Genomic DNA, 144,179 nt, shown 5'->3' on the forward strand with positions numbered 1-144,179 from the left:
AGATCAATTACTAGAGACCCTGTCAAACACCAATCAACACCATGATGACTAAATGCACATCATCATGATTGATCGGGAAGATGATGCTACATACCACCTTGAATGATTCATAAACCACCTCCATTGACTAGGATCACCCCCTCTACTATGTCTAACTACATCTTGTATGCTTGTACACCACTACACCTTGAGTGCTTGATTAAATTCTAGAATTTTTGGACATTTTGACACATAGGAGCACTTTTTAATTGGCAAAAGAGAACTCTTAACTCAATGAAGACTATTTGTAAGTGCTATCAACATCACCACTTCTAAGTGGTGGAATGCCACTTTTAAATTGTGTCAATATTTCTAATTTCAAAATGTTACCCTAATACTAGATCCTACATCCACCTTGTGTGCACAATACGCTTCTTGATTTGTGCTTACACTACATCTAGGGCACTCCATATACCTTGATGCACACAATTTGGACTACCATGGTTGATGATGAAAGTGATGACTAACACTCCTTGACCTCCCTATGTGTGTCACACATCATTCCAAGCATACTTGCTAGCACCTACAGAGCCCACCTTAAGTAAACAAACCTAGATCCCATCACTATGTGTGTCATGCATCATTCCAAGCACATGTTAGACTTGCTAGCACCTAGAGAGCCCACCTTAGTGAATAAACCTAGATCCCATTATGAGAGACCCTATCAAACACCAATCATGTACATCATCATGACTGATCAGGAAGATGATGCTGCATACCATCTTGAATGATCCATAAACCACCTCCATTGACTAGGATCACCCCCTCTACTATGTCTAACTATATCTTGTATGCTTGTACACCACTACACCTTGAGTGCTTGATTAAATCATAGAATTTTTGGACATTTGGGACATGTAGAAGCACTTTTTAGTTGGCAAAAGAACACGTTCAAGTCATGGAAGACCACTTGTAAGTGCTATCAACACTACCACTTCTAAGTGTTGGAATGCCACTTTTAAATGGTGTTAATATTACCATTTTTAAAATGTTGTCCTGCTCCTAAACCCTACATCCACCGTTCAATAGGCTTCTTGATTTGTGCTTACACTACATCTACGACACTCCATATACCTTGATGCACACGATTTGGACTACCACGGCTAATCCTTGGACAATGATGATGACAATGACTAACAATCTTGGCCTCCGTATGTATGTCAGACATCATTCCAAGCATATGCTAGACTTATCGCCACCTAGAGAGCCAACCTTAAGTGAAAAAACCTAGATCCTATCATTATGTGTGTCACACATCCTTCCAAGCATATGGTAGACTTGCCAACACCTAGAGAGCCCACCTTAAGTGAACAAACCTAGTTCCCATAATTATGTGTGTCATACATCATTCCAAGCACATGCTAGACTTTCTAGCACCTAGAGAGCCCACCTTAACTGAATAAACCTAGATCCCATTACTAGAGACTTTGTCAAACACCAATCAACACCATGATGACTAAATGTCCATCATCATGTTTGATCGGGAAGATGATGCTACATACCACCTTGAATGATTCATAAACCACCTCCATTGACCAGGATCACCACCTCTATTATGTCTAACTATATCTTGTATGCTTGTACACCACTACACCTTGAGTGCTTGATTAAATCCTAGAATTTTTGGACATTTGGACACGTAGGATCGCTTTTTAGTTGTCAAAAGAACACTTTTAAACCATGGAAGACCACTTGTAAGTGCTATCAACACTACCACTTCTAAATGCTTGAATGCCACTTTTAAATGGTGTCAATACTATCATTTTTAAGTGGTGGTGAAAGACTAGTTTTTACTGAAGAAAAGTCTTGCATCAAACTTGCAGAGTGGCATGCCCATCAAAAGTAGTTGACTACCAACATCGATGATCCAAATTTTAAGACACCTTTTATGGGTGTCATATTATGCCATGAGTATCTAAAAGTGCTCACTTACTACCTTTTCCACCTCAAACTTGAGAACCTATGGAAGTTCAAAGCATGTTGCTTATAGGTACCAATTTTAAGAGGTAGCCTACCACAAAAGTGGTTTGCCATAACTTTCAACTTGTCTTCTACCATGCTATCACTTAAAATTTTGCCTCACTAACAACTAAAGAAAGAAGTTTCAACATCAAAAATTGGTCTACTAGTACCACAAATCAACTATGCTTAGTGCTATCAGGTCAAGCCTACTACCTTGTATGCTAGTAAGTCAACATGTGCTAGCACTTATTGTACTATAGCTCATATATACAATCATGAGTCAAGTATGCACAAACCAAGTATGTATCCATAAATGACAAGTTTTTATTTGAGTATAGATGATAGATTTTAAGTACTAGGTTATGCCAATTGTATAGATTCTACACATATGCCAAAGACAAAGATGAATAAATTATTACTTATTGGATACACCTCCAAAAAGTTTTTGCCCTATCAAAATAGCTCCTACTAGCACTATCCAAAGAAAAACTCTGTCCTAGAGTGGAAAATTTTAATCCTAGTTTTTTTCTAAGAAGCTATAGAGTAGATCATCCGAACAATGAATTCCCCATGCCTTCTTATTGTAAGGAAAGACTTGGACGTTTTTAAGAAGCACATGTTGGCAAACTTGGTGTATAACTTTGCAGTTAAATTCTCCCTATGAAGCAACCGGGAAGCAGTAGTGAATTGGTTGGTTGGCTTTTGGCCATAGGTTGTCAAGACTTGGTTCTCATGAATCATCACCCTATTGAAAGGTCCCAATCTAAGAAATCTTGACTTAGAAGGTCACTAATTTGTGCACCATGAGAAAGAGTCATAACATAAGTATCTAAATTTATGCCAAATATACATGGAATTATTTACATCTCCCTCACTATTCCTATTTCTTATCAAGTAGATCCCTTTGTGTGAAATAGAATGGTACCAATGGTGAAAGTTTTCCATTAAGATTGTTGATAGGATTTGAGCTACAGTAATTGGGATGAATTACACAATGGACATATATAGTTATCCCAATCGTTTTGCTTATTATTGTGGCAAATGTCACCCACTAGCAAGCTCTTTCTTTGTTCTTAAAATACAAAGCCTCTCCCAAACTCTAAATAGAGAGCCTCTCCCAAATTCTAAAAACAAAGTGGTCTTATCAACTAAATGCTTTTGAGCTCCTTTAATATCACCATAAGTATGCCCACTTCTTGCATTCATTGGGACTAAACATTGCCTTGAAGTAGTAAGTACTTAAAAGCCACACATTTTGCCCACATGATTCCAATAGGAATATGATATTTTTGCAAAGCACGATGGCTCCAAATAAGAATACCTACCACTTCTCTAACATTCCATAGAAATTGCTCCACGTACTCTTGAATATAGCACCATTGATTCCCTTTCAGGTGTCTATTTAGAATAATATATTCAGGGTCATCATGCATATCTCTATACACTCTATCTCCTCAAAAACTTTATTGATTCCATCAATAACTTTGTTAATGTATACATTTGCAACATTCTTTAGTGCTTCTTTAGTGACATCATCATGTGGTTCTTCATAAGAATGTTATTATAGTTTGGGTGGTCTAACAACCATAATATCAAACATTATTTACTATATTTAAAATCAATATGTACAAAAAAATATGTTAAAAGATAGTATCTACATAAACATACTATAACATAATAGCTTGTATTGTGTCAAGTTCTAAATACATAATCTCTTCAACTTCTATGCTCATCGCACACATTGGTACATCATCTTTCTCACACTCATCTTTACTCTTTAATATTGGCTTAACCTCATCCCTATAGTTGTTGATTTCTCCTCTTCTCCCATTTCCAACACCTTCACCTTGCTTTATCCCTTGAATAGCTAGAGAAAAGCATGAAAAATTTATTATCACACATTGCCAATAATTTTAAACAAAAATTCACAACATAATACACAAAGAAAGAAGCTATTTATTTCCTTAATATTGTCAAATATTGTGCAATAGATGATAAATTTGTAGCCTAAAATTTAAGCAAGGATATGAATTACACTTGACCAAAAGAAGACAACATATGATATTGTTGTAGGTGCAATAGACTAGTAAAATTCAAATGTCCAAAACATGCATGCTAAAGTTTTGCAATTGAAATAGCCTACAATTTTAGGGCTACACATGCCATATCTTCCATACACTTATTATAGTTATTGAGCTTGTATAATACATGACATAGTGAACCAAGTGCAATAATTGTATCACCATAAGAGAGATCATGAACTACATATTTGTCATCAACAAAACTCACAATTAAGCCAATCTTAGCAAGTGCAAAAATTTATAGTAATTTCTTCTTCATCTTTGGTACATGTAAAGCATTTGTAAGAGTGAAAGTACTACCATTAACAATAGTCAACATAAATTTTCTAACTCCTTGAACAAGATAAGAGGAGCTATTGTCACATGCAACAACACTACCCTTAGGGATAGGCTCAAGAGAAGTGAATAGATTGCTTAATGGCATTAGTGTCAACGTACAATACATCTGAATCCACAATAGACATGCAAAAAACGTGTAAACAAGGGTCATAATTGCATTGCCACTAAATACCCATTGACTAACCATAAAATCTTAATTCGTAACATGCATAATGGACCTGTTTCTCCACAATTGTTCTTATTGCAATGAAATAGAAAGAAACTCTTCAAATGACAAAGCATTTAGATTGTCATTTGTCATCAAATGAAGATGGAATACACAACTTTGACCAGGATTAGAAAGACCATTGAGAATAGTGTGCATAAGTGAAGTGTTTAGTGAAATCTCATTTGTAGTAATCGAATTCTCCTTAACATCTTTTATATTTATCAAAAGATTGTCCACCACAGAATCACATTTATCCATATGTTCACTTGATAATTGATTATGCAAGTAAGCAACACATGTCTCATTTCTCCTTGATGTAAACATGCAAGTGTATCCCAAGCATAATGGTCATTTAATAGACAATGCAATCAAAGCATGAGCCTCTGTATCTCTAGCATCTCAATGAATCTGCTCAAGAATAGGTAGTAGTGATGCTCTATCAGTAATATCTACATCAAAACTAAAAGCTACATCATCCTCAACATCACTTGTTTCTATTATTTCTATTACACTTGTAATAAGACATGCAAGAAACCAAATAGATGCTGACCACGAACATCTAGTATATGTTTGAAAATGATAATTTACTTTTTTAGCCCTAGGTGCTACCATTTTCGTAGCATCATTAAATGTTTGCTTGCAACAACGTGATAAAAATATTATTGTAGGTGTAAAGTCATACCAAAGTAGTTTGGATGGTAAGATTGTTGACATGTTAGCATATGCATACAATATCAACATATTGATGTGCCACATGCAACACATTCACCCGAGTTAAAATTGCCAACATCATGACTAGACTACATAGGGAGTTTGTTAAAAAGGGCTAGGATCCACGTGTGCTTCAAAAGATGCATGATGGCCTCTATAAGCTTATGATCCTTACCCTGATTTTTGAAAGAAGTAGCCTTTGGAGGTTTAGCACTATTTTGAAGTGGTCTAGCACAGTTTTTAAGTTTTGTAGCATTGTGTTTAAGTGATTTGTTGCCATTTTTTAATGCTTTCTATGACCACTAGAAACCATTTTTCATGGTGTCATGTATACCTACAAGATGTCATCTCTTAGTAATTAGAAACAATATTGAAAAGTGAAAGGATAGAATACTTAAAACACTAAAAATTGATTAAGATTGGTGTACATAAAGTGATGCCAAACCTACAATTTTGTCACCTTATTTCTCTAGCATTTTATGATTTGTAGGATCCTCATTAAATCCCACGTCTCTTAGCACCTCCTTTCTCATACATATCATACATTCCAATTTTTGAATCTTAGCCTTGTGCATTTGGTAGCTCCTCCTCCATACCCTTTGCTAGCACCTAAAAAACAATCCCAACTTTCTTTTCTCTCCTTGTTTAGACTCTTCTAATTTTATTTTCAACTCTTCAATGGATATCGATTTTCCCTTGGAATTTTTAGCTACAAAATATCATATCATTGGTAACTAACAAGTCAGGACTTGAGGCAAATAATTGCACAAGACATAGGCATTCCAAAAATTGGCATAGACCCAAATGCAAGTCTCTTTCTAGCTTGAGAAAATGTGGACCTTTCATCAATCACCCAAAATATTATCTTAGAGTTTCAACTCATGGAAAGCATACCCCTTCATCACCCCAACTTATAAAGATAGTTTCAACATGCAATATCCAATCATTGGGTTGCTCTCCTTTGGTACAAAGCATGTCCATTAATCAACTACCATTTTTCCATATGTTTACCCAACTTATGTTTCTATCTTATTATCTTGAAGAAACTCTCAACAAGGATAGCCCATGCCACTATCTTTTTTATCCTTCTCACTTTTTTGTGCTTTACACATATGAAGCCACATGTAAAGTGAACATGAAGCTTAGTGTTTTAAGGACCTCCCTAACATACTTTATGGTGAAAATGCACACACTCTTCACATGATTCTAGCCTTAGCCCTTTGAGGTGGTTCTTCTCATTTTGGTACCACTTATGCAACCATATAGAGGACCCCCTCTTAGTGGTAAAATCCTATCAATAAGGAGATTTGGGCCTTACCCTCCTAGCTTAGAGGCCATACTAAATATGAAAGTCATCATTTTTCAAGATAAGTATTTATTTCTTTGGACAAATACATAATTGTATAGTCTACTAAAGTATAGAGATAAGAACATACATTGGGAAGAATCACATTATGTAGGAACATGCATTGGAAAGCACACCGAAAGGTTTAATAGAGTTCATAGAAAATTAAATATCTACATAAAATTTTACAAGTTATCCATTAAGCCAATGGCCTAAGCTTAGAACACAACTATAATATCTATAAACACCAAAAGCCTACAAACATAGTAATAACATGAAAATAAGATGACATCCATAAGCCTACAAACAAGATATTGGTTTTCATCAACAATTTTGCACACACATAAGAGATTGCATGCAAAACCAAAACCTTACCTATGAGAACTTGACAATGCACTATCACTATGCATTAAAATAGGAGCTTGGTTGTGCAAAGTAGAGGTGGTGGAAGGAGATGATGAAGGCAACACTTGAGAGCAACTTAGAGGTACAAAAATGGGGAGTTCTTAGGTTTGGAAGAAAATCAAAGAAAGAGAGGGATATGAAAAATTAGGATAGCATAAGAAACTCGATCCTTGTTTAGAATGGGTACTCACTCACTCACTCACTCACTCATCACTCACTCACACACAAAGAGAGAGAGCATAAATTATTATTAGTAGACCACATATGCCATGATTGAATGACAAGGGTCCATAATGTAATTTTTAAAAGGAGAACAAAGAGGGCATTCACCTATATTTTAAATTCACTATACATTTTTGAAGTGTGAATGTAAGTACTCATTTCTTGCACACGTGTGTGTGTGTGTGTGTGTGTGTGTGTGTGTGTGTGTGTGTGTGTGTGTGTGTGTGTGTGTGTGTGTGTGTGTGTGTGTGTGTGTGTGTGTGTGTGTGTGTGTGTGTGTGTGTGTGTGTGTGTGTGTGTGTGTGTGTGTGTGTGTGTGTGTGTGTGTGTGTGTGTGTGTGTGTGTGTGTGTGTGTGTGTGTGTGTGTGTGTGTGTGTGTGTGTGTGTGTGTGTGTGTGTGTGTGTGTGTGTGTGTGTGTGTGTGTGTGTGTGTGTGTGTGTGCAGTATAAATTATCATTAGAAGTCCACATATGCCATCATTGAATGGTAAGGGTCCATAATGTACTTTGTTAAAAGGATAAGAGGGCATTCACCTATCTTTTAAATTCACTATACATTTTTAAAGTGCAAATAGAAGTGCCCACTACATGTGCACATACTACCATTCTATTTTTTAGAACCAAAAGTAGACTACCTATCAATTCTTTCAACTAGAATTTAATGTGACAAATCCAAGTTCTTCAATAAGGTGATTTACAAATTGTTTCACCTAGAAGCTTAGGAATGTGACAAATCCAAGCTCTTCAACAAGGTAATGCAACACTATAGACGGATATCCTCTTCAACATGAAGAACCAAAGTTAAATCAACAAAAGGAGTACCTACAACATTTGGGCTAGAAAGATGAGCCACATGCTTTGGTGTTGTATCATTTTCTTTGAACTGAGTAGACTTCTCATCATCAACCACATCAAACTCGTTTTGTTCATCCTCATCCAACTTAGTACATTTTGACAAAGACAACTTATGTGTTGAAGTGCATCGGGAATGAATCATAGTGAGTGAAACAAGTTGAGTTGTGGAAGACGATGGGGAGAAATATGAGAAAATAAAAGAACTAGTCTTGTGTTCCATTTGAAGGTAAAGTCCAATTCCTCATTGAGTTCAGCCCCTTTTGTGCCAATTGTCACATCATGATCATGAACTTGTGACCTTTCACACACGTAACCATCCTTAACTAATTCCTTTGTCCCAATTGGAATAATTACATTAATAGTGGAATGGTAAGGTTGAACAAACATTTTAAGTCTAAATCCATTGACTGCAGGTTTCAGAATATTACCATACAAATCCTTTTACAGAAATGTGCCCTATCCAAGGTCTTTACAAATTATGAATGGCCCCATATACTGAACCTGCAACTTACTGAGAAATTCTCCAAGTTGGGAATTATAAATCACAACCCAGTACCCTTCTTCAAAAATTTTCTTTTTTAATGTGTCTATTCACCCAGGCTTGCTTTTGATGCTGGGTAACTCCTAAAACATAGGCAATTAGCACCCTATCCTCCTCTAACTTCAAAAGATGTTCCAACATGTGTTGCAAGGACTTTTCAAGATCCAACTTGTATTCTACAACAACTCTCAAACTTGGAACCACAAACTCCATAGGCACCATAGCCTCTAATCCATATACTGGCCTAAAATGTGTAAGTCTAGTTGTTACTTTATATGTAGTCCTGAAAGCCCAAAGTGCAAAATCCAACTTTTCATGCCAATCGTTCATGTTGTCCTCAACTATTTTCTTCATAATACAAAGCAAAATCTTGTTGGAGTTCTCTCTGCCTACCCATTAGCCTGCAGGTGATAAGAAGTAGACTTTTTATGCAATATCATGTGCCTAGCTATCACTTCCTGAATAACCTTATTCAAACTGACCAACTCTATAGGGCATCCAAACCTGGTCATGATGTTAGAATATAAAAATTTGGCCACATTGGCTGCCTTATTATCCTTTAGGCTTGAGCCTCCACACCCACTTCGTACAGTAATCAATGCAAACCAAGATATACTGATTACTTGTCATTTTAGCAGTTGTCTTAATAGGTCCAACAAAATCAATCTCCCATTTCTGAAATGGCTCAAGTGGTAGTACAAGATGATCCTGCATCCTATCCCTGCCAAGAGGCTGACCCTCCTTCAAACATTGTAGATATCCTTTGGCATATTGATGGGAATCCCTCAAGATAGTACGCCACCACAATCCTACCTGCAATATTTTCCTGCCTCCTATAATTTCTTCAAAAAAGTGACCACCTAACACTTCGGAATGAGCTTCATAAAGGACTACTAGTTTTTCATATTCATGAACACACCTTCTCAAGACATTATCAACTCCTCTCGTGTATGAAGTATTCATAATAACCTGAAATGATCTGCTCTTCAATGCCAACTTCCTTCTTTGATCTACTATAAGGTGTATGGGTATAACCCCTTCTTGCAGAAAATGTAACAACTAGTCATAATATGAATCAAGGTCTACCACCTAAACTTCAAAGAGTTCATCATCAGAAATCTTATCCATGGACTCCTGCTTCTACATCACCATTCTCTAGTCTACTAAGATAATCAACCACTGCATGTTCTTTTCCAAGAATATGAATACCCTTGAAATCAAACTCTTGCAATAACAACATCCATCTAGCCAATCTACCCACGTGAAAGATCACTTGTTTACCTATTGTCTAAATTTCTATAGAGAGAAAACCACGCCAAGTGCTTCTCTCTCTATGATTGAATAATTCTTTTCAGCAACACTCAATCTTCTCCTTGCATAATAAATTGGTCTAAACCATCCAGGTACCTTATCTTGCATAAGCACTGCTCCCACATCAAGATTAGAGGCATCCACAAATACATGGAATGGAAAGTCCCATATAGGAGGCTATAATATTGGGGCCACCACAAAATTTTTCTTGAGGATGTTAAAATCTCTTTCTTGATCTATCCTCCAGAAAAACTGCATGCCCTTCTTGGTTAAAGTGGTAAGGGGAAAACAAATATATTACAAGTACCTTAAGTACCTACTATGCCATTTAACCTAACCCACAAATCTCATGACTTCCTATACATTAGTCGGAGATTTAGCCTTTTCAACCACTACTATTTTTCTAGGATCTATAAGCATGCCTTCTTTAGATAAAGTATGTCCCAAAGGTACTCCCCACTACTTTGCTGCAAAAATAGACTTGAAAGGGTTTAGAGACATTCCAAATCTCTTGTATCTTTCAAAGCATAGATTGAGGTGCCTCAAGTGCTCCCTCCTATTGCCAAAAACACAGAAATAATCAATAAAGACCCTCATATAGGTTGTCAAATATGACTCAAATTTCTTGTGGACAGCTCCTTGAAACTCAGGAGGTCCATTCTTCAAGCCAATTTATGACTATACTAGCATAGGCTCCCCACTCTATAATGAAAGCAGTTTTATCCATACCATCTAGATGCATCATGATCTGATTGTAGGTTGAAAAACCATCTAGAAATTTGTACATTTCATGCCTTGCTACATCATCAAGCAAGAATCCACAAAAGGAATCATGAAAGGATCAGAAATAGTAGCTGCATTCAATTTCTTGTAATCCACACACACACTTATCTTCCCATTCTTCTTAGTTAGGTATCATTACAATGGGAGATAAGTAGGGTACTTCATTTAACAAGCTTGATAAACCCAACCGTCAATAATTTCTCAATTTCTTCCTCGCTTAGCGTAATTAGGATTATTTCTATATCTCTTTTGAATAATTAGCTTAGAATCCTTAAAATTGATCCTATGTTGACACACTACTGGATCAATCCCCTTCATGTCTGTATAGTCCCAAGCAAAGATATCCTGAAACTCCTAACATAACTTGATAAGATCCTTCTTGAAAGTTTCCTCCACATAGACGATCATCTTGATGAGTTTACTCTCTCCTTGCTCATTCAAGTCGACCTCCCAAACTTCTTCTTCAACTACTCTTGCGGATATTCTCATAGTATGCTCATACCTCTCCTCAACTTGAATAATGGCTTTTTGTCCTTCCTCTTTCAACACATCAAGGTTGTCCATACCCTTAGAATCCTTACCTTGTTGATTTTTAGGTTCTTCTTTCAATTTATTTTCAAGATGACTAGTTCCTCACTCCTAAATTAATTTATACTCCTCATTTCCTAGGTTCTCCTAAAATTTAGGTTGATCCTAATCTTTAAGGAAGTCCACGTGAATGATGTCCTGAGATTGGATTTGACCTACAATTTGAATAGTTTGCTATTCCAAAACTGCATTTCCTCCACTTATGGACGAATCTTGATACTCCTGGATGATACCAACAACATCAATGTCAAACATTGGGACCATAGAAGGATTTTCTTACAATAATAATTCTTCCTCATCATCTTCCACTTCATCTACAAGATTAATAGTATGAGCTACCACAGTCTAGTAGAACTCTTCAAGATTACCTTGTTAACTATAGATAATCTAGTCTCATTGAGTCCTCTTGGGATACATACATAATCATTCCCCTAGTCTTGCTTCAACTTGGCTATTTTGAACCATGGACTTCCCAAAAGCATTTTAGAAAAATCCCCAACTTCTGACATCCTTAGGACAACAAAACTTATCCCAAACTTTAGGCCCATCCAATTTGATTAGTTGATTCTTAAGAATACCTAATAGATGTAACCTCCTTAGGTTTTCCATCCTAACTTGAAATGGGGCTAGTAACAGTTCCTTCTGCTTGCTTGCCAAATATTTATATTTAGGAAGTATATTGACTCTTGATCCCCCATCCAACATGACATCATCATGCTTCATTTCTGCATACTCAACTTGAATGGTGGTAACTTGATAATCCACAACTCCTTGTTGAGTTGTTATGACTGCGTGACAGTCAAAAGCTGCCTAAACTTGAACTGATTTATCTTCCCAAACTTCCTGTTGCTTTGCTTGATCTTTAGGAGCAACCTTTCCTTGAACCCTAGTATTAAATCCAAGATCTACTTCAAGGTTAACTGCAAAGAGCACTTTGCTAGAGTCTAAAATAGCTCTTCCAAACCTCCTTTCTGAAAATTTTTTGATGCCTTGTCTTTAGGATACTAGTCCTGCTGATCAGGATTCAAGATACCTTGACCCTCCAAATCATCAACCTCCTCAGATATTGGTGTCCCAACTGCTTTTTGCACCTTTCTAACTTGTTTTGTTGCCTCTTTCTTGGCTTTCCCTTGTTCTTCCTAATCAAGCTTCAAGCCTACTTGGCTTCTAGTGACATCTAATACCATAGCTTCATCGAGATAATCCTCTACTTTAATGAAATTAGAACGGTCACATTCAACATGCATACTTATAGCATTCAAGTTATCTAACACCTTCTCTATCCTTCCTTGAACTTTCTCTTGATGAGTCTTCCCATAACCAGTTGCACTTGTACCTTCAAGAAATTTCATTCCCTCATCAAGTTTAGGAAGCTCTATGAGGATTGCTGCAACTAGGGTAGGTGGATGTTGTGGATAAGATGCTCCTACAAGTCTTCCATCATTGCAGGACCTTGCTATTGGCATACCTCTCTCAATCCTATGCCTTGCCCAAAGTTCACAGTTTGGTCCAACAAAATGTCCATGAGCTCCACAATAGTGGCAAGCTCCCATTTGGATAGCTTGTTGTCTATTGTGCCTAAAAATTTCCCCAAGGCTGTCTTGCCTGCATTCTTCTAGGTCCTCTGAAGGGCATTTAAGGCAACCTGATCTACTGTAGTTTGCTACATAGGTCTTGGCCCAGGCTACATCGTTGGAATTTGATGTGCCATCTAACATTAGGATTGTACCTACAAGTCCTAGTTTCATGGCCATTCCTTTTGCATATCTCACAATACTTTTCCTTCCTCTTGGTATCAAAAGACCTAAATCTTTCAGCTTTTGTTGAATCTTCTTATCCACTTTACTCTCCTCTATCTATGGCTTTTCCATGTAAGGTGGCTCTACGAACTGTTGCTTCTTAACTTGATCTCCTTATATCTAGTTGAATCCACTTGCTATCCACCTTGTCTCAAATTGAGCCACATGGCAGTCCAGGTCTTCCTTCTTTTTTCCTGAAAATTTAGATGCTCTCACCTTCAAATGAACAAGTTGTTTTGGATTCATTGTTCTTTGCTTTTGAGACTTCCTCAATAGTGGTAAGGGATTAAACTTAAGGGACTTCCTTGATTGAACTCGTCTTTTGCAATAGCAGCACCCTCCCAAGCACTATATGCTGCAATCTCTCCAATGCTTGTTTAGGAGGAGTAACTTGATATTTAGGTAACAATATTGAATCATCATCATCGAATACACTTGGTGGTTGGGCTTGAAGGAGTTAGAGGGGTTTGAGGAGACTTTGTAGATGTAACAGGGGAATGGTATAATGTTGTGGTACCTGCAAAGGTACCAACATCCTGATAGTCGTGTCTATCATTTGTATATTGTTCTTCATCCAACTTGCCTTATCCTCCTACTTCTCCTCTATTATTCAGGAATGTCTCCCACTCATGTTGCCTTGCTAAGGCTTCCTTTAATTTTTGGGATTCGCTCCTTATTAAAATGGGTTTTGACAAACATGGATAATTGTCTGACATATATGCTGCCCATAAAAGGCACCTTCCACATCTTCAATGCCATTAGCATCTTGCACTCCTGCAACCTAATCTTATGGAAATTGATTCCATACCTGATGCCTAAATCATGAGAATTTTGACCATGAAACTAGCAGGATCGCCAAAGTGTTACGGCCTCTCAAGATCACAACAAGAACACAGAAAAATATCAGACTGCTTGAAATTACCCTAATGCTATATATAACTTCTTGAATCAATTCACAACCCTTTTTAGGTATTTAATATTTAGGAATGATATGTAGACACAAAATCAATATTATATTCATTAATGTAGAAGTGTTGTCTTGAAAAATATTATGCAGTTTACTATCATCACGACCATTCTTGATTGAATAACTTGAAGTAGACATCATTAATATTCAAGAAACCAACACATGTAGATAAAACCAGACATCATCGACGATGTTCTAGAAATGTCTTGAATGATTTCGCATTCTTGATCATGTAGAATCTAAACAATCAACTTCTTGAATCACAAGATAGACGCCCAGACTATAGATGAACATCATATGAACTATACGTTGCATATAAGTACTAAGGTATAAAAGTACTATATAAATGATGGAATACAAGCCCTAACACTCTCTTTGGAGCAAAATATTCATTTTAGAGAAAAGAAACTCCATCTAACTTGAAAGAAGATAAAATATCTCTAAGCAATCAATATGCTTTTTAATCCACACTGTAGTGGTGGAGATTTCACAAATCTCAAGCAAGATATGTATTTGAGTTATTCTAAAATATTTTAGAAGATCAAGGATGGAAGAGATTGAGCCTATCAAATTGTGAAAGGTTAGGATCTCCAATATACCTTACCAAGTTGACGACTAGAATAATCCATTTTGTAGTGTTGTGGTGTTCAACAGCAAACTTTCATCTTGCTTAACTTGCATGAAAGTTTGAGTTCCCACAATTGTTATATCCTAATTTTTGAGGATGTAACCACAACTCAATTACTTTTAAGGTTTTTTGTCAAGAGACAATTTTATTGTGAGAAAGTCAATGCAATACCTAAATGCATGCCTTATGTTCATTGAGAGGGCGTGTTAAGAGTGTGGAACGTGGATCTTTTCTTATTTTCTTAGATGTGCCCCAATTCTTCTAAATTGTGGTATCACATATCATGCACATCTATATAGTAGTAAAATATCCTATTTTCATAAGCTTACCCCTCAAAATGTGAAAAGATTTTGAGTTATGGTTTGGAAGTATTATTTAGCATCTTGCATCATATATATCTTTCTTTCACTCATACTTCAATGGCATGGCCTTTCACATATCAAAAGACTTACATTATGCATGCCCATACATTTTGATCTTAGAATTTTAGCCTTTAAAAATCTTCAATGGAATGGCCTCTCACATATCAAAAGACTTCCAGTGTGCATGCCTTTACATGTTGATCTTAGAATTTCAACCTTCAAAAGATCTTATATGCTAATATCTGCCATTTGAGTATTATTTCCTAAATACCAAAATTGGGGATTTGAACATTGACGACTCTCAATGCAAAATGTTTGAACAAAATATTACCATATTTTGATAAGATTTTAGAATATTTACATAGGATTTACCACATATTCCATGAATATTCCATATGTATAATAAAGTTTTGTGTATATTCCCTAGCAAAGTTTTGGCTATGTTCCATACATGATGCATGACTTCTATTTGAGTTTGTTAGGGTCTTGCCACAAAATTTATAAGTTCAAAACATGAGAGGATGCTAAAGCCATCCGTGATTAGCACTATAATGCTTGAATTTGGAATTTCATTTTGAGAGTATAAAATGGAGTATTGTAAATCATTCCCATGTGATTGTACAAACAAAAGAAGCTTGAAAGAAATGGTAGCATAGTGTTCAAATTTCAAATAAAGTCATTAACAAAGAGAATTGCAAGAGCTAGATTGTGATCCATTAAATATCTAATTTTATGTCCTTGTTTGTAACCTCCTTCAAGAAAGAGTTGAGAAAGACTGCAATGTTGGGGCATTCTATTTCTAGATATTTGATTTCAACAAAAATTCAACTTCTTTTGCTTAAGACAAGTATAATGATGATACTTGGTTTCTTTTGCAACAAAGGACAAAGCCTCTTTTCTTTTCTTAATTTAGATATTTTCTAGAGTGACAAGTCTTTGCACTTTAAGATGTTTGCAAGTTGTTACACAATATCTATAATGTAGGTTCATACATATATGACTTCATGTGTGTGTCATGTATTTATCCATTACATCTCCATGAAGTACCTTCAACATCTCCCTACTCCCTTCACTCATTATCTCCATTTATTAAGGGGTGCAATATATAATACAATAATGGGATAGAAGAATTTTAAAAAATAGGCTTGTATGCATATGCCCGCTTGCCCTGGGATAGATGGGTTGCAAATGTGCATGCATCAGCGGAGTTGGATATGTTAAGGAAATAAAATGGAAAAATTGCAGGACGTATTGAATTGACTACAGTAGTATTTAATCACGGATTTTCTCTTCTTATGAATGTCAATCTGACATCATGGCGGTGTTGGGAAGAACAAATGCAGGTCCTATGAATGTATATGTTTTGAAGCGGATTGATGCAATTAAAAAATTGTAGTCAATGTGGTTTATGGAACGCTTTATGATGTTCATAAAGACCAACAGTGTTGCTAGGGAGACATATTGGATCATTTATTATGCTGAAAATCATGGAATGCCTAACTGGTCTAGTTTGTTGCATGAGCGGTTAATGGCTGAGATTAAGGTCTCGAAATCCAAGAAGGTCTTTCATAAATCTAGGATGAGATGTTTTTTGGTAGGATTGTATGAATATGCCACATCTCAGTATCCTGAATTCACTGAAGACTATTTGTTCAAGTTGAATCCATCTTCTTTCTCACATGATGTAGTTGAGATAGATGCTAAAATTGATGGTTCGGATCATGTTAAAGATGTTGATGATCTCTTTGATGGTGATAAATATAAGCAAGTCATATATAAGGATTTGCTTCAAGTGGGTTATGATGAGGCCTATGCAAGACAATTTGCTTCGGAATTTGTGAAAGCGGATAACAAAGATGTGTGTCTTGATAATGTACTTAATGCACGAAAATAGGGTAATGTTGATACTTCTAAAACTAAAGGTCATATATATTCTCACAAAAATAAAAAATTTGATAGAGAATGGCTTCGGATAATGCATACACCGGGTGGTAATTATCATGATGTTTTTGTTGATGCTCAAGTTCATACAAACGATACATTAATTCATGAGCATATATCTGCTCATATAGCAAATGATCCATCTGCTTCAATGCCTTCAAGATGCCTTCTCGAATGGATGATTTGAATATTGGTAGTGTCCCTAATGCAAGGGTGTAATGCTAAAAGTGATGACTTATTTTTAGCAATATGATCAAGATAATGTTTGGACTACAACTAGGGTAAAACAATTGCAGGGTCAAATGTTTAGTAAAAGAAATCAGAGGATTTTTCTAAACCTTTACATATAAAACACGTTGAACATGACTCATTAGAGTTACAACATGTTCAGAAAATTGTAGAAATGAAGCAATCGATAGATAAGAATAAAATGTATATTGCCTTGTTTGAAAGATGTACAAATGAACTTCGAACAAAATGCTTGGCAAAGATGGAACCTTTCATGGAAATGTATGAAAAGTTACAAGTGGAACATAAACTACTATTAGAGAGATTTCAACCTCTTCAAGAGGTGGAGCAACAGATCTTGCAGAATGTGGAGGTTATCAATAGATGCCTCTATGGTCTTGAAGTCTGAAGTTGAAGATATCAAAAAAGCTTTGTTGAGTGATGTTAAAAATCCATGGCAATTGGTTGTTGAGAAATTTAATGGTGTGATATCCAGGTCGTATAATATACTTAAAGATATCTTTATTTCAGCAAAAAATGATGTATTGGTGCAAGAGAAAGATGCATTGGCTCATAGGGTGACTGAGTTAGAGACTAGGTGTATGGACTTGAATACTAAGTTGGAAAATGCTTTGGAAGCAAAAAGACAAAGTGAGGATTATGTGGCATTATTATTGCAACAAAAGGATTTTAGGTTTGTTAACAAAGAAGATGTATTTGTAGAGGTGATTCATGATGTTAACCAAGAGTTTAATGCTAGGAATCATGATGCTGCTACAGTGTATGGTGTTGATGATTTAGTTGTGCAAATGTCCTCATGCACAAATATTATCATTTATGTCCCTAGAGCTCTTTAGCTTTTATCTCAATTGTACTTTTTTTGTTTTTACTCATGATAGTTTTTAGTTCATTTCAATGACTTTTAGGACTAGTTATGCAACTGCACCAAAGGGCTCTGAGTATCTTAGAGGAGCTCTACTCATTGTTGCTTAATGTGGCTTGTAAAGGGGTGCAAGGCCTCTGGCAAGGTATAACTATGTTCTCCGAGTTAATTTTCATTATAGTCAGATTTTCATGCTTTCTGATAGTTAGCTACATAATTGTGGGTTTGAGTCTTGATTGTCCTAGTCATCCAAAGGATTGTGCTAGGTGTTAGGGCTTAAATTCCATAATCTATTTAATACTTTTATACATTAGTACTTATATGCATGTAGGCTTTTAGAATTAGTGTGTGTAAACCAACTCTCCGATTCTCTCTCTCTTTTCCTTGGATAGTACTTGTGGAGGCATCAGAAGCAAGACTCAGAGCAAAAATTTTAGATTGCTGTGAGATTTGGTGTACAAGTAAAATGGTGTATATTTTGCAAACAAGTCCTAAAGGGCATGCTTGATGTGTTGGTTTCAAGTTATACTATAATTTTGGTTGTGTCATTTATTCTCTAATGCACATGTTACATATTTCAAATCTGTAAGTTTTGATGTGTTTGTCGCAAGACCCAAACACAAGGTTTATCTACACATAGATTGTATATTGTATATATTATTGAGGAATCAATGAAAAAAAGTGTCTGGCTTATTGTTGTGCACATCTTGTAAAGGGTTGCAGAATTTTTGCTTGTTGTTTAGTCTTTAGTTGTATCGTAATGAGATGGAGACATGTGAAAATCCAATTATGGAGAAGCTAGACACAAGAACAACTACCCATCATGGAAGTTTCATGTGATGAACTTCCTTATTGAAAAAGGCCCCTATGAGTTCGTTTCAAGTGAGAAAATGAGCTACAACTAAATCTTGTGATTGCAAAAGAATTAAAGGCATGGAATTGATGGAATTGTGCATCATCTTCAAGATAGATTGTTGACAAACATGAGAGTTTTTTTATCATGCAGCATATGATGACTGCTATTACATGAAAGGGGACATGTGATGATACATGACATGTTGATTTTGGTATATCTAATCATATGACCAGCCATGTTGAATGATCTAGAGAGACACAATATTTATAAACTCCATGTTTGTAGAGATGGCTGATGATTTATGTCATCCAATTTGATACATTGAAAAAGTTCATTTATCCTTGTATGATGGCCAGAATAGTGTTTGTCAAATACTTTGCATGTACCATCCATCACAAAGAATTTGGTATTTGTTGGTCAAATGGTAGAGCAAGGGTTGCATATTAGATTTAATACAAAGGGTTTTTTTTTTGAAGACTTTAACTATAAGTTCAAGTTGATTTTACAAAAGAAAGCATATTTGGCCGCATGTTGTTTACTTTGGATGCTAAAATTCCTACTATAAATGTTGCTATGTATGCTAAAGGCAATGGTGTAGTTGTTGCAGACATTGAAATATGACACAGACACATCAATATGCAAATCTGCAAATGATGAAAATGTGCAACCAAAAGGGTTGGCATGTTTGCTTATATTCAAAGTTGTAGAATTACATAAAGTCTATGAGACATGTCAGTTTGGAAAGCAAGCAAGGTAACCATTTTTGCATGATAGAGATATGAGCAAGGATATACTTAATGTGGTGCATACAGATGTTTGGGGTCCTACATAGAATGTATCCCTTGGTGGCAGTAAGTATTTTGTTACTTTCAGTTATGATTACTCTAAGAAACTCTATGTATGTTCTATGAAGAAAAAGAGTAAAGTGTTAGGCTTAAAAGTTAAGTGCTTGAGGTCAAATGGAGGGAAAGAATACCTCTCTAATGAGTTCAGTGATTTTTTCAGGTCTCGTGTGGGATAAAGAAATAGTTTATGTGCAAGTATATCCCACAACAAAATGGGATTATATAAAGAAAAAATAGACATATTGTAGAAGTTTCACAAGCATTGATACTTTAAAAAATATGCATGAGCATTTTTTGTTTAAGGCTGTTCATACATTATAAACAGGTCTCCCATAGTTGCAACTTACGATATGACTCCTAAAAATTGTTTTTAAAGTAAGAAACATAATATATCACACTTGAAAGTATTTGGTCATATTGCATATGCTCATAAACTTGATGACTTAAGAAAGAAATTGTGGGTGAATAGGGATAGTACTTTTGATTAGATGATTAGTTGATATGTATCTAGTGGAGATGCATTGGATGATGTTGATGTCATGATTGTCGTGTGTAGACAGAAAAGTAAAAATCACAGACTCAGTGTGAACCAGAGATGTCATCTAGTTTAGCAAATCTACAATTAGTCCTTGGTTTGGGAGCAGCCCCACATCTTCAAGTGCATTTACTAGTGTTGCAAGTAATGACGAAGGGAAGAAGAAAGTGTCAGGTGTGGTAATAATGCATCTACTAGTCATGTGGTTCTTGATGGAGACTCTAGTGGTTCAAAGAGTTTAAATGATGAGCTTGGCATTCCTTCAATTAGAACATTGTGTATATAGAGAGCACATGGTAATGTAAAGGCTTCATTGAGTGATCAAATGGTATGTAAGTCTAGCAAGCAGCTACCATGTTAGAAGATTTGGTTTTGTTATACAACTCGCCATTATGCTTTATATGGAAAAAGTAGTTGAGGATGTTGAGTCCACTTTTTTTAGTAAGGCTGTTGGTCATACTCATTGGGTGTAGCCAATAAGACTTGGGATCTAGTACCATTTTCCAAGTGCAAGAAAGCTATTGGTTGCAAGTGGGTCTATAAAATAGTGCATAATGTAGATGGTACTATAGCATATATGAACCTAGGCTAGTTACAAAAGGCTATGCACATACATAGGGCATAGATTATGAAGGGATATTTAGTCTAGTTGCTAGGATGGCAATTGTCAAATATGTGATTGCTTTGGTAACAACCAAAGGGTAAATTTTTATAACGATTGGATATGAAGAATGCCTTCCTACATGGTGATTTGCAAGAAGAGACATATATGGAGTAGCCAATAGGTTATGAGGATTTAGAGCATTCAACATATGTGTGTAAGTAAAAGAAGAAGGTATATGGGCTAAATCAAGCACCTAGAGCATGGTCTAACAAGATTGAAGAGTATCTTATCATCATTGGCTTTTATGTCTCTGATGTAGATCATTCACTTTATGTGAGGAAGGGTGATACAAGTTTAGTTATCACAGTCATCTATATGGATGACTTCATTATTCCAAATGATAGTGATAATGGGATTGCTAATACCAAGGGCCTTTTGAAACAAAAGTTTGAGATAAATGATCTAGGTGAGTTGAGATACTTTCTTGGTATTGAGGTGATCAGATGTGCATATTTTCTTGGTATTGAGGTGATCAAATGTGCAATTGGTATATGGCTCGCCCAAAGGCAGTATGGCTTGGATATGTTATCAAAGTATGGTATAATGACATGAAAGCCTCTTTTGGTGCCATTGGAGCAAAATATAAAGTTGAGGACTGACATTGGGGATGAGATAGAAGACCATACTATGTTCATGAAGATAGTAGGGAGTTTGATCTACATGACAATCACAAGGCTAGACTTGAGCTATGTTATTAGACTTGTAAGGTTATGCAGGTGCCTAGGAAGCCTCATTTGGATGCAATGAAAAAGCATATTGAGGTTTGTGAAGTCTACCTTGTATTATGGAATTTTTAATGAGGCAGGTAAGGGTGTACATATGTTTGGGTACATAGATGCAGATTGGATTGACAACAAGTCTGATAAAAGATGTACTAGCATATTCGTGTTTTCCCTAGATTGTGCAATAGTTACTTGAAACTAACAAAAAGCAACCATTGGTTGGCTTTATCCAATATAGAGGCTGAGTATAGAGATACTACTATGGGAGCATGTGAGGCGGTATGGTTGCTAGCCAATCACTAGCATGTGCTAGGTGTTAGCCAAGGCTTGACATATCATATTTACCTATGATATTAGTCTTTTGTATTACCCTTGATTCTACCTTAGTCTTGAGTTGTCTATGTAGCATCTTTATTTTATTGGACTTATAAGATCATGTGATTCGTGGTTATGGCCAGTTCTTGATTAGGAGTGGTATGAAAGAACTCTCTCATTCTCTTTGTGGATTGATCATATTATTGTGAATGATGGGATTTTAATAATGAAATCTGTCCAAACAGGAGTTTGTGCCATGTTTTCACCTCATTTTTGTTCTTTAGTGCAGCCATATTCTTTGTCTTTTGTCTCCACAATCCTATCATAAATTATTTGTGGTATTTTCTCATGGCTCTATGTTGTTATCTTTGAGTTATGTATTTCTTTCTTGAAGTAGTAAGTCTATTCTCCACAATGCCTATAAGAGTATGCTATATTTCCTCGTACAACAATGCAATCCTATCATGCATTATGCATAGACTTAGGGTTGTAACAGTCACTCTTTCTCATGTGAAGTCACGTTCCATAGTTGATTTTGCAGCTCTCTCTCTCTCTCTCTCTCTCTCTCTCTCTCTCTCTCTCTCTCTCTCTCTCTCTCTCTCTCTCTCTCTCTCTCTCTCTCTCTCTCTCTCTCTCTCTCTCTCTCTCTCTCTCTCTCTCTCTCTCTGTATCTTCACCTTGCATTACATGTTTTGTAGCTCTTTTCTTCTCTAGATTTCCCATAGATTGATTCAACATCCATGGACAATCTCATTTCAAATAAACTAGCCCAATGAGAATATGAAAGGTGCTTCGAGCATTGATATTGTTCAAGGCATTGAATCCGCAAATCAGACTATGGAGAGAAATTCAATTATCCCTAGGATGGAACAATATCTAAGGAAGGTGGCTTCTATGTGCCAATGCTAGGCTACTAAGAAAAGAGAAGAGAAGGAAAGAAAAGTAAAGCAACATGTTAAAAAATCCATCTTCCACGAATGAAGCAATGCCAAGAAAGTAGATATGTTCAGCTATGGCAAAGTTTTGGCACAAGCAAATTCTAGGGCTTACAATAGGTTCCCAGAGAGAGTTATTCCAACAACTCTTGTTTTATTCACCATTTTAGAATTCGCAATCATCTCAACAATTGGTAATGTTGAGAACACTTTTCTATCCAATATCTCAGCCAACTCAAAGCTCCCCACTCTACACATGAGCTTTTCTTAAAGAGATTTTCTTTAATGATGGTGCTGAATAATGCCAATGGCACAATTTTGTCAACACAACATCATCACAAGTGAAGTAAGAGATCTTGTATATGCCTTTTAGGGCATGAGAGACTTGAGTTTCGCCCAAGAAAAAATATATGTTGCAAGAGGATTGGACGAAAAAGTATTATGAAGCATCTCGTGCATCTTCTCAATAACTCTCAGGTTAATTCGAACCATTGCTATTATCTTTTATTCCTCTATTTTGTGTTAGTTGTGATGTGATCTACATGTAGTACATTTTGTTGTTCCTTATGCATTCCTTATAGTAAACTTATAGCACATCATTTGCTTCCAACAGAAACCTAGATTAAAAAGGGCCCATCCAAAAATACAATTCTCTCTTAGATACTTTGAGGTACTAAACCCTTACTTTGTCCAAAAATGGAAGAGCATTATATGTGTTGCTATGTATATCAAGTCCAAATGATATATTTTTAGAAGGCATTTAATCTGACGAGATAAAAAAATTTGGACACCATGGATTGTGTGTAGCTTCTCCCAAATTTTGGTATGATCTTTCCAAATGTCTAAGGAGCCAAATTTTGCTATGATCTCCCCAAATGACTAAGGACCCTAATATATACCTTGTGAAATAGCAGTGTGCAATCCTAACAAAAACTTGGGTGTTGCATATGGTTTAGGTAAACTTTGAAATTCTTTTGACGTCGTAGCATAAGCACAAAAAGCCTTTGACCATCTGGAAGGTCAACATCAAACAAATCTCAAGCACCCTTCCCTTTAAGGCTCAAACCATACTCCTCATGTAGTTTTGTTATAAAGCAAAATCTGTGGAGTACAAGGTACTCATGATTTTCCCTACAATACACGAGCATTTAATTAGTTATAGCATAGTGCTCAAAAAATTCATCCTATAAGTTTTACATTTGATCATGCAACTATTTACCCCTCTTCTTTGTGGTTGATCTATTCTCTTGCACAAATGATGTTTTTTTTTTGTCATCTCATTGAAGAGATTGTTTGTCCTCTTTAATGATCAACCCATGCTGGCTTTGGATGTGCTTAAACCCATGCTCGATCACTCCTTGGTGTTACGTGCCTTCTTCTAGCTTATTGGTGGGTGTTTTGGTCCCCTTTGTCTTCAACCATTTTTGCATAGTGGCTCTTCGGGTCACCTTTGGTGCTTATTTGTGAGCTAGTGGCCAAAAAGGGCTCATCATGGCATAAGATTGTATAGACAAAGTTTGGGGAGAATGTGTTAAGATTGTGCAGAAGCAAGCCCGAAGGGCTGGAAAGGAAGAACATTTGGCAAAAGGTCAATAGTGTATTTTAGGGTGGTCATGGATCCCTCCAGAAGATTTGACTGCACACAAGGTGACAATATTGTATCGAAGAGGACAATGCATTGAAGTTTGGATCTTTTGCAATAGGTTGCATTTTTTATTTAGAGGCCATCACCAATAGGGTTTTCAACAAACTGTATACAAAAGTTGAGTAGGTTACATGAGCTGAAGGCAACTCTCCAAGAAAAGGAGAGTTTCCTAAAGGTGGAGGGTTCCAATGCTTTTGTGAATGGAATCAACACAACATTATTTTGTTTGAGTGATGCCTCAACAAGTTGTGACAACAAGGTCCTTTTGATTCTAAAGAGGCAAAAGAGGTAGAAGCATATATAAATGCATTGAAACGTTACATCAACTGGAAATCACAAAGGACAAATAAAACCTATTTTTGATGCAATTGTAGCTTCCAAAACCACAAGACATACTTCAATTCTGACTACAACATTCAATAGCCCTTTAGCAACCAATATATGATACATTACATAAGGCCATAGTGGATGGTTGGTTCTATCTAAGTTGTCTTCAATAGCTAACATATGGAATACATCATTGATTACACTTGATACAAAAGTTTCTTGTGTCGAGGAAAATCTACACAAAACCAAAATAGCACGAAATGGATTGTAAAGTCTATTGACCGCAAAAGTGATTGCTATAAAAAGTTTTGCACAACAAGACAAAAGAACTTGCAATGTATTGGAAGTGATGTAAAAAGATCCTAAATTCATTCCAAATAAAGAAATTGACAACTTGCAAAAGCTCGTCAAATCTCATCCTTGTTGAAGGAGGCTAAATGAAGCCCGAAAGGTGCTCAATGCTCATCAAATCCGTCCTTATTGGAGGAGATAAAGTGGAGGGTGTAGACAACTCTTCCCAAGAGGTCAAAGGCCCCCTTTGATACCGATTGTTGGATACACACATGTAGCTTGAGTAGAACATTGAGAGCACACAACATACAGTGTATTAAGAGGTTCACATGCTATAAACTCATGAATTCTGTGGTGAATCCTGACGATATCATATATATATATATATATATATAGTGAGCTAGCATGAAATTGTGGACGCTGGTTTTCTGCTAGTTTTGCAGGTGATAAAGCAGGTGGGTGGCCCATCTATCGGTTATCACGACAAGACGAGCGGGACAGAAACTACTCTCGGGAGAAATTTACAATGCAGTACACAGGAAATGGCTGGCATGGCCCGTTCCAAGTTCGTTTTGCTGCTTTCAACAGCTCTTGAAGAACAGCATTTCTCATTTTACCCGATCCTTGAACTTGAACTTCACGTCTGCCAAGTTGGCAGCATTCCTAGTGGCTGTAACATTCACTGTGCCGCCATCCATGATTATGCGTTGGAGTACCCGTGCAATGTTATGCGCGTCGTCGAGTCCCACATGATGGTTCCCAGCCATTGGCATTTTCAGACCCCGCAGCATTGCAAGCATTCCCCCAGCCTGTTGGATCCAAAAGTAGTTTTGGGTGTAGATCAAGTTCAGTAAGAGTATCACTGGCATGCTAATGGGAAAAAAATATCAGAGAGTGGGTACATAATTACACATCTTAGACATTATAGCAAGATGTATGCACCACAAAGCACATGAAGCCCCATGTGCAAAGTAGTCAGAGTCCACCAGTCAAGAAGTTGCAAAGGTTTTTGAGTGTGTTACCCTTCTCTTGTAGAAATTCAGATAAATATCTTTCAAGTTTATCCACTCCAGGAAGTAGGGTGGTAGATCAACAGCAGAAGTTACACATTGCTGTGGAATCTTTGTCTTGACATCCCAGTTCCCACTGTTAAAAGGGAACAGTTAGTCTCTCTCTCACAAATATTTGTAGGCCCTAGCTAAAACACAGAAGATGCAAAGGAAATTTTGAGTAGACTGCCTTACATTGGTGCACACTCTTTGTACATACCAGGTAACAAATGCAGCTTGTTTCAACCTGCCACCATGTCTGGAATCCCATAGTTTATGGTCCTCCAACCAACTTTCAAAAAGTTGCAACACGTCTTGAAATGGTATGGCAGTGTCATGCCACACTCTGATAAAACAAGCATAAAGACCAACCATCAAAACTTCTGAAAATGCAGCAAACTACATAACACATAAGATGACTGCAACACAAGATTAGAAGACAAACAAATTCCGAGAACAAGTTCCAAACTACCACACACGATGGAATTTTTGTATGACTCTGTTGAGTTCCGAAATTTTGACTGAGCAGAAGTACTAGTGCCTTGTTTGCACTTATAACAGGAGGAATACGGACCAATCAATATTAGGAGGAGCATACAAAAAAGCCACCTGTTCCACTCCACTACCTTCTAAGGGACTGTTGAAAAGTAGAAAAGCTGGCAGACTACACCAAAACATTAGTCACAAACGATAATTTTCAATGCTGGATCATATTCTCCACACTTTTAAAAATGCTTCATTTGTAGCCTGTAGGACATAGCTTTGTCCATTTCATTTTTTCTGACCCATGTGCAGTTAAATTCCACATGCTTTTCTGCCCAATCTGAAGTTTAAAAGCTGCCAGCTTGTCAATACAAGCCTATAACAATTGACCACATCTCTCAAGTCAAGCTGAAAATGTCTACCATCTATGTCTTTCAAGTGGGAGAGAGTTTTCTTTTCCCCTTTTTTTTGGCTTGGAGAAAGAGAAGGAAATTCTAGTGATGACACCATAGTTGCTTCGCCCCATATAGCCTCTTTCCTTTGTCATTGACCCCTAGTAGTGGTTGGGATAGGTTTGCTTGTTTTGTGAAGGTCTTGGGGCCATGACCATCCCTGTCTCCCTTTTGGGGCACCCTTACTTAATTGACCGAAAACTTTTTTGAAAACTAGATCGACCGAAAACACAGACTCAGTGGTAATAGCAGATGACGAAGTAGAGGTAGATGAAGACTCCAATGTAGATCCACCCTTTGCTCCCGAATGAAGGTAAGGGTATTTCCTCCAACACTTATTCTCGGGGTGCAAGGTCTTCCCACAATGAGAACACATGGGATATCCTCTACACTTGCCCACAAAAGTTGTATCAGAGTCGAAAGATGACTCCAACCGCTTCATCTTCCCTTTCTTTTGCTTGGCATGTCCTATACTTGTAGATAGAGCCGCATAAGTGTTATGAGGACATGTATTTTTGAAACCTCACTTAACATGTAGATTAATTTTTAATCACATGGTTGAGTAAATATTGCACATGTGAGATGTAACCAGGGTTAGAGTAAATTTACGAGCCTAGGACCCGAGGAAATCACGGTATGTCAAAGGCAAAAGTTGCGATAAGTTATGTCGCACAGGTACTTGTTGGTGATATCTAGTGTCAATTGTCGGCCTAGATCATTCATTTGGCCATAATTGTTAGTTGGTGACACTAGAGAGGTGGCGTTTAATGGTACCTAATGCCAATCTAATGGTCAAAGATGGCACAAAGACACTCGAGAATGGAAGTTGCCTAGCCAATTGAATGATTGGCCAGTTAGATTATTTTTTAGGACACTGAAATAATCATTAGATTTATTTTCAGTATTTAAAGACTGAAAATTAATATTTAATTATGGATAATGTTGGAAAAACCATTTGAGAAAGTTGCCACTTGTCAAAAGCGCCCATGCAAGTCTGAAAAACGTCTTTAGAGGCTGGAGAGAGGCATTTTAGTGTATTCAGCCTGCAAGAGGGAGGGAGGAAATGTTGCTAGTCTGATTTGCAACTGCTGGAGGACCTTCTGAGACAACCAAGGGCAGGAGGAGACTAATCAACAAGTGACAGCATCTACATATTGTGGAGACAGGCCAGCAGCAGTAAATGACTGTTTTTGTTCACTTCTTTGCATCTACAAGTTCTTGAGCATAGTTGCACTAGTACCACGTACGAAAGATTTCATACTATAACATACTTTAGGTGCCGTACCTTACATATTAGTACCATAAGCCCCAAATTTTTAGCACAAGACCAAGCAATTTCTAAGCACAGAGTGCAAAATCCCTAAATTCTTTGTGAGATTCAAGGTTTCCAAACAAAAACCCCAATAATCTGAAAGAAATTCGAGGAAAATTTGGATTTACTTCAAAAACCTAAAATTTTGTGCTTCACAAGGGTATTGTGCGCAAACAGGAGCAATTAAAAGGGCTTAAGGCTGATTAAGACTTGGAAACATTAATACTTCAACGGTTTTTCTTCAAGATAACTAACAAAGAGGCTAGATGCTACAAGGTGACTAAATAGGCGACGACTCCACGCAGTTTGATGAAATGTGTAACAGCAGGCACACAACATAGGTGACAACAAGTACACAAAAAAATTTCACATGGTAAAGGAAGGACATAGGTTGTCAGGTCCTTAATGGGCAACGCAATGGAAAAGCAGGCCACACAAATCCTTGGGGAAATGGGCCTAACTTTGAGGCTTCCGGTGCAAGTTAGAGAATGCAATAGGCAATCAAGTGGTGATGACAAGCAAGGAGAAAAGCAGCCAAGCACAGGTCTCAACGGCGGTGATGGCGGTGTGCGAGCAAAGTGGTGATGGCTCAAAGATATGGCTTTGATATCACTATTAGGTTAGGGTTCAACAACACGCGCACACTTACAGTGACAAGTGAACAAGAGAGGAAAGTGCTGGAAGGTCGCATCCACTATGTGAGAATGAATGAAAGTACAATCCCTAAGGTATTAAGTACCACACCCACTAACAGGTGTTCACACAAGGAAAAAACCCTTTCCCAATCGGAAGGTAAAAAGTGCATGTGAGATAAGGAAGCATTCACACTAAAACTTAGGAGGAACATGATTAGTGTAACAAGAGGGAAAAATCTACAAAACACAGACATGGATGCAATAAATGCAATCAAACAGGTCAGAAAACCTGTCACCCAGCTAAGAAAGGGGCCACTTGACAAAGAAAGTGACTATTCCAATTAAAAACACAACAGAAAAATAGTCTCTCCGCCTAAAAAAGCAAACTGCTCAGCAGAGAATAGGTGCTGCCCAGGCTGCAAGTGTGCCACCCCGCTGAAGGAGGGTGCTCTGCTGTTGTAAAACACAGATGCAGAGGGAGGGGGCTGCCTGCAGAAAACGCAGGTAATACAAGGCCTGGTTCTACAATATGTGTGTCAGGGGCTTCCTGCAGAAAACCCAAGTCTGTTTGGTGCCGCCCAGCCTATCACAAGCCGCTCAAGTACAGGAATAACACCACCCAGCTTGTCAAAAGTTGCCTGAGGTAAAAAAACGAAAATATGCCCTCGTAAACGCAGTAATAAAGGGCTGGAAACAGGCCACCCTGCCCTGTTTGACTCCAAACGCAATCTCTACACCACATAAGGATAACCCTAGCAAGTTTCGTCGTAGGCAGCACACTCCTCTCCAATATCTCCAACTCCCACCTATGGCTCTAAGACCATGTAAGAGTGGGCAATGGAAAGAGAAAAGTGAACACAAAGAAAAAAGAGACAAAGAGAGAATGCAGGAGAGAGAAGGAACAATGTGATTGCAATAATTGAAGGTATAAGGCTACAACAGCCAGCCCCAACACGTAGCTCTATGCATGTGTGGGTGCCAGATGGTAGCAAGGGGATGAGAGAATGAGGAGGGTTGGCTGATCACAAAGGATCAATGATGGATAATGAGAGTGGGAGGGCTATAGGCAAGAAGGGGCAAAACCCTAAATTTGGTTAAACCCCCACACATGGCCAAAAGTGCCTAAAAAGATATGACTAATGTGTCCCTCCATCTAAAGTGCCTAAAACACATAAAATGATAGACAAATACAATGTCAGAGCTCTTAATATCCTCATTTGACTCAAACTAAGGCTCACACGCAAGAGATGACCACACAAGACACACATGACTGCTAACAGACATAGTAAAATATACATAATGTACAAAGTAAAATCTGTGATCAACACCATATCACCATCAAGAGAAGAAAGCCGACCCCTCTCAAACTAGAAGGGAAAGTTGGAGGAAAGCACCCTCTCCCCATCAATTTGAAGAAATAGGGGAGGAAGCACCCAAGTTGATCCTAGATAATAAGTATTGTAGCACCGGTTGATTGACCACCTTGGTTAATATATCTACAAAATTGTTTGATCAAAGCACAAACTCTAGGCGGATGGCACCTACCTCAACCTGCTCTCTATAAAGTGAAAGTGTACTCTAATATGCCATGTCTAAGGTATAATGATCAAGTTACCAACTAGTGCAATAGCACTCCAATTGTCGCAATAGAGAACAATCATTGCAACAAATGGAACTAAAGTGCCACCAAAAAGCTCATCAAGTAGATGGCCTCGATGGTTCCATCAAAGAGAGCCTATACTCAATCTCGACTATGGAAGCCACCACCATCTCTTGCTTACGGCTGGCCCAAGAGATGGGAGCCCTACCCAAGGTAAAGATATAGTTGGCATGGGAACATTGGGTGTCGAGATCTCTTGCGTAATCAAAATCTGTGTACTCCTGTAAAAAAAACCAAAACCGTAAGTCAAGCTATAAAAATAGGTACACTGCAAATATCTCAAACACACATGCAATCGAATGTGACATCCTAGGTGCAATGAAATACTAAGTACATTAAATCTAACCTAGTAGAAATTAAGCAAAGCAATTTCTCTGTGACAGATCTATAGGTGTGCTTAGACTTAGGGCTTCCTTAGATAAGTTGACAGTTGGATTAAGAGGTGTGGCTACAGGCCATATCTGATCTTCGCAATACTGATCTAACAACTAAAGAGAGTACTTCTACTATGACACAAAAATACATGTCCCAAATCAAACTACCCCCATCCCCAAAAAGTAAGTTAACAATCCAAGGTCTATCGTCTCAAAGGTAGCATAGAGCTTGGCCTTAATTTCTACTAGGGTAGTAGAATCTAAGCCAATGATGAAGTCATCTACATATAGCAAAATATAGCTAACCCCCTCTAAAGTAATACGGGCATATAAGCTTGGGTCATAAGGGGTCTTATTTCGGTCAATACTCTCTAGCTCTTTTTCCATGGTCCTTGACTGTTAAAAGCGACACAAATGAAGCATAAGGTGCAAGCCGAGTAGATCTTCTAGGGCTCTCCGAAGTGAAATCCAGTGGGAGAATCTCCAAATCGCATATGGTCTGTTAGTACCAACAAGGTAATGGGTCTCACAAAGGGGGGCTTGGGAGTTCAAAAATCTGTGGGAAGGTCAAGAGCGGGCAGCAGACCCGGCTCAAAAGATATGATCTCAGATAGAATAAACTAAGAAAACTGTGCGGAGTCCAATGAGAAGGCTACACAATATCCCTCTCATTAAAAAAACTACACCTCTCCTAACAATCACCTTGTTTGTCTAAGGATCGAACAAACAATAGGCCTTCCCTTTGGAGGAGTAACCTACAAAAATCAAGAGATCAACTTAGGGAGTGAGCTTTCCTAGCTTATCATTAGAGGTGCATGTACGCACGACTCCCAAAGACTCTAAAGAATGAAATAACAAGCCGAGAGCCAAAAAATGCCCCATATGGAGACCTCAGAGGATAGTCGCAGTCAAGTGCTGATTGAGAATGTACACCGAAGTGTTAATAGCCTTGACCCAAAGACACTCTCGGAGCTCTGTTATAAACAGCATAGAGCGTGCTATGCTCATGAAGGTCCAATTCATACGACCTATGACTCCATTTTGAGAGGGGGAGTTGATAGAGGTAAGCTGGCAAAAGATGCCATACTCTTGTAGAAACTCCGAAAATTCATGGGAGGTAAACTCACCACCACTATCACTCCTCATGCATTCTACACAACGAACAATTTGGTTATGAACCAACAACACCCAAGCAGAGAAATAGGTAAATGCATCAAGGACTTATGCTTGAGAAAGTACACCCACATGTATCTAGAATGATCATTCACTATCAAAGAGAAGTACAGTGCGCCATTTAAGGCAGCAGTGGATGTTGGCCCATAAAGATCAACATGAATCAATCTAAGAGACACCTTAGCTCTATGTGTGGACTGCTAAGGGAATGGGATACAATGTTGTTTCCTGAGTTGATAGGCTTTACAAATATCTCAAGATAGCTTCAGACGTGGAAGACCCTCAACCATCTGACAATGCAATAACTCATAAAGAGATTCATATCCGAGATATTCAAAGCAAAAATGCTAGAGACACTAGATGTCCATAGGCTCCTATGTAGTGGCTAAAGCCTGAAAGCCATGAAACTCAGAGCCTTGACTGTTGGCTTGGAAAGAAACTAGGTCATGTGGTACAAGCCACTAGGTTGTATCTAACCACGAGCGATCACTAAACCAATCTAAGAGTCAAGGACCTCAATTGTAGTCACAGTAATCAAGATTGCTCGTCCCAACTGGCAAAGCTGTTGAACTGATAACAAGTTCACCCCAAGGTGGGGGACATGGTAGATATCATCCAGCCTAGCAAGACTCGGGCCCTAGTTAGTGGCAAAACTTATACGACCGTGAGCTTGGATCTTGACCAAGGAGTTATTCCTAACATAGACTATATTGGCTGCAGAGGCTCCAGAGATGAAAATGTCCAAGACAGCCATTGTACAATGAGTAGCTCCACTGTCCACAATCCAAGGAGTAGCTGAAGTACTCGGTTGTGACAAGTGGGCCTCTGCAATCACCTCATCAAGAGGCAAGTTACATATGTGGATGAGACTCGCATCCTCTAATGTCTCTAAAAAGACAATATGGGCCTCTACAAACCAATCTAGCAGCAGGCGGTGCCACATCTGCAGATCAAGAGCCATATCAGCTGCTGCAGATGCCACGTGGCAGCAGACTAGTCAGTCAGACAGAGGCTGATCAGTCGGACAGTTTTTTTGCATTATTTTATGCAGTCGACTGCATTTACTGCAGCCGACCTGGTGCTGGGCACTATTTTTCGTTGGCTATTTATAGCCAGTTTGTGGCACACTCTCATAGATTCACAGGTACTCTCTGCAATTCGTGGAGATCAGATTGTGATCAGGCCTTGCTGTCCTCGGGTGTGCACGTGGGGTGACATCGTAGAGGAGGGCATATGCAGATATCTTCTCTACACCCGTGTATATTTTCTGCACTCCTATACAACATACTACATTGCAGATTTTCTGCTTTCACAAAATCTGCATTCACTATCTCCTTCTCTCTCTCTCTCAATCTTGGTCCTACGCTTCCGCATCACTGCACTCTGACATGGTATGAGAGTGGTGAAATTGGACTGACTGATTGAAGAACCTACCTGAAGAGGAGATTTCAGCGTGACACAAGGCTGCGTTTTCAGCATTCGAGGGCGAGCGGGAGGGCTGCGCATTGGAACGAGACTGAAGCGAGTGTGGGCATGCGGGAAAGGAGTCCAGCTAGTGAATTTGCTGCAGGTTGTTGCTGTTTGAGGGGAGGAAGGCTATGTTTTAGGCCTTCCACTGCAGATTTTACCTTTTCATCGCCTCCAGCGACTGAAGAAGGTTCGGGAAGCAGAGGAAATAGCCCTAACAAGCTGCGCTTATATAGTCAGAGGGGGCTGATTTCGCGTTTGTGCAAGCATTGCAGGTGAACATGTCTACAGAGATTGATTTGGAGTTCTAGGCGATCATGGACAGGAAGGTGCCTGTCCTACCAGCTCTTCCATCAAATCAGAAGCTTGATGGTGACAATTACCGCATTTGGCAGGTGATGATGTTGGCCATTCTGGAGTCTTATGATTTGGCGGAGCTTGTGATGGAGGAGATTAACAGGCCCTCGATAAGAGATGAGTCTAAACTCTCTTCCAATGCTCGTGCGGAGTTTGACCAAGGCCCAATCTCATTGGGACAAACTGAATGCCAGGATTCATTCTTTTCTTTTTCTATCTTGCACTACAACCGTGATAGCTCACATCGAGCACTAGACGGTGGCTCGAGAGATATGGCTGGAGCTCGACCAAATGTATAACTGGATGACCCTGATGAACAGGGTTTCTTTGGAGGTGCAGATGCGGACCTTGTCCATGAATAAGTCTTCTTTGCTTCGGGAACACATCAATAAGCTTCAGCAGCTTCAGATGCAGGTTCAAAATGCGGGGAAGCCTATTTCCTCCAAAGACATGGCGATCACTTTGTTGTCCCAGTTACCACCACGATTCAGTACCTTTTATTCTGCTCTTATTGCATCAAGGCAGTAGTCGAGACTCTTCGGTGGGAAGAGTTGATTCCTATGGTCTTGGACCAAGAGGAACAGTTGAAGGAACAGAATGCTTCCAAATCAGAGGCTTTGGTTGGTCAAGCCTCTCAGAAGAAAGGGAATGACCAAAAGAAGGAGGACAACAAATCCAAGAAGGACAAGGAGAAGGAATCGACTTGCCATATTTGTGTTAAAACCGGTCATTGGAAGAAGGATTGCCCCGACAAAGACAAGAAGGACACCAAGAAGAAGGACACGAAGGATTCTGGAGTAGTGGTTGCACCCTCATCAGCTGCTTTTCTACACTTAGCAGTCATTGAGAACTCCACACCAAAGACTTCTGATGCTGCGATGACAGCTCCCTAAGCTCGAGAGTGGATCATGGATAGTGGTGTCTCCCGGCACATGACTCCTCTCATTGGTGTTGCTCATTTGCAACCTTCGCGTGGGCAAATTCTCATTAGAGACAGCTCTTCTGTGTCTATTGTTGCGCAGGGTGAGATGCAACTGATTCCAGATGGACATGGTGGTATCCATACTTCCGAGGTGTTGCATGTGCCAGGCTTGGATATCATTTGCTTTTGGTCCATAAGATTTATTCTCTTGGTCTCTTGGTAAAGTTTGACAGTGATGTTGTTCGAGTTCTTAATTGTGGATTGAGACATGTGCTCTCTGCAGGGTATGAGGAGAATGGCATCTACAAATTGAAGTTTTCTACAACTCTTACCTCTCAAACACAGTCTGAGCTACGGTATGCTCGGTTTGGCCATCTAAACTATGAGCACCTTCAAAAGGCGTCGCAAGGATCGTTTGTCGGAGGTTTGCGAAAAACAGTGGTGAGTCATCAGTCATGTGTCTCCTGCATTCGTAGGAAATTGCATCGGGATGCAATCCCCAACAAAGCTTCGAGGCACACTCTACTGCAGCTATGGAGCTTGTATCTACAGATATTTGTGGCCCGATGAGGACCGAGTCCCTAAAGGGGAGTTTGTATTTCATGTTGATCATAGATGACTACAACAAGATGACTTGGGCCTATTTCTTGATATTGAAGTCGGAGGCTTTCTCCCACTTCAAGGATTGGCTTCTCTTCGAGGAGAACCGATCTGGCCGGCGACTGAAGACCTTGCGTTTAGACAAGGGCAGTGAATTTATGTCTAATGAGTTTGCTCGTTTTTGTATAGATAGGGGCATTCACCGGGAGTTTGCTAACACCAACACTCCTCAAGAGAATGGCATTTTGGAGCAGAAAAATAAAAGTGTGATCGAGATGGCGCGCGCCATGATGGAGCACTGATAGACACCTCAGTTTCTGTGGGCCAAGGCCGTGGCTACTGCAATTCACATCTTCAATCGATCTCCCACGTCGGCCGTTGATAGGATGACACCTTTTAAGGCTTACTTTGGGACTGCGCCAGATGTCTCTTACTTTAGGATCTTTGGGTGTGGCGTATATATGCACATCCCGAAGACGTAGTTGTTAGCCTGCTCTATTATCATTCTCAGTCTGTCATCTCCTGGTTGTGAGCTCCTGTCAGAGTCTGGCAGGAGAAAGAGGAGCTCTGTCAGCTTGGTAGTTGCTGTTTTTGTCTGCATTCCTTTTCCGGGAGTCACACAGCCCAAACTGGGCCTTTTAGTGTGCAATCGGCCCAGATTTTTGGGCAGGTCGGCCAGATCTGGCCAAGTCGGCCAGTTTTCTGGCCTGGGGCTATATATAGCAGCCCCCCAGTCATTCTCAGCATTCTCTTCTGCAGGTTCAGCACACTCTCCATCCTCTCCCACTCCGGCATTGGTGCTGCCATTGCTTTCAGTCTGTTCTGGTGCCCTCACTGACGCTCCGGGCTGCGTGCAGGGACTGATCAGTCCATTTCAGTGTATTCAGCATTCATTTCAGTCAGTGCAGATTTTCTTCCTTCATTCTCTGCTTTCTCTCTTCCCTCCTCTGTGTTCGTGTTCTTCTTCCGTTGCGCACTCTCACATGGTATCATCGCCTGACTGAAGCACAGAGGACATAACCAAGTGGAGAGATACTTCACTTCTGCTGCTGGCATCCCATCTTCAACTGCCCAGGCGGCCCCTCTAGGTGGCCCTTCTTCCTGCGTTTGCTGCAGACGACTTCTTCCGAGGCTGCCACGTCAACCAGCGACCCTTCTTCCTTGCGTTTTCCATCAGGCTGTCCCTCCTGCTGGGCGACACATCATCAGGCTGCGTTTTGCAGATCTGATGGTCGCTACCACCCCTGGCGGCACATCTCCTGCTGGCGACCCATTTTCTGGTTGCGTCTTGGTGCTGGTGGCTTCTTTTCTGGTGATCGTCATCAGTTAGCTTTGCGTTTTGCAGATCCAGGTGTTTGTAGGCTATCACAGCCTGCGTCTTGGTGGTTGGTGACCATACTGCTGGTCATACTTCGGCTTCGGCACAGTTTTCTTTGGTTTTTTGGTATTTTGCAGATTGGAAGATGTCTTACCAGTTTTCAGGCTTTGACGACTCAGAGGATGAGCTCCTTTCTCATCGTTCCTCTGAGCGGAGGCGGGATTATCAGGAGTTTCGACGTCGGGAGGAGCCTCCTCGCACTCGTCCCTCTTCAGTCCATGCATCTCAAAGGGTTCCATCTACCGTGAAGGTATCTTCCGTGAAGACTACTTCAGATGTGCGGATGCCTTCCTTGATTCCCTCTATTCAGGTGCCGATTCTCCCTTCCTTTCCGAAGGAAGATAAGTTGAATGGTTCCAACTACTCCCTCTGGTCGTGCAAGGTGGCATGCATCCTCGATACATTCGACCTTTGGGAGCTTGTTTCTTCGCCCATCGACCGTCCCCCGATGGATTCGTCCGATGGCACCTCTCTGGACCGTGCAGCCCTGTGGGATAGGCTCAACTCTCGAGCCCGTTCCTTTATTTTCATGAGTCTACATGATTCCGTTCTTGTACATGTTCACAGGTTACAGACCGCGACCGAAGTGTGGAAGAAGCTTGCGTCTTTGTATCAGCACAAGACGTTTGCCCACAAGATTTCCTTGGGGAAGAAGTTGCAGATCCTCAGTCTTGATGATTCTTCTTCCATGAAGGAGCACATCACGAAGATGGAGGACATGCGAGGCGAGTTAGCCTCTCTTGGTCGTATGATATTGTCTGAGGATATGGTGATGATTCTGTTGACTCAGCTGCCATCACCCCGTTATGATGTCTTCTACACCAGCCTCATCACCTCGAGGACCCGTGAGACACTCCTATGGGAGGAACTTTCCCCGCTTGTCTTGGAGCATGACGAGCGACTCAAAGAGGTGGGTGCCAGTGGCTCCACCAAGGCTTTTACTGCAGGTACAGGTGGCGGCAAGAAGAAGAAACAAAAGAAGGAGAAGGCCAAGGACAAGAAGGAGGAGGACAAGAAGGATGCGAAGGAGAAGAAGCCCAAATGTCCCCACTGTGGGAAGGGCACTCATCCCGAGGAGAAGTGTTGGCAGAAATATCCCCATTTGAAGCCCAAGGAGAAGGACTCGAAGGCGGCCCCAGCCACGACAGAGTCTGCGTTTGTGCATGTCTTTGTTGAGGAGGATATAGCCCTAGCTTCTACCACTCTGGAGAAGCCTTGGCTCATGGACAGTGGAGCATCTTCACATATGACCTTCCGACAGGATTGGCTTCAGGATCTTCGTTCCCGAGGGGGTACTGTCACCATTGGTGACAATTCTACAGTTCCTGTTCGAGGCGTGGGGACTCTACCTATGTTTTCTGACGAGCGGTCTTCCTCTGCCAAAGTTCTCTATGTCCCTGATTTGGGTTTTAACCTATTGTCTGTGCATGGCCTTACTCAGCTAGGTACCCGCGTCACTTTTACCCAGGATGCAGTCACAGTGGAGGATGCTTCTACAGGTGATACTCTTTGGACGGGTACACAGGAGGGTGGGCTTTATACGCTCACAGCCTTGGCTGCGAGGACTTCCCATGAGCTTGGGCTGCTTTGGCATGCTCGGTATGGTCATTTGAATCTCGATTCACTTCGGCGGGCTTCTCGGCGGAAGATGGTGGAGGGACTTCCAAATTTCCCTCCTCTTCACACTTTGTGCCCTAGCTGCTTGAGGGGCAAGCAGCATAGGCAGCCTCACCCTCAGGTTGCTTCTAGGAGGGCTACTTCTCCGCTTGAGTTGGTTCACACCGACCTTTGCGGACCTATGGGCACGGCCTCCCTTGGGAAGGCCACGTATTTGATGCTGATTGTGGACGACTTTAGTCATTATGTGTGGCCTTATTTCTTGGAGTACAAGAGCAAGGCGTACTCCCGTTTCTGCGAGTGGCAGGTGTTTGTGGAGACCCAAACAACTTCCAAAGTTCGTGGCGTTCGAGCTGATCACGGTGGGGAGTTCACTTCTCACCTTTTCTCTCAGTTTTGCAGGGATCATGGTATTCGCGTGGAGTATTCCCATCCGAACACACCATCCGAGAATGGTATGGTGGAGCATGCGAATCGGACCATGGTGGAGATGGCCCGAGCATAGGAGTCTTCCTCATTTCCTTTGGGGTGAGGTGGTGGCTACAGCGGTGCATATTCGCAACCGCTCTCCGACTTCGGCTTTACAGGACATGACTCCTTATGAGGCTTTCTTTGGGAAGAAGCCTTCCGTGTCCCATTTTCGCATCTTTGGGTGCGATGCTTTTGTCCATGTGGACAAGAAGAAGAGGAAGACGAAGTTCGACTCTAAGTCGAGAAAGCTTATCTTCGTGGGTTATAGCAAGACCACGAAGGGATATCGGCTCTACGACCCAACGACACGGAAGGTTGAGGTGAGCAGGGATGTGATCTTTGATGAGGCTTCGGCCTCTGAGGATCCGATTGATGGTTCTATTACAGGTGCTTCTTCGACATCGACGGACCCCCCCCCCCCCCCCCCACCTTCTCTTCCTTCCAGGATACCCCTTAGCACCCCACCCATTCCTCCTCCTCCGGCTTCCCTTTTCCCTTTGGTGGATGTGACTCCTTCTTCTACGAGTTCTTCCACCCCTTCAACCTCCCCTCCGGAGTCTTCTCGGGATACACAGCCTTCTTCAGGTGCGGAGGATCTATCTTCATTTGGTGAGGGGGAGTCCCTCTCCGATATGGGTGCTTTGCAGGTTCCGGAGACTACACAGTCTCCCTCGCCGCAGGAGGAGTCTCTTAGGATTCCCTTATGGTATCGCCGGCTCATGCAGGATTCAGGTGTTACTCACTTTCCTGCTTCTTCTACGGGTCCACGTCGATCAGCCCGATTACAGGTCCAGCGGGATAGTTCACTGTGTGTGAACTCTGCTCTTATGTCTCAGATTCTTCAGGATTCCGAGCCTTCCACTGTGGAGGAGGCTCTTGCACAGGATATTTGGCGACAGGCTATGTAGGCCGAGCTCGATTCCATCGAGCGAAACCATACTTGGGAGCTTGTACCGCGTCCCGAGAAACGGAAGGTGATAGGTGTGAAATGGGTCTTTAAGACCAAGTATCTTGCAGATGGCTCCTTGGACAAGCATAAGGCTAGGCTTGTTACCAAGGGTTTTGCACAGTGCGCAGGATTGGACTACTTCGAGACTTTTGCTCCTACAGCTAGGATGTCCACCATTTGAGTTCTTTTGGCTCTTGCCGCTCACCACCGTCGGCCTGTTTATCAGATGGGCGTCAAGTCCGCTTTTCTGCATGGCGTCCTTGAGGAGGAGATTTATGTTACGCAGCCTCCTGGTTTTCTTGTGCAGGGGAAGGAGGATCATGTCTACATGCTGCGGAAGGCTCTTTATGGCCTGAAGCAGGCTCCTCGTGCTTGGTACCAGAGGATTGACCGCTTCTTTGTACAGAGTGGCTTTGCGCGCTCCGCTCATGATCCCAACCTCTACTTACAGGTTGTGGATTCTCTTTCTGTTTTCCTTATTTTGTATGTTGATGATCTTATCCTTACAGGGAGCGACACTCAGCAAGTGGAGCATACTCGGTCCATTCTTCAGCAGGAGTTTGACATGACGGATCTAGGGATCCTTCACTTCTTTCTAGGACTGGAGATCTATCAGATGGCACAAGGCATCATTATCTCGCAGCACAGGTACATCTCCGAGCTTCTTTCGGAGTTTGGTATGGTCGCGTGTCGGCCTATTTCTTGCCCCATGGACCCTGAGTCCAAGCTTTTGGCAGATGGAGTCCCCCTTACAGATGCCACTCGTTACAAGTGCCTTGTAGGCTCTCTCATCTGGCTGCTTCACACTCGGCCGGATATCTCTTTTGTGGTGGCTTTGTTGTCTTCTTTTATGAAGACTCCTACACAGGATCACTGGCAAGCAGCCTTGCATGTTCTTCGATATTTACAGGGGACTCGATCCTTCGGGATCATGTATGGAGATGGGATTACCCTTTCTGGATGGAGTGATTCTGATTGGGCAGGTGATGTGGATTCGAGACGATCCACTACAAGTTATGCTTTCACCCTTGGATCCGGTGTTGTCTCTTGGAGCAGCAAGAAGCAGCCTACTGTGGCACTTTCTTCTACAGAGGCTGAGTATCGGGCCCTATGTTCGACCGCTATGGAGGCAGTTTGGCTCCGTCGCTTACTGGCGGAGATTGGCTTTTCCCAGACCGGACCTACGGAGCTACGCGTGGACAACCAGAGTGCTCTTGCTCTGGCGAAGAACCCGGTGTTTCATGCTCACACGAAGCACATTGAGGTTCAGTATCACTATGCTCGAGAGCGGATCGTGGCTTCGGAGCTGGTGGTGGTCTATTATCCTACGGCGGCCAACGCGGCTGATCTCTTCACGAAGCCTTTGCCTCAGGCTTCTTTGCTTCATCACATGCGGTTCTTAGGTCTTCAGACCCTCCCAAGATCTGAGAGGGGGTGTTAGCCTATCATTCTCAGTCTGTCATCTCCTGGTTGTGAGCTCCTGTCAAAGTCTGGCAAGAGACAGAGGAGCTCTGTCAGCTTGGTAGTTGCTGTTTTTGTCTGCATTCCTTTTCCGGGAGTCACACAGCCCAAACTGGGCCTTTTAGTGTGCAGTCGGCCCAGATTTTTGGGCAGGTCGGCCAGATCTGGCCAAGTCGGCCAGATTTGGCAGGTCGGCCAGTTTTCTGGCCTGGGGCTATATATAGCAGCCCCCCAGTCATTCTCAGCATTCTCTTCTGCAGGTTCAGCACACTCTCCGTCCTCTCCCACTCCGGCATTGGTGCTGCCATTGCTTTCAGTCTGTTCTGGTGCCCTCACTGACGCTCCGGGCTGCGTGCAGGGACTGATCAGTCCATTTCAGTGTATTCAGCATTCATTTCAGTCAGTGCAGATTTTCTTCCTTCATTCTCTGCTTTCTCTCTTCCCTCCTCTGTGTTCGTGCTCTTCTTCCGTTGTGCACTCTCACAGTAGTGTGACAAGTTCGAGGCGGTTTCCCGACGACACGTTTTTGTTGGCTATAGCTCCGAGTCCCGTAGTTATTGTCTATTTGATCCCGTCAAGTAGGATGTCTATACGAGCCGAGATATGCGGTTCGTGGAAGTTCCGGCCAGAAAGGAAGGTCAGAAGCACCCCGCCCTTGGAGATCCAGAGGAGGGAGAGTTAGGCTCCCGAGACAATTCCTTTGGAGCCAAAGCCTTTTGATGTATATTCTTCTTCTGATTAACAGTCTTCCCTTCCACCACCCACCCCAGTGAAGCTTCCGCCGGTGGATGTACCCAAGTCTTCAGTAGACAGAAAGCGACGGGGAGAGGTCCGATCTGGCCTCCTCCTCGTTGGGCCCATGACACACTCAAAGATTCAGGGATCGAAGGGGTCCCTAAGGAGTGGAAACCGCAAGATAGACTGCGGAGGTCACGGAGGAATCAAGCACATTCTATGGAGCTTGTTTGCTCTAACTATTGTTTGATGATCCGTGTTATGCAGCATCGAGAGGCCACTTTAGTGAAGGCGGCTTTGCAATCTGACGAAAGGCTATGGAAGCCGAGTTGGAGGCTATTGAGAAGAATGGCACTTGGTACCTTGTGCCTCGTCCCTCTCACAAGAAGGTGATTGGTGTCAAGTGGATCTTCAAGACGAAGTACCTTAGCGATGGTTCTTTGGGCAAGCACAAGGCTCGCCTTGTTGCTAAAGGTTTTGCTCAGTGCCCAGACATTGACTTCCATGATACTTTTATCCCCCACTGCTCGTATGGCGACTATTCGAGCTGTTCTTGCCTTGGCTGGCCATAGGAGATGGCTTGTCTATCATTTGGATGTGAAGTCGGCCTTTCTCAATTGTGACTTATAGGAGGAGATCTATGAAGAGCAGCCTCCTGGCTTTGGATCCTCAGATGGGCACGTTTACAGGTTGAAGAATGCCTTGTATGGCCTCAAGCAAGCTCAGTGTACATGGAACAAGAAGATTAACTCGTTTCTTCGGTCAAAGTTGGGATATTGGCACTCCACCGCCAATCCATAGCTTTATGTGCAGACTTCCAAGGTTGGTCGTGTGTGGTTTGTGTTGTATGTTGATGATTTGATTCTGACAGGGGATCATGCATAGAAGGTCCAAGAGACCAAGACAACTTTGCATCAGATGTTCGAGATGACGGATTTGGGGCTTCTTCATTTATTCTTGGGTCACGAGATTTATCAATCTCAAAGGGGAATTTTCATCTCTCAGCAAAGATACATTCAAGAGCTCTTGATAACTTTTGAGATGGAGACTTGTCGGACTATTTCTACTCCTATGGATCCGAACTAGAAAGCCACTTCACACTCAAATTCTCCCTTGATGACTGCTTTCCGCTACCGTCAATTGATTGAATCCTTGATTTGGCTACTCAACACTCGTATTAATCTTTGTTTTGTTGTCGATCTTTGGCAGGGTTCATGAGTGAACCCAAACAAGTGCATTGGCAGGCTGCCCTAAGGATTCTTCGGTATTTGAGGGGGACCTCTTCGTATCCCGCAGATACACATACTTCAAATCTTTTTCTTGCAAGTTGAAGCGACTCAGATTGGGCTGGCGATGTGAACCATCAAAGGTCTACTACAAGTTACTATTTTACCTTGGGTACAGGTGTTATCTCTTGGAGTAGTAAGAAGCAGCCAATGATAGCCCTTTCTTCTACTGAGCCTGAGTATCGGGTCGCGTCTTCCACCACATGTGAGATTGTGTGGCTTCGGAGATTGTTGGAGGAGCTTGGCTGTCCCCCAGACTCATCCTACTCTTCTGTGGTGCGACAATGAGAGTTGCACTGCCTTGGTATGGAATCCTGTATTCCATGCCCGGACGAAGAACATTGAGATCCAGCATCACTTCATTCAGGAGAAGCTTCTGGATGGGACCATTGATGTGGAGTACTGCAAGACACAGGATAATCTTGCAGATTTGTTCACAAAGGCACTTCCCCAGGCTCTTCTTCGACGACATGCCAGATCCCTTAGTCTTTTAACCTCTCTAGGATCTGAGAGGGGGTGTTAGAGAGTCATTTCCTGGACAGCAAATTACCACATCAGCAGTATGGACAACAGGCGGAGCCACGTCAGCGTAGCAGGTGCCATGTCACCAGATCAGGAGCCATGTCAACTACCGCAAATGCCACATGGAAGCAGACTGGTCAGTTGGACAGAAGCTGATCAGTCGGACAGTTTTTTTGCATTATTTTATGCAGTCGCCTGCATTTACTGCAGCCGGCCTGGTGCTGGGCACTATTTTTCGTTGGCTATTTATAGCCAATTTGTGGCACACTCTCATAGATTCACAGATACTCTCTGCAGTTCGTGGAGATCAGATTGTGATCAGGCCTTCTTGTCCTCGAGGTGTGCACATGGGGTGACATCGTAGAGGACATACGCAAATATTTTCTCTGCACCCGTGTATATTTTCTGCACTCCTATACAGCATATTACATTGCAGATTTTCTGTGTTTCACTGTCTCCTCTCTCTCTCTCCTCTCTGTGTTCATTCTCTCTCAGTCTTTGTCCTACACTTCCGCATCGTTGCACTCTAACATAAACGTCACTTCTCTAGTGTCACCAACTGACACTTATGCCTAAATGAATGACCTAAGCCAACAACTGGCACCAGATACCACCAAGTACTTGTGCAACATGACTTATAGCAACTTTTACCTTTGACATCCCGTGATTTCCTCGGGTCTTGGGCTCGTAAATCTACTCTAACCCAAGTTACACCTCACATGTGCAACGTTTATTTAACCATGTGATTAAAAAATCCACATGTTAAGTGAGATTTCAAAAATACATGTCCTCATGACAATGCCTCTTGTCAAATAAGTCAGTTGTGCATATTCTCTAGTCATAACATGCTGCATTTTTTTTAAATGAAAAAAATAATCTCCTTGCATGTTTTTAAAAAAGTTTCTTTGTCAAATAAAATGCAAAAAATTGCTGAGCATTTACAACAAGTATATCTTTTTATAGTAAGATGGGTCAATTAGAGATGATGCATCTCATTTTGAAAATGCACATAATGAAGGGGAAAATGCGATGCCTAATCTTGGAATCAACTTACACTATGGACAAGAAGGAGAAAATGTGGTTGTTGACCAAGTGGACCCTTCTAGACCCAAGATGCTAATGTGTGGAAATAGCATAGGGGTTGTTTTACAACAGGATGGCCGAGTCATTGTATACAAGAGTCTTGTTCTCCATGGTGCAAAAAGGAATTTGCAGATTTATGAGAAAACGTTGCTTGCTGTAATTCATGCACTTTCAACATAGAAACACTATCTTTTAGGGGCTGATTTCACACTCCAAATAAAGCATCAACATTGTGTTATTTCATAGCTCAAACCAAGTTGTCTAAGAAGCACATGAGATAGGCCAACTTCTTATCTATTTTTCACTTTCAAATTGTGTACATGAATGGCAAAAGAATGCAGTGGCTGGTGCATTGTCATGTAATGCTAGATTTGGACTGTCACTATGGTATATCTCACTGAATTGGATGACATGAAGGATCAATATGTTCCCTATTCAGACTTCGCAAATGTATATGATCAACTTTGCAATGGTGAGAGGCATGAACACTTTGTCCTTAGGAATGGTTTCTTGATGATGTGTAGACGACTCTGTGTCACAAAGTAGTTGAGACCTAAGGTGATCACTTAGAGTCGTGTTCCTCCTATGTAGAGCATACAGGGATTGATGCTACAGTTAAAGCAATGGAGCACTTCTTTTACTTGCATTCTTTGAGACATGATGTTGAGCAATTTGTTAGAACATGCATCATACATCAAAAAGTGAACTATGGCAAAAGATATAGGGTTTAGTATAGCCCTTGCCTATTCTAGATAGGCCTTGGCAAAACATTTCTATGAGCTTCATCTTTGAGCTTCCTAGGACACCTACGAGGGATATTGACAATTATTTGTAGGTTCAATAAGCAAGTCCATCTCATTCTGATGAGGGAGAAGTAAAGGCTGATCATACAGTGTGCCTATTTTTGCAGCCTGTGTTGAAGTATCATGGTATCCCAAAGTTAAAAATATGGGTACCACACTGAAATTTTCTTCAACCTTCCATCCACAAACAAGTGGTCAATCAGAAGAGGCAAATTCTATAGTGCTTGATCTCTTGAGATGTTATGTATTTAAAGAAAAGTCACGATGGGAGTAGTATTTGCCTTTGGTAGAGTTTTGCATACAATAATATAGTGCATAGTTCCAATGGCGAAGCTCCATTTCAAAGATCAAGTATGCTCAAAGGTCTCAAGAGAAGCAAAAGAAGACAGCCGATCGCCATGGACCCACAATGCAATGTGCAGAGGATGATCATGTATTGCTATGTTTTAAAAAAACAGTTGAAAAAGTTAAAAGGTAGAGAAAGGTTGTATCCAAAGCTGAGTATGAGATATTATAGGCCTTATCAAGTGTTGGAGAGGATCAACAATATTGCTTATGGGCTGAAATTGCATCCATATTGGTAGATACACAATGCCTTTCATTTTAGCTTGTTGAGGCCTTTTCATGATAATGTGCCTAAGGATATATTTGCTAAAATTCAGCCAAAGGTTGAGAGATGGATGAGATTTTGATACCTGAGCTGATTTTGGCACGTAAAGAGTACACGATCGAGGTAGAGTTTCGAAAAGGTATTTGGTGAAGTTTCAGAATTATTCACCGATGGATGCTCAGTGGATGGAAGAGAATGTCTTGGCAAACCACCCTCAATTGTTGTAACTTTACCTCAAGGCTTTTCAGTTAGAGCGGACTTTGGATCAAGCTCAATTAGGTTCAACAGAGTAGGGGTCCAAAGCATTGCATGATGCTCAAGGGGGAGGTAGTACTTCCACTTTCCAGTGATGGACAACTCTCGTGTATAGTGAATCTCAAATGCATTCTGCCATGAGCTCACTATTCAATGTACTAGTCACTGCAATTGGTATGTATATGGTATAGATTTTCACCTACAACTCTAAAACTATACATTTCCATCAGCATGCATTAGTTTGCATCAGTGTATGATCATCAGAGATTGATTATCAATTGTTGGTTTTTAGTGGATGATAATCAATTCTCAATGGTATTCAACTCACTTTGTGGACAGTAGTATATTTAATGAATGCCATTGAAAGATCAGCCATGGTTTATGCTTAGTTTCAGCTTTGCTATGGTTGTTTGGCCAAAATAGTTGGCATATGCTACTGAGAAATGCATTCTATGGGTTTTTTGTAGCAATTTCAGATTCTATATGTCTTATGTTTTATTTATGCTGGTTGGAAATTTTAAGGAAGTGTTTGGCATTAGCAAAGTTAAGCAACAATGGCCAATGTTATTTTAAATATGATGCCTTTAGAAAATTCCAATGCTATACATTTTGCTTTGACACATTGCAATGAAATCAAGGATGATTGCAAGGATTTCAAAGGGAAGGTCTATCATGACGATGTCAAATTTCAATGCCTTGCTTAGCATTTGATTAAAAGTTAATCAAATGTGCAAATGTGACTTGCACATGTAAGGTGCAAATTAATTATTTCACAATGTGAGACCCAAGACCCCGAGATATTAGCAATGCCAAAGGCGAAAGTTTTAATAGTTATGCCTAACAAGTATTAGGTGGTATCCAGTGTCAAATTTTAGCCTAGACCAATTTATTGGCCATGAATGTCAGTGGTGACATGAGATTGGGTATTAATTAATTAATGCTGGTCTAAGGGCTAATGATTACTCAATGATACTTGGGAGACAAATTGGCCCAGCCAATTTAAGATTGGTGGAATTTTTTCTTGAGAAAAAAAATAATTATTATATTAATTTTCATAACAAATATTCTAAAAATAAATTTAATAAGTTGCATGATGTTGAAAAATGGGATTAGAAGGCCGCCACTTGTGGCAAAACAAGCCCATGCAAGTAGGGAGAAGGTTGTTGGAGTTTGGTGGAAGACTATTCTATCCATTTTGAGAGAAAAGATTATTAGAGAGAGAGGAGAGGCTACTGAAGTGATCTACAACCATTAGAGACCTGCCCACAAATTAGCAACAGCATTTTGGAGGCCTACAAGTGTAGGCGACAATTGGGAAGGAGCCCAGACAACAACAACTACTCTAAAAGGGCTGGTGATAGCAGATTTTGACTCACATGCTATAGATGACAGCATTCAGGGCTTTTTTGGACAAGGCAGCAGCTATTTTGCTCGAGTTTTTACTCAAGTTTTCACAATGGAACTTTCAAATTTCTCTCTCTACAGCATTCTCTCTCATAATTCAACCATCTCTAAAGTTATCTCAGCAAAATCCAACCATTTGAGCCATCAAAGGTGGAGACTTTGGTTAATCTCTGTTGTAACCCTAATTTACAACAAAACTTAGGGTTTCACAGCTACCTTAGGAAGTGTGCTCAGAATTAAAGGCCTAGGACTTGAATTCTAGCAACTAAATTTGAAGAATTTTAGGGAGATTCAAGAGGCCAACCAGCCAATATCAAATTTGGGACTAAATTTGTCTCCCAAGGAATAGCATAAAGGCCAATCCCCCAAGCAAACCAACAGGCAAATTTTGAAGGCTTACCAGTTGTTTGTGACAGCAAGAGGCACTTGGATTAGCAAACAAGATTTGAGAATCTCAGTTGTACTCTATCCATTTGCAATCAAAGATAAAGAAAGACTGTGAGGGGGGGAAGATTTGGGGCCGACAAGCTATCCATTGTCCAAGATTAAAGTTATAAAGTGTGCATTTCAGCTTATGTGATTTATTTACTTCTTGTAATTATTGGTTGATTAAGTTATTACCACATCTCCCAAGAGGAAGGCCGGTTTCAGTGAGTCTATCCTAGATTGGGAACAAGGTATCTTCTAAGAATTTGGAGCATGTGAGATTGGCATTCAAGTTTGGACTCAACATGGAGTTTGTAACATGCCCACCTATCGGCCGTCCAAGTACGTTTTAGCAATCCATCGAGAAACGATTCTAGGTGTCGCCGCCCGGTACTCCCATGGAATGTTTCAGGGTTTGTCGCCTAGGGTTTCCCAAGTCCGCCTCGCAATGGAACGTCCACCGCCGAACCCACTAGGATCAACCTGAAATTTGGGTTCCTAGTACACAAAGTCTCCTAACAGCATCCTAGCATCGGGTTTTGGACATCCTACTTTACGCAGAGATACCCAATCTGAAGTAGATCCATACCACACTTGGTTCAAAGAGAATGGAAAACGAGAGGGATGCACCGCTCAACCTCTTTGCCCATAGGGCATAATCCCATTCTAGTCCCCTAAAACGGTATGAACCGAGTTCTAACTTAACAATACCTAAAGTCATCGTCGGTAAAACCTTGTGAGAAGCCTCCTAGTTCTCTCGGACCACCCAGCCGTAGGACCGGATCCGTCCGGAATTTCACCCATCCGCTTCCCTTGATAGCTTTAGTTTTCTAATTAGATCCTACCACATTTATGTGTGACATTTAAAATCAACTTCATTATATAAGCCTTTTAGAGAACAAGGTTCGTTTGCATAATTTACAGCACAGTCATGAAAACAAAACAAGCAGTCCTCTTGGCAAACAAGGTTCGTTTGCGTAATTTATAGCACAATCATGAAAACAAAAGAAGCAGTCCTTTTGGCAAATAAGTTCCTTAACTTATCTTTAAGTTAATCTTTGTCTCCTGCCTATATAGGAGAATTATCTATCCCTTCTGTCTAACATAAGTCCCAGTCCAAATCACATGGCACCAAAATTTCCATCCTTTATCTAGAATAGGATCTTCCAACGCCTCCAGACGTTGGGCTCACGGCAATCTACAGCTCCATTCCGAACTCAGCAAGGGGTATCCAGATCTCCACTAAGCCCGAGTAACCTAGGAGTGAGACACACTTTCTGTGGTTGGCCTTTTCACCACTCGGCCTTCGGCCCATGAATCGAGCATTACCCTCTTGGGATAATCCACGGTGCGATCTTGTAGATGATCCACCCGTGTAAATATCCTTCCTTAATTAACCAATTAAGAATCAAGCATAATCAAGGCAATCAGCCCTAATATCATCTTCTAGAAAAACATTCATTTATTCCCATGGCAACTTGTCATTACAGACCCCTGCCATGCATTTGCCATCAACATAAGCCTTGGAATATTTATCCAAATCACAATGCAACAATCAATTGATTGAAAGAATAACATTTAAGGTATTGTTCAATCAATCAACAAAACTAATTGTATTTTTCCCAAACAATACAAGAATAGACGCGATAATAATTCCATCGCATATTCGCTCTCCCCCTTGGAATCAAAGAGCGATTCTATGCAAATTTTTCTTAATACTTGTATACACAATTCTTAATGTCATTCTTTTTACAATTATGCTATTCATAACCCCTGACTGATTGCTCTATCAACAAATAAGCCATGCACAACTAAGTGCAATTAACTTCCCTTGATACATACATTTTGCAAATTCCATCTTTCAAATATGTGAGAAGAGGCCTATCCCTTCCCATGACCTATTCTCGTCCATCATAGTATGGAGCCTAATGTATCTCATGCAAGAATCAAAACAAGCATCTATCAATTTGAAAAATATATTACTTACGACCGGTAACACAATTGGATTGATAGTGATGCCTTCACCCGAAACTTCGTTGTTGGTTATAGGATTGCCAACCACACGTGACATTCTTCGCTTGGAGACCATCGTCCGCAAATAGACTCAAGAGATTAAGAAGGCGGAATAAATTCGAGATGGGAGAGTGTAAGAGAATATGGCTAAGTCGTGGATCGAGAGAAAGGGAATTGTGCAGCCTCTCGGGGTAACTCTTCTCTCTCTCTCTCTCTCAAGCTCTCTCTCAATCTCTTGGAGGGCTATCCTTCTCTCTAGCTCTCTCTCGCAGCCTCTCGTAGTCTCCTTATGCTCTCTTGTGCCTCTCTATGCCTCATATTTATAATGAATTAAAGAGGAGGGAATAAGGCTGAGAATAAGAGTGGAGGGGCTCTTGGAAAACTCAGTGATCTAATGCTCAGATCATAAATCTGATGGTTGCATTAGCTTCAAAAGGAGGGTAAAACCCCAAGACAAAGACAATTGGTTAGAAAGCTCTCAGTTCACTCCTTCTTCTTTTCTCTGTTCGAAGTGTTGTTTACTGCTTGTAGATTGTGATCGCGGCGCACGCGATTTCGCCTGTTACTTTTCTTTATTTTTTTCTTTTTATAAAATCTCCAAGACTAACTAAAATATCCCTTGTCTTTTCTTTTAAATGACTTTTAGTTCTATCTTTTTAGAATAATATCTAAAATATAATTAAAATTTTTTCAAAAATATGATATTTTTGGACCATCCAAACTATACATATTAATACTAGTGATTAATATGGCTCATAAGTCTCGTTCACGTTGTAACTTCCGTGAAGGGTTGCTATGGTCCTTGTCAATCTGAGAAAAATATTGAATTATGACTCTCGGTTTATTTTACAATATATTTTCAATTAAATAAAAATTATTAGTTATTAATGTTAGTTAGTTTTTACCTTAGTTAGTCTTTAGTTAGTAATATTACTAACTTATTAATTGACTAACTAACTTTCGAACTAACCAACTAACTTTTATTGCGTGGAAATATTACATCCTCCTCCCCTTAGAGAAATCGAGATGTCCTCATCTCGAGAGAAACTGGGGAAGACAAGTATTAATGGGGCTTAGAACCTGTGGGTTAGGACCCACCATGTATCCGTTGTGCTACTCTTAATGTTTCAGGTAATGCAACTCATATTATTAAAAGAGTAAGATTTATTCTCAATATAAGTTGTGTTACATGTCGATTAAGCTTCTAGGATTTTTAGTCCTCCTAATAAGGTGTAGTGGGTTCTAGGTCTTCGTCTTCATCTGATTCCTCTATATATCCATAGACTGCACCTGTGTAGCTTTGTTTTCTTGGCGGCTCAATGTCTTCTGGACTTAGATCAGGGCAATCTGCTTGGATGTGTCCTAGCTCATTACAATGGAAGCATTGACGGTAGAGACATCTCCTACGGATGTACCCTATCTCTCCGCACGTATGGCATCTCTTACACTGATCTCAGGATTCATCTTTGCTACAATTGCCCAATTTAAGTTCTTGGACGATTGGATTCGCTCGGAGTAATGCATCTTGCAAGTCCGTTTGACGCATTGCTTCAAGACGGTGGTTCAGCGGAGTGTTCAAGCCATGGCAAACCTTGGATACTTGCTGTGTAATATCCATAGGTGGCGCATCTTTTAGTAGGGTTACAAACTTTGAGTAGTAAGCTTCCAGGGTTAATTCCAGCTGCTTGAGCTTGAAGAATTCATTCATCTTCAAAGTCTGGTAGATTGGCAGAAAGTATCATCCACGTACAGCATCTTTCAATTGAGTCCACGTAACAGCGGCTTCAAAAACACCTTGATCCTTGCACCATTGCTTCCACCATAATCGAGCCTGGCCAACCAGCTTAAGTTTAGCTATCATTGCTTGATTCATAGAGACAGTTCCCAAAGCAGAGAAATAGTCATCCATCGACTCAATCCATATCTCCGCTTCTGCTGCGACATCTATCCCTTTTCCATCAAATTCGGGTGCCTTACTCTGCTTGAGAAGGGATTTCTTCTCTTTCATGTCAGCATTCGTGGGTGCAGAAGGTGCCTAACAATCAAGCATTACTACTCAGGTTATTTTTGTTTAGGATATATCTATGAACCACAATCACGTATCATCATGAGGATTTGCTCTAATACCAATTGTAACATACCCGCCTATCGGTTGTCCAAGCACGTTTTAGCGGTCCATCGAGAAACGATTCTAGGCGTTGCCGCCCGGTACTCCCATGGAATGTTTCGGGATTTGTCGCCTAGGATTTCTCGAGTCCGCCTCGCAATGGAACGTCCATGACCGCGAGCCCACTAGGATCGACTTGAAATTAGGGTTCCTAGTAGACAAAGTCTCCTGACAGCATCCTAGCATCAGATTTTGGACATCCTACTTTACGCAGAGATACCCAATCCGAAGCAGATCCATACCGCACCTAGTTCAAAGAGAATGGGAAACGAGAGGGATGCACCGCTCAACCTCTCTGCCCGTAGAGCATAGTCCCATTCCGGTCCCCTAAAACGGCATGAACCGGGTTCTAACTTAACAATACCTAAAGTCATCGTCGGTAATACCTTGTGAGAAGCCTCCCAGTTCTCTGAAACCACCCAGCCATAGGACGGACCTGTCGGGGATTCTGCCCACCCGCTTCCCTTGATAGCTTTAGTTTTCTAATTAGGTTCTACCACATTTATGTGTAACATTTAAAATCAACTTCATTAATTAAGCCTTTTAGGAAACAAGGTTCGTTCGCATAATTTACAGCACAATCATGAAAATAAAACAAGCAATCCTTTTGACAATCAAAATCCTTAACTTATCTTCAAGTTACTCTTTGTCTCTTGCCCATACAGGAGAATTATGTATCCCTTCCGTCCAACATAAGTCCCGGTTCAAATCACATGGCACCAAAATTTCCATCCTTTATCTAGAATAGGATCTTCCAACGCCTCCAGACGTTGGGCTCACAGCAATCTACAGCTCCGTTCCGAACTCGGCAAGGGGTATCAAGAGCTCCACTGACCCCGAGAAACCTAGAAGTGAGATACACTTTCCATGGTTGGCCTTTTTACCACTCAACCTTCGGCCCATGAATCGAGCAGTGCCCTCTTGGGGTAATCCACAATGCGATCTTGGAGATGATCCACCCGTGTAAATATCATTTCTTAATTAACCAATTAAGAATCAAGCATAATCAAGGCAATCAGCCCTAATATCATCTTCTAGAAAAACATTTCTTTATTCCCATGGCAACTTGTCATTACAGACCCCTGCCATGCATTTGCCATCAACACAAGCCTTGGAATATTTATCCAAATCACAATGCAACAATTAATTGATTGAAAGAAAAACATTTAGGGTGTTGTTCAATCAACCAACAAAACTAATTGTATTTTTCCCAAGCAATACAAGAATAGACGCGATAATAATTCCATCGCATATTCGCTCTCCCCCTTGGAATCAAAGAGCGATTCTATGCAAATTTTTCTTAATACTTGTATGCACAATTCTTAATGTCATTCTTTTTACGATTATGCTATTCATAACCCCTGACTGATTGCTCTATCAACAAATAAGCCATGTGCAACTAAGTGCAATTAACTTCCCTTGATACATGCATTTTACAAATTCCATCTTTCAAATATGTGAGAAAAAGCCTATCCCTTCCCATGACCTATTCTCGTCCATCATAGTATGGAGCCTAATATATCTCATGCGAGAATCAAAACAAGCATCTATCAATTTGGAAAATACATTACTTACGATCGGTACCGCAATTTGATTGACAGTGATGCCTTCGCCCGAAACTTCATTGCTGGTTGTAGGATTGCCATCCGCATGTGACATTCTTCGCTTGAAGGCCATCGTCCGCAAATAGACTCAAGAGATTAAAAAGGCGGAATAGATTCGAGATGGGAGAGTGTAAGAGAAGATGGCTAAGTCGAGGATCGAGATAGAGGGAATTGTACAACCTCTCAGGGTAACTCTTCTCTCTCTCTCTCTCTCACTCTCTCTCTCTCTCTCTCTTTCGTAAAAGGTAATTGTATTAATTACGAAAAAAATGTACAAGTTTACATGATTACAAGATACACGATGACTCTCTCTCTCTCTCTCTCTCTCTCTCTCTCTCTCTCTCTCTCTCTCTCTCTCTCTCTAGCTCTCTCTCACAGTCTCTTGGAGGGATATCCTTCTCTCTACCTCTCTCTCGCAGTCTCTCAGAGTCTCCTTATGCTCTCTTGTGCCTCCCCATGCCTCATATTTATAATGAATTAGAGAGGAGAGGATAAGGCTGAGAACAAGATTGGATGGGGCTCTTGGAAGACTCAGTGATCTGATGGTCAGATCATAAATTTGATGGTTGCATTGGCTCCAAAAGGGGAGTAAAACCCTAAGACAAAGACAATTGGTTAGAAAGCTCTCAGTTCACTCCTTCTTTTCTTTGTTTAAAGTGTTGTCTACTGCTTGTGCATTGCGATCACGGCATGCGCGATTTCACCAGTCACTTTTCTTTATTTTTTTCTTTTTATAAAATCTCCAAAACTAACTAAAACATCACTTGTCTTTTCTTTTTAAATGACTTTCAGTTCTATCTTTTTAGGATAATATCTAAAATATACTAGTTATTTTTTCCAAAAATCTAATTTTTTTTACCATCCAAACTATACATATTAATACTAGTGATTAATATGGCTCATAAGTCTCATTCACGTTGTAACTTCCGTGAAGGGTTGCTACGGTTCTTGTTAATCCGAGAAAAATATCGGATTACGGCTCTCGGTTTATTTTAAAATATATTTTTAATTAAATAAAAATTATTAGTTATTAATGTTAGTTAGTTTTTATCTTAGTTAGTCTTTAGTTAGTAATATTACTAACTTATTAATTGACTAACTAACTTTCGAACTAACCAACTAACTTTTATTACGTGAAAATATTACAGAGTTGCTCTTATCACACAATTATATTACAATTGTGTTATATATCATTAGAGGATTGTTTTCACTTTTGGATTCTCTTTTCCTCTTTGCAATATACATTTAGAAAGCCAACTTAGAGTAAAACTTATTCTTTCTTCTCTACACCATAGTACAAGGTTTCCTTACTATGGCGACTCAATATGAAGAGCCCATATTGCAAGTGGAGATGAAACCCATGGAGGTGGCGACTCTTCGCTAAGAATTCACTCTTCTACAAAGTCAAATAAATTCTTCCCATTGGATGGTCTCTAATCTTTAGGGGGACTTGGGAGGTTATTGACATGGGAAGACACAAGGAGCAAAGGCCCATTCATCTCCAGCAACTCATGGTTTCAAATGGAGCAGACGACGACTTCCATGCCACTACACTCATCTCAACATTGGTTTGAGAGTCCCTAGTATAGTGAGAGGGCTAGCACAACTCAACAACCCCAATTAAGGATTCTTTCTCCATCCCTTCTTGTCACAAGGACGTAAAATTTTGAGATACTTTAATCTTGTTGATAACATTTAATTGAGTTATTAATCAAATGTATAAGGTTATTTAGCATATGTGATACACATGGCAGTTATTTCATGGTAATAGGCCAAGGACCTTGAGGATACAGTGGGTGTCAAAGGCAAACATTGTGATAAGTTAGGCGAACTGGGCTTTGGGGATCAGTTGATGTCAGTTTTGACCACCCTGGGATAGTTATTTGGCCAATAAGTGTTGATGGTGCCACTAAGGACTAGTATTAATTAATTAATTAATTAATGCCAACAGAGGTTGGAAACCACTCCAAGTTGCAAATGGCTTAACCAATTTAATTATGAATGGGCATATTTAATTTTGGGCAAGGTCAAAAGAGCTGAAATTAATTTTTAGAATTATTGAATTCTAAAAATTAATTAAATGGTGGATAATACTGAAAAATGAAATTAGAAAACTACCACTTGACAAAACTTGTCCATACAAGTGCAAAAAACGTTTTTAGGGTTTGGTGAAAAACTATTCCAAGCATCATGAGAGAGAAGGAGAATGTTAGAGAGCAAGAAGATGTTGCTAATGTAATTTGCAGCTACTATGGACCAGTCCTACAGGTGATAGCAATTTGAAGCCCTCCAAGAGGAGGTGACAGCATCCCAAGATTCTTCTAGTGCAAATGACAGCATATCGAAGGGGGCAACAGTCTTTCTAATGGTCCTAAGCTGTAGCTGATAGCTTCCATGCTGTTTGAGCCGGGCAAAGCAATTTTTTAGCATTTCTCACAATGAAACTCTAAAATTTCTCTCCACAACATCCTCTCTCATCTCCTAGACATCTCTTAAGTTATCTCAGTATTTTCCAGCAGTCTGAGCCATCAAAGAAAGATATTTCAATCAATCTCTATTGTAAACCCTAATACAGCAAAAATTAGGGTTTTGACAACCGTCTCGAGATGCGTGCTCAGAATTGAGAGCAAAGGACTCCAATAGCTTAAATTGAGGAATTTCAAGAAGATTCAAGATGCCAACCTGCCAAAATCAGATTTGGGGTTGAATTTGTCTTTCAAGGAGCACGGTGAAGGCCAATCTCCAAGTAAATCAAGGGGCAAATTGGTTTGGAGGCTTGCTAGTCAGTTTTGACAGCAAGAGGCACTTGGATTAGCAAAGAAGATCAAAGGATCTCAATTGTACTCCTTTCATTTGCAATATAAGATGAAGAAATATTGCAAGAGATATCAATTTTGGGAACAAGGTGTCCAATATCCAAGATTAAAGTGGTAAAGTGTACATTTTCAATTTACATGAAATTTATGCTTGTTGTAAATAGTGCTTAACCACCCTATCTGAGAAGGAAGGCTGATTACAAGTCAATCACAGGCTGGCCATCTCCAACGTCCCCATTACAATCATCCTGACCTTGTATGAAGGGGTGTTGGTAGCTCTCACCCCATGCCAATCACAGTAGGCAGCCTATAGGTGCAATTGGTATCCCAAAAAGGAACAAGCAGCAATGGCAAAGAAACTTTCCATCCGGAATAGTGCCCATGCCCTTGTGTAGCAAATAGAGAGATTCAAGATTCTTCATGTGCAAAAGAGTATTGCAAATAAAGTGTCTCCTTGCTGGCAATTGTAACTCAAGACCATGCAATAAGCACTAGGGCTGAGATGTGCTCGATTGTTCTTCAGATTGTTCTTCAACATTTTACTTTGACAAACTACAAGTTGCAACAAAGAAAAGTGTGAAAATCCTTTTGCTAGGATGTGGGTATGTACTTCACTTGCTCCAAAAAAGTTACATTCACATATCTCTTTTCTCTCTCTAAAAATAGCATCTATTTTGGTTGATGTGGAGATGTGGCATCCAAATTCCTTGGAACAAGTCATGGAGTTGGCCGCTACCCTTCAGTGTTAAGAGAGGTGAAAGAAGGCTAGCCAGCATAACTACTCAATTGTTGCAAAAACCAAGGGCCAAGATAAGGCTTAGGAAAAGAGCAAGTCCACGAGTTCTTATGTGGGACACAATGGCTGCAAGATGAGAATCGGTATTTCATATGCAAGGAAAAGGGTTACAAGCATCACACGGTATTCTTGCACGAGACGATACAAGAGTTCAGCGAATTGATCAATTCCAACAAAAACAATAATAATTGAGAGCTTTGGTCCCCAGGATGTGTCTTCTTTGCACATGTATCTATAAATAGTGGGGAACCGAAGAAGTGTAATCAACATGGGCTTAGCAATTTTGCAACATTGCTGATGTTTGATAAAGATTGCCAACTTGGGTGGTACTCAAATTGGTGTGCTAGACACAATGTCAAGTTTGGATCTCTTGCAAATATATATGTAGTTTATTGCTCTTCAGAGAGTGTGATTTACCCTAGTGGGAGAGATGACCAAGTCTCAATAGGATGCAAAGGTAGATTGCAAATTGGATGGTTTCCTGTTGGTGGTGTTGAGGCTTCTTCACAGCGTCGAATTGATTATGAATGTGACCACAAGAGTTGCTTAACCAAAGTAACTCAATAGTTTGGACAATGAACTTGTCATGGTTAATAGTTACAATGGAAGCAAGGACAAGTCCTTAAGAACGAGGATACTTTGAGAGAGAAGCAAAGGTAGTCTCTACGATGGGCAAGAGTCTTGTGGCAATCTCAAGAGGCTCATTGAATGTTTGGGGATTTAAACAGGTGCAACATAACTAAGGACACATGGAGTTCTTCAGGGGGTGACATGTGATACCCCTATGTTGGCCTAGGCATGCAGCAATTGTGCAATTAATTTAATAGAAAATAAATGAGAATAAAAGAATTAATCAACTCATCCATGCGCAATGATACTCGATCACAAATGAGAAGCAGTGTATTAATGAGTGTGAGAGAGTACAATGCTCAAGGCGATCACAATGAATAAAGCCACACTTGTGTGCTAATGAGGCACAAAGTTTCTTTTTATCATAAAAAATGAAACCCTAATGGCTTAACCGTCATAGAAAATCATAGGAAACCCTTTTAAAAACCCTGCATAGAAAACCCTAAAATAAACCCTAACCCTAGTGTCACTTAGTGCCTAGGACACTACGGGCAACAACTGCATTTAATGACACTTTAAATGCCTAGAAAGCCCCAATCATGAATCAAAGGGCATCAACATATAGCGTGCAAGATAGCCTACAAATTCCTCTCTGAAACGGACGGATTGATCTAGTAACAAAAACAAAATCCTAGAGAAAATGATATATGTGGTCATGGTTGCACATGTTCATCCTAATGGATATAGCAACCTATGACAATAAATGATGACAGATCATGTTTTAAAAGGTATCGTGTGTAGACATAGCTAAATAGCTTAAAGCTCTAATGAAGGAATAGCATTCGTAAAAAAATTTGTCAAAAAGTCTTCTGAAACAGCAACTCCTTCCTTCAAAACAACTCCTCTTCCTTTGTTGGCTAAGTAGACTTCACACGGGTGGCACCAGCTAAGCGGTGGAGAGACAGAACCCACATGTCTAGCTCTAATACCAAATGTTGGAAATAGAGAGAGAGGGTGAACACAAGACAGTAAGCAAGAGTGGACGACAATTCCACACTCAAAATATGCAAGTGCTAGAATGATAGAATGAAAGTACAATAGGTCTTAAGTAAGTTAGACCTATCCCTAACTCAACTAGAGTTAATTAAACTCTAAAACTAACTCTAGAAGTGGTGACACAACTTGTTAATGTAGTTGTGTTCACATTACAAACCAACTAACTAAAAGATCAAACGCACTACCCATAGAATTGGCAAATTCTAACAAAAAGCCCTTCCAAAGAAAAAAAGTTCATTGTGGTTCCATCTGTCTTTTCGTGTCCTCGTACACCATTGGGCAACCAATAAGCACCCTTTGTTCGATGCCTTGGCCTCTCTGGGGTTATTACTTGGGCTGTCTCAGTAGGATTACCATCACCTCCATAGTCTTGGTAGGCCACTAGCCAGCTGACATGCACCCTTTGTCTAATGTCCTAGCTACTTTGGGATGAGATGCCTTGGAAAAAACTTAAAAGACAAACATATGGGGTTGGACTAGTACAATCCCTTCAAATATATGGGCCTAGGCTGGTACAGTCCCTTCACATATATGGGCCTAGGCTAGTACAGTCCCTTTCTAATTCCAATTTTGGGCTTGAGAGAGAGTGGGGGGCTAAAAATGCATTACATGCTGATTAGCCACTTAAAACGGCCCCAAAGCAACCTTAATCAATAAAATTACTCAGACTCACATTGAAAAATGTGTTTCTATAGTGTCTATGTCCCATAAGCCAAACCCTAATTTGGAAGAACCTAGCCATCTATAAATAGACAAATTGCATGCCACTCAGCCTCAATCCCATTTTTTCAGTTTGCAAGCACCGTATCTCTATTGTCCACACCCCGTACATGGAGGATATCTCAACTAGTTGCTGCGCACTGCTATCTACCATTTGGTACATGCTGTCCGGCCTTCCACTGCTGTTCAAGACTGATTTCAGCCTACCATCGAAAGTCTACTAGCAGATGACTGCTGCAGATTGCCGCCCAGCCTGCGTTTACTGATTTCTCACCTTCTACTGCTGTCCAACAGTCTAATATGCTACCATCCTACTGTCCATGATACCCTAGAGGCTGTGTTTCACCACAAACTACTCCACCTTGACTGCCACAACAGCCCTAAACCTTTGTTTTGCAGCATACTGGTTCTGTACAGCTGCAATATCATCTACATACCTGCATTTGCTGTTCTACATTCTCTGTTGCCCATCTATCCACTGATCTGTCCATCACAACTGCATTTGCTGCTGGCCAACACATTTGGAGGCTACGTGCTTTGCCTCGGGATCCTTCAAAGTACAACACACTCTTCCACTCCTACTCTCTGCCCCAATCCTCGAGACATGGGAGTTCAAGGGCTAGTTTTCACCTTGCATATTGTGTTTGCTGCATTGAGCATTGTATCTATCCATTCATTATTCAGATTCCATTATCTTCTGTGTTCATTGTCTCTATGTTAACCCTAACCCTAATTGTGTTTCTTTATCAGTCTGTATGTTTGTCATACGATTGTGTTTGTATTCTATACATGAGCATTTCTTTACAACACATATAGTTAGAGCATCATTTTTGCCTTTGGATTCTCTTTTCTTCTTTGAGTCATGTGTTTAGGAGACTAATGTCTTACACAATCCTAGTTTGCACCTCTAAATTTCATCTCAAAAATACTAGTGCAGGCTACAATTTTTACCTCTAATGTTTCATGCAAATGTAACTATGAAAGGAATTCCCAAGAGCACTTTTTACCATTTTGGATTGAATAGTGCTAAACATCAGGTTGTACTTTCACACTTTCAATCTTAATCCAGTCATGCAAGCTCATTATTTCCTTCATGTCCATTTTGGAGAGCTTGAGACTAGAACCCATCCATTGTTGGAGTTGTCTTGATGAAGCATTAAATCAAATTGTGTTAATCAGTACTAACATGACACCCTGCACACAAGTAATAGCCCCACATGTAAGAATCTGCCTATGTTGAAAGGATCTGAGTTGACTTCCCAATATTTCTTGATTGAACTACATCCAGATTGGCAATTCGATTGTGTGAAAGTTTCTTGCTGAAACGATTGGGTAAGTGTTACTGCAGATGGAAATTCCATGCTGACAAATAGATGTGAGGAAAGTCAGCAGGCACACATTGCAATTAAAGTAAAACCAGTGATTTGACCTGGAGTAAGCCATAATCTTGCAGAACCATGTCAGTAAGGTAAATAGAACAGAGAACTGCACCGGTCTAGTCCCCATCTTCCATATTTTCCTTTGATGTACTCAGTAATCCTGGCTTCTGACATCCTGGATGGCCTCACAAACCTGTCAAAGAAAAGACAGACACACGTACCTAATTGATTGTTAACAGCAGATACACATAAAATCAGATTGACTTCAACTACAGTAGGTCGAGTTTTAACATACCTATGAAAGCGGTCAACCACTTGTAATGTCCTGGCATTCACCATCACTACAGGGAATTCCAAAATTTCCACCATGCCTTCCAAATCTAAAACTAAATAGTACTGGAAAGGTTGTGATTGAACTGCCTCCAGATCAGATGGATCCACCCTCATATCAGGAAAATCATGAGTAAACTTGGCCAAATGTGAAGGTTCTTTTTCCTACCAAAGGCAAATGATAGGCACGTCAAACATTCCCCAGCTATTTTTCATAACTATATATCACAATGGTGAATGAATACTAGGCTGACACATAGACAGATTCTAGGATACAACCAACAAAAATACCACGTAAAGCAAATGCCAAAACTGAGAACTTCACATTCACAGCTAAAGGCTCAGATTTGAAAGCAAGTACAATAATTTAGTTGCAGAATTATCCAGTTTCACAAGTTAGAGTTGAAAGGAGTAGAATCTTGGCACGTGAGTTGGGTTAGAAAATGGCAGAAAGTGGTTCAAAAGAGAACTCAGATGAAGTCAAACACCCACATACAAAAAATCAAAGCCACCATCATAAATAATGCCAATAAAATGTGTGTGTGTGTGTGAGAGAGAGAGAGAGAGAGATTGTGTGTGTGTGTGTGTGTATGTGTGTCTCTCACAGGGATGTGAAATTTTGAGATGCTCTAATCTTGCTAATAACATTTGATTAAGGTATTAATCAAATCTGCAAGGTTGTTTAGTACATGTGATGCACATGGCAATTATTTCATGGTAATAGGCCAAGGACCCCAAGGATGCAATGGGTGCCAAATGTTAAAGTTCAGCTGAGAGTAACAAAAGTTCGAGAGAAGTGAGCATGAGAGTGTGACGGTTGGAAAGAGAGTGAGAGCAGAGTCAAGTACGATTCGATTAGAGTGTACCGACAATGTGTTAGTACACAAAGAATAAAATGTATTTATACTTAGGACATGTAAGGGTGCATTCACATGTACAATGTGCATGTACTATACATGGGGGGTTAAATCGGACCTTTATTCCAACAACCTCCCACTTAAAGGTCCGATGTGAACCTTTAACTAACCAACTCCCACTAGTTGGATGCAATGCTCGTGCTGAGCTTTGCTTAGACTTTTAGTGAGAACATCTACAGGGTTGTCTTGTGTTTTGATCTTGGTCAATGTGAGTTGACCATCTTCCAAAATCTGTCTAATGAAGTGATATTGCACATCTTTATGCTTTGTGTGTAAATGATACATAGCATTCTTAGCCAGATACACAGCACTCTAGCTATCACATCCCAAAATTGCAGTACCCATAGACATGTCGAGATCTTCTGCAAGTCTGCTCAACCATATAGCTTCCTTAGAAGCTTCAGTAGCTGATATGTATTCAGCTTCAATGCAACGATATTCTGCAACCTGGAACACCAAGAGACAGCTCCACCAACAACTATAAAGACATACCCGCTGGTGGACCTACGAGTGTCCAAGTCACCTACCATGTCTGCATCACAATAACCCTGCAAACTAAGTGCACCCTGCCCATAGCAAATACACTTTCTTTGTGTACCCTTAAGGTATCAAAGAATACACTTGACAGCCTCCCAATGTACTTTGCCACGATTTGACATAAACCTGCTAACAACTCCCACTACATGAGCAATGTCCGGACGAGTAGCAACCATAGCATACATAAGAGAGCCACAAGATGATGTATAAGGGACTCCCTTCATGGCATTTGCTTCCACGTCACCTTTTGGGCTATTGGCTTTGCTAAGCTTGAGATAAGGAGGTAAGGGTACCCCAAAAGGCTTAGCTTTAGCCATGTTAAATCTGTCCAGTACCTTTTCAATGTACTTTTCTTAAGATAAAAATAGCAATTTCTGCATTCTATCTCTACGAATCCTCATGCCCAAAATATGCTTTGCATTCCCCAAATCTTTCATGGAGAAGGTTGATTTCAGCTGATTTTTGAGAGCATCCAAGCTAATCTTTCTTTTCCCAGCTAGCAACATATCATTCACATGGGCTGCCATCTGTATCCTTTTTCATGTACAAGCAATGATCTACATGGCTGCGTGTAAACTCATGAGATAGCATAAAGGTATCAAACTTTTTATACCACTGCCGTGGTACTTGCTTCAGCCCATACAGACTGCGTTTTAGTTTACACACCATTTGCTCTTTTCCAAGAACTGCAAAGCCCTCGAGTTGTTTCATGTAAATTTCCTCATCAATGTCACCATACAAGAAAGTTGTTTTTACATCCATTTAATACAGCTCTAAATCTAAAACAGCAGAGAGAGCAAAAAGCACACGTAGAATGGTCATCTTCACAACAGGTGAAAGTCAATCCCTTCCTTTTGTGCATATACTTTGACAACTAATCTTGCCTTATACTTGGGTTTCCCATCAATTGTCTTTACTTTGTACACCCATTTATTTGAAAGTGGCTTCCTTCCCTTGGGCAATGACACAAGATCCCAAGTATCATTTGCATCTAGAGATTTAATCTCTTCCTACATAGCACGCTCCCACTTACTGCTGAATTCACATGACTTGGACTCTTTGTATGTAAGAGGCTCACCCTCATCTGTAAGCATCGCATAATGCAAGGAGGGTTCAAACCTATGTGGTTGCCTTCTTACGTGTGTAGACCTACATACCTAATGATCAACATTTTCAGGAATTGGGTCTATATCTGGAGGTATATTATTTTCAGCATTTATTGGCTGTTGTAAGCCATTTTCAGCATGTTGTTCACGTTGTACAGCACCTTCATTTTCATTTCCAGCACCTGCATTTTCATAATCAACGAGCCTATATTGCTGTCCGTGATCTCCTTGTGCTCCTATTTGCTGTCCATCATCATCTGGCTCAAAAATAACCGGCTAATCATCAGTTTCAGCCTGTGGTACAGCACCATGAGGCTCATTTTCTGAAGTAATAGGTGGCTGCAAAATCTGAAATTTCACATTTTTCATATCTTCATTAGAGGCTAAAGTACCTTTCAGGAATTTTGCCTCATTAAACATAACATTACGGCTGCGAATAATTTTCTTGGACTGTGGTAACCACACTCTATAGCCAAATTCACCCTCATCACCATAGCCCATGAAAATACCTTTGGTAGATTTTGGGTCAAGTTTATTTCTCAGCTCATCCCTAACATGCACAAAAGCATCACAGCCAAATATGCTTAAATGGTCATATGAGGCCAATTTACCAAACCAAACCTCCTCAAGGATGCCATTATTTAAGGACCTGTTTGGAGAGTGGTTGCATATTTGAACCGCAGTTTTACGTGCCTCTCTCCAAAATTCATGAGGGAGATTAGCAGTGGACAGCATGCACCGCACTCTTTCACATAAAGTCCAGTTATATCTTTCAACCACCCCATTTGAAGAAGGGCTATAAGGAGCTGTAAGCTCCCTCTTAATACCATGCAAGTCACAAAAGGACTTGAATTCAGTAGATGTGAACTCACCCCCATTATCAATTCTCAAGCATTTCAGCTTTCTACCTATCTGAGTGGTCACAAATGCATGAAAAGGTTTAAAAACAGCAAACACTTCACTTTTCTTTTTAAGCAAGTATACCCAAATCTTCTTGGAACAGTCATTAATAAAGGAGACAAAATATGCAGCACCACCCAACGATTTCACAGGCATACTACATACATCAGAATGCACTAAGTCCAAGACATTGGACTTACGAGAGACACCAGAGTAAAAGGAATTTTTTATTTGCTTTCCAAACTAACACTCATTACAAAAGTCGAGTTTAGAGCCTTTTCCATCAACCCTCTTTAAAGAGGTAAGGACATCAAGTCCTTTTTGGCTCATATGGTCTAATCTCTAATGCCGTAACTCCAAGTGGCTGCAAATTTCAGCAAATGCAAGAAACTTGCCATTCAAGGTTTTACAGTGTAAACAATACAAAGTGCCCTTCTTGGTTCCTTTTGCAATCAACATAGAACCCTTTTTCACTTTCCACAAACCACCACCAAACAGTGTGGTGTAGCCATGCAAGTCAAGCTGACCAAAAGATAGTGAACTCTTTTTAATGCCAGGCACATATCTGACTTCTTTCAACACAAGCTCTTGACCATTGTCTAAAGACAAGTGTACAGTGCCAATCCCATCAATGCTGCAAGCACGGTTATTTCCAAGATACACCTTTCCATAACTGCCTGCATTGAACGTAGCAAAACACTCCAGGCAAGGAGTCACATGGAAAGAGGCACCAGAGTCTACAATCCGAGTCTGAGTGATACCATCATCAACTGACAAGAGTACATCAATCACATCAGCCTTGGTAATCTACATATCCTGCATGTGACATACAAGAGCATCATAATCAACTACACATAATACATCAGCCTTTGTATCTAAAAGCTCCTCTATGACCACACTAGAGGCCACATTGGCCTTTTCTTTGCCTTTGGTTGCCTCAGATGCATCTGTCTTATCTTCATTCTTCTTTTTATCTACTGCATTCTTCTTTCTCTCTTGTTCCTTCTTGTAATACCTGCAATCAAGTTTCTTGCCCTTCCAACCACAGTGATAGCAAGTAATGTCACTCTTTTCCTTTCCTTTGCTCTTGCTCCTGTTTCTATGTCCTGCATTTGCATTTTTCTTTTCAGTCCTGCCTCTTACAATATAAGCTAAGTTGCTACCTTCCCCACTAAACATACGTCTAATTTCTTCATTCAAGATAGAACCCCTCACCCCATCATATGAGAGATTGGGGTTATTGCTGAGTGAAACCACCAAGGTCTCCCAAGAGTCAGGCAGTGTCATGATCAAAAAGATCGCCCTCAACTTATCATCAAAGTCGAAATTTGCATCTTTGAGCTGATTTAGAATCCCTGTAAATGCACTCAAGTGCTCATCCAGTCGCATATTCACCAACTTGCGCATTAAATGCACCTGATTAACAGGTGTGGTGATCTCAAAGGTAGTTTTCAGCTTCTCCCATATTGCATAACCTGTATCTAAACCCTTGATGTCTGTCAAGATATCATCAATGACACCCATCTTAATGTAAGCCACAGCCTTTTTGCTTACTCTGGCCCAATCTGCATCAGACATTAGTGCGGGTTTATCTTCCTGCAAAGCATCCTCCCAATCCTTTAGGAACAAAATGCCCTGCACACAATCTTTCCAAAGGTCAAAGCCATAACCATCAAACCGTTTGATCTCCATCAAGCTCTTGATGTCTGAACTAGAAGAAGTTGCAGCCATTTTATCACGAACACAAGAGTAAATGCACTAAACTATAGAAGCACAAGCTGAACCAGCAAAATACACTGCTGTTCTTTCTCAACTAGAAATAAATCTCTGTTGTTTGTACATGAAACAGCCACCACATGGGCAAAAATGCAGAAATTTATCAAATTCTGCACAAATCCCCAAAATTTCAAGTCGAAGATTGCATAAATGTTAGCCAAATTGACCCAACTGAGCAAAACTTTGCCAATACATGAAAAGCCCCAAATTTTTAGGATCCAATGTCAAGAAATCTTTCTCAAAAGAACAAAATTCTGACTAATTTGGCAAAATTCCCAAATTAATTGAGGTCAACACTCGCAATGTCTGCAATTTCTAACTTGAAAATCACTGACAAGCATAAACGATGTCAAATCTGAAAAAAGCCCTAAATTTTTGGGCTAGATCTGCACAAACCTATGACCTATACCTCCAATGTACGAACTCCCGCTAAGAGAAGGATTTTCCAAAAACGATTTGAAAAGAAAGTAAAGATTCTTGATTTTACAAAAAATTGGCGGGTCCGTTGACCCGTCAGGCAAACTGTGTGACGGGACCGGCGTTCTATCACGTGATGCCCGTTAGCTACCACGCCGTGACATGTCATCTGGTCTACCTTATCAACTGCCCTATCGTGCCCCCATCACGCAACTACAAATCACTTGCCACCTGGTTGTTGCCTAGTCAGCACGCTGATATGGTCGCTGCCTAGTCACCATGCTGGTCACCCTGAACGCACGTGATCTTCTGCCTCAACCCGACACACACACAAGTCACCAAGAACTCCAACTGTCTACTGGTCGTCAGCACTGTCAACTGGTCTCGTCAGATCTTGGTAAGCGCACGGAACCTAATGGCTCTGATACCAGTTGTTGGAGTTCAGCTGAGAGTGACAAAAGTTCAAGAGGAGTGAATATGAGTGTGACAGCTGGAGAGAGAGTGAGAGCAGAGTCACGTACAATTCGATTAGAGTGTACCAAAAATGTATTGGTACACAAAGAATAAAATGTATTTATACTTGGGACATGTAAGGGTGCATTCACATGTACAATGTGCGTGTACTATATATGGGGGATTAAACTGGGCCTTTATCCTAACACCAAAGGCAAAAGTTATAACAAGTTATACCTGACAAGTATTGGATGGTACCCAATGTCAAATTTGAGCCTAAACCAATTTATTGGTCACTAATATCAGTGGTAACAAGCTCATTTCGTTTTTGTTCTCCAGTGCTTTTGGTGTTGAAAAAGAATGGTTCATGGTATATATACATTGATTATCATGCTCTGAACAAGATCACAATAAATAATCGCTTTTCGATTTCTCGGATTGATGATATTATGGATAGATTACAAGGCACATCCATATTTAGCCGTATAGATTTGAAAAGTGGGTATCATCAAATACACATTAGACCAGAGGATATGCCTAAGACATCTTTCAAATCATCTTTTGGGCTATATGGGTTTCTTGTCATGCCTTTTGGACTTACAAATGCTCCTGCCACTTTCAATGGGATGATGGATTGCATTTTCAAGCCACAGAGAGAATTTGTGGCCACTTTCTTTGATGACATGATTGTGTATTCAAAGAATAAAATAGAGCACAGAAGACACTTGGACATTGTGTTCAATGAATTGCGTGAGCATAGTTTGGTCCATTGCATGCTTTGCAAAAGAACGATGTGCAATTTAGATGGACAGCAATGGAAATTTCTGCATTTGAAAAGTTGAAGGAAAGATGACTTCAAATCCTATACTTGTATTTTCCAATCTAAGGAAGTCATTCATGATTCAATGTGATGCATGTGGTAACAGCATTGGAGTTGTTCTTATGCAGGATGGCCAAGTTGTGGCTTATGAGAGACAAATTCTCCACAATGCAAAAAAGAATTTGTAGATCTATGAGAAAAAGCTCTTGGCTGTAATTCACACACTATCTACATGGAAACACTATTTGTTGGGGGCTAATTTTATAGTGCAGCCAAACCATCAAACTTTGAGGTACTTTCTGACACAAATAAAGTTGTCATAGAAGCATATAAGATGGGCAAATTTTCTCTCTATGTTTCATTTTCAGATTGTGCATATTGATGGTAAAAAGAAGGTTGTGGCTAATGCATTGTCACGTAAGCCACAAGTTTCGGCCATCAGCATGGTTTATCGCACTGAGTTGGATGCCATGAAAGAGCGATATATTGCAAATTCAAACTTTGCTAATGGTCATGATCAACTTTGCAATGGCTAGAGGCATGAGCATTTTGTGCTAAGAGATGGATTTCTGATTATGTACGGACAATTGTGTGTCACAAAGCAATTAAGGCCCACAGTTATCACCGAAAGTCATGCTCCACCGTCTGCAGGACCAAAGGTATTGATGCTACGGTCAAGGCAATGGAGCATTTATTTTATTGGCCAACTCTGAGGCATGATGTAGAACCGTTTATCAGGACATGTATCGTATGTCAAAAGGTAAAGTATAATAGGCAAAAGATGCTGGGTTTATTGCAGCCCTTGGCTATTTCAGATAGGCCCTAGCAAAGCATTGCAATAGACTTTATTTTTTAGCTTCCCAAGATACCTACAAGGAATGATGGCATCATTCACAAGTTTAGCAAACAAGCCCATTTCATTCCGGTAAGGAAGAAAATAAAGGCTAATCATACAGCACAATTGTTTCTGCAACACATCTTTAAGTATCATGGTATGCCAAAATCGATCGTTAGTGATCGAGACCCTCAAATAACTAGTTTATTTTGAAAGGGATTGTTTGAGAATATAGATACCATGCTTAAATTCTCATCATCCTTCCATCTGCAAATAGACAGTCAATCTGAGAAACCAAATTCTACAGTGTTAGATTTTTTTAGGTGCTGTTTCATACCACAAAATACATGCTTAAATTCTCATCCATCCACAAATAGACGGCCAGTCTGAGGAAGCAAATTCCACAGTGTTAGATCTTTTGAGGTGCTATGTTTCATACCACAAAACACGGTGGAAGCAATATTTGCCCTTGGTTGAGTTTACATACAACAACACAGTGCATAGTTCCACTAGCAAAGCTCCATTTGAGATGATTGAGGGTGGCAAGAAGGTACTGTCTATCTTGCAAACTAAGGATAAGATCTTTGAGGCTAACCGTTATATGAAAAACTTGGATACTGCCTATGCAAAGATCAAGTACGCACTTCAGAGATCACAGGAAAAGCAAAAGAGGACAACTGATCATTATAGATGTGTTTTGCAATTTGCAAAGTGCGATTATGTATTGCTGCATTTTGAAAAGGCAAGGCTGAAAAAGATGAAAGGAAGAGACAGGTTGTATCTGAAGTTGAGTATGAGATACTATGAGCCCTTCCAAGTGTTAGATAAGATCAACGATGTGACATATAGGCTAAAATTACCTCCACATTGGTGGACACACAATGCCTTTCATGTCAATTTACTAAGGCCTTTTCATGGTGATGTGCCAAATGATATGTCTGCTGAAACTCAACCTGAGGTTGGGAGCTAGATAAGATTTTGGTACCCAAGCAAATTTTGGCACATAAGGAAAGAAAGGTCAAAGGTAAAGTTTCTAAGAGATACTTGGTGAAATTTTAGAATTATTCACCAATGGAAGCCAAATGGATGGAAGAGGATGGCTTGGCAAACCATCCCCGATTGTTACAGCTTTATCTAGATGCCTTTCAATTAGAGCCGACTTTAGTTCACGCTCAGTCAAGTTCAACAAAGCAGGGGTCCGGAGCATTGCTTGATGCTCGAGGGGGAGGTAGCACTTCCACTCCACCAGTTGAGGACAACTCTCGTATGTAGTGGATCTCGGATGTATTCAGCATGCATCCAAGGTATTGTGCTCACAATATGTTTGCCATCAGGTCACTACTTAGTGTACTAGTCACTATGACATGTATGCAAATGCATATGGGTTTCACCCAGGCACTAAAACTATACTTTTGCATCAGCTTATGATCAGTTTGGCATGAGTTTTGCCTCGGTTTTGAGATAAAAATTCAGATTAGTTTTAGCTTAGTTTTTTATTAGTTTAAGAACCATTTATGGTCACTTTTGGGATCAGCTTTTGCATTGATTATTGGTCAATTTTTGCAATGAGTTTGTGACCAGTTTGGGGTCACATTTGCAACAATTTGTGATCAATTCTCAAATCAGTAAGTGATCAGTTTATTATCAGATTATGCTCAATTTTCAATGGTTTACACCTAATTCCATGGACAGCAACATATTAGTGAATGCCACTGATAGTTTCAACCATGGTTTATGTTGAAAATATGTTTTACTGTTGTTCTGAAGTCAAAACAGTTGAGAAATATGAGTTATGGATATATCCAATGGGTTTTTAGCAACAATTCTACATTGTTTATACTAGCTGGAAATTTTCATCAAGTTTGGGGCATGTAGCATGGTTAGACAACAGGGACCAATGTTATGACTCTCATGCCTTATGGAAATTCCAGCGCAGTATGCTTGTCCTTTGGCACAATGAAGTGCAATCGAGAACAATTGCAGAGATTTCAAGGGAGGAGGTCTATCACAGGGACATGAAATTTTGAGATGCTTTAGTCTTGCTGATAACAATTGATTAAGCTATTAATCAAAGGTGCAAGCTTGTTTAAGCACATGTGATGCACATGGCAGATATTCCATAGTAACAAGCCAAAGACCCTGTCACGAGAACGTGAAAATTTGATGCTTTGCTTAGGTTTAATTGACATTTGATTTTTAAAGGATTAATCAAATGTGCAATTAAAAGATGCATATGTGTCACACATGTGAGGTGCAAGCTACTTTTTCACAGTTGAAGGCCGAAGGACTCTGTGAAAAAGATGGGTGTCAAAGGCAAAAGTTGTAACTAGTTACACTTGTTAGATTCTAGGTGAATTTTGGTGTCAGTTTGCCCCTAGGACCATTAATTGGCCATTAAGTATCAGTGGTGACACTAGGGACTAGGCATTAATTAATGGATTAACGCTTGTCCAAGGGTCAATTAATGCATGGGACCACTTTGGGTTGCAAATGGCCTAGCCAATTAATTTTAGAATGAGCAAGGTCGATTTTCTAGGCATGGATTAAGGGCTGAATAAATTTTCAGAATTAATTAATTCTAAAAATTAATTAAATGGCTAGAAATTGTTGAAAATGGATTAAGAAAGCTGCCACTTGGCAAAACTTTCCCATGCAAGTGGGGGAAAGACTAAATAGGGCTGAAGGGAGAGGGAAATTTCGTTTTTTCATTTTGGAGCTGTTGAAAAGAGGTGTTGGATTGTTGCTGCCAACTTTTGGGACCAATTCCCAGCCATTGGAGACCATTTTGGTGATGGAGATTGCATATTTTTGACCTTGGGAAGCTGGCAATTGCTGCTGATGCACTTTCTCCCGAAGATCACAGTCTCTGATGCTCCTATTGTTGTTGGTGCATCTGTTTGGGGCTGATACAACAGGGCAGCAGCTGATTTTGATCAGTTCTTCACGACAAATCTCAAAATTTTCTCTCTCTACAGCATTCTCTCATCTCCTTCAGCCTATGCTCAGCCATTCTCAACAATTCTCAACCATTTGGAGGAGATTTCAGCCATTTTTGGTGGGCTGATCTGTAATTTCTACAGTAAACCCTAATCTACAGTAGAAATTAGGGGTTTAGCAGTCACCTTGGGATCCGTGCCAGAGATTGAAGGCTCAAGGGACTGAAATCAGCAGCTGATAATTGAAGATTATCAAGGAATTTCAGGAGCCAGCCCATCCCAAATTGATTTGGGGGAGCATTTGGCCAGCCAAGGGCCAAATTGGAGAAGAAGTCGTAGGTGAATCAAGGGGCAAATTACCTAAAAGGCTCGCTGGTCATTTATGACAGCAAGAGCAATTGGTTAGCAAGAGGAGATTGAAGAATCTCAAGTTGTACTCCTTCCAATTGAATGAAAGCTAAAAAAAATACCGCAAGGGGCGCCAATTTTGGGGCCAACAAGGTGTCTATTGTCCAAGAATGTTATGGTAAAGTGTGTATTTCATTTTATGTACATTTATTTATTGCTGTAATTAACTCTTAAATCAGGTTATCACCACCCATTCCAAGAAGGAAGGCTGGTTTCAAACCCCAAGGATGCAATGGGTGTCAAAGGCGAAAGTTGTGATAAGTTATGCCAATTGGGTTTTGGTGATAAGTTGGTATCAAATGTGACCCTAGGACAGTGGTTTGGCCAATAAGTGTCAATGGTAACACTAGGGACTAGCATTAATTAATTAATTAATGCCAGTCTAGGTGTTAACAAAGGTTAGGGATCACATCAAGTTGCAAATGGACTAGTCAATTTAATTATGGTTGGGCACATTTAAATTTTGGTAGGGTCAAAAGGGCTGAATTTAATTTTCAAAATTATTTAATTCTGAAAATTAATTAAATGGCTAGATAATGTTGAAAAATGAGTTTAGAAGACTGCCACTTGGCCAAAATGCCCATGCAAGACTGAAAAACGTTTTTGAAGGCTTGAGAGAGAAATTTTGTTCATTCATACTCAGGAAAAGAGAGAGACCTGGCTGTTGGTCTGATTTTCCTATGGTGGAGGACCTTCTTGAGGCTGGAGCAGCAAGAATCAAGCCATCTCATGTAGTTGACAACAATTCTAGGATCTTCAGGAGCTAACGACAGCAATTAATTGGGGCAAGTGACAGCAATTTGAGGCTTCCTAGCAGCTGGCAACAACATTAAATGCTCTTTGGTACAAGCAACAATCAAATTTCAAGCCTTTCTTGAGTGAAAATCAAAATATCTCTCTCTTCTAGTATTATCTCACCTTCTCCAACTTGTGTTCAATCATTCTTATTATTTCTCAGCCTTTTGGATCAGGTTTCAATCAAATTTAGAAAGATCTCTACTATAAACCCTAAATTTCTACAAAAATTAGGATTTTATAGCCACCTCAAGACACGTGCCAATCGGTGAAGGCATCGTACATTGAATTCAGCACTTGAAATTTGTGTAATTGTCGGGGAATTTAGATGCCAATCCATTCATTGTAAATAGGGGTAGCATTTAACCAATTGATAGTTCCATTTGTGCCTAGGTGAAAAATCAAAGGCAATTGGCCCAAGTTGATTGCTGATTATTATTTCAGCAAGAGGCTTTTGGAACAGCAAAGGAGATAGTGGAATCTCACCTTGTACTCATTCCATTAGCAATCAAGTTTTAACAATACTAAAAAGGGGTGCCACTTTTGGGGCCAACAAGGTGTCCAATATCCAAGATTATTAAGGTAATTTGTGCATTTCAAGTTATGTTCATTTGTTGATTGCTGTAATTAAGTGTCCACTCTTTCCAAGAAGAAAGGTTGGTTTCAAGTGAGCCTCATCTATACAAGTATACACATGCACAAGTTCCAAACAGGGACTTCCCCGACGCATTGACTACAGTCTAGCAAGTTTTGAAATCCTAGAGCTGAAATTGACTTTCACATTCATGATGGGCTAGCATTGACTTCCGGCTTTTGAAATCCTAGAGCTGGAATTGACTTTCAAGTTCATGATGGGCTATTGCTTGACAAAGCACGTGGTTAGTGCCTAGTCCGAGCCCACATGAGGGGACACTTTGGTAGTCTTAGCCAAAGGCGGAGAATCCATGTTCACGTACACTCAAAGGCATTTTTAACAAGATGGTCATATATGCTATTACGAGGCATTGATGACAGACACAAGGAGGTGTTATTATTAGTCTCAATTTTCAGGAGCTGGTATGATCAACATTGACATCAAGTTCTCTCTAAGACACCTTGGTGGTGGCTTAATCACCCAATGCTTGGGTATCCATGGTCTTATTTTGACAGTCTTTATTGTATGGGCTATGATGACTCATCATCATTGTATCATTGTATTGTATCAAATCACCCATGATCTAAGAGAGGGTGTTAGCAGTTTAGTCAATTCATGCGTGATTCAAGGTCTCCTACAGTGAGGTAGGTATTTTAGCATTTTTATGATCGTTATTTTGATCATTTTCCTATTTTTCAGCTGACCAACCAGCATTTATTGCTGGCCGGCTTGATGCCATTTTTAACATTATTTTCTACTATATATGTTGGCTCCCTTCTCCATAGTCAGTCAATTATCACTTGCACATTCCGGTGCCTGCTCTATTGGAGAGAGGGAGCCGGTACCAATGCCCACGCAACCAGTGACTCACTGTTGTACGCAACTGTCTTTTGTTTGGTATATGGATTCTTGAGTTCTCCTTTGCAGTGTTCTTGTGTTTTCTCTTTTCTCTCTCTTCTATCTTGTGTTCAACAATCTATTTCAGCATTCTTTCATGCTTCCATTGCTATATCCACTTTTGACATAAATTTCCCCTTGGAAATGACTTTTGGTGTCACAGGGGTTAGAGATTAAAATTATTTTATGTCCTAAACTAAGGTTTCTAGAAAGTTTCAATACTTTTAAGTTCAAAGAGGTTAGGAATTTAAAATTGACAATGGGTAACATTAGAATGTTATTAAAAATGAGGGCTAGGCAGATAGTTTTTACATGTTGAGACCCCAATGAAAATAGAAATTTTGCCAAATGTCAAGCTTGGATCAATTTTGGGCTGCATGCAAATGTATCTTCCATGTTGGGCTCATTTTCTCCCATTCTAGACTGTTTGGGACAAATATGAGGGTAAAATTTTAAGTATTGGGCTAACAAAGAGCAGTTGAGCCATCAGGGACAGAAAGACATGTGATTTACAAGACTTTTTAGGGCTAGAGCGGCAGGGCAACTACTGTGTAAGCATTTTTATAGCAAGAAAGTCAAACAGTTTTCTCTAATTTGCTGCCCATCTCTTCTCCCTCAACAAACTAATATTTCTCAGCCCTTATTTGCTGGCACAGCTCTAAATTTTTGCAGAAATGCTCAGCTATCTCAAGAAGAATGCCATCAAATCTTAGCCATGCAACAAGGGGATTTGTTGGAAATCTTGGAAACTACAATGGATCTAAGAGGATTGCTCATCTACAGCAAAGGTGGCTCGCATTGCAAGTATAGAAAAACAAATTTATGCTTGCATTTGCTTCAAATCAAGGAGCAAATTTGGGGATTTTGCTACTAGTCGCTGTTTGAGGGCCGAATCACAGAACTTTCTCTCCTCGAGAGAGATTCTCTCCCCTCTAATAATCTCTCTAGCATTCTCAGTCATTCTCAGTTTTGCTCAGCTGTTTGAAGGTGAACACTAGTGTTTATGCTGTCAAACCATAATTTACAGCATAAATTAGCATTTCTCGGCCAACTCAAAGTGCATGCCCATTAAATACAAGAACAAAAATTAGAGCAGCTACTGGAAATGAAGTATTTACAACAGATCTAGTGGAGATTGGACATCCATATTGAAGTTGACTTTCATGCAAGGGTCCTAGATTCAGATCATGCCAAATTGTGTCAAAATCAAGGGCTAAATTGGCTCTTGATGCAGTTGAGCATTGGCGAAGGCCAAATGTATGGAAATTTTTAAAGAGATCAATCTATATCTCTATGTACTACAAATTCAAAGCAATACAAGTTAAAGAAATACCAATTTTGGGGCCAATCAGCTATCCAAGATGTATTTATTTCAAATTTGTGGATTTATGTGCTTGATGTAATTAGTGTTAAATATGGTCATCTACCACCCTATCCGAAAAGGAAGGCCGGTTTCATGGTTCCATTGCCGGGAAGCATCAACTCCTTTGGGTAGGTGGACCCGAGGCACCTAATTGCAAGCCCATGTATTTGCCATTTGTTGAATTTGTGATCAGCTCAATGCAAGTTAGCAAGCATGTCATCATCATACTCTAGTGATATGGATTCAAGCAATGATGATGCATCACAATGTGAATGATCACAAAGCATTGAAAGGAATGCAATGCCTGATCTTGATATGGGTACACATCATAGGCAACATGCCGAGAATATTGGTCTTGACCAAGAAGCAAGTCCCTCAAGGCCTCAAAATGCCAATGACCAGCAAGAAGAGTCCAAATCAAGAGGATGATGATCAATTTAAGGTACAATTGAGAACAGCAATTGATATCTTGCTCAACTCGCAAACAATCCTAGATTTGTTGGAATCTTTGCATGCTCCAAAGAAGGAGAGCAAGGGCAAGAAGAAGGAATCATTATTTAAAGCTTTGGAACAACATGATTTTCCAAAAGGTGAGGCATTTCAGCCTCAAGGAGCAACAAATGCTAACAAAGGAGCAAAAGTGAATATTGGCTATGTGGCAAGCACAACAACTGCATGGAAATCCTAGAAATGCCAATCCGATGAGTTTCGAATATCAAAGTATGCATCCCAATATTCAGCATTTGCGTCCCGGGATACTTTGGAGGTCGTTCCATATTCCATGCAATGGCTGGTCATGGTTCAGCTATAGTTATGTATGCATGGAAATCCTAGAAATGCCAATCCGATGAGTTTCGAATATCAAAGTATGCATCCCAATATTCAGCATTTGCATCCCGGGATACTTTGGAGGTGGTTCCATATTCCATGCAATGGCTGGTCATGGTTCAGCTATAGTTATGTATGGCACAAATACTTATGGTATGCAATCATATGAATGCTCCATTTAATGTTGGTCATGATGTAAATGCAGCCAATATACCTTTTCTTGTAGCCACCTATTTACGGCAATGTGGCATCTAAAGGAAAGGAAAAAGACTTTAACAAGGGTGGCAAAGAAGTGAAGTTCACGGTATTTAGTGGTGCACAAGACAAATTGAAAGCTTTGACCTTTATTCAACAGTTCGATGCAGCATATTCAAGAGGAAACTTCATTGAGCCATCAAAGATGAAAGATAGCCACGTTTTTTAAAGGGTAATGCATTGCAACAAAGGGCATCACTTGTAATGCAAGGGTACAACTTAAGCAAGTGTTTGCTTCTACATGGTTGACGTGTACCTTTGAAATCGATGTAACGATTGATTGGCATAAGTTGGATGCTTCTTAGTGTAAAACTTAAAGCAATACAATAAGAAGTTTCAAGAGGCATTGCTATTTATTACTTCCTACTGTGTTGTCCCCCTTTCGGGGCAGATAGAGAAGTATTATATAAGAAGTTTGACATTTGGAAATTTTTAGCTCAAGTTATAGACAAACTACCGATTGCATGTCATTGTGGCCAATACTCTTATACATATGGCTGAGAACAAAGAAGGACCAAATCATGGACACAATTCATGAAGATCTTAAAGCCTATCAAGCTGAGAAAAATCATTCGAATGACACTTTCAATCATCACCAAGAAGATGAGGGAACAAGTGTACTCAAAGCTCATAGTATTTATCATGTGAATGAGGATAGTCATGCTTCTCAAGAGTCTAGCGATTACCTACAGCTATCAAAGGAGTTGAATTACATGAATGTGGGTATTCTTAGTGGTTTTCATCAGCTCAACAAGTCTATGGATAGAATGAACAATAAGTTTGATGCAGCCATTAAAGGTTTGAGTGATAATATGCAAAATTCACATTCTACTCAAGACCCTATTCCAGCCTCACATCATACTAATCCAACCCCACAAGATATTCTTAATGGAAGATATTTCAATCAGCCACATGGACCTAATTTTGAAGGGAAAGAGCCATCAAGCCTGCAAGGCCTCAATTCAGCACAAAGTATGATGATAGACAAGAGGAGAACCTTAGAAATAAAGACAATTACCACTTTACCTTGATCTATTTTAATTAGAGCCAACTTTGGATTGGGCTCATTCAAGTTCAACAAAGCATAGAGGATCCAAAGTCTTGCTAGATGCTCAAGGGGGAGCTTGCACCTCCACTCCCCTAGTGATACATAGCTCGGTTATATAGTGGATCCCGAATGTACTTGGTTTGCATCCAAGGTACTATATTCTGAAAATATTTCTACCTAGTACCATTGCAATCACTATTCAATGTAGTAGTCAGTGTGAGTTGCTATGTAGATGTATATATGTCGTACTCTAACAGATCCCAAAACACAGTAGACAGTCTCCCGAGATGTCAGGTAACAGTAAACAGAGATCAAGAGAGGCTAGATCAATGTTTGATGGAGCAATCGTGAGCAAAATCAGTAAAACGCAAATCTAGGTGACACATGGCAAGACAGGTGATAGCTAAAACAGCAAAATGCTAACAGTCTAAAGACGTCAATAGTTGGCGACTGCAAATCTGAGGTTGGCACTAAGCAAGATGATGACTTCAACAGCATACGCAGCAATTTCTAGTCATATAGCAGGATGGAAATAGTAGCCAACAACAGCATGGGGCTGAACAACAACAAACTTAGATATCCTCCGTGTGGGGTGTATAAGTAGAGTTTTGGCACCAATATTCTACAAAAACGAGATTAAGGCTGAGTGGTGGGCAACTTGTCTATTTACAGATGGATGGGCCTATGAGAGTGCACAACGGAAAGAGGAAAGTGAACACAGAGAGAAGAAGACAAAGAGAGAATACAAGAGAGAGAAGGAACAATATGACTACAATGGCTGGAGCCACAAGGCTGCAACAATCAGCCCCAAAATGTAGCTCTACGTGTCAATGTGAACGCTAGACAATAGCAGGGGGATGAGAGAATGAGAAGGGTTGGCTGATCACGAAGGATCAATGATGGATAAGGATAATGAAGGTGGGAGGGCAGACTACCTACATATAGGTGAATAAGAGGGAAAACTCTAAATGTGGTCAAACCCCTAAAACATAGCCAAAAGTGCACAAAAAGAAATGCACTAATGTGCCCCTCCATCTTAAGTATCTAAAACACATAAAATGATAGACAAATACAATGTCAAAGCTCCTAATGTCCTCATCTAACTCAAACTGAGACTCACAGGCAAGAAAACTAAAAAGTAGACTTTACCATATAATCTTGGACATTGGACACCCTGTTGGCCCTAAAACTTGCGCCCCTTTCGATATTTATTTAACTTAATTGAAGAAGAAGTTGATGTACAATGGGATTCTCCCAATCCCTTTCGGTATTCCAACTCCCCTTGCTATTCAAAATAACCAACAAGTCTTTAATCTATTTTGCCCCTTGATTCAAACAATCAATTGGCTTTCACCCACTTTGATGGAGATGAAAAATGCCCCAAATTCATTGATTTGCTAGTCCCTCCACTTGAAATTGACTGAAAACAGCTTTAGCCCTATTGAATCCAAATCTTGAAACTTCCAATTTCTAGCACGCTTCCCGAGGCTGCTGCTAAACCTTAATTTCTACTGCTGATTAGCATTTACAATAGAGAAATCTGAAATTTCTTAGCCTCTGGTGATCTCAATGCTGCAATCTTTGGAGCAAGGCTGTAGAAAGACTGGGAGATGAGAGAGAATGCTGAGGAAAGAGAAAATTCAGACTTTCTTCACGAAGAACTGAAGAAAATCTGTCATTTCCTGCTGTTGCCCTATCTCAACAGCTTGTAGATGCAAAGAACTGAAGAAAATCAGTCATTTACTAGTACTGCCCTATCTCAACAGCCTGTAGATGCTGTCACCTACTATTGATTGGTCTTCTCTTGCCCCTAGCTGCCTTAGAAGATCCACCAATGGCTGCAAATCAGACCAGCAACATCTCCTCCCTCTCTCTTGCAAGCTGAATACACTAAAAACGCCTCTCCAGCCTCTAAAGACGTTTTTCAGTCTTGCATGGGCATTTTTGACAAGTGGCAACCTTCCCAAATGGTTTTTTTTCAGCATTATCCACAATTAAATATTAATTTTCAATCTTTAAATACTGAAAATTAATCTAATAAATATTTTAGTGCCCTGAAAAATAATCTGATTGGCCAATAATTAAATTGGCTAGGCAACTTCCATTCCTAAGTATCTCTGCGTCATCGTTGACCATCAGATTGGCGTTAGGTACCATTAAACACCACTTCTCTAGTGTCACCAACTGACACTTACGGCCAAATGAATAACCTAGGCCAACAACTGGCACCAGATACCACCAAGTACCTAAGCGGCATAACTTATAGCAACTTTTGCCTTTGACCATCCCGTGCTTTCCTCAAGTCCCAGGCTCGTAAATTTACTCTAACCCCAGTTACACCTCACATGCATAACATTTACTTAACCATGTGATTAAAAATTAATCCACATATTAAGTGAGGTTTCAAAAATACATGTCCTCACGACAGTGGCTCAATGACAAAAAAAAAAGGTGTAGTTGCATAAAAGAAAGGCCCAAAGTAGACTAGAAACCCTAAAGCAACTCCTCACAATCCTGGAAAGCCCCCTCTGAAACACAAAGGGCCAAGAAATCCATAGCCACATCCCAATATCGTCCCCCTTTGAAAGGGATGGGAGGTACAAGGAAACTACTATGGGGGATGGAATGGAACTTATGGAATAGATGGTGCACAATCAAGAATGCATGCCGCTATAGAAAGATGCCTCAAAGGGCCATGCACAAAGGAAGGGGAATGGAGCATAGATAGCTCTCTCCTCTGTCAACCTGTCACAAAGAAAGCTCCAGTAGAAGAATCCTCAATAAAGATGGCCGGCTCAAAGTAGACAACATAGGTCCCAAGGCTAAGAAGGTCATGAAATAAGAGGGGAGAGAAGCCCAAATCCAGAACATGTAGGGCCTCAGAAACAAAGCTAAATGGACAGTTAGACAATTGGGGCAAGATGCAGTGACGATACCCTCGGACAAACAAAGAACCTACGACAAATCACCTCAGGGAATCATAGAACTTGATACACCACTGTCAAAGAGCCAAGGCTACTCAGAAGACAAGACAGTTGAAGAAGGCTCCTCCACCTGATAAATGTGTAGAAACATTAACTCAATGGAAATAGCATATGACAAAGCAAAGCTAGGTGAAGGCTCTAATGTAGATCCACCCTTCACTCACAGACGAAGGTGATATATCCTCCAGCACTTCTACTCGGGGTGCGAGGTCTTCCCACAATGAGGACACATGGTATATCCTCTCTGCTTTCCCACAAAATCTGTATTAGAGTTGAAAGATGACTTCAACTTCTTCCTCTTCCCTTTCTTCTGCTTGGCTTGTCCTATACCTGTAGATAAAGTAACATAAGCACGGCCATGTACACGGGCTCTATAAGAATATGTCTCACTATGATGCGCATCCTGCTCAAGCACCAATGAAACTAGCTCCTCCCAAGTGAGTCTCCCAACTACGAGAAGTGAGAAGATTGGTGTAGAACACATTATATGTCGGTGATGGAAGATGTAAGAGAAGTGTCACAGCCAGGTCCTCCAAAGAAATGTCCCTACGAAGGAATGAAAGCTCATCCCGAATCTCCTTCATCCTGTTGATGTGATCCCTCATTGTAGGGGAATCCGTGACAGAGAGTTGTTGTAGCTTCAACTCAAGATATAAGCAATGCCCAAATGTCTAGATCTAAAATAGAGATACCAATCTCCTCCAAATCTCTACAGCGGTGCGGAGATATCGAACATGTACGAGCATAGAATCTGTATAACTCAAAAGAAGAGAAGAGCGGGCTCTGACATTCAACTAATCCCATAAAGCTGTTGAATCCACTGTCACACCATCATGAGGATCCACGATAGGTCGGGGTATAGGAACTGTAACAAAATCTCAAAGGTCACAGTCGTGGAGGAGATACTCCACGCAACACAACCATAGAGGGTAGTTCATTCCATCCAGCATGTCAGATGCAAAGCCATCAATGCCAATCGGGGACCACAAGCCTCGGAAGTACATAACGAGAAAGAGACATAAGACAGTGGTCAATTTGAATGATCCTGAACCACACGATCCCCCATAGCATACATGTCGGCCATAGATGTTCTTCAAGAAATACATCCAAGAAAACAAAGAAGATACGACTAGAATGTCCTCCACTTGTACAGGGTCTATCAATTTGCTGATCAAAGAGCAGGGTAGACAGGTAGTATCCGAGGTGTGAGAGAGGACTTGATGCTAAGCTGAAGGGGCAGATCTGCAAAACGCAGATATGGCTACAATAAATGTAGTCATAAGATGTCAAAAACCTATCCCCAACCAAGAAAGAGGCCACCTAGCAAAGAGAGAGGTTTTCCAGAGAGGTTTTCCAGAAGAAAACACAACAACAAGAGTAAATCTCTCCACCTAATAGAGACTACCCAGGTCAGGAAGAATGCCGCCCAAGTCAGGAAGAATGCTGCCCAAGTCAGGAAGCATGCTGGCGTGCTGACCAGGTTTGAATAGATCCCTACCTTGATCTGGGAGGTGCCACTAGGTCCAAATAATGGACTCTCAGGGCAGAATACAAGCCGCCTCGGCTGGAGAAAAACCACCCTGGATAACTAACGGGCCCTGCTATTGAATGCAAGGAGAAAAAGGCACCAATTCCTACGCAGGAGAGACTAGTGAGGAGGTAGATGATTGAGGGAGTTGATGATAATGATGATGGAGAGCAAGCACAAAAGAAAGTGGGATGGAAGGGAATGGCCATAACATGTCCTTAAACAATAGGTTTTTGGGTATTTATCCTTCCACCAAATAAAAAACTTTTTCTATTTAATTATTCTCTTATAGCTTTTTTGTGGAGTAAAAGTATGCCAAAATACACAATGTTAAGTCCTTTAAGTTTATTTGCTCACCAGCCCTAACATGGTGTGGCCAGCAAAATGATTCTAAATCGCATGCTCACAATTTAAAGTTGTCGATCGTAAAAATGTATGATAATGACTAGTTGCTTTCTTAGGGATTCTAATTTTATGTAGAATTGTTGGAACTCTTTTCACCTTGCCTCATCCTCTAAACTACAAAGTTATAGGACATAAGTTTTTAATGAATTTCCCTACCTCAAGTCTTTTATGAGCTCGAACATCCTTGAATGACATCCTCGATGCATGGGTGGTGCACACCAATAGGCAACATCATGAGGTGATCAAATGGAGGATGTGCAACGACAAAGATGGACATGAACTCCATTCTACAAGAGCATGAGATGCAAGCTAGCTCAAAGGTAAGCAGTGACATAGGTTTCTCAAAAGTAGTACTACAAAATGTTGAAGAGGCAATGGTGACCACAATGATAATAACATTATCACTATAGGTAAGCACAACAATGACACCAACTACAAACAAGATAGTGACATTAGGAGTGTGTAAACACAGCATGGAAATAGACAGGCAAATGGACAATGAGCAATAGCTATTGTAGTAACCCAAGGATCCCTATAGAAGGTGGGGGTGGATTGTGAATCTTGCCAAGACCTAATGGCTTTGGATTACTTTTGGTAGTGATCCAATTTCCAAAAAGTACACCTTTTGTAATAGTGCAAAGTCACTCCATTGTCATCATCTCTATTCATATAATGCATGAGACTTGGAATCATGAGAACTCGTTACTCTTAGTCATATGTATGCTAAATGCCACTTGGTGGATGATACTCAAATATAGTCATGATTCAAATACATACAACTAGATTGAAGATAAAAATGGACTAAATGACTCAATTGAAATAATAAAAGAGACTAAACAAAAATCATATTGAAAATGAAGCAAATACAAAAGATATTTAGCTCTTTCTCAAGGTAGACAAGCCTAGACTTCTGAATCAGAATAATACAAGTGAGCTTCACTAGTCCCTCTTATATAGGCAAATATAAGTTGGGCTGCAAGTGGGATGGCGACATCATGGATGATTGTATTCCTGTGTTACATAAGTAGTGATGTCACAGTTGTAATTTCTAGCTAAAGGCTAATTCATATGAGTCTATTGTGAAGATAAGCTAGGGTTTGCACTAAGAAAATACAAATTGCACGAACACGACTAAAACACAAATTCTTATGAGTCTATTGTGAAGATAAGCTAGGGTTACTAAGAAAACACAAATTGTACGAACACAACTAAAACACAATAACTTAGATGATAACACAAAAAGCCTAAACACAATGCAAAAATCAAAAATGCAAAAACACAAACACAAACAAAGAAAGAAGAGAACTTTGAAGCGAATGAATCAATTATGTAAATGAAGGAAACAATGTACAAAATCCTCAAAGGCAGAGCAATGAATATAGTCACAATATGATCTCCACTGAAGATGGATTCCAAGTGTTGTAACCACTAGTCGAAGCTGAAAGATTATTGAATGTGGAAGGGCAACAAGATTTGGCTAAGAAGAGGAAAGTGAAGGAGGAGCATCGTCTTCCTCATCGAGTCCAATAATGCCTCCTTTGGGCCTCCAATGATGGAGAAGCCTGATAAGACATAGTCGAATCCCAAGAAGAAGGAATTTGAGACATTGTGAATTGGTTACGTGTCATTCGTCTATCTCGCATAACACCAAGCTCCCCATGATAGCTACAAGGTACTCTTTCCAAGAGCACTAGCTCTAATACCATGTAAAGATAAGCTAGGGTTTGTATGAGAAAACACAGAGTGTACGAACACAACTAAAACACCATAGCTCAAACAAAAACGCGGAAACCCCCCAGTGACCCATGGAGTGAGTTATAGCGCACCATAGGCAAAGGATGGAAATCCATGCATATGAGAGGCCAATGAATTAGGGAGGGGTAAATATCACGGGTAGTGAGAGGGTTTGTCGTGCTTTAGGAAGGCACATCCTAGAATAGCCCTCCTAATTAAGGCACCCCTTGAAGTGATGATTATGGTCTGCCGCTCTAGGCTCTCTCTTACTCGTCTTGCTCATTGTGCTTCAGGGAAGGCACCTCCTAGAATGGCCCTGCTGCACCCCTTGAAGTGATGGAAGGAATGAAGGAGCTTGGAAGTGATACAAAATTTGATGAAGCTCACCAGCCACCAGGATGCACAAGTCAAAAAGCATTCTCTTGGTGAGTACAATAGATGCTTCAAGTTTGTTGGCACACATGTTTACAACGCGATTCTTGCTGCAAAAGTGACTCAGCTGCTGGATAACAAACACTGTAACTCTTGAAATGCACCACGAATGTTTTGACATCTTTTACCTCAATATATCCATCATGATGATATGGTAAAGGAGTGGCCAAGACTGTCAGATTCCTGCCTGATCTCAAATAAGGCCAGGTCCCCATCTCACCTATGGGACACTCATAATCTTTTCTTATTTTGGCTTTTAGCATTGTGTATCTTTTTTCTTTGGCTTAAAGGAGACTATAACTGGTGCCATGAGAGCTCAAGAATTGATGTCTTTGGCTTGGGTAAAGACTGTAATAGGAGAAGGCTGGCCATCATACATGGCACACATGCCCAAGCAAGGTAATTGTGCCCTGTTATATTTACTATAGACTGGACACCATAATCACACACTTAGTAATAAAATGCCGCCTGCTAATTAGTCCTGACAATCTGTAAAATCGGATAAGAAATGTACCATCCTTGAAGGCGAAAAGCAAAGACACAAGTAGTTAAAGCATCAAGAACTGAGCACTCTACATTTGATTGCCTTTGGCGAGACTTTGGTTAACTATCAATTGAGATGTTAAGTTAAATCAAGCAATAACCATAACGAGAGCATTGCAAATATGATAAACTTCAACAGGAGAGGCCAAGCACTTACAAGTGTGCAGAGGCCCTGAGAATAGTAGTAGCAAAGGTGCCTTCTTCTGGGTGGAAGCAGCTGCTCATCACCTGCATAGCTAGTTGAACACAAAGCCCTCGAGAAGACTGGTTTCTGAGGAAGAAGGGGCTGACGACGAGGTTCGATATGGTGGAAAATAATTGGAGGTGGCGGCCATGCCACCATCGTTCTCTGGGCTAAAGCATTGCTCCAACAAATCCTAGAGAACGGAGCCGCCATCATGATCTCCCCTCTTCTTTTCAGCTTAATCCTTCGCACCGAGAGAGTGCCCCGCGAGGATACGCTTATCGAAGGCACGCAGACAATGATGGGATGGATGCTGTGGTACGCGAAGGGGGTGTACTATGTATCATCATCATCCATGTCACATCTGGGATGGAATTTTGGGGAAACAATTTATTGCTGCATGGGTGTCTTCACGCCTGGGTTCCACGGTTCTTAACGACCCTTGAGAGTTGGGATCGATAGCCTAAACTGCACCTTTCTCACACACAAAAGAACATGACCCTTATAGTTGTTCTAAGAGTAAACTCAGCCTAAAAGTTAATCACAGCCCATTATGTAAATCCAGCCTACCAAAAAAATGGGTTGATCAATTTTTGGATCATTGTTGTCGTGGGCCTACCAATCAGCCCAAAAGGTAATCACAACCCACTATGTATACCCAACCTACCAAAAAATGGGTTGATCGATTTTTGGATCATCGTTGTGCTGCATGGGACCTGCCAATCAGGTATGTTGGTAGTGAAAGATCCATGTGGGGTCCACCTATGCATTTAATAGAGCCAGATTGGCTCTTGAAACTCAAGTGACAATATGCTATGCTTGCCTTGACCAAAAGTAGACACAAACAAACTTACAAACTCTGCGCCCATAATCCAAAGCATGCAATCTATTTCGGGGAAGTTGAATCTCAGAATTGGGAAGTTGAATCTTGAAACTCCTATTCAAGGGAAGTTGAATCTTAGAATTGAGGATTACCGCAACCAAGAATCTTTTCTACTTGCACCCATAGGCAACTGTGATGTTATCTTAGGCATGCCTTGGCATTCCAAGATTAGACCTCTTCCCAATTTTGTTATGGAGACCCTTGCATTTCAATTCAAGGGTCGGAACATAGTATGCATTACTGATGATGGAGATTGGCATGTGCCAATGGTTAGTCATGTTAGCATTTCTAAAGAAATGAAGAAACCTATTTCTACGTACATGATTTTTGTGAGAGAGTCAATAGAAACTAATGATTCAAGGGCACTTGGTGCCTCTAACGAACACACAATACCAACTAGTGCTTCTAAGTCTCATACTTTAAAAGAACCCCTCGCTTTAATTGATCAAGCTAGACATGATTTTGTTGACAATATGAATATTATTTTAGTGATTCACTCCTAGGAGAGTTACCTCGTAAGCACCCGAAAAATCACACAATTGATCTTATCCCATGCAGTTCACCACCTAACCAACCACCTTACCGAGTAAGTGCAAGTCAGCAAGAGGAGATCCTAGTATAAGTAAACGAATTGTTGGAAAAAGGGTTAGTTCAACCTAGCTCTTCTCCATACTGCTCTCCAATCTTACTTGTTCAAAAGAAAGATGGTTTTTTCCGTACGTGCATAGACTACAGATCTTTGAACAAGATCACAATCAAGAATCGTTTTCCTATCCCAAGGATAGATGATATCTTGGATAATTTGAAAGGGGCTAGTATCTTTAGTCGCATTGATCTCAACAACGACTATCACCAGATACGAATAGCATGTGAAGATGTTCATAAGATAGCTTTTCATACGACATTTGGACTATACGAGTTCTTAGTCATGCCATTTGGTTTGACTAATGCACTCGCCACATTCAATCGAATGATGGAGAGAACTTTCAAATCTCACTCAAAGTTCACAGGTGTCTTGTTTGATGACATTCTAATATTTTCACGATCTAAAGAAGAGCATAGAAAACATATATCTATTGTTTTTCAAGAGCTTCACAAGCATAGACTGCAAGTCAATGCTAAGAAGAATGGATTTTTCCTTTCGCAAATTCATTACTTAGGCCATATTGTTTCTCACAATTTGGTCAAAATGGATCCCGAGAAGATTCGAGCCATTGTTGAATTGCCTACATCTACTTCTGTACATAAAGTTAGAAGTTTCTTGGGCCTATGTTCATACTATAGGAGGTTCATACGAGGTTTTGTGTATGTTGCATCTCCTCTACATGACCTTACTAAGAAGTGAATGCCTTTATGCTGGGGATCAAGGCAACTACAAGCCTTTGAAAAAATTAAGTTTCTTGTGACTCAAGAACCAATTCTTCTCATAGTTTCGGATCTTCAAAAACCTTTTGAAGTTCACTGCGATGCTTCTGGGAATTGCATTGGAGCTATTCTTAACCAATAGCATCATGCAGTAGCATTTGAGAGCCGATGCCTCAAGGACCATGAGCTACATGCTCCAGTATATGAGAAAGAGCTTATGGCCGTGGTATATGCTCTTCAAGTATGGAAACACTATTTACTTGGTGCAAATTTTGTTATTAAAACATGTCACCAAAGCCTAAGATACTTCCTCACTCAGAAGAAGCTCTTAGAGAAATAGATGCGTTGGGCAAATTTCTTATCTATGTTTCATTTTCAAATCCTTCACACATTTGGAACTAAGAATGTGGTAGCAGATGCTCTATCACGGCGACCTTGAGTGAATGCAATCACAACTGTTTACAAAAACGAGCTCGTGGATTTACCCAAAATGTATGCAACTGATTCTGACTTCTCAACCATGTGGGATCAGCTTAACTCAGGTCAGTCGATTATACCTTACTCAATTCGAGATGGTTATTTGTATCATCATCAAGCAATTTGTGTAGCATTACCATTGCAACACAAGGTAATGGATGAAGGACATGCATCTCCATATGCTCGACGTAGGGGTATTCTACCCACTACTCGAGCATTGGGAAAATATTTCTTTTGGCCCACTCTTAGAGCTGACATTGAAAGATATGTCCGTGAGTGCAAGATATACCAAAGAGTAAAGTATGGCAGGCATAAACCACCTGGTCTACTGAAGCCATTACCTATTCCCAATGAGCGTTGGGAAAGTATAGCCATGGACTTTATCATGGAGCTTCCTCGCACACAAGTAGGCAATGATGCAATCTGGACTATCATTGATAGATTCAGTAAGCAAGGTCACTTTATACCTGTGCAAAAGACAATCAAAGCCGATCATATGGCTAAGCTATTCATTGCTCATATTTTTCAAGCATCATGGCATGCCTAAGTCCATTATAAGTGATCGAGATCCCTGCATGACCAGCCTCTTTTATGGCAAGCTCTCTTCGAGAACCTCGGGACAAAGTTAAAGTTTTAATCCTCTTATCATCCTCAAATGGATGGGCAAAGTGAAAGTGCTAATTCTACTGTTTTGGACCTTTTGAAATCCTATGTCTCTGATAATCAAAGAGAATGGGAAAAGTATTTGCCTTTAGTAGAGTTTGCATACAATAATATGGTGCACTCTAGTACTAGTAAGGATCCCTTTGAGATCATCTATGGTAAGCCTCATTTACCACCCATTCTTCTTACGAAGGATAAGATCTTTGCAGCAGATGAGTTTGTTAAAGACATTGATACACCTTTCACTCAGGTAAAAGCTGCTATCCAAAGGACACAAGAGAAGCATAAACATGAAGCAGATAAGCATCATCGTAAGTTAGATCTCAAGTTAGGATAGTATGTTCTTCTTAAGTTTAAGAAGGCTCGCTTGAAGAAGCAGAAAGGTCAAAAGGGTAAAGTGGTTAAGCTTTCTAATCGCTATTATGGCCCTTTCAAGATCACTGATAAGATAAACGATGTGACTTTTTGTTTGGATCTACCAAGTCATTGAAACATTCATAATGCTTTCCATATAAGTTTGCTACATCCCTATATTGGAGAACCTCCAATGGAACCAATCAAGGAAGATTTACCTGACATAGAAGAAACAAAAGAGTTCCTTGTGCTTGAAAGAATTTTACACCATCAGGACAATACTCTAAGGTCAGGTAAGGTATTATGGAAGTATCTGGCTAAGTTTAAGAATTATCCCCCATTGGGCGCTCAGTTTATGACTGAGAGAGAACTACAAGACTTTCCAGATCTTCTTAAGGACTATGTATCCCCTCTACAGTTGAGGTCAACTGTTTAGAAGCCAGAGGGATGTCACTAAATTGATTGCTTATTACGCATTCTCTATTTAATAAATTCATGTCAATAAATTAATGACTCACTTTTCTTTAAGTGTTGATGATGATCTAGCATGGCCATGAGACCATTTAGAGACTAGTATTCCTAGTGCATCACTTAACGGGGTGATTAGAGCACTGTGACGAGGATATCTGGTACAGGCAATACAAGCTATGAAGAGGGAAAGAAGTGTCTGGGAAGTGTAAGAGTGTATACAAGAACCAAGGAGTTACACATAAATGAAGATGGATTGAGTTCTAAGAAGAGGAAGTGCATTAGCATTGTGTATATGTATTTATGTGTGCATCCAGGGACGCCTGGGAATGTTTACTTGTGTGTAATGAGCATTGCATTCATTTGGGGTCATCCTCTCCCCTACAAATCAAGGTTTAAGGTATTTTCTTTCATTAAGAAAGACAATAAAGGGAATTCTCTCACTAAGAAAGACGAGAGACGTGATCCTCTAGAAGTGAGGAGAGAAGTGATTTTCTCTTTCTAAGGTCTCAACAATCTCTCTTTGAGACAATCTCCAAGAGGTCATCTCCTCGACATCAAGCGACGAAATTTCTAGGTCGTAGTAACAAGATCACACAATCTAAATCAAGAATATAAGGAGATTATAGAAATTTCAAAGTTACACAAGCAATAGTCAACCTTAGTGGCTAGTTCCATCAAACCACCAAAGTCTCCTAAGTCTAAACATTCATCACCTAAGTAAAAAAGGGTAGACACAATAGCAACAACCTCCTGCCATTACTCAAATGAAGAAAGTGGATCCTAAGGTAAAATAGACCAGGACATGGAACAAAAAGGGTCCAAAACTACCACTAAGGGCACATCTAAAAGGAACTTGAATCATAGCATGGGCACATCTAAAACTAGTGATCCCAAGAATACTTTCAATCTATCCAAGGATCCATATGTTAACTTTCCCTCAACAACTATCACAATTAAATCCACTGAGCATACATCTACTTTCAAATCTAAAGTGGAACCTCAAGAGTCACACCCCTCAATCATGACTAAAGTGATAAACTCTACCATGGGTCAAATCTATAGTGATTCAATGGAGTACAATAACAATATTGAATTCGGAGGTGCCATTAATTCAACATCAAGTAAGAAATATTCCACTCAAGTAGAACCTCCAATAAACTTGAAGCCTGAGCAAATAGAAAGATCTCTGATGATGAACATAGCAAAAGAAAAGCATGTGAGGAGAATCGATGAATAATGTAGTGCTAGAAGGAAATTGATAACAAGATAAAATTGTTGACCTATGATTAAACATTGAATATAGGAAATTTTATTAGCACAGACTCGTTCGCCTTGAAAATTTTGTCACCTACAATTTTACAACATGTAAATCTAACACTGAGTGCACACTAGGGGTCACTTGCAAAATACAATGTATAAGCACTTTGGGAATAAGAAATAAGGAAGAATGGAAATATAATTTTGGATGGTAAATGGAAATTTGAATTTGCTTTTCCACAAACATGGAGAAGGCTAAGGAATGCACAACTAAGTTCTTTCAAAAAAAGAAATTCCAAAAGAAGCAAGGGGAAGGCTAAGAGCATACTGAGCTCCTCCTTTTCCCTTTTTGTATAGACCTAGGTGCCAAATCCATGGTTTCTCTTCTCTTTGAAACACAATGAACCCCCTTGGAGGATCCTAACATTCTTGACGTGAGGATTCCAAATCCACTAACCATTCAAAGGGTTGTTACTCAAGTTGATCGCAATCATCAACAACTTTGCAAATTTGAATCTTTTGTTAATCTTTCTATCTTTCATGCTTGTAAACATCAAGTGTTACATTAGTTAAAGCCTATTTACATTGTTTTACACTCAAACTCACTTACTATAAGTCCTATTTTTGTGTAGTCCCCAAAAAATCTAAACTAGAAGGAATTGTTGAAGTAGAGATTCAAACCAAGGGTTAAGTGCAACCTAAAGAAGTCCCAAAAACATCTCAACCCAAAGATACAATAGCCACACACCAACTCGAGGTAACGGTGACACCTCATAACAATGGATGGCAGGGTGATGATAATCATGTTAAATACAATAATTAAATATTATTTCTAAACTTTTTTTAGACTATTTTTAAAATGTATAATTTTCTTAATTATTTTTATAGCTCATTGCATAATTCATGATAAGTAAAGAATAACCTTGGGATGGTAGAAAAAATAACGTGAAAGGAGTCTTTTGCTTCTTAAAATTGAATATGGCTATAATTTACTTTAAAATAATGTTAGAAAATGTCAAAACACCTTAGAATTTCTTATTTTTTTTTTAAGAAAGGGACATTGGATTGAAAAGAGGAGTTTCCATCCATCGAATATGTTAAAAGTGCTCTTAAAATAATGTTTCTCTAGCTATAGTTGCTTTGGTTTTTTAGAAAGTGTTGAAAATATTGTGCTTGTAAGAGCAAGATGGATTGAGGATTATGGTGGTTCAAGAGGTTGGGATCCCCAACCCAATGCTCCTTATCATTTTTCAAAATGTTGGAAAACTCACCTATAGGTGGGGGTCCTCCACTTCCAAGGAATGTAAGTGTTTGTACTTTTTAAATCAATTAAGCGCTTGAGAAGGAAAAGGCCCAAGTGATATGTAGGATGGCTCTGGAGATGTAGGAAAGCTTAGAGGGGCTCTAAGCTAGTAAATTCCTTGTTGTCTGCAAAAGGAGTGCACTCACATACGTCACACTCCTGGAGGATTGAAAGATCGTATCACGATGTCTTCCCTGTTGCAAAGAGATGATTCCAATGCCACTCAACAAAGTGATTATTATGAAATAAAGCATTACTTTTTGAATTATTTGACATGTGCTAAAGTTTGAGTTTAACAAACCCTATTTAATGGGATAATCAAAGGAAGTTGTTTTTATGTGTCAAAATAGTGTGGTAGCATGCTCCACCTAATTATAAAACTAAAGCAAACCTAATCAAGAAAAGTGGGAGGCTTTGCTTCTAATAATGATCTAACCTACAACTAAGGGGACCCAATAATTTGGATAACTTTCCAACACTAGATAAAGCTATTGAGGTCGTGCCCTCCCTCAAATTTGGTAGGACTAGTTATCAAGTTTAACATCGTTTTAGGGGGCCAAATTTTAGATTTTACCTTATGGACAAGGTAATCGAGTTACACTCTCCCCATCTCTCACTCTCTTTTAACCAAATATAGTATTCATGCTCTCAACTGTGATTGATTACAAAGTGATCTTTCATAGGTGCATGCTAGACTCTTGTTAGGGGTGACCCTTCCATGCTTCCCCTATGAAAGAACTAGGATTTCCATATCCAACTAAGCCCGACATTTCCTTTGGGAAATTGAGTGATGTTGTGTTTGGACACAAATTTTGATCAACTACTAGAGGACTCTCCTAGGTCTGACATAGGAGGCACCTCATTTGGAGTCCTAAGTTTACCCAATGTAGTTGAATGATGTCTATCTAAGTTATTTCATTGAAACTATGCAGGGACTCTGATGCTTCCTTAAGGAAGATCAAAGGTTGATGCTCTTTTTTAATGTAGCTAGTTACAACATAAGGAATCCCTCCTCAAGTAGCCTAACTCTTCTTCAATGGGGAGAGGTGTTAGAATTTTATTGATCTCTCCTCCACTAGTTGTATGCCATAGTGTTGGTGGTTGGGTATCAGTAGGAGATATCGCAAAAATTATTAGCAATCATTGCACTTTAGATATTGCTATGTCTAAGTAGAAGAATGTCCATGTTGTGAAGGAAGAGTTATATAATGTGTTTGCCATGTTAAATATTAAATCACTGGCTAAGAGTTAAAGGTTTGAGATTATTTTGGTGCTCTTACCACATAGCATTAACAGAAGGGATAGATGTGCTGTGTGTGTGTGTGTGTGTGTGTGTGTGTGTGTGTGTGTGTGTGTGTGTGTGTGTGTGTGTGTACTTAAAGCTTATAAATAAACACATGCAGATACATAAACACACATGCCCTAATACCTAAAGTAAATTTAAGACTAATATAGCTTATTTCATTTGCAAGTGATGCCTGAAGATGTTACACCTACTATGAGAGAGTGACAAGAAGACATGCAAACTATGTGGATATTATAATAAAGCATGATATGTGTATGGTGAATATGTTAAAGTTTGAGATACTAAGACTTTTCAATATGTTAAAGCTATTTTTTTGGATTTCTAATTTTGGGCTGGAGAGAGAGAGAGAGATTTAAATTGAGCATATATTTAGAAGCCTTGTGAGAGCTACCCTACACACATCTATTGAGAGTTTATAAATGGAATAAATGAGTACATAGCCATTTTTGGTTATCTAGGTGGTCAATCTATCGGTCAATCATGTACATGCACCATCTATTGTGTGTAGGGCATTTTGCAAATGGTGCTATGCATGGTAGAAATTTGATATAATTTAACTAGAGAGAGAGAGTATAATGATCATAACAAAGGCATAAAATGTGATTAGTACTTGATCTTGTATGTAACTCAAGCAAACCTTTTAATCAAATTATATTGGAAGCTAAGAGATACATATGATTAGTAATTGATATTGCATGTAACTTAAACAAACCTCTTAAATATTTAGGAGAAAACATGCCACGTGCTTTTAATAGCCAATATTCCCTTCCCTTGGAGTTGTAGGTAGATACCAGTTTCACCCACTCTATGAATGTGTTCAAAGTAAGTGTGGGATAGGCAATGTGGGTACGATGCAAGGGGAGGATACCTACATGTTCAAGTTATTCATAACCAAACTTTGTTATCACGATCCCTTCATTATGACAGAATTGAAACATTGTGCATGCACGTGGAAGCTTTACTTTGTACAAACAAAAAGTAGATCCCTAATAAGGGTGGAGTGATCAAGGTTCTCTTTTACCAGGGGGAGAAGTATATCCTCCACAAGGTAAGGACCACACACACACACACACACACAATCTTATATAACATTTATGCATTTGATGATCAAGGAATCCAACTATTTTGTATATCATTCTCTTGAACATTAGACTTAAATCAATCTCAGTGGTGATTAATGAGGTTTGCAATTGCTTTCAAACTTGCACTCTTTGAAATACTCAAAAAGCTATTCAATGTGCCTCAAAGTAAGTGATACAAGTGTCACTGCTTTGAACAGTGGAAATTCAGGTTAATGAGGGTTGATTACCATTCACATAAATGCATGGTGTTAGACGACCAATGCATAATATCAAAGATACTCCAATGGTGTCAAACAATGCCCATTTGTGGGAAAAGAAAATGATTTTGGAAGTTTTTTGTTGTTCCACGTCTTTATTTTTAGACTTTCTCGATGCTTCATAGGAGCCTACTCAACGAATCTTTCTTTTCCTTAGTGGATTTGATTTGTACAACCCTTGCCAAGATGTAAAGTCTCAAGCTTTAACTTGACTAGGCTACCTATGAGCTAGTCTTGGGGGCCATGTTATCATGAAGGGGGGGCAAAAGCCAGCAAGTGTAGGGACTCATCATTTGAGAGGGGGTGTTGAGAAATAGACAAATGATGTATGCTCCAAAAGGAGCTGTCCTGATGATGGAACCTAGAACGGGCCGGCACTGGCTCGTGCACTAGCCGGACCTCTATCTCACGCGCTCAACAACCCCATGGCCTCGCGGCCAGGAGCGTTGATGACACATACATTGCCTTCCTAAATATCTTGCGTTTGTATTACGTCGCTTGTAGTCCACTCTTCTCTCACCCACTACTCCTCAGAGGGAGTCCCTTACACATTGCCTAATGGCACGCAGCACAAACATAGGGGGTCCTCCAACAGCTGAATGCCGCTACCCCTCTGCGACTCTCCTACACCTTGGGGATTGGCCCCTCGGTGCGTCGCTCAACATATAAACATTTCGCACAAAATCCACTCAAGGTACCATTTAATCGTATACAAGAATGTACCATTGTCCTTACTTCTCTTTCCCCTAGACCCCATGACTAGCCTATGGCTTAGGGTGTCCTGTCTCTCACTCAACGTGGGTCAAGGTCCTAATGAAAGCAATTGCTGTGCATCCATGATTCCTGAACCTTTAAATATTTCCATGATTTATGCATATTGTGGATGCTAAGTGCTCAAACAATTATGAAATCAATATTGTGCACATATGGAAAACATCCTTTCAATGGTTTTCAACTACCGTTCTTATGCGGCGTTGCACGAACCTAGCACCGAGGGAACCCCCGTGCTACTAGGCTCTCATTCTATAATTATTCACCAACCTATATGGCATGCAAACAAAAGCCAGCAATCTTTTCATCATTTTACTCCACATTTAGACACATTTTAACCACTCTACCCTCCCATCGATCAAATGTTGCTTTGTTGTATAGGTTTATAAGGTATTTTGCCATCATTTTATGTGTAAAGAGCGGGAAAAGCACACTAGAACAAGAAGGTGGGGTTGAACTGAGGCAAATCCTCATGCTTCAGTCCCCACAAACATTCAAAAACATTGTTCTTAATTTTCATTAATTTTTCGCACCCAAAATGCATTTTTCCCCTATTTTTAGTGGTTTTTCTCTATTTTCCTTGTATTTTCCCTTATTTTCTACATTATTTTATTACTAAAAATTCAAAATAGGTTATGGGCTGTGGCCCTTAGTTCCTTCTTGCAGCAAAAATGAAAATTTAGTTGGTGTTCCTATCCATTCTTCCATTTCTATGCCCAAAAACATCATTTTTCCTTGATTTTCCATATTTTACGTGTTTTAGTGTATTATTTTGAGTCACAAAATGCATGATTTTCTGATTTTCTAATTATGATCAACAAGTATTCATGGAAAATAGCAACATGAACAATTTTTAGCCCACATGAACAACATTTTATCAATCAAAAGCCATGAAATCTCAAATTTCCTTTGAAAAAATTGAATTACCTCTTATTTGCGTGTCTCGGGTTTCATGTCCATGGCTGCAAATCTGAAAATCAGCAGCACTTCATGCTCATGACGATCACAAGTCACCATTTCCAGCCCGTGGAGCAATCCGATCGATGCCGGACAATCCTCCACCATTCTTTCTGCTTCTTTTTTCTTCCCACATGAACCTGCCTTTAGAGGAGAGAGAGGGAGGAGAGAGAAAGACTGATTTTCTCTCTCCCTCTACAAGCTGCCATTCCTCGCGTGGACCGGAGCAATACGGAGTGCAACACCCTGCTGTGCTTGGTTTAATAGCTTGCTTTGTAGCCAACATGTCTATTTGTGGGTGGGGGGGGGGGGGGGGGGGGGGGGGGGGGGGGGCGGTGTGCCCCTTCACAAAGGCACCCCTTCACTTCTCATTTTTGGGCACCTCCCAATTTTTTATCGGCCTTTTGGCCTTTTTCCCGTCTCTCGTGCATACGGTGTCCGAATCGCGATCTGAAAATTTCTGTGAGCTCGTCTCGGCATCCCGCACTGACTAATAGCTCCACTGACCACCACAGGCGCATGGAAAAATTACTAAAAATCCGCAAGTATTGCCCAGGAGTCCTTAGAGCACTTTGGCGCTTAAAATCGTCGAGCCGCCGCCTTTGACATTGGATATTTTCCCTTGATATTCATAATTTTTAGCTATTTTTAAGCACTTTCCGGCACCAAAATTCCGCTCTCACCTGAATCCCATATGCACAGTGAGGAGAGTGGAACAACTCAAAGCCTATAAAGCATTGTACTTGACTATGAAATGAACACAATATCATGATGCTTTGTACTTTCAGTTAAGTGTCTGTCATTGTCGATTCTACACAAGATTGTGTTTATGAATCCAAGCTAATCTATCTTGGAACCTAATTCACTTGTGTAATAGTTTGTCTCTACTTGTCCGTGTCATTATGAACTTGGTTTACATCTTTGATCCACCATAGCCTGTGTCATGTCCTAAATCCACATCATTTAACACTATCACTGCTTGACATTTAGGCTTCTTGCATTTATGCTTTGGTCACTGTGGGAGCTTTCGCTCAACCGCCAAGACCCTCGGACCGCTTATTCTTTCAAGCATTTCAAGCGAGCTCTAATGGCTATCTCTCACCTAGCCAATGCGCCGTCGATCCTACGAGTGTAGTGAGCTTACCTTGATGCTCGATCGAGTACCCTCCTCTCTCTTGCACTCCGGTAGCTCCACGATCCTAGATGCTAGTGCAAGCATCCTCAAGCCTCCTCCATCTCCAAGCTCCATCCTCCATAGCCGCGCGCGCAAGAGAAGAGAAGGGAAGAGAAGAGAAGAAGAGGATAGGAGATGGTGAAGAGCTTCACCCTCTTGATCCCTCACCCTCACACACACTCGCTCCCTCACACTCTCACACTCCCTCTCTCAAGAGCACACACAAGCAAGAAGGAGAGAAGAAGAGAAGAAGAAGAGGACTCCTTTTGCCACACACCAAAGAATGAACTTCTCATTCATTTTTTTAACTTTATATACAAAACCCTAAATCCCTTTTGGGCGGTCACCCCCTTTTCCTTTTTTACATGGCCGGCCGTAGCCTAGGCCCTCTTTCCCATTTCCCACCATTCTAATTTACCCTATTTTCACTAATGCATACACTTTGCACAGGAGCGAGCCTGGCACTCTTTTACACAGATTTGGGGGGCTCCCATATTTTAATGGTGCACCTTTTCCTCTTTTATTGCCGTGGCCCAACACCGAAGCCTCTTGAGGGTCGTGCCCGAATATTTGAATTTTTCAGGGATTGGTTGCCAGTCAAGGCGCCTTTTTTTGCTCTTGCGCCTTTTTTGCTCTTTTTCCTTCTTCCCAGTTTCCGCTTTTCTGTGGTGCGGTAATGTGGTCGGAAACATGGTAACATTACCCCCCTCCTAGCCAAGTGCCAGTCCCATGGCACCGCGGTGGGACAAGGGGGCACGTTAGGTCGGCTGGTAGGCGGAACAGGTAGGTGGGTGGTTAGGGATGATGACCCGGGGCGAGTCTGGCGTATGGTAAGCTCCATGGAGACACTCGGCATCTGTCACATGGTTGTAGCCAATCGTCTTGTGAGTAGGAGAAGCACTCGAAGCAATTGCAATGATGGTGTGGGGGAATTTATTCTGGTAAAAACCCCTTGAACTCGGTTTGGCTTGAATCCCATGGCTTTGATTGAAGATTTGTGCCTTGGATCTGAAGGTCCTCGGGCCGGTGGAATCAATAAGCTATCCGTGGATCTTGAGGCATAGGGCATGGATCGTTGGATGATACATGTCCAAGATCTATGCCAATGGTGGACTCACCTTAAGCCGGTTCGATCATAGTGGCCATCAGCACCAGGCGGTTGGCTGGAGGCCAGCACGCTTTGGGTCCTTAAGGAGTGCCAGGGGTGACGGTCTTCCATGTGTAGCCAGCCCCCTGAGAGTCGATATAACCTGCAAAAAAATTGTGCCCTCCCTAAGGGGTGTGCTGCTTGTCGTGTAGTGTGTTGCGCTCGTGGCAGTGAAACTGGGAGATGGGTCTAACCTTGGGCAAGCACTTGGTAACGTCCCACACTTGAGGACCCAGCTTGTGCTTCGTTGGTGGTGCAGTGCGAGCCTTAGGGTGACAGGTCTAGAAGTCCTGCCCTTGATGTGCCCTAGGCGTGAAGTGGGGGAGGGGGCTAGGGAGATCCCTAGGTGCTTTTTTTTTTTTTTGAAGATGAGACATAGGCCCAAGTATCTTAGTCGGAATGAGGAGGAGAAGGTGGGCGGAGAGACTTGCTCAAAAATTGGCGACTCTGCATGTAATTCTTTAGATTCATGCGGACATGTAGAGAGGTAGTGGAGAGGAAGGGGTGGTTGCATCTAGTGAACTAGCTGTCGTTTATGTCCTCTAGGAGGGCTAGGCAAAAAGAAGGGAGGAGGGTAGCCCTCATCATGAGACGAGCCATGGCACAATTATCTATAACATTAGGGTCGAAGAATAGGGGAGGCAAGCCACGCTCTTGCGGAGTCGAGTCCTGCTTAAGGAGTAGCCTAAGTAGCCTAAGATAGTTACAGGTGGTTATGAAGGCGGGGTCAGGACATGAGAAAAAGTCTACCAGGAAGCGAATCATAGATTCGTCTAGGCTTTCTGCGGTAAAAAGAAGGGCGTTGTCGAAGGATGCTACAGTGGAGTTATAAATGACGGGGAAGTCATAGCGCCCGTGGAGGGTGGCATCAAAATCTACGCCTACCCTTTGAGGGTACGCCATATAAGTAGGGTCGTTCCGCTCGAACAGCAGGGTATTACAAAAAGCCATCCAGGCGAGCATGCTTATGTCGCACACTCGTCTCCTCCATAGGGGTTGGTCCCTATAGTTTTGTACAATGTAGGGGATTTCAAAAACTTTATCATGCCAGTAATCGTCCGCTTCAGTACCCCAAGAGGTTGGGGTCTTTTCCCGCTCTTCCAGCCATCTTTTCCCCAACTGGCCACCAGCTGCGATCACCTCGTCCATCACTTTGAGGGGCAGGACCCTCTTCAGACTATTGGGTAGGAGGAAACTGAAGGAGAATGGCTCCTTTGCTAGTTCCTGCACCTCCCACACCACTACTTCTGCATGGAATCCTGCCGGGAGATCATCTGGGCACGGAGGGAGAGGTGTGGACGGTAGCACGACTGGTTTGGCTCTCAGCTTCTGTCTGGCCTCCTCCACCAGCTTTTTTCGCCTTTCTTTAGAGATGGCTTTTCTTTCTGCAGCTGGGTCTGCTTGTGGTGGATATTGGGCTTGTGGCGAGGGGGGTTGCAAGACCACATCTTCCCTGAACCGAGTCACATCGATTTCCAACTCGGCTTCTTCCCCCTACCATTCTGCGTGTACTGCTTCTTCCTTGAACCGAGGGCATCTATTTCCTGAGGGGTTAGGCCGGCTCTCGTCAGGTATTTCCGCTGTTCCTCCAGACTCAGCCTTACCTCTGCCGGCAGTGGTGGCATCTGTAGTCCAGCGTGTAGAGCTCTTCTTGCCATGCCAAGCTTTCTCTGTACTGCTTCCAGCGACTCTCCTTGTGCTGTGTGGGTGGCGTCCAAGATGGTGTCGAGGAAGATCTTTTGTTGAGTGCTGAAGGCCACTTGGGCTGCCTCTGCCTTGCTCTCTGCAATGATTTTCTCTTTTTCTGTTAAAGCAAGGCAGCGCGCCAGTGTCTTTACCCTCCTCTCGTTATGCATGGCCCACTCCTCTGCCCTCTTGTTCATCACTTCCAGGCCTTCCCCTGGTCTCAAGGTCAACAACATGATTTTCTGTCCATAATCCTCTAGTTCCCTGACCAGCCTCTCTTGTTCTTGTCGTTCCGAGGTCAGCTGATCTGTTAGGCGCCTGAGCTCCTCCTCCTGCTCCTCCATGCCTCGTTGCATTTCTTCGTCCCTAGCACTCAACTCCTCCCTGAGTGCATCCACCTTAGCAGCTTTTGCAGCAAGCTCCTCGTACTGCCCTATGAGAAGCTTGTGCCCTCTTTGCATGTTTACTAACTCTTGCATCTCATTCTCGAGTAACTGCCTCCAATGTTCCTCCCTCTCATCCCTAGCCTTCAGTTCCTGTTTCAGCTCTGCAATTTCGCGTTGCTGCAAGGCTACCATTCTTGTCTTGTCCAACTGGAAGGCGGCCATGGTTTCCTTCTCGGTTGCCAACTCAGCCATGGATGTTTTGTATTCTTCCTTCGCTCTCTCCAACTGGGAGAGCAGCTCGGCGACGTATTCGTCGTAATTAGCCGGTGGCATCATCGTTGCATGAATAGGCGAGGTGGAGGCTTCGACTTTTTGCTTTTTGGGTTCCTCCCTGGACTCTGCATCTGCGGCTGGCCTTTTCTGTCCTATGGCCGTAGTTTCCGTGCTCCGCCCTTGGCCCATTTCTTTGTTGATAAAATATTGCATCCACGCCATGAAATTCGACACATCAGCGCTAGTGGGGATGCTGGGGGTGACGGTGGTGAGTTCCACGGGAGGTACCAGGAGGGTAGGGATCGGATGAAGCAGGGCCTTGCCTTTGCCTTCAGAGACTGGGGGTGGCACGAATTCTGGCACCTGTGTGCTGGATCCAGGCCCCTCCTCTCTGCATGGGCTTAGGTTCCTTAGCTCGGCCGCTCGGCACTGCTGTTCGATGGACCGTCGTGTGGCCTCCGCCAGGTCCTCCTCCTCTTTCCTTCGCAGCTCCTCCTCTTCTTCCTCCGCTTTCCTCTTCCTTTCCTCCTGCCTTTTCTTCTGCTCCTCCTGCTTTTTCCCTTTTTGTTCTTTTTCCCTCCTTTTCTCTGCTTCAGCTTCTTGTTTGGATCCCTCCTTGGCTTTCTGCAACTCCTCTCTTTCCCTCTGCTCCTCCTGCTTTTTCATCCTTTCTCTCTCTTTTGCTTCTTTCAGGGACTCCTTCTTTGCCCTTTCCAAGTCCTCCCTTTCTTTCTTCCTGCCTTCATCACCCTTTTTCTTCCCCTGCGCCGCCTTTTTCTTCGTTGTTCTGATTGCTCTCTTACTAGTTGGTCCTTCCCCTTCTTCTTCTGTTTCTGTTCTGTCGGTGGACCTGTCCTTGTCCTGTTGAGGGAGCGACTTCTCTGGCATTTCTCCTTCTCCCTCCTCCGGCTCTTATGCTACCTTTACTGCCTCCTGAATTAGTGCAGTTAAGACTCCTCCGTAGCCAATGAAAGAGGCCTTGGAGGAGGCTTTCTTCCTTTCCGTTACCTTAGAAGCAGGAGAATCCGCTCCTGTTGGTGCACTTCCCAGGGCTAGTGCTTTGGCCGCTTGATCGATAGTCTTCTGTACGTAGCCATTCTAATCCACCTCATCTAGAGTGTGGGCTACTACATTCTCCAGCATGGGCACACTAATCCGATGCATTAAGGAGTTGTATCGTTGGCTGGAGAAGAGCACGTGCACCAACTTGGCTTGCAGCTTGGCATTAGTGTCGGGGATGTCTTGGATGCTTATGCCATTGTTTGTAAGTACCTCTTCCTTCTTCATTTTTAGCAAGGCATAAACATCCCTTTTTTGCCGCCTTTCTGTCTTAGGTGCCAATCCCAGAGCTTTTTCCACCAGGACTTGGTCCAATCGGACCGGTACCTTCTTTGCGCCCTCTCCTCGGCCTACTATTACAGTGCCCGCTTCCTCGTCTGAATTGTATGTCCTAAGGAATTCCACGCATTTGAAGTGATCAGGCTCCTGCGAGAATTTTTCAATATATTTTGTCAGGTTGCATTGTTCCACCACCCTTCTGGCTGCCTCCTCCTTCGACACCACAACTCCGATGTTGTGGATGGTTCGAAACTTCAGCTGGCCGAAGGCGCGGTTTTCCAATTGGATGCAATATAGCTCCCTTTCCTCATTAGTGAATGGGAGCCGATGGGCACGGTCTTGCTGTGACATTTTCTGCTCCTGCCACAATTCATAACTTCCGTTAGTGTTTTCCATATAGCACTTTGTTGTTTTTAAACTCTTAACTGAATTTTTGGAAGCCATTTTTTCCATACTAATGCTTATGTCTTTCACTACTTTTACTTTACCATACCCCCCATTTTATTCATTTCTTATCTGATTCGCTCCACCATATTTTCCACTTTTCTTTTCACCGGGTTTTTGCACGTACATACCACCTTTCTTCCAGCTGAGAGAAGAATCCTTCCTAGGATTGGGAGTTAAAGGGTGGCGTTGGTGCTGTTGGGGTAGGAATTTACGTGTGAAGAAGCCACGTGTAGAATCGTGGGTTGTATTTCAGTTGCGCATGACAATCGAGAGCAGCCGGTTGGATAGAGACCTGGGAGATGTAGGTCAAGACATCATGAAAGAGATCCCCAGTATTAAGGTGGCTGGCGACATGTAATTCCTCTTTGGTGAGGAGTTGATCAATATAGGGATGGGCGAGCACATGGTCGTCCAATTGCTGATTGCGGGTGATGGTCAAAACCCTAAACGAGATGGGTGCCACATAAGTGGGGTCGTATTCAATGGTTTTAATTGCCCTGCGTTGCTCAACATTGGTCATTATTCGGCAACCTTTTTTCTCCCATTGGATTCGCAGAGCAAACCACTGCTGTAAGAACGTGGAGGGCGAACTTGCCATCTGCACGAGCTTGTGCAACTCGTGTTCAGGAACAAAACGAGGAGGCTTTCGATATGAAGTGACTAGGCATCTGAGCTCCGCTTGCTCCTTTGAGATTTCATCGTTAGCTATGAGTTCTGCAGCGATCTTGGGGGATTTAGTAGTTATAAGTTCGTATTCCTCCCATGTGCATGGTAGTGCACGAACCTGCGAAGCAAGGGTTCTGTCAAGGAGGCCTAGGTCTAGCCTCTCATAGCTTCTAGCGAATGTGGTGAAAGTGTCGTCCAACATCTTGATGTAGGTTATTAAGTCATCCCCAGAGGTCGCGGTAAGGTCGTTAGCCAAGGAGAGGAAAGGTCGGACCGCGTACGAGGGTCTAAGACCTGCTGGTGGGGATGGTGCAACTGGACTAGATAGTGGTGACTCCTTCCGCGGTGTCATAGGTTGGGCTTTGTACGCAGAAGCACATTGAGGTGCTGCAGGAAGCTCTGGGGGCCTGGGGGTTGGGCTGGGTTCTAAGTGAGCAGTCATAGGGCTTTTTAAGCCCTCTGGATTAAGCAGGTTTAAGGCTTGTGTCGTTTGCTTTGGTTGATAGATGAGTTGAGGCTTACTAGCCGTTGCTGGCAATGGCGTGTTGATTATGTGCTGGTTACCCCGTGTGCAAGCCTTCCTTTCTAGGGCGATATCACTTGTAGGTGAGCTTTTTGGCCGGCCATTTTTAGGCACCCAAATCCAGGGGTTGCCCTCGTAGTATCCTTGTGTTTGCAAGAGATCCTTACGAATCCATCGCAGCATGGTTGTTTGTCCATGGCAATAGCGTTTATATTGTCTCCTAGGCCGGAACAGCTGATGTTTCTGGCGGTTAGTGTCCCGTTTGGGTGGTGTACTCGAATGCGGTTCCTGCCATTTTGGCACCCACATAAGTTTGGGCTCCTTGGCCTTGTGAGCATTCTTGGTGGATTTGGGCATGGGGTCGAGTGCGTGGCACGAAGCCACAGGTTTCTCCTGTTTAGGCTGGGTCTGGGGCGTGGTCCTAGGGGTTTCTACCGATGGCATCGTGATGGTGGAGGAATCATGAAAGCCCTTGCTAAAGGTCATTACTATATAGGTGCTGCCGATGGCAAGATGAATGCGATTTAGGTTGTAATCCACATTACAGTGCGTTAGCTTCTTGAAGGTGCGACCCAATAGTGACACATTACCGGCTTCTTTAGTGTTAGGCAACACATGGAAGAAGGCTAGTAAACTTTCAGTCTCGATGGAAACAAGTGTCTTGCACTTCCCCAGGAGTGAATAGGCAGCACCCCCAAACGGGGTGAGGTTGGCATTAGTGGGCTGTAGCGTCGGTTGACCAATGCGTGTCCAATGGTCATGCGTCAAGATGTTGTAGTCGGCCCCTTCATCGATCAAGGCATCGAAAGAATACACCGCGCCTACTATGACTGTGATTCGTAGATACGCCGGTGCTACTACTTCCTCCTCGTGATCCGTAAGATCGGTTACAATTGCCATTCGGACGTTCAACGGGGCTTCTAGCATGGGTGACTCATGTAATGGATGGGAAGGAGGATAGTACTTCTTTATGCAGCTGCCGTTAAAAAAGCCTACTCCTTCACCGTCAAGTGTCTCCAACTCAACATTCCCGGTTCTACCAATCATGCGTACTCTAAAAGGGCCTAGTCCTCGGAACTTCATCTTCTGTTTGTGTCCTTTCACTGAGTATAGCAGAACAAGATCTCCTTATTCGAAGTCTCGCTGCTTGACATGCTTGTCAAACCACATCTTTCGTCGAGCCTTCTCGCAGATGAGCGCATGGGTGGCTAGAAAGACGAGTCTCTGACAGGCATTCCAGCTTGGTCAGGCATTGGGTCCATGCTTCCTTCCCTTCCCATTGTTCTTCGAGTGCTATTCTCAGGCTAGGGACAAAGAATTCTACCGGTAGAATTGCTTCAGTCCCATAGGTTAGCCTAAAGGGGGTTTGACCGACGGTTGTTTTATAAGCTGTGCGGTAGGCCCACAAGGCTGCCATCAACTTGTTGTCCCAGTCGCTTCTCGAGGCTGAGACCACCTTAGTCATGATATTAATAAGAATCTTGTTAGTCGATTCTGCCTGGCCATTAGCCTGAGGGTAGTATGGCGAGGATTTGCGATGGATGATAAGAAAGGTGGATAGGAGATGTGCTATCACTTTGTTGATGAAGTGTGTGCCTTGGTCGCTAACGAGTTCGATGGGGCAACCGAAGCGAGAGATCACTTGTTCCCATAGTTGTTTTTTCGTGTTGCTCTTGCCTCTGCCCATTTCCTGAGGTAATCCGTGTTGGCCACTATGATGTACTTGGCTTGCGAGTACTGTGCTGCGGGGCTTATTGGTCCTATGAAGTTAGTTCCCCATTTTCAAAGGGTTGGCGAGCAATAATTGGGGTTAACTCCATTTGATCCTTACGAATCGGAACTTTTTTCCGTTGGCACTCGTCACAATGCTTGACAAATTGCTTTGCGTCGCGGAAAAGTGTGGGCCACCATAGTTGGGACTGCAACACCTTCCGTGCTGTTGTGTCTCCGCTAAAGTGTCCACCTGCAATGCCACTGTGCGCTTCTGAGAGCACATCATGCATCTCATGTTCACACACACACCTTCGCAGCAATCCGTCTTGCCCCAACCTATAGAGTTGGCCTGCAATCAGCTGGTAGGGCTGGAGCTTCAATATCAAGCGCCTAAGTCGTGCCTTTTCTATTGGTCGCTTAGGTAGTCCGTGCTCGAGCACTTGGACTATGTCATCTGCCTAGTATGGCGTCAGATTAGCCTTAAATAGGTCTCTCTATCTGGACAGGTGGAATAAGTGGGCGTCAGGTAACTCGTCAATGATGTCTTGTCCAGCTGCTTCTCCTATGGGTATACGGGACATGTCATCAGCCATGTAATGTTGTTTTCCCTTTCGTACCACCACGGAGAAATCGAACTCTAGGAGCAGGAGGAGCCATCGAGCTATGCGTCCTATAGTATAAGGTTTGTTCACCAAGTAGAGCAAGGCTTGATGGTCCATGAAGAAAATGAAAGGTGTGGCCAGTAGATAGTGCCAGAATTTCTTCATGGCAAACACCATCGCTAGTCCCTCCCTTTCTGTTGTTGAATAATTCATCTCCATCTCAGTGAGTTGCCTGCTAGCGAAGCTCACTGGGCAGTCCAAGTTATGCTCACCCGATTGGCACAACACTGCTCCTATGGCAAACTTAGAGGCATCAATGTGCGTGGAAGGTAGTGGTCCAGTCCGGGACTCCTAGAATCGGTGCCACCGTTAGAGCCTTTTTCAATTGTTCGTATGCCCGTTGGCATGCTTTGGTCCACTCGAAGACGATGAGTAGCTTGTACAATGGCCTAGCGATCAGCGCATAGTTCAGTAGAAACTGCCGATAGTATCCTATGTGACCTAAGAAGCATTGAACTCCCTTGTAATTACTTGGGGGTGGAAGGTCAACAATAACCCTGACCTTCGAGAAGTCCGTGGCAATGTTGTTCTTCGACACCACGTGTCCTAAGATACATCCGTGCTTCACCCAAAACTGACATTTCAAGGGGTACAGGAAGAGGCGATATAAGCGACACCGTTCAAGGACTGTGCGGAGTTTGTCTAGATGGTCAATCCAAGTCGAATGGACACATAGGTCATCAACAAAGACCTCCAACTCCTTGCGAAGCATGTCCTTGAATATGGTGCACATAAGGCGTTGGAAGGTGGCGGGGGCATTGGTTAACCCAAAGGGCATGACTAGGTACGCAAAGACGCCCCACTCAGTGGCAAAGGCGGTCTTGTGCCTGTCTGCAGGATGCACTTCCACTTGGTTGTACCCCGAGAAGCCATCCAGAAAACTGTAGGCTTCCTTACCTGCCACTCTCTCAAGCATGTGCTCGGTGTACGGCAAGGGGTAGTTGTCTCTCTTTGTAGCAGCGTTCACCTTCTTGTAATTGACGCACACTTGAATCTTGCCGTTCTTCTTCATCACAATGACTATGGGTGACACCCAGTCTCTGTGCGCTCAATCTCGTAAATGAATCTAGCTCTCATCAGCTTGTCGATTTCCTCCTTGACAGCATGAGCGTGCTTTGGATTCATGGGGTACGGTCACTAATTGACCGGCGTTGCATCCGACGTCATGGGTATGTTGTGAGTCACAACACTCGGATCTACCCCTCATAGCTCATCTAAGGACCAAGCAAATACGTCTATGTACTCCCGCAAAAGAGCGACAAGACTGAACTCTTCTTCAGTAGTCAAGTCCTCGGCAATGAACACCGGTCGGGGTACTTCCCCTTCCCGGGCTAGGTTTACCTCCTTGACCTTGGCTGGCCCTTCGATTGGTTCGCTTGTTTGTCATTGGCGCTTGGCACCTAGCAGAACCACTACCCTATCCCCTTTTTTGAATTTAGTGAAGTGTTTAGGGAGGTCTTGCGACTTCCTTTGTTCCTCTGATTGTGCACCCTTGGGATGCTTTGCCTCATCCTGCCGCAGCCGTATGCGCCTCAGGTGGATAGGTAAGTCCCCCTTGGTGGGTTTGGTTATGGGTGGTCTAGGGATTTCTGGGTCGCTATCAGAAGTAACTTCCGATTCAGAGTTAATCCATGTTCACTAGAAGAGGTGGTCTCCCCTGGTGGCTGCAGTTCAGATGGCGATTCGGTTCTAAGCATTGATGCCGTTCTTGGTTGGGCTAGGCCGGCTTGCTCAAGGTCTACGGCTCACCCGATTGGCACAACACTGCTCCTATGGCAAACTTAGAGACGTCAATGTGCGTGGAAGGTAGTGGTCCAGTTCGGAGCTCCTAGAAACGGTGCCATCGTTAGAGCCTTTTTCAATTGTTCGTATGCCCGTTGGCATGCTTTGGTCCACTCGAAGACGATGAGTAGCTTGTACAATGGCCTAGCGATCAGCGCATAGTTCAGTACAAACTGCCGATAGTATCCTATGTGACCTAAGAAGCATTGAACTCCCTTGTAATTACTTGGGGGTGGAAGGTCAACAATAACCCTGACCTTCGAGAAGTCCGTGGCAATGTTGTTCTTCGACACCACGTGTCCTAAGATGCATCCGTGCTTCACCCAAAACTGACATTTCAAGGGGTTCAGGAAGAGGCGATATAAGCGACACCGTTCAAGGACTGTGCGGAGTTTGTCTAGATGGCCAATCCAGGTCGAATGGACTCACAGGTCATCAACAGAGACCTCCAACTCCTTGCGAAGCATGTCCTTGAATATGGTGCACATAAGGCGTTGGAAGGTGGCGGGGGCATTGGTTAACCCAAAGGGCATGACTAGGTACGCAAAGACGCCCCACTCAGTGGCAAAGGCGGTCTTGTGCCTGTCTGCAGGATGCACTTCCACTTGGTTGTACCCCGAGAAGCCATCCAGAAAACTGTAGGCTTCCTTACCTGCCACTCTCTCAAGCATGTGCTCGGTGTACGGCAAGGGGTAGTTGTCTCTCTTTGTAGCAGCGTTCACCTTCTTGTAATTGACGCACACTTGAATCTTGCCGTTCTTCTTCATCACAATGACTATGGGTGACACCCAGTCTGTGTGGGCTCAATCTAGTAAATGAATCTAGCTCTCATCAGCTTGTCGATTTCCTCCTTGACAGCATGAGCGTGCTTTGGATTCATGGGGTACGGTCACTACTTGACGGGCGTTGCATCCGACGTCATGGGTATGTTGTGAGTCACAACACTCGGATCTACCCCTCATAGCTCATCTAAGGACCAAGCAAATACGTCTATGTACTCCCGCAAAAGAGCGACAAGACTGAACTCTTCTTCAGTAGCCAAGTCCTCGGCAATGAACACCGGTCGGGGTACTTCCCCTTCCCGGGCTAGGTTTACCTCCTTGACCTTGGCTGGCCCTTCGATTGGTTCGCTTGTTTGTCCTTGGCGCTTGGCACCTAGCAGAACCACTACCCTATCCCCTTTTTTGAATTTAGTGAAGTGTTTAGGGAGGTCCTGCGACTTCCTTTGTTCCTCTGATTGTGCACCCTTGGGATGCTTTGCCTCATCCTGCCGCAGCCGTATGCGCCTCAGGTGGACAGGTAAGTCCCCCTTGGTGGGTCTGGTTATGGGTGGTCTAGGGATTTCTGGGTCGCTATCAGAAGTAACTTCCGATTCAGAGTTAATCCATGTTCACTAGAAGAGGTGGTCTCCCCTGGTGGCTGCAGTTCAGATGGCGATTCGGTTCTAAGCATTGATGCCGTTCTTGGTTGGGCTAGGCCGGCTTGCTCAAGGTCTACGGCTCACCCGATTGGCACAACACTGCTCCTATGGCAAACTTAGAGGCGTCAATGTGCGTGGAAGGTAGTGGTCCAGTTCGGAGCTCCTAGAAACGGTGCCATCGTTAGAGCCTTTTTCAATTGTTCGTATGCCCGTTGGCATGCTTTGGTCCACTCGAAGACGATGAGTAGCTTGTACAATGGCCTAGCGATCAGCGCATAGTTCAGTACAAACTGCCGATAGTATCCTATGTGACCTAAGAAGCATTGAACTCCCTTGTAATTACTTGGGGGTGGAAGGTCAACAATAACCCTGACCTTCGAGAAGTCCGTGGCAATGTTGTTCTTCGACACCACGTGTCCTAAGATGCATCCGTGCTTCACCCAAAACTGACATTTCAAGGGGTTCAGGAAGAGGCGATATAAGCGACACCGTTCAAGGACTGTGCGGAGTTTGTCTAGATGGCCAATCCAGGTCGAATGGACTCACAGGTCATCAACGGAGACCTCCAACTCCTTGCGAAGCATGTCCTTGAATATGGTGCACATAAGGCGTTGGAAGGTGGCGGGGGCATTGGTTAACCCAAAGGGCATGACTAGGTACGCAAAGACGCCCCACTCAGTGGCAAAGGCGGTCTTGTGCCTGTCTGCAGGATGCACTTCCACTTGGTTGTACCCCGAGAAGCCATCCAGAAAACTGTAGGCTTCCTTACCTGCCACTCTCTCAAGCATGTGCTCGGTGTACGGCAAGGGGTAGTTGTCTCTCTTTGTAGCAGCGTTCACCTTCTTGTAATTGACGCACACTTGAATCTTGCCGTTCTTCTTCATCACAATGACTATGGGTGACACCCAGTCTGTGTGGGCTCAATCTAGTAAATGAATCTAGCTCTCATCAGCTTGTCGATTTCCTCCTTGACAGCATGAGCGTGCTTTGGATTCATGGGGTACGGTCACTACTTGACGGGCGTTGCATCCGACGTCATGGGTATGTTGTGAGTCACAACACTCGGATCTACCCCTCATAGCTCATCTAAGGACCAAGCAAATACGTCTATGTACTCCCGCGAAAGAGCGACAAGACTGAACTCTTCTTCAGTAGCCAAGTCCTCGGCAATGAACACCGGTCGGGGTACTTCCCCTTCCCGGGCTAGGTTTACCTCCTTGACCTTGGCTGGCCCTTCGATTGGTTCGCTTGTTTGTCCTTGGCGCTTGGCACCTAGCAGAACCACTACCCTATCCCCTTTTTTGAATTTAGTGAAGTGTTTAGGGAGGTCGTGCGACTTCCTTTGTTCCTCTGATTGTGCACCCTTGGGATGCTTTGCCTCATCCTGCCGCAGCCGTATGCGCCTCAGGTGGACAGGTAAGTCCCCCTTGGTGGGTTTGGTTATGGGTGGTCTAGGGATTTCTGGGTCGCTATCAGAAGTAACTTCCGATTCAGAGTTAATCCATGTTCACTAGAAGAGGTGGTCTCCCCTGGTGGCTGCAGTTCAGATGGCGATTCGGTTCTAAGCATTGATGCCGTTCTTGGTTGGGCTAGGCCGGCTTGCTCAAGGTCTACGGCTCACCCGATTGGCACAACACTGCTCCTATGGCAAACTTAGAGGCGTCAATGTGCGTGGAAGGTAGTGGTCCAGTTCGGAGCTCCTAGAAACGGTGCCATCGTTAGAGCCTTTTTCAATTGTTCGTATGCCCGTTGGCATGCTTTGGTCCACTCGAAGACGATGAGTAGCTTGTACAATGGCCTAGCGATCAGCGCATAGTTCAGTACAAACTGCCGATAGTATCCTATGTGACCTAAGAAGCATTGAACTCCCTTGTAATTACTTGGGGGTGGAAGGTCAACAATAACCCTGACCTTCGAGAAGTCCGTGGCAATGTTGTTCTTCGACACCACGTGTCCTAAGATGCATACGTGCTTCACCCAAAACTGACATTTCAAGGGGTTCAGGAAGAGGCGATATAAGCGACACCGTTCAAGGACTGTGCGGAGTTTGTCTAGATGGCCAATCCAGGTCGAATGGACTCACAGGTCATCAACGGAGACCTCCAACTCCTTGCGAAGCATGTCCTTGAATATGGTGCACATAAGGCGTTGGAAGGTGGCGGGGGCATTGGTTAACCCAAAGGGCATGACTAGGTACGCAAAGACGCCCCACTCAGTGGCAAAGGCGGTCTTGTGCCTGTCTGCAGGATGCACTTCCACTTGGTTGTACCCCGAGAAGCCATCCAGAAAACTGTAGGCTTCCTTACCTGCCACTCTCTCAAGCATGTGCTCGGTGTACGGCAAGGGGTAGTTGTCTCTCTTTGTAGCAGCGTTCACCTTCTTGTAATTGACGCACACTTGAATCTTGCCGTTCTTCTTCATCACAATGACTATGGGTGACACCCAGTCTGTGTGGGCTCAATCTAGTAAATGAATCTAGCTCTCATCAGCTTGTCGATTTCCTCCTTGACAGCATGAGCGTGCTTTGGATTCATGGGGTACGGTCACTACTTGACGGGCGTTGCATCCGACGTCATGGGTATGTTGTGAGTCACAACACTCGGATCTACCCCTCATAGCTCATCTAAGGACCAAGCAAATACGTCTATGTACTCCCGCGAAAGAGCGACAAGACTGAACTCTTCTTCAGTAGCCAAGTCCTCGGCAATGAACACCGGTCGGGGTACTTCCCCTTCCCGGGCTAGGTTTACCTCCTTGACCTTGGCTGGCCCTTCGATTGGTTCGCTTGTTTGTCCTTGGCGCTTGGCACCTAGCAGAACCACTACCCTATCCCCTTTTTTGAATTTAGTGAAGTGTTTAGGGAGGTCGTGCGACTTCCTTTGTTCCTCTGATTGTGCACCCTTGGGATGCTTTGCCTCATCCTGCCGCAGCCGTATGCGCCTCAGGTGGACAGGTAAGTCCCCCTTGGTGGGTCTGGTTATGGGTGGTCTAGGGATTTCTGGGTCGCTATCAGAAGTAACTTCCGATTCAGAGTTAATCCATGTTCACTAGAAGAGGTGGTCTCCCCTGGTGGATGCAGTTCAGATGGCGATTCGGTTCTAAGCATTGATGCCGTTCTTGGTTGGGCTAGGCCGGCTTGCTCCAGGTCTACGGCTCACCCGATTGGCACAACACTGCTCCTATGGCAAACTTAGAGGCGTCAATGTGCGTGGAAGGTAGTGGTCCAGTTCGGAGCTCCTAGAAACGGTGCCATCGTTAGAGCCTTTTTCAATTGTTCGTATGCCCGTTGGCATGCTTTGGTCCACTCGAAGACGATGAGTAGCTTGTACAATGGCCTAGCGATCAGCGCATAGTTCAGTACAAACTGCCGATAGTATCCTATGTGACCTAAGAAGCATTGAACTCCCTTGTAATTACTTGGGGGTGGAAGGTCAACAATAACCCTGACCTTCGAGAAGTCCGTGGCAATGTTGTTCTTCGACACCACGTGTCCTAAGATGCATCCGTGCTTCACCCAAAACTGACATTTCAAGGGGTTCAGGAAGAGGCGATATAAGCGACACCGTTCAAGGACTGTGCGGAGTTTGTCTAGATGGCCAATCCAGGTCGAATGGACTCACAGGTCATCAACGGAGACCTCCAACTCCTTGCGAAGCATGTCCTTGAATATGGTGCACATAAGGCGTTGGAAGGTGGCGGGGGCATTGGTTAACCCAAAGGGCATGACTAGGTACGCAAAGACGCCCCACTCAGTGGCAAAGGCGGTCTTGTGCCTGTCTGCAGGATGCACTTCCACTTGGTTGTACCCCGAGAAGCCATCCAGAAAACTGTAGGCTTCCTTACCTGCCACTCTCTCAAGCATGTGCTCGGTGTACGGCAAGGGGTAGTTGTCTCTCTTTGTAGCAGCGTTCACCTTCTTGTAATTGACGCACACTTGAATCTTGCCGTTCTTCTTCATCACAATGACTATGGGTGACACCCAGTCTGTGTGGGCTCAATCTAGTAAATGAATCTAGCTCTCATCAGCTTGTCGATTTCCTCCTTGACAGCATGAGCGTGCTTTGGATTCATGGGGTACGGTCACTACTTGACGGGCGTTGCATCCGACGTCATGGGTATGTTGTGAGTCACAACACTCGGATCTACCCCTCATAGCTCATCTAAGGACCAAGCAAATACGTCTATGTACTCCCGCGAAAGAGCGACAAGACTGAACTCTTCTTCAGTAGCCAAGTCCTCGGCAATGAACACCGGTCGGGGTACTTCCCCTTCCCGGGCTAGGTTTACCTCCTTGACCTTGGCTGGCCCTTCGATTGGTTCGCTTGTTTGTCCTTGGCGCTTGGCACCTAGCAGAACCACTACCCTATCCCCTTTTTTGAATTTAGTGAAGTGTTTAGGGAGGTCCTGCGACTTCCTTTGTTCCTCTGATTGTGCACCCTTGGGATGCTTTGCCTCATCCTGCCGCAGCCGTATGCGCCTCAGGTGGACAGGTAAGTCCCCCTTGGTGGGTCTGGTTATGGGTGGTCTAGGGATTTCTGGGTCGCTATCAGAAGTAACTTCCGATTCAGAGTTAATCCATGTTCACTAGAAGAGGTGGTCTCCCCTGGTGGCTGCAGTTCAGATGGCGATTCGGTTCTAAGCATTGATGCCGTTCTTGGTTGGGCTAGGCCGGCTTGCTCCAGGTCTACGGCTCACCCGATTGGCACAACACTGCTCCTATGGCAAACTTAGAGGCGTCAATGTGCGTGGAAGGTAGTGGTCCAGTTCGGAGCTCCTAGAAACGGTGCCATCGTTAGAGCCTTTTTCAATTGTTCGTATGCCCGTTGGCATGCTTTGGTCCACTCGAAGACGATGAGTAGCTTGTACAATGGCCTAGCGATCAGCGCATAGTTCAGTACAAACTGCCGATAGTATCCTATGTGACCTAAGAAGCATTGAACTCCCTTGTAATTACTTGGGGGTGGAAGGTCAACAATAACCCTGACCTTCGAGAAGTCCGTGGCAATGTTGTTCTTCGACACCACGTGTCCTAAGATGCATCCGTGCTTCACCCAAAACTGACATTTCAAGGGGTTCAGGAAGAGGCGATATAAGCGACACCGTTCAAGGACTGTGCGGAGTTTGTCTAGATGGCCAATCCAGGTCGAATGGACTCACAGGTCATCAACGGAGACCTCCAACTCCTTGCGAAGCATGTCCTTGAATATGGTGCACATAAGGCGTTGGAAGGTGGCGGGGGCATTGGTTAACCCAAAGGGCATGACTAGGTACGCAAAGACGCCCCACTCAGTGGCAAAGGCGGTCTTGTGCCTGTCTGCAGGATGCACTTCCACTTGGTTGTACCCCGAGAAGCCATCCAGAAAACTGTAGGCTTCCTTACCTGCCACTCTCTCAAGCATGTGCTCGGTGTACGGCAAGGGGTAGTTGTCTCTCTTTGTAGCAGCGTTCACCTTCTTGTAATTGACGCACACTTGAATCTTGCCGTTCTTCTTCATCACAATGACTATGGGTGACACCCAGTCTGTGTGGGCTCAATCTAGTAAATGAATCTAGTTCTCATCAGCTTGTCGATTTCCTCCTTGACAGCATGAGCGTGCTTTGGATTCATGGGGTACGGTCACTACTTGACGGGCGTTGCATCCGACGTCATGGGTATGTTGTGAGTCACAACACTCGGATCTACCCCTCATAGCTCATCTAAGGACCAAGCAAATACGTCTATGTACTCCCGCGAAAGAGCGACAAGACTGAACTCTTCTTCAGTAGCCAAGTCCTCGGCAATGAACACCGGTCGGGGTACTTCCCCTTCCCGGGCTAGGTTTACCTCCTTGACCTTGGCTGGCCCTTCGATTGGTTCGCTTGTTTGTCCTTGGCGCTTGGCACCTAGCAGAACCACTACCCTATCCCCTTTTTTGAATTTAGTGAAGTGTTTAGGGAGGTCGTGCGACTTCCTTTGTTCCTCTGATTGTGCACCCTTGGGATGCTTTGCCTCATCCTGCCGCAGCCGTATGCGCCTCAGGTGGACAGGTAAGTCCCCCTTGGTGGGTCTGGTTATGGGTGGTCTAGGGATTTCTGGGTCGCTATCAGAAGTAACTTCCGATTCAGAGTTAATCCATGTTCACTAGAAGAGGTGGTCTCCCCTGGTGGCTGCAGTTCAGATGGCGATTCGGTTCTAAGCATTGATGCCGTTCTTGGTTGGGCTAGGCCGGCTTGCTCAAGGTCTACGGCTCACCCGATTGGCACAACACTGCTCCTATGGCAAACTTAGAGGCGTCAATGTGCGTGGAAGGTAGTGGTCCAGTTCGGAGCTCCTAGAAACGGTGCCATCGTTAGAGCCTTTTTCAATTGTTCGTATGCCCGTTGGCATGCTTTGGTCCACTCGAAGACGATGAGTAGCTTGTACAATGGCCTAGCGATTAGCGCATAGTTCAGTACAAACTGCCGATAGTATCCTATGTGACCTAAGAAGCATTGAACTCCCTTGTAATTACTTGGGGGTGGAAGGTCAACAATAACCCTGACCTTCGAGAAGTCCGTGGCAATGTTGTTCTTCGACACCACGTGTCCTAAGATGCATCCGTGCTTCACCCAAAACTGACATTTCAAGGGGTTCAGGAAGAGGCGATATAAGCGACACCGTTCAAGGACTGTGCGGAGTTTGTCTAGATGGCCAATCCAGGTCGAATGGACTCACAGGTCATCAACGGAGACCTCCAACTCCTTGCGAAGCATGTCCTTGAATATGGTGCACATAAGGCGTTGGAAGGTGGCGGGGGCATTGGTTAACCCAAAGGGCATGACTAGGTACGCAAAGACGCCCCACTCAGTGGCAAAGGCGGTCTTGTGCCTGTCTGCAGGATGCACTTCCACTTGGTTGTACCCCGAGAAGCCATCCAGAAAACTGTAGGCTTCCTTACCTGCCACTCTCTCAAGCATGTGCTCGGTGTACGGCAAGGGGTAGTTGTCTCTCTTTGTAGCAGCGTTCACCTTCTTGTAATTGACGCACACTTGAATCTTGCCGTTCTTCTTCATCACAATGACTATGGGTGACACCCAGTCTGTGTGGGCTCAATCTAGTAAATGAATCTAGCTCTCATCAGCTTGTCGATTTCCTCCTTGACAGCATGAGCGTGCTTTGGATTCATGGGGTACGGTCACTACTTGACGGGCGTTGCATCCGACGTCATGGGTATGTTGTGAGTCACAACACTCGGATCTACCCCTCATAGCTCATCTAAGGACCAAGCAAATACGTCTATGTACTCCCGCGAAAGAGCGACAAGACTGAACTCTTCTTCAGTAGCCAAGTCCTCGGCAATGAACACCGGTCGGGGTACTTCCCCTTCCCGGGCTAGGTTTACCTCCTTGACCTTGGCTGGCCCTTCGATTGGTTCGCTTGTTTGTCCTTGGCGCTTGGCACCTAGCAGAACCACTACCCTATCCCCTTTTTTGAATTTAGTGAAGTGTTTAGGGAGGTCCTGCGACTTCCTTTGTTCCTCTGATTGTGCACCCTTGGGATGCTTTGCCTCATCCTGCCGCAGCCGTATGCGCCTCAGGTGGACAGGTAAGTCCCCCTTGGTGGGTCTGGTTATGGGTGGTCTAGGGATTTCTGGGTCGCTATCAGAAGTAACTTCCGATTCAGAGTTAATCCATGTTCACTAGAAGAGGTGGTCTCCCCTGGTGGCTGCAGTTCAGATGGCGATTCGGTTCTAAGCATTGATGCCGTTCTTGGTTGGGCTAGGCCGGCTTGCTCAAGGTCTACGGCTCACCCGATTGGCACAACACTGCTCCTATGGCAAACTTAGAGGCGTCAATGTGCGTGGAAGGTAGTGGTCCAGTTCGGAGCTCCTAGAAACGGTGCCATCGTTAGAGCCTTTTTCAATTGTTCGTATGCCCGTTGGCATGCTTTGGTCCACTCGAAGACGATGAGTAGCTTGTACAATGGCCTAGCGATCAGCGCATAGTTCAGTACAAACTGCCGATAGTATCCTATGTGACCTAAGAAGCATTGAACTCCCTTGTAATTACTTGGGGGTGGAAGGTCAACAATAACCCTGACCTTCGAGAAGTCCGTGGCAATGTTGTTCTTCGACACCACGTGTCCTAAGATGCATCCGTGCTTCACCCAAAACTGACATTTCAAGGGGTTCAGGAAGAGGCGATATAAGCGACACCGTTCAAGGACTGTGCGGAGTTTGTCTAGATGGCCAATCCAGGTCGAATGGACTCACAGGTCATCAACGGAGACCTCCAACTCCTTGCGAAGCATGTCCTTGAATATGGTGCACATAAGGCGTTGGAAGGTGGCGGGGGCATTGGTTAACCCAAAGGGCATGACTAGGTACGCAAAGACGCCCCACTCAGTGGCAAAGGCGGTCTTGTGCCTGTCTGCAGGATGCACTTCCACTTGGTTGTACCCCGAGAAGCCATCCAGAAAACTGTAGGCTTCCTTACCTGCCACTCTCTCAAGCATGTGCTCGGTGTACGGCAAGGGGTAGTTGTCTCTCTTTGTAGCAGCGTTCACCTTCTTGTAATTGACGCACACTTGAATCTTGCCGTTCTTCTTCATCACAATGACTATGGGTGACACCCAGTCTGTGTGGGCTCAATCTAGTAAATGAATCTAGCTCTCATCAGCTTGTCGATTTCCTCCTTGACAGCATGAGCGTGCTTTGGATTCATGGGGTACGGTCACTACTTCACGGGCGTTGCATCCGACGTCATGGGTATGTTGTGAGTCACAACACTCGGATCTACCCCTCATAGCTCATCTAAGGACCAAGCAAATACGTCTATGTACTCCCGCGAAAGAGCGACAAGACTGAACTCTTCTTCAGTAGCCAAGTCCTCGGCAATGAACACCGGTCGGGGTACTTCCCCTTCCCGGGCTAGGTTTACCTCCTTGACCTTGGCTGGCCCTTCGATTGGTTCGCTTGTTTGTCCTTGGCGCTTGGCACCTAGCAGAACCACTACCCTATCCCCTTTTTTGAATTTAGTGAAGTGTTTAGGGAGGTCCTGCGACTTCCTTTGTTCCTCTGATTGTGCACCCTTGGGATGCTTTGCCTCATCCTGCCGCAGCCGTATGCGCCTCAGGTGGACAGGTAAGTCCCCCTTGGTGGGTCTGGTTATGGGTGGTCTAGGGATTTCTGGGTCGCTATCAGAAGTAACTTCCGATTCAGAGTTAATCCATGTTCACTAGAAGAGGTGGTCTCCCCTGGTGGATGCAGTTCAGATGGCGATTCGGTTCCAAGCATTGATGCCGTTCTTGGTTGGGCTAGGCCGGCTTGCTCCAGGTCTACGGCTCACCCGATTGGCACAACACTGCTCCTATGGCAAACTTAGAGGCGTCAATGTGCGTGGAAGGTAGTGGTCCAGTTCGGAGCTCCTAGAAACGGTGCCATCGTTAGAGCCTTTTTCAATTGTTCGTATGCCCGTTGGCATGCTTTGGTCCACTCGAAGACGATGAGTAGCTTGTACAATGGCCTAGCGATCAGCGCATAGTTCAGTACAAACTGCCGATAGTATCCTATGTGACCTAAGAAGCATTGAACTCCCTTGTAATTACTTGGGGGTGGAAGGTCAACAATAACCCTGACCTTCGAGAAGTCCGTGGCAATGTTGTTCTTCGACACCACGTGTCCTAAGATGCATCCGTGCTTCACCCAAAACTGACATTTCAAGGGGTTCAGGAAGAGGCGATATAAGCGACACCGTTCAAGGACTGTGCGGAGTTTGTCTAGATGGCCAATCCAGGTCGAATGGACTCACAGGTCATCAACGGAGACCTCCAACTCCTTGCGAAGCATGTCCTTGAATATGGTGCACATAAGGCGTTGGAAGGTGGCGGGGGCATTGGTTAACCCAAAGGGCATGACTAGGTACGCAAAGACGCCCCACTCAGTGGCAAAGGCGGTCTTGTGCCTGTCTGCAGGATGCACTTCCACTTGGTTGTACCCCGAGAAGCCATCCAGAAAACTGTAGGCTTCCTTACCTGCCACTCTCTCAAGCATGTGCTCGGTGTACGGCAAGGGGTAGTTGTCTCTCTTTGTAGCAGCGTTCACCTTCTTGTAATTGACGCACACTTGAATCTTGCCGTTCTTCTTCATCACAATGACTATGGGTGACACCCAGTCTGTGTGGGCTCAATCTAGTAAATGAATCTAGCTCTCATCAGCTTGTCGATTTCCTCCTTGACAGCATGAGCGTGCTTTGGATTCATGGGGTACGGTCACTACTTGACGGGCGTTGCATCCGACGTCATGGGTATGTTGTGAGTCACAACACTCGGATCTACCCCTCATAGCTCATCTAAGGACCAAGCAAATACGTCTATGTACTCCCGCGAAAGAGCGACAAGACTGAACTCTTCTTCAGTAGCCAAGTCCTCGGCAATGAACACCGGTCGGGGTACTTCCCCTTCCCGGGCTAGGTTTACCTCCTTGACCTTGGCTGGCCCTTCGATTGGTTCGCTTGTTTGTCCTTGGCGCTTGGCACCTAGCAGAACCACTACCCTATCCCCTTTTTTAAATTTAGTGAAGTGTTTAGGGAGGTCCTGCGACTTCCTTTGTTCCTCTGATTGTGCACCCTTGGGATGCTTTGCCTCATCCTGCCGCAGCCGTATGCGCCTCAGGTGGACAGGTAAGTCCCCCTTGGTGGGTCTGGTTATGGGTGGTCTAGGGATTTCTGGGTCGCTATCAGAAGTAACTTCCGATTCAGAGTTAATCCATGTTCACTAGAAGAGGTGGTCTCCCCTGGTGGCTGCAGTTCAGATGGCGATTCGGTTCTAAGCATTGATGCCGTTCTTGGTTGGGCTAGGCCGGCTTGCTCAAGGTCTACGGCTCACCCGATTGGCACAACACTGCTCCTATGGCAAACTTAGAGGCGTCAATGTGCGTGGAAGGTAGTGGTCCAGTTCGGAGCTCCTAGAAACGGTGCCATCGTTAGAGCCTTTTTCAATTGTTCGTATGCCCGTTGGCATGCTTTGGTCCACTCGAAGACGATGAGTAGCTTGTACAATGGCCTAGCGATCAGCGCATAGTTCAGTACAAACTGCCGATAGTATCCTATGTGACCTAAGAAGCATTGAACTCCCTTGTAATTACTTGGGGGTGGAAGGTCAACAATAACCCTGACCTTCGAGAAGTCCGTGGCAATGTTGTTCTTCGACACCACGTGTCCTAAGATGCATCCGTGCTTCACCCAAAACTGACATTTCAAGGGGTTCAGGAAGAGGCGATATAAGCGACACCGTTCAAGGACTGTGCGGAGTTTGTCTAGATGGCCAATCCAGGTCGAATGGACTCACAGGTCATCAACGGAGACCTCCAACTCCTTGCGAAGCATGTCCTTGAATATGGTGCACATAAGGCGTTGGAAGGTGGCGGGGGCATTGGTTAACCCAAAGGGCATGACTAGGTACGCAAAGACGCCCCACTCAGTGGCAAAGGCGGTCTTGTGCCTGTCTGCAGGATGCACTTCCACTTGGTTGTACCCCGAGAAGCCATCCAGAAAACTGTAGGCTTCCTTACCTGCCACTCTCTCAAGCATGTGCTCGGTGTACGGCAAGGGGTAGTTGTCTCTCTTTGTAGCAGCGTTCACCTTCTTGTAATTGACGCACACTTGAATCTTGCCGTTCTTCTTCATCACAATGACTATGGGTGACACCCAGTCTGTGTGGGCTCAATCTAGTAAATGAATCTAGCTCTCATCAGCTTGTCGATTTCCTCCTTGACAGCATGAGCGTGCTTTGGATTCATGGGGTACGGTCACTACTTGACGGGCGTTGCATCCGACGTCATGGGTATGTTGTGAGTCACAACACTCGGATCTACCCCTCATAGCTCATCTAAGGACCAAGCAAATACGTCTATGTACTCCCGCGAAAGAGCGACAAGACTGAACTCTTCTTCAGTAGCCAAGTCCTCGGCAATGAACACCGGTCGGGGTACTTCCCCTTCCCGGGCTAGGTTTACCTCCTTGACCTTGGCTGGCCCTTCGATTGGTTCGCTTGTTTGTCCTTGGCGCTTGGCACCTAGCAGAACCACTACCCTATCCCCTTTTTTGAATTTAGTGAAGTGTTTAGGGAGGTCCTGCGACTTCCTTTGTTCCTCTGATTGTGCACCCTTGGGATGCTTTGCCTCATCCTGCCGCAGCCGTATGCGCCTCAGGTGGACAGGTAAGTCCCCCTTGGTGGGTCTGGTTATGGGTGGTCTAGGGATTTCTGGGTCGCTATCAGAAGTAACTTCCGATTCAGAGTTAATCCATGTTCACTAGAAGAGGTGGTCTCCCCTGGTGGCTGCAGTTCAGATGGCGATTCGGTTCTAAGCATTGATGCCGTTCTTGGTTGGGCTAGGCCGGCTTGCTCAAGGTCTACGGCTCACCCGATTGGCACAACACTGCTCCTATGGCAAACTTAGAGGCGTCAATGTGCGTGGAAGGTAGTGGTCCAGTTCGGAGCTCCTAGAAACGGTGCCATCGTTAGAGCCTTTTTCAATTGTTCGTATGCCCGTTGGCATGCTTTGGTCCACTCGAAGACGATGAGTAGCTTGTACAATGGCCTAGCGATCAGCGCATAGTTCAGTACAAACTGCCGATAGTATCCTATGTGACCTAAGAAGCATTGAACTCCCTTGTAATTACTTGGGGGTGGAAGGTCAACAATAACCCTGACCTTCGAGAAGTCCGTGGCAATGTTGTTCTTCGACACCACGTGTCCTAAGATGCATCCGTGCTTCACCCAAAACTGACATTTCAAGGGGTTCAGGAAGAGGCGATATAAGCGACACCGTTCAAGGACTGTGCGGAGTTTGTCTAGATGGCCAATCCAGGTCGAATGGACTCACAGGTCATCAACGGAGACCTCCAACTCCTTGCGAAGCATGTCCTTGAATATGGTGCACATAAGGCGTTGGAAGGTGGCGGGGGCATTGGTTAACCCAAAGGGCATGACTAGGTACGCAAAGACGCCCCACTCAGTGGCAAAGGCGGTCTTGTGCCTGTCTGCAGGATGCACTTCCACTTGGTTGTACCCCGAGAAGCCATCCAGAAAACTGTAGGCTTCCTTACCTGCCACTCTCTCAAGCATGTGCTCGGTGTACGGCAAGGGGTAGTTGTCTCTCTTTGTAGCAGCGTTCACCTTCTTGTAATTGACGCACACTTGAATCTTGCCGTTCTTCTTCATCACAATGACTATGGGTGACACCCAGTCTGTGTGGGCTCAATCTAGTAAATGAATCTAGCTCTCATCAGCTTGTCGATTTCCTCCTTGACAGCATGAGCGTGCTTTGGATTCATGGGGTACGGTCACTACTTGACGGGCGTTGCATCCGACGTCATGGGTATGTTGTGAGTCACAACACTCGGATCTACCCCTCATAGCTCATCTAAGGACCAAGCAAATACGTCTATGTACTCCCGCGAAAGAGCGACAAGACTGAACTCTTCTTCAGTAGCCAAGTCCTCGGCAATGAACACCGGTCGGGGTACTTCCCCTTCCCGGGCTAGGTTTACCTCCTTGACCTTGGCTGGCCCTTCGATTGGTTCGCTTGTTTGTCCTTGGCGCTTGGCACCTAGCAGAACCACTACCCTATCCCCTTTTTTGAATTTAGTGAAGTGTTTAGGGAGGTCCTGCGACTTCCTTTGTTCCTCTGATTGTGCACCCTTGGGATGCTTTGCCTCATCCTGCCGCAGCCGTATGCGCCTCAGGTGGACAGGTAAGTCCCCCTTGGTGGGTCTGGTTATGGGTGGTCTAGGGATTTCTGGGTCGCTATCAGAAGTAACTTCCGATTCAGAGTTAATCCATGTTCACTAGAAGAGGTGGTCTCCCCTGGTGGCTGCAGTTCAGATGGCGATTCGGTTCTAAGCATTGATGCCGTTCTTGGTTGGGCTAGGCCGGCTTGCTCCAGGTCTACGGCTCACCCGATTGGCACAACACTGCTCCTATGGCAAACTTAGAGGCGTCAATGTGCGTGGAAGGTAGTGGTCCAGTTCGGAGCTCCTAGAAACGGTGCCATCGTTAGAGCCTTTTTCAATTGTTCGTATGCCCGTTGGCATGCTTTGGTCCACTCGAAGACGATGAGTAGCTTGTACAATGGCCTAGCGATCAGCGCATAGTTCAGTACAAACTGCCGATAGTATCCTATGTGACCTAAGAAGCATTGAACTCCCTTGTAATTACTTGGGGGTGGAAGGTCAACAATAACCCTGACCTTCGAGAAGTCCGTGGCAATGTTGTTCTTCGACACCACGTGTCCTAAGATGCATCCGTGCTTCACCCAAAACTGACATTTCAAGGGGTTCAGGAAGAGGCGATATAAGCGACACCGTTCAAGGACTGTGCGGAGTTTGTCTAGATGGCCAATCCAGGTCGAATGGACTCACAGGTCATCAACGGAGACCTCCAACTCCTTGCGAAGCATGTCCTTGAATATGGTGCACATAAGGCGTTGGAAGGTGGCGGGGGCATTGGTTAACCCAAAGGGCATGACTAGGTACGCAAAGACGCCCCACTCAGTGGCAAAGGCGGTCTTGTGCCTGTCTGCAGGATGCACTTCCACTTGGTTGTACCCCGAGAAGCCATCCAGAAAACTGTAGGCTTCCTTACCTGCCACTCTCTCAAGCATGTGCTCGGTGTACGGCAAGGGGTAGTTGTCTCTCTTTGTAGCAGCGTTCACCTTCTTGTAATTGACGCACACTTGAATCTTGCCGTTCTTCTTCATCACAATGACTATGGGTGACACCCAGTCTGTGTGGGCTCAATCTAGTAAATGAATCTAGCTCTCATCAGCTTGTCGATTTCCTCCTTGACAGCATGAGCGTGCTTTGGATTCATGGGGTACGGTCACTACTTGACCGGCGCTGCATCCGACGTCATGGGTATGTTGTGAGTCACAACACTCGGATCTACCCCTCATAGCTCATCTAAGGACCAAGCAAATACGTCTATGTACTCCCGCGAAAGAGCGACAAGACTGAACTCTTCTTCAGTAGCCAAGTCCTCGGCAATGAACACCGGTCGGGGTACTTCCCCTTCCCGGGCTAGGTTTACCTCCTTGACCTTGGCTGGCCCTTCGATTGGTTCGCTTGTTTGTCCTTGGCGCTTGGCACCTAGCAGAACCACTACCCTATCCCCTTTTTTGAATTTAGTGAAGTGTTTAGGGAGGTCCTGCGACTTCCTTTGTTCCTCTGATTGTGCACCCTTGGGATGCTTTGCCTCATCCTGCCGCAGCCGTATGCGCCTCAGGTGGACAGGTAAGTCCCCCTTGGTGGGTCTGGTTATGGGTGGTCTAGGGATTTCTGGGTCGCTATCAGAAGTAACTTCCGATTCAGAGTTAATCCATGTTCACTAGAAGAGGTGGTCTCCCCTGGTGGCTGCAGTTCAGATGGCGATTCGGTTCTAAGCATTGATGCCGTTCTTGGTTGGGCTAGGCCGGCTTGCTCCAGGTCTACGGCTCACCCGATTGGCACAACACTGCTCCTATGGCAAACTTAGAGGCGTCAATGTGCGTGGAAGGTAGTGGTCCAGTTCGGAGCTCCTAGAAACGGTGCCATCGTTAGAGCCTTTTTCAATTGTTCGTATGCCCGTTGGCATGCTTTGGTCCACTCGAAGACGATGAGTAGCTTGTACAATGGCCTAGCGATCAGCGCATAGTTCAGTACAAACTGCCGATAGTATCCTATGTGACCTAAGAAGCATTGAACTCCCTTGTAATTACTTGGGGGTGGAAGGTCAACAATAACCCTGACCTTCGAGAAGTCCGTGGCAATGTTGTTCTTCGACACCACGTGTCCTAAGATGCATCCGTGCTTCACCCAAAACTGACATTTCAAGGGGTTCAGGAAGAGGCGATATAAGCGACACCGTTCAAGGACTGTGCGGAGTTTGTCTAGATGGCCAATCCAGGTCGAATGGACTCACAGGTCATCAACGGAGACCTCCAACTCCTTGCGAAGCATGTCCTTGAATATGGTGCACATAAGGCGTTGGAAGGTGGCGGGGGCATTGGTTAACCCAAAGGGCATGACTAGGTACGCAAAGACGCCCCACTCAGTGGCAAAGGCGGTCTTGTGCCTGTCTGCAGGATGCACTTCCACTTGGTTGTACCCCGAGAAGCCATCCAGAAAACTGTAGGCTTCCTTACCTGCCACTCTCTCAAGCATGTGCTCGGTGTACGGCAAGGGGTAGTTGTCTCTCTTTGTAGCAGCGTTCACCTTCTTGTAATTGACGCACACTTGAATCTTGCCGTTCTTCTTCATCACAATGACTATGGGTGACACCCAGTCTGTGTGGGCTCAATCTAGTAAATGAATCTAGCTCTCATCAGCTTGTCGATTTCCTCCTTGACAGCATGAGCGTGCTTTGGATTCATGGGGTACGGTCACTACTTGACCGGCGCTGCATCCGACGTCATGGGTATGTTGTGAGTCACAACACTCGGATCTACCCCTCATAGCTCATCTAAGGACCAAGCAAATACGTCTATGTACTCCCGCGAAAGAGCGACAAGACTGAACTCTTCTTCAGTAGCCAAGTCCTCGGCAATGAACACCGGTCGGGGTACTTCCCCTTCCCGGGCTAGGTTTACCTCCTTGACCTTGGCTGGCCCTTCGATTGGTTCGCTTGTTTGTCCTTGGCGCTTGGCACCTAGCAGAACCACTACCCTATCCCCTTTTTTGAATTTAGTGAAGTGTTTAGGGAGGTCCTGCGACTTCCTTTGTTCCTCTGATTGTGCACCCTTGGGATGCTTTGCCTCATCCTGCCGCAGCCGTATGCGCCTCAGGTGGACAGGTAAGTCCCCCTTGGTGGGTCTGGTTATGGGTGGTCTAGGGATTTCTGGGTCGCTATCAGAAGTAACTTCCGATTCAGAGTTAATCCATGTTCACTAGAAGAGGTGGTCTCCCCTGGTGGCTGCAGTTCAGATGGCGATTCGGTTCTAAGCATTGATGCCGTTCTTGGTTGGGCTAGGCCGGCTTGCTCCAGGTCTACGGCTCACCCGATTGGCACAACACTGCTCCTATGGCAAACTTAGAGGCGTCAATGTGCGTGGAAGGTAGTGGTCCAGTTCGGAGCTCCTAGAAACGGTGCCATCGTTAGAGCCTTTTTCAATTGTTCGTATGCCCGTTGGCATGCTTTGGTCCACTCGAAGACGATGAGTAGCTTGTACAATGGCCTAGCGATCAGCGCATAGTTCAGTACAAACTGCCGATAGTATCCTATGTGACCTAAGAAGCATTGAACTCCCTTGTAATTACTTGGGGGTGGAAGGTCAACAATAACCCTGACCTTCGAGAAGTCCGTGGCAATGTTGTTCTTCGACACCACGTGTCCTAAGATGCATCCGTGCTTCACCCAAAACTGACATTTCAAGGGGTTCAGGAAGAGGCGATATAAGCGACACCGTTCAAGGACTGTGCGGAGTTTGTCTAGATGGCCAATCCAGGTCGAATGGACTCACAGGTCATCAACGGAGACCTCCAACTCCTTGCGAAGCATGTCCTTGAATATGGTGCACATAAGGCGTTGGAAGGTGGCGGGGGCATTGGTTAACCCAAAGGGCATGACTAGGTACGCAAAGACGCCCCACTCAGTGGCAAAGGCGGTCTTGTGCCTGTCTGCAGGATGCACTTCCACTTGGTTGTACCCCGAGAAGCCATCCAGAAAACTGTAGGCTTCCTTACCTGCCACTCTCTCAAGCATGTGCTCGGTGTACGGCAAGGGGTAGTTGTCTCTCTTTGTAGCAGCGTTCACCTTCTTGTAATTGACGCACACTTGAATCTTGCCGTTCTTCTTCATCACAATGACTATGGGTGACACCCAGTCTGTGTGGGCTCAATCTAGTAAATGAATCTAGCTCTCATCAGCTTGTCGATTTCCTCCTTGACAGCATGAGCGTGCTTTGGATTCATGGGGTACGGTCACTACTTGACCGGCGCTGCATCCGACGTCATGGGTATGTTGTGAGTCACAACACTCGGATCTACCCCTCATAGCTCATCTAAGGACCAAGCAAATACGTCTATGTACTCCCGCGAAAGAGCGACAAGACTGAACTCTTCTTCAGTAGCCAAGTCCTCGGCAATGAACACCGGTCGGGGTACTTCCCCTTCCCGGGCTAGGTTTACCTCCTTGACCTTGGCTGGCCCTTCGATTGGTTCGCTTGTTTGTCCTTGGCGCTTGGCACCTAGCAGAACCACTACCCTATCCCCTTTTTTGAATTTAGTGAAGTGTTTAGGGAGGTCCTGCGACTTCCTTTGTTCCTCTGATTGTGCACCCTTGGGATGCTTTGCCTCATCCTGCCGCAGCCGTATGCGCCTCAGGTGGACAGGTAAGTCCCCCTTGGTGGGTCTGGTTATGGGTGGTCTAGGGATTTCTGGGTCGCTATCAGAAGTAACTTCCGATTCAGAGTTAATCCATGTTCACTAGAAGAGGTGGTCTCCCCTGGTGGCTGCAGTTCAGATGGCGATTCGGTTCTAAGCATTGATGCCGTTCTTGGTTGGGCTAGGCCGGCTTGCTCCAGGTCTACGGCTCACCCGATTGGCACAACACTGCTCCTATGGCAAACTTAGAGGCGTCAATGTGCGTGGAAGGTAGTGGTCCAGTTCGGAGCTCCTAGAAACGGTGCCATCGTTAGAGCCTTTTTCAATTGTTCGTATGCCCGTTGGCATGCTTTGGTCCACTCGAAGACGATGAGTAGCTTGTACAATGGCCTAGCGATCAGCGCATAGTTCAGTACAAACTGCCGATAGTATCCTATGTGACCTAAGAAGCATTGAACTCCCTTGTAATTACTTGGGGGTGGAAGGTCAACAATAACCCTGACCTTCGAGAAGTCCGTGGCAATGTTGTTCTTCGACACCACGTGTCCTAAGTTGCATCCGTGCTTCACCCAAAACTGACATTTCAAGGGGTTCAGGAAGAGGCGATATAAGCGACACCGTTCAAGGACTGTGCGGAGTTTGTCTAGATGGCCAATCCAGGTCGAATGGACTCACAGGTCATCAACGGAGACCTCCAACTCCTTGCGAAGCATGTCCTTGAATATGGTGCACATAAGGCGTTGGAAGGTGGCGGGGGCATTGGTTAACCCAAAGGGCATGACTAGGTACGGAAAGACGCCCCACTCAGTGGCAAAGGCGGTCTTGTGCCTGTCTGCAGGATGCACTTCCACTTGGTTGTACCCCGAGAAGCCATCCAGAAAACTGTAGGCTTCCTTACCTGCCACTCTCTCAAGCATGTGCTCGGTGTACGGCAAGGGGTAGTTGTCTCTCTTTGTAGCAGCGTTCACCTTCTTGTAATTGACGCACACTTGAATCTTGCCGTTCTTCTTCATCACAATGACTATGGGTGACACCCAGTCTGTGTGGGCTCAATCTAGTAAATGAATCTAGCTCTCATCAGCTTGTCGATTTCCTCCTTGACAGCATGAGCGTGCTTTGGATTCATGGGGTACGGTCACTACTTGACCGGCGCTGCATCCGACGTCATGGGTATGTTGTGAGTCACAACACTCGGATCTACCCCTCATAGCTCATCTAAGGACCAAGCAAATACGTCTATGTACTCCCGCGAAAGAGCGACAAGACTGAACTCTTCTTCAGTAGCCAAGTCCTCGGCAATGAACACCGGTCGGGGTACTTCCCCTTCCCGGGCTAGGTTTACCTCCTTGACCTTGGCTGGCCCTTCGATTGGTTCGCTTGTTTGTCCTTGGCGCTTGGCACCTAGCAGAACCACTACCCTATCCCCTTTTTTGAATTTAGTGAAGTGTTTAGGGAGGTCCTGCGACTTCCTTTGTTCCTCTGATTGTGCACCCTTGGGATGCTTTGCCTCATCCTGCCGCAGCCGTATGCGCCTCAGGTGGACAGGTAAGTCCCCCTTGGTGGGTCTGGTTATGGGTGGTCTAGGGATTTCTGGGTCGCTATCAGAAGTAACTTCCGATTCAGAGTTAATCCATGTTCACTAGAAGAGGTGGTCTCCCCTGGTGGCTGCAGTTCAGATGGCGATTCGGTTCTAAGCATTGATGCCGTTCTTGGTTGGGCTAGGCCGGCTTGCTCAAGGTCTACGGCTCACCCGATTGGCACAACACTGCTCCTATGGCAAACTTAGAGGCGTCAATGTGCGTGGAAGGTAGTGGTCCAGTTCGGAGCTCCTAGAAACGGTGCCATCGTTAGAGCCTTTTTCAATTGTTCGTATGCCCGTTGGCATGCTTTGGTCCACTCGAAGACGATGAGTAGCTTGTACAATGGCCTAGCGATCAGCGCATAGTTCAGTACAAACTGCCGATAGTATCCTATGTGACCTAAGAAGCATTGAACTCCCTTGTAATTACTTGGGGGTGGAAGGTCAACAATAACCCTGACCTTCGAGAAGTCCGTGGCAATGTTGTTCTTCGACACCACGTGTCCTAAGATGCATCCGTGCTTCACCCAAAACTGACATTTCAAGGGGTTCAGGAAGAGGCGATATAAGCGACACCGTTCAAGGACTGTGCGGAGTTTGTCTAGATGGCCAATCCAGGTCGAATGGACTCACAGGTCATCAACGGAGACCTCCAACTCCTTGCGAAGCATGTCCTTGAATATGGTGCACATAAGGCGTTGGAAGGTGGCGGGGGCATTGGTTAACCCAAAGGGCATGACTAGGTACGCAAAGACGCCCCACTCAGTGGCAAAGGCGGTCTTGTGCCTGTCTGCAGGATGCACTTCCACTTGGTTGTACCCCGAGAAGCCATCCAGAAAACTGTAGGCTTCCTTACCTGCCACTCTCTCAAGCATGTGCTCGGTGTACGGCAAGGGGTAGTTGTCTCTCTTTGTAGCAGCGTTCACCTTCTTGTAATTGACGCACACTTGAATCTTGCCGTTCTTCTTCATCACAATGACTATGGGTGACACCCAGTCTGTGTGGGCTCAATCTAGTAAATGAATCTAGCTCTCATCAGCTTGTCGATTTCCTCCTTGACAGCATGAGCGTGCTTTGGATTCATGGGGTACGGTCACTACTTGACGGGCGTTGCGTCCGACGTCATGGGTATGTTGTGAGTCACAACACTCGGATCTACCCCTCATAGCTCATCTAAGGACCAAGCAAATACGTCTATGTACTCCCGCGAAAGAGCGACAAGACTGAACTCTTCTTCAGTAGCCAAGTCCTCGGCAATGAACACCGGTCGGGGTACTTCCCCTTCCCGGGCTAGGTTTACCTCCTTGACCTTGGCTGGCCCTTCGATTGGTTCGCTTGTTTGTCCTTGGCGCTTGGCACCTAGCAGAACCACTACCCTATCCCCTTTTTTGAATTTAGTGAAGTGTTTAGGGAGGTCCTGCGACTTCCTTTGTTCCTCTGATTGTGCACCCTTGGGATGCTTTGCCTCATCCTGCCGCAGCCGTATGCGCCTCAGGTGGACAGGTAAGTCCCCCTTGGTGGGTCTGGTTATGGGTGGTCTAGGGATTTCTGGGTCGCTATCAGAAGTAACTTCCGATTCAGAGTTAATCCATGTTCACTAGAAGAGGTGGTCTCCCCTGGTGGCTGCAGTTCAGATGGCGATTCGGTTCTAAGCATTGATGCCGTTCTTGGTTGGGCTAGGCCGGCTTGCTCCAGGTCTACGGCTCACCCGATTGGCACAACACTGCTCCTATGGCAAACTTAGAGGCGTCAATGTGCGTGGAAGGTAGTGGTCCAGTTCGGAGCTCCTAGAAACGGTGCCATCGTTAGAGCCTTTTTCAATTGTTCGTATGCCCGTTGGCATGCTTTGGTCCACTCGAAGACGATGAGTAGCTTGTACAATGGCCTAGCGATCAGCGCATAGTTCAGTACAAACTGCCGATAGTATCCTATGTGACCTAAGAAGCATTGAACTCCCTTGTAATTACTTGGGGGTGGAAGGTCAACAATAACCCTGACCTTCGAGAAGTCCGTGGCAATGTTGTTCTTCGACACCACGTGTCCTAAGATGCATCCGTGCTTCACCCAAAACTGACATTTCAAGGGGTTCAGGAAGAGGCGATATAAGCGACACCGTTCAAGGACTGTGCGGAGTTTGTCTAGATGGCCAATCCAGGTCGAATGGACTCACAGGTCATCAACGGAGACCTCCAACTCCTTGCGAAGCATGTCCTTGAATATGGTGCACATAAGGCGTTGGAAGGTGGCGGGGGCATTGGTTAACCCAAAGGGCATGACTAGGTACGCAAAGACGCCCCACTCAGTGGCAAAGGCGGTCTTGTGCCTGTCTGCAGGATGCACTTCCACTTGGTTGTACCCCGAGAAGCCATCCAGAAAACTGTAGGCTTCCTTACCTGCCACTCTCTCAAGCATGTGCTCGGTGTACGGCAAGGGGTAGTTGTCTCTCTTTGTAGCAGCGTTCACCTTCTTGTAATTGACGCACACTTGAATCTTGCCGTTCTTCTTCATCACAATGACTATGGGTGACACCCAGTCTGTGTGGGCTCAATCTAGTAAATGAATCTAGCTCTCATCAGCTTGTCGATTTCCTCCTTGACAGCATGAGCGTGCTTTGGATTCATGGGGTACGGTCACTACTTGACGGGCGTTGCGTCCGACGTCATGGGTATGTTGTGAGTCACAACACTCGGATCTACCCCTCATAGCTCATCTAAGGACCAAGCAAATACGTCTATGTACTCCCGCGAAAGAGCGACAAGACTGAACTCTTCTTCAGTAGCCAAGTCCTCGGCAATGAACACCGGTCGGGGTACTTCCCCTTCCCGGGCTAGGTTTACCTCCTTGACCTTGGCTGGCCCTTCGATTGGTTCGCTTGTTTGTCCTTGGCGCTTGGCACCTAGCAGAACCACTACCCTATCCCCTTTTTTGAATTTAGTGAAGTGTTTAGGGAGGTCCTGCGACTTCCTTTGTTCCTCTGATTGTGCACCCTTGGGATGCTTTGCCTCATCCTGCCGCAGCCGTATGCGCCTCAGGTGGACAGGTAAGTCCCCCTTGGTGGGTCTGGTTATGGGTGGTCTAGGGATTTCTGGGTCGCTATCAGAAGTAACTTCCGATTCAGAGTTAATCCATGTTCACTAGAAGAGGTGGTCTCCCCTGGTGGCTGCAGTTCAGATGGCGATTCGGTTCTAAGCATTGATGCCGTTCTTGGTTGGGCTAGGCCGGCTTGCTCCAGGTCTACGGCTCACCCGATTGGCACAACACTGCTCCTATGGCAAACTTAGAGGCGTCAATGTGCGTGGAAGGTAGTGGTCCAGTTCGGAGCTCCTAGAAACGGTGCCATCGTTAGAGCCTTTTTCAATTGTTCGTATGCCCGTTGGCATGCTTTGGTCCACTCGAAGACGATGAGTAGCTTGTACAATGGCCTAGCGATCAGCGCATAGTTCAGTACAAACTGCCGATAGTATCCTATGTGACCTAAGAAGCATTGAACTCCCTTGTAATTACTTGGGGGTGGAAGGTCAACAATAACCCTGACCTTCGAGAAGTCCGTGGCAATGTTGTTCTTCGACACCACGTGTCCTAAGATGCATCCGTGCTTCACCCAAAACTGACATTTCAAGGGGTTCAGGAAGAGGCGATATAAGCGACACCGTTCAAGGACTGTGCGGAGTTTGTCTAGATGGCCAATCCAGGTCGAATGGACTCACAGGTCATCAACGGAGACCTCCAACTCCTTGCGAAGCATGTCCTTGAATATGGTGCACATAAGGCGTTGGAAGGTGGCGGGGGCATTGGTTAACCCAAAGGGCATGACTAGGTACGCAAAGACGCCCCACTCAGTGGCAAAGGCGGTCTTGTGCCTGTCTGCAGGATGCACTTCCACTTGGTTGTACCCCGAGAAGCCATCCAGAAAACTGTAGGCTTCCTTACCTGCCACTCTCTCAAGCATGTGCTCGGTGTACGGCAAGGGGTAGTTGTCTCTCTTTGTAGCAGCGTTCACCTTCTTGTAATTGACGCACACTTGAATCTTGCCGTTCTTCTTCATCACAATGACTATGGGTGACACCCAGTCTGTGTGGGCTCAATCTAGTAAATGAATCTAGCTCTCATCAGCTTGTCGATTTCCTCCTTGACAGCATGAGCGTGCTTTGGATTCATGGGGTACGGTCACTACTTGACGGGCGTTGCGTCCGACGTCATGGGTATGTTGTGAGTCACAACACTCGGATCTACCCCTCATAGCTCATCTAAGGACCAAGCAAATACGTCTATGTACTCCCGCGAAAGAGCGACAAGACTGAACTCTTCTTCAGTAGCCAAGTCCTCGGCAATGAACACCGGTCGGGGTACTTCCCCTTCCCGGGCTAGGTTTACCTCCTTGACCTTGGCTGGCCCTTCGATTGGTTCGCTTGTTTGTCCTTGGCGCTTGGCACCTAGCAGAACCACTACCCTATCCCCTTTTTTGAATTTAGTGAAGTGTTTAGGGAGGTCCTGCGACTTCCTTTGTTCCTCTGATTGTGCACCCTTGGGATGCTTTGCCTCATCCTGCCGCAGCCGTATGCGCCTCAGGTGGACAGGTAAGTCCCCCTTGGTGGGTCTGGTTATGGGTGGTCTAGGGATTTCTGGGTCGCTATCAGAAGTAACTTCCGATTCAGAGTTAATCCATGTTCACTAGAAGAGGTGGTCTCCCCTGGTGGCTGCAGTTCAGATGGCGATTCGGTTCTAAGCATTGATGCCGTTCTTGGTTGGGCTAGGCCGGCTTGCTCCAGGTCTACGGCTCACCCGATTGGCACAACACTGCTCCTATGGCAAACTTAGAGGCGTCAATGTGCGTGGAAGGTAGTGGTCCAGTTCGGAGCTCCTAGAAACGGTGCCATCGTTAGAGCCTTTTTCAATTGTTCGTATGCCCGTTGGCATGCTTTGGTCCACTCGAAGACGATGAGTAGCTTGTACAATGGCCTAGCGATCAGCGCATAGTTCAGTACAAACTGCCGATAGTATCCTATGTGACCTAAGAAGCATTGAACTCCCTTGTAATTACTTGGGGGTGGAAGGTCAACAATAACCCTGACCTTCGAGAAGTCCGTGGCAATGTTGTTCTTCGACACCACGTGTCCTAAGATGCATCCGTGCTTCACCCAAAACTGACATTTCAAGGGGTTCAGGAAGAGGCGATATAAGCGACACCGTTCAAGGACTGTGCGGAGTTTGTCTAGATGGCCAATCCAGGTCGAATGGACTCACAGGTCATCAACGGAGACCTCCAACTCCTTGCGAAGCATGTCCTTGAATATGGTGCACATAAGGCGTTGGAAGGTGGCGGGGGCATTGGTTAACCCAAAGGGCATGTCTAGGTACGCAAAGACGCCCCACTCAGTGGCAAAGGCGGTCTTGTGCCTGTCTGCAGGATGCACTTCCACTTGGTTGTACCCCGAGAAGCCATCCAGAAAACTGTAGGCTTCCTTACCTGCCACTCTCTCAAGCATGTGCTCGGTGTACGGCAAGGGGTAGTTGTCTCTCTTTGTAGCAGCGTTCACCTTCTTGTAATTGACGCACACTTGAATCTTGCCGTTCTTCTTCATCACAATGACTATGGGTGACACCCAGTCTGTGTGGGCTCAATCTAGTAAATGAATCTAGCTCTCATCAGCTTGTCGATTTCCTCCTTGACAGCATGAGCGTGCTTTGGATTCATGGGGTACGGTCACTACTTGACGGGCGTTGCGTCCGACGTCATGGGTATGTTGTGAGTCACAACACTCGGATCTACCCCTCATAGCTCATCTAAGGACCAAGCAAATACGTCTATGTACTCCCGCAAAAGAGCGACAAGACTGAACTCTTCTTCAGTAGCCAAGTCCTCGGCAATGAACACCGGTCGGGGTACTTCCCCTTCCCGGGCTAGGTTTACCTCCTTGACCTTGGCTGGCCCTTCGATTGGCTCGCTTGTTTGTCCTTGGCGCTTGGCACCTAGCAGAACCACTACCCTGTCCCCTTTTTTGAATTTAGTGAAGTGTTTAGGGAGGTCCTGCGACTTCCTTTGTTCCTCTGATTGTGCACCCTTGGGATGCTTTGCCTCATCCTGCCGCAGCCGTATGCGCCTCAGGTGGACAGGTAAGTCCCCCTTGGTGGGTCTGGTTATGGGTGGTCTAGGGATTTCTGGGTCGCTATCAGAAGTAACTTCCGATTCAGAGTTAATCCATGTTCACTAGAAGAGGTGGTCTCCCCTGGTGGCTGCAGTTCAGATGGCGATTCGGTTCTAAGCATTGATGCCGTTCTTGGTTGGGCTAGGCCGGCTTGCTCCAGGTCTACGGCTCACCCGATTGGCACAACACTGCTCCTATGGCAAACTTAGAGGCGTCAATGTGCGTGGAAGGTAGTGGTCCAGTTCGGAGCTCCTAGAAACGGTGCCATCGTTAGAGCCTTTTTCAATTGTTCGTATGCCCGTTGGCATGCTTTGGTCCACTCGAAGACGATGAGTAGCTTGTACAATGGCCTAGCGATCAGCGCATAGTTCAGTACAAACTGCCGATAGTATCCTATGTGACCTAAGAAGCATTGAACTCCCTTGTAATTACTTGGGGGTGGAAGGTCAACAATAACCCTGACCTTCGAGAAGTCCGTGGCAATGTTGTTCTTCGACACCACGTGTCCTAAGATGCATCCGTGCTTCACCCAAAACTGACATTTCAAGGGGTTCAGGAAGAGGCGATATAAGCGACACCGTTCAAGGACTGTGCGGAGTTTGTCTAGATGGCCAATCCAGGTCGAATGGACTCACAGGTCATCAACGGAGACCTCCAACTCCTTGCGAAGCATGTCCTTGAATATGGTGCACATAAGGCGTTGGAAGGTGGCGGGGGCATTGGTTAACCCAAAGGGCATGTCTAGGTACGCAAAGACGCCCCACTCAGTGGCAAAGGCGGTCTTGTGCCTGTCTGCAGGATGCACTTCCACTTGGTTGTACCCCGAGAAGCCATCCAGAAAACTGTAGGCTTCCTTACCTGCCACTCTCTCAAGCATGTGCTCGGTGTACGGCAAGGGGTAGTTGTCTCTCTTTGTAGCAGCGTTCACCTTCTTGTAATTGACGCACACTTGAATCTTGCCGTTCTTCTTCATCACAATGACTATGGGTGACACCCAGTCTGTGTGGGCTCAATCTAGTAAATGAATCTAGCTCTCATCAGCTTGTCGATTTCCTCCTTGACAGCATGAGCGTGCTTTGGATTCATGGGGTACGGTCACTACTTGACCGGCGTTGCGTCCGACGTCATGGGTATGTTGTGAGTCACAACACTCGGATCTACCCCTCATAGCTCATCTAAGGACCAAGCAAATACGTCTCTGTACTCCCGCCAAAGAGCGACAAGACTGAACTCTTCTTCAGTAGCCAAGTCCTCGGCAATGAACACCGGTCGGGGTACTTCCCCTTCCCGGGCTAGGTTTACCTCCTTGACCTTGGCTGGCCCTTCGATTGGCTCGCTTGTTTGTCCTTGGCGCTTGGCACCTAGCAGAACCACTACCCTGTCCCCTTTTTTGAATTTAGTGAAGTGTTTAGGGAGGTCCTGCGACTTCCTTTGTTCCTCTGATTGTGCACCCTTGGGATGCTTTGCCTCATCCTGCCGCAGCCGTATGCGCCTCAGGTGGACAGGTAAGTCCCCCTTGGTGGGTCTGGTTATGGGTGGTCTAGGGATTTCTGGGTCGCTATCAGAAGTAACTTCCGATTCAGAGTTAATCCATGTTCACTAGAAGAGGTGGTCTCCCCTGGTGGCTGCAGTTCAGATGGCGATTCGGTTCTAAGCATTGATGCCGTTCTTGGTTGGGCTAGGCCGGCTTGCTCCAGGTCTACGGCTCACCCGATTGGCACAACACTGCTCCTATGGCAAACTTAGAGGCGTCAATGTGCGTGGAAGGTAGTGGTCCAGTTCGGAGCTCCTAGAAACGGTGCCATCGTTAGAGCCTTTTTCAATTGTTCGTATGCCCGTTGGCATGCTTTGGTCCACTCGAAGACGATGAGTAGCTTGTACAATGGCCTAGCGATCAGCGCATAGTTCAGTACAAACTGCCGATAGTATCCTATGTGACCTAAGAAGCATTGAACTCCCTTGTAATTACTTGGGGGTGGAAGGCCAACAATAACCCTGACCTTCGAGAAGTCCGTGGCAATGTTGTTCTTCGACACCACGTGTCCTAAGATGCATCCGTGCTTCACCCAAAACTGACATTTCAAGGGGTTCAGGAAGAGGCGATATAAGCGACACCGTTCAAGGACTGTGCGGAGTTTGTCTAGATGGCCAATCCAGGTCGAATGGACTCACAGGTCATCAACGGAGACCTCCAACTCCTTGCGAAGCATGTCCTTGAATATGGTGCACATAAGGCGTTGGAAGGTGGCGGGGGCATTGGTTAACCCAAAGGGCATGACTAGGTACGCAAAGACGCCCCACTCAGTGGCAAAGGCGGTCTTGTGCCTGTCTGCAGGATGCACTTCCACTTGGTTGTACCCCGAGAAGCCATCCAGAAAACTGTAGGCTTCCTTACCTGCCACTCTCTCAAGCATGTGCTCGGTGTACGGCAAGGGGTAGTTGTCTCTCTTTGTAGCAGCGTTCACCTTCTTGTAATTGACGCACACTTGAATCTTGCCGTTCTTCTTCATCACAATGACTATGGGTGACACCCAGTCTGTGTGGGCTCAATCTAGTAAATGAATCTAGCTCTCATCAGCTTGTCGATTTCCTCCTTGACAGCATGAGCGTGCTTTGGATTCATGGGGTACGGTCACTACTTGACCGGCGTTGCGTCCGACGTCATGGGTATGTTGTGAGTCACAACACTCGGATCTACCCCTCATAGCTCATCTAAGGACCAAGCAAATACGTCTATGTACTCCCGCAAAAGAGCGACAAGACTGAACTCTTCTTCAGTAGCCAAGTCCTCGGCCAGGAACACCGGTCGGGGTACTTCCCCTTCCCGGGCTAGGTTTACCTCCTTGACCTTGGCTGGCCCTTCGATTGGCTCGCTTGTTTGTCCTTGGCGCTTGGCACCTAGCAGAACCACTACCCTGTCCCCTTTTTTGAATTTAGTGAAGTGTTTAGGGAGGTCCTGCGACTTCCTTTGTTCCTCTGATTGTGCACCCTTGGGATGCTTTGCCTCATCCTGCCGCAGCCGTATGCGCCTCAGGTGGACAGGTAAGTCCCCCTTGGTGGGTCTGGTTATGGGTGGTCTAGGGATTTCTGGGTCGCTATCAGAAGTAACTTCCGATTCAGAGTTAATCCATGTTCACTAGAAGAGGTGGTCTCCCCTGGTGGCTGCAGTTCAGATGGCGATTCGGTTCTAAGCATTGATGCCGTTCTTGGTTGGGCTAGGCCGGCTTGCTCCAGGTCTACGGCTCACCCGATTGGCACAACACTGCTCCTATGGCAAACTTAGAGGCGTCAATGTGCGTGGAAGGTAGTGGTCCAGTTCGGAGCTCCTAGAAACGGTGCCATCGTTAGAGCCTTTTTCAATTGTTCGTATGCCCGTTGGCATGCTTTGGTCCACTCGAAGACGATGAGTAGCTTGTACAATGGCCTAGCGATCAGCGCATAGTTCAGTACAAACTGCCGATAGTATCCTATGTGACCTAAGAAGCATTGAACTCCCTTGTAATTACTTGGGGGTGGAAGGCCAACAATAACCCTGACCTTCGAGAAGTCCGTGGCAATGTTGTTCTTCGACACCACGTGTCCTAAGATGCATCCGTGCTTCACCCAAAACTGACATTTCAAGGGGTTCAGGAAGAGGCGATATAAGCGACACCGTTCAAGGACTGTGCGGAGTTTGTCTAGATGGCCAATCCAGGTCGAATGGACTCACAGGTCATCAACGGAGACCTCCAACTCCTTGCGAAGCATGTCCTTGAATATGGTGCACATAAGGCGTTGGAAGGTGGCGGGGGCATTGGTTAACCCAAAGGGCATGACTAGGTACGCAAAGACGCCCCACTCAGTGGCAAAGGCGGTCTTGTGCCTGTCTGCAGGATGCACTTCCACTTGGTTGTACCCCGAGAAGCCATCCAGAAAACTGTAGGCTTCCTTACCTGCCACTCTCTCAAGCATGTGCTCGGTGTACGGCAAGGGGTAGTTGTCTCTCTTTGTAGCAGCGTTCACCTTCTTGTAATTGACGCACACTTGAATCTTGCCGTTCTTCTTCATCACAATGACTATGGGTGACACCCAGTCTGTGTGGGCTCAATCTAGTAAATGAATCTAGCTCTCATCAGCTTGTCGATTTCCTCCTTGACAGCATGAGCGTGCTTTGGATTCATGGGGTACGGTCACTACTTGACCGGCGTTGCGTCCGACGTCATGGGTATGTTGTGAGTCACAACACTCGGATCTACCCCTCATAGCTCATCTAAGGACCAAGCAAATACGTCTATGTACTCCCGCAAAAGAGCGACAAGACTGAACTCTTCTTCAGTAGCCAAGTCCTCGGCAATGAACACCGGTCGGGGTACTTCCCCTTCCCGGGCTAGGTTTACCTCCTTGACCTTGGCTGGCCCTTCGATTGGCTCGCTTGTTTGTCCTTGGCGCTTGGCACCTAGCAGAACCACTACCCTGTCCCCTTTTTTGAATTTAGTGAAGTGTTTAGGGAGGTCCTGCGACTTCCTTTGTTCCTCTGATTGTGCACCCTTGGGATGCTTTGCCTCATCCTGCCGCAGCCGTATGCGCCTCAGGTGGACAGGTAAGTCCCCCTTGGTGGGTCTGGTTATGGGTGGTCTAGGGATTTCTGGGTCGCTATCAGAAGTAACTTCCGATTCAGAGTTAATCCATGTTCACTAGAAGAGGTGGTCTCCCCTGGTGGCTGCAGTTCAGATGGCGATTCGGTTCTAAGCATTGATGCCGTTCTTGGTTGGGCTAGGCCGGCTTGCTCCAGGTCTACGGCTCACCCGATTGGCACAACACTGCTCCTATGGCAAACTTAGAGGCGTCAATGTGCGTGGAAGGTAGTGGTCCAGTTCGGAGCTCCTAGAAACGGTGCCATCGTTAGAGCCTTTTTCAATTGTTCGTATGCCCGTTGGCATGCTTTGGTCCACTCGAAGACGATGAGTAGCTTGTACAATGGCCTAGCGATCAGCGCATAGTTCAGTACAAACTGCCGATAGTATCCTATGTGACCTAAGAAGCATTGAACTCCCTTGTAATTACTTGGGGGTGGAAGGTCAACAATAACCCTGACCTTCGAGAAGTCCGTGGCAATGTTGTTCTTCGACACCACGTGTCCTAAGATGCATCCGTGCTTCACCCAAAACTGACATTTCAAGGGGTTCAGGAAGAGGCGATATAAGCGACACCGTTCAAGGACTGTGCGGAGTTTGTCTAGATGGCCAATCCAGGTCGAATGGACTCACAGGTCATCAACGGAGACCTCCAACTCCTTGCGAAGCATGTCCTTGAATATGGTGCACATAAGGCGTTGGAAGGTGGCGAGGGCATTGGTTAACCCAAAGGGCATGACTAGGTACGCAAAGACGCCCCACTCAGTGGCAAAGGCGGTCTTGTGCCTGTCTGCAGGATGCACTTCCACTTGGTTGTACCCCGAGAAGCCATCCAGAAAACTGTAGGCTTCCTTACCTGCCACTCTCTCAAGCATGTGCTCGGTGTACGGCAAGGGGTAGTTGTCTCTCTTTGTAGCAGCGTTCACCTTCTTGTAATTGACGCACACTTGAATCTTGCCGTTCTTCTTCATCACAATGACTATGGGTGACACCCAGTCTGTGTGGGCTCAATCTAGTAAATGAATCTAGCTCTCATCAGCTTGTCGATTTCCTCCTTGACAGCATGAGCGTGCTTTGGATTCATGGGGTACGGTCACTACTTGACCGGCGTTGCATCCGACGTCATGGGTATGTTGTGAGTCACAACACTCGGATCTACCCCTCATAGCTCATCTAAGGACCAAGCAAATACGTCTATGTACTCCCGCAAAAGAGCGACAAGACTGAACTCTTCTTCAGTAGCCAAGTCCTCGGCAATGAACACCGGTCGGGGTACTTCCCCTTCCCGGGCTAGGTTTACCTCCTTGACCTTGGCTGGCCCTTCGATTGGCTCGCTTGTTTGTCCTTGGCGCTTGGCACCTAGCAGAACCACTACCCTGTCCCCTTTTTTGAATTTAGTGAAGTGTTTAGGGAGGTCCTGCGACTTCCTTTGTTCCTCTGATTGTGCACCCTTGGGATGCTTTGCCTCATCCTGCCGCAGCCGTATGCGCCTCAGGTGGACAGGTAAGTCCCCCTTGGTGGGTCTGGTTATGGGTGGTCTAGGGATTTCTGGGTCGCTATCAGAAGTAACTTCCGATTCAGAGTTAATCCATGTTCACTAGAAGAGGTGGTCTCCCCTGGTGGCTGCAGTTCAGATGGCGATTCGGTTCTAAGCATTGATGCCGTTCTTGGTTGGGCTAGGCCGGCTTGCTCCAGGTCTACGGCTCACCCGATTGGCACAACACTGCTCCTATGGCAAACTTAGAGGCGTCAATGTGCGTGGAAGGTAGTGGTCCAGTTCGGAGCTCCTAGAAACGGTGCCATCGTTAGAGCCTTTTTCAATTGTTCGTATGCCCGTTGGCATGCTTTGGTCCACTCGAAGACGATGAGTAGCTTGTACAATGGCCTAGCGATCAGCGCATAGTTCAGTACAAACTGCCGATAGTATCCTATGTGACCTAAGAAGCATTGAACTCCCTTGTAATTACTTGGGGGTGGAAGGTCAACAATAACCCTGACCTTCGAGAAGTCCGTGGCAATGTTGTTCTTCGACACCACGTGTCCTAAGATGCATCCGTGCTTCACCCAAAACTGACATTTCAAGGGGTTCAGGAAGAGGCGATATAAGCGACACCGTTCAAGGACTGTGCGGAGTTTGTCTAGATGGCCAATCCAGGTCG

General features: G+C 43.5%; 1 protein-coding gene across 1 annotated transcript; it reads right to left on the reverse strand.

Annotated features, from left to right (window-relative positions):
* Positions 1-25,368: 25,368 nt before the first annotated feature.
* Positions 25,369-87,494, reverse strand: LOC148013841 (putative exonuclease domain-containing protein At3g15140). The gene is made up of 6 exons (XM_087666353.1): positions 86,978-87,494; positions 62,235-62,434; positions 62,052-62,132; positions 26,604-26,729; positions 26,357-26,480; positions 25,369-26,143 (listed from the first exon to the last, which is right to left on the reverse strand). The coding sequence occupies exons 1-6, from the start codon at positions 87,218-87,220 to the stop codon at positions 25,943-25,945; spliced, it is 975 nt and encodes a 324-aa protein (XP_087522479.1). The 5' UTR covers positions 87,221-87,494; the 3' UTR covers positions 25,369-25,942.
* Positions 87,495-144,179: the final 56,685 nt, after the last annotated feature.

The sequence above is a fragment of the Lygodium microphyllum genome, chromosome 25 (genome assembly GCF_053477565.2).
Source record: "Lygodium microphyllum isolate KBCC chromosome 25, Lygodium_microphyllum_v1.1.10, whole genome shotgun sequence".
Taxonomy (NCBI): Eukaryota; Viridiplantae; Streptophyta; class Polypodiopsida; order Schizaeales; family Lygodiaceae; genus Lygodium; species Lygodium microphyllum.

Bases quoted from the DNA above. Each gene is read 5' to 3' on its own strand.
- LOC148013841 (XM_087666353.1), bottom strand. From the start codon at position 87,220: ATGATGGCGGCTCCGTTCTCTAGGATTTGTTGGAGCAATGCTTTAGCC. The intron at 62,133-62,234 runs GTATGTTAAAAC...TTTCTTTGACAG, and splicing joins GTGGTTGACCGCTTTCATAG to GTTTGTGAGGCCATCCAGGA. The intron at 26,144-26,356 runs GTAACACACTCA...TGGATCCAACAG, and splicing joins TGAATTTCTACAAGAGAAGG to GCTGGGGGAATGCTTGCAAT.